Consider the following 144,179-nt stretch of genomic DNA (forward strand, 5'->3'; position numbering starts at 1 on the left):
TCCTCCAGAGGAATTTAGATTGTTTTGCTTCTGGGAACGCTAAGGGTATGTTTTTCTTGGGCAAGTAAAACTTATTTTTGTCAGATAAATTTCTGACTCTCGGAGCTGAAATTAAAAATAAATAAATAATATAACAAAAACAACAACAAACAACCTTCCAAACATGAGAAAGGTATATGTACTTCTGTGTCCTTGTTTTCCTAAGCTCCTGCTTTGCGAAGCTGAAGCTCACCCTGGGTGTTGCTGGCTGCTGTTCAGAGCAGCATGCACAGCTGAAGAACTGAAGAGACTTGTCAAGCTCATCATGCAGCTGGCTGGGAAAGCCTGAGCTGCAGTAGAGACAAAAGATAGAGTCATTTGCAGACAGAAAGGTTGGGTAGCTAGAGGGAAACCATATGGCACAGCCAAGATTTCTCTTCCCACCCTCCCAACATGCTGCCAAGAAGGCGTAGGAGGGAAGCGGTGGAGTGGCAACAGCAGAGAACACACAAGCTCCTTCCTTCTCTGAAGAGGAAGCATTTGCAGCCTGCCAGGTTTTCACCGGGCATTCCCAGGTGCCTCCCATGTCCTCAGGGGCTGAGGAATAGTGGACTGGGCTCATACAAAGTGCCCCCCGGAGTTGCTAAGGGAACAAGTCCTTACCAGATTGTGTTTAGAAAGGTTCTCAAACACTTCAAGCCCAACACAGTAACTGTGGTAGTTAAAACTGCATTTGATGAATCCTGCTGCTTTTAAGGATTAACACAAAAAAAGTGCCTCTTCATCATGCCTCTTTGTTCTACGCCACAGGCACCAGTGCCTGTCCTAGTGTGCTGGACAGGCCTGTGCCCAAACTAATGCCTTACTCCAAGATTCAAGTCTGGAATCAGTAACCCTGTGTATTTCTTGATGTTTCTTGGAAACGTTGGTATTTGTGAACTGTAGAGCTTAACCCATCTTGATCCACTTCCTTGTTCATCATTCTTTATCAACAAAATATGTTGATTTTATGGGTAAAACTTGAATTTTTTTTAAGAGCCAGTAGAAGTTTGAAGATTTATCCAATGATCCACTAGTAATACTAGCAAGATTTAAATGCTGCTGTAGTTATGTCACTTTAGCAGTTCATGGTTAGTAGCTGGTGTGCATAGTAGATTAATGCAGAATATCTGTAGTAATAGATCTCTCATTTTCTTCAGAAGTAATAACATATCTGTTTTCTGGATGAGCACGTATTATTTATTTTAATGTTTTATATATTAATTACATCTGTTGGAGCCTAAAATAAGCACACGTAAGAACATAAATGTATTTCATCAAAAAATTCTTAGAAGTTTCTGTTGCTTAATGGTGAATGTGATGCGATATTGATGTAATCATGATTAAAAGCAAAGAGTTTTGAGGAATATTCCACTCAATTTAATTTTTGCCCACTGCAGGGAGCTAGTGGGTCCTTAGTCACTCCTATCTTCTCTATACTGGTTTTATAAAATTTACTGTAATCTATGGTAAGGCAATTCTCTTTAACAGTTATTACAATAATTAGTTAGAGAGAATTCTGGGAGCCTCAGATGAGCACTATTATTTAGAATAAACACCAAAGTATAAAATTGTAATTCAAATGTAAGATGAGATGTCCGGCCATTTTTATAAAGTTAGGATAAGGTGTTTTAGTAATAACAATTTCTTGTTTTTAATACTCTTCATGTGTACATGATGAAAACTCTGTACATCAAAGGAATTATCAAGGAGTATAAATGCTTCTTCCATTTTAAAAAAAGGCTCTTTGAAGTACATAGTCTATCAAGCCCAAATTTTCCAAAGCAGCTGCTTTATTGGGTGCCTTCATACTGGTGGGGTTTACTTGAGACGTGCTTCAGTTTAAAGGTTCTGTTTGTTCAAAGATACTAAATGGTACCCTGGGATAACCTATTGTAGAAGCTACACTGCACACTTTTGATTTATTTAATGAGAATGTGAAGAAGAGAGATTCTTTAATTTCATATTTAAATACGCTTGATTAAATATCATCATTTTTCATCCTATTGAAGTGCTTTTAGAGTCATAAACATACAGTAACTTTTTCCAATTTAAGGATCATCACATCTACTTCCCAAAGCAAGCATGTCAAACATGCACTTCTTTTTGTTGTCAGGTTTATGAAATTTGGGTTTTGTCAGATTAGCAGTCCACTTTGTTTTTATTCTTCAGCAGTTTTGCAGTCTTGCAGTAACAACACAGTGCTTAGAATGATGTGTGCCTATGCCTGCTTATTATCTACAATACCAGAGCTGGAGAAGATCCTTGTGTTGCTAGCAAAAGGACTTTCAGTGCTACAAGTATTGTTTCAAATTATCTTACCCAGTGAAAGAAATCCCAGTTTTCCAAATTTCAAATGACATCACAAGTTATCTTTAGGTATCCAGAGCTAGAGCCAGTAAAGGACTAAAAGACTTAGGTGGCTTAGTTAATTAACTCAGAGGCATGTTTTTTCCTAGACTGAATTAAAACTGCAGGTAAGGACCTAGGTATCCTATAAAATGCATGCAGAGTGTGAGACAACCTAAATCCTTCATCTGTTGAGTACGTAGGGCTAGCTAATGAGAAAGATTCAGTTTGAGCACAGGAGTGCATTTAGGAAGGCAGCTACGTGCAAAATCATGTAGAGATGCCCAAGTTAGCCCAGGAGGAGCCAACTGAGTTAGCCAGCACAAGGTAGCCACATCAGTGCAGTGTTTGGCAATATGTGTTTGGCTAATAATGTGTGTGGCTCCTTAGGGTTATTTCCTCTTTGTCCAATAATCACCTAATGTAAAAATGTATAAACATCCTGAGTGTGCATAATTTGCCTTTTGGGAATACACATTTGTTTTACTCTATATGCTTAGCAAAGAAGTCCAGATTGCTACTTAAAATGTTTTTCCTTAGATTAGCAAGGTGCAGAATGGAAATCGTAATGGGTTGTCACTTGTGCATTTGTTAGGTCAAACGTAACTAGCAGGTTTATCTTACTGTAAGCTCAGTAGTACTAGTGAAAATTCTGCAGATTTTTGTCTTTTTTGAAGAAGCCAGTTTGGGATTGCCCATGGAAGTTACAGATATTTTATGAGATACTTGTATCTGCTCTGAAACACAACAGAATTTGTTCAAATACCATATGCTTTTCAGTACTGCGGAGCTCCTATTGGCCTAAATGATTCTACATGAAAAGAAGGAAAAGAGATCAAGAGGAGCATTTCACAGTGCTTGAGAAAGACACTTACTGTTTAATCTGTCACCCAGACACATAGATGTGGAGCAAAGAAACCTATTTCCTATCTTCAGTAATTATATACTAAAAGAAATTGGAAAGTGTTATGGTGTGGTGAGCCGTATGTCTAAATTAGAAATCTCATGTTAAACCCACACATACAGATAAACTATTAGAGTTTGTGACAGGATACTGTACCTTCTCAAAAAAAAAAACAGAAAAAAGAGACCTACAGACAGGTAAATGCAAAAATATTTCTGTGTCAGATTCTTTATCATTGTGAACCACATTCAGAATTGAAAGTAAAAAAGGAAATGGTTTTATTTATTAGACCTAAGAAAATTCCAAGGCCACTTCTTCCCCTACAGAAAGTTTTTGCTTTTTAACCTTATTGCTTAAAAGAGCAAGTGCTTTCAAGTCCCTGTCTCTTAGAATAAAGAAGAGAATGTATATTTATTTTTCCAATTTTTACCTCAAGAGAGGTGGTGTCTTACTGAGTAGATTATCTAATAATTCTGCTCAATGATACTGTCTGAGTAACAAAGCTAGAAATGCTGAGAGCAAAGGTATGAACTTACCTCATATGAAGCTTTTTCTTTTCTTACACTGAAGCACAACTATTACTATTATTTATGCTAATGCTATTTTTTTTGCATATAGTTTTATTTCCGTAAGTCTTCCAAGTTCAAGAGAGTTTAAATATTCTCTCAGTTCTTTAATGTTGAATGATCCCTGCTTGTATTTTTAGTGCTGCCTGTTTTCTGCTTTTTCAGATTCCATCTTAGTATCGTTTTTCCTTGAGACCCTAGAAAAGTGCAGATTTACTATACCTGCTTAGGAAAGCGAAGAACCAAGCATACCTGTATAAGTCAGTCACTTGCAGAATAAAGGTGCAATTGATGTCTTCTTCTTTAGCCATCTTAAACGTGGATCAAAAAACTTTAATCAAGTTTGTGAGAGCCAACGTGTGTGGTATATTTTTCCTACTGTTGCATATCTACGTCCCAGTATTGCATGTTAATGAATGCATGTGAGCTTTTTGCCCAACACCGACTTCATCGCTCCTCGCAGCAGGTTCTCCACTTCTGTTGTGGTGCTTACTGAAGGATTTGCTGCCACCCTTTGCAGCTCTTCTCTTGTTCTGTGACTGAGTCCCTTTCATAGCTATAATTTGTCTGCCTAATGACTTTATCAGTTGGAAAGGCTCATTTCAGATACTACTTCCTTTTTTGCTTTTTTTTCACTGAGTGCTGCCAGAAGAAAGAAGGGGTTAAAGCGTGGGAGGATTGCTGAGAAAAAGGGTTTGGTTAATGACAGCAGGACTGCACCTCACACACACCGTAGTTTGTTTATTCTTCTGTAAACAGCAAAAAGAATTATCATCATCATGGTAAGGCAAATGGTACTCTTCTTTTTTTCTTTAAACCCCAGCAGAAATCTTTGGGTTCCTGCACCATTGATTTTTTAATTGTGAAATCAATTTTGATTACCATTGGTTTTATAGAGTGTCTCTTTAAATAGCAGATGCTGACAGAAGGGGAGGGGGTAAAGATTTTAGTGTATGGAAATAACTAGCTCTGGGGAAGAGGAGATGGGAGCAGGCATGTCTTTTCTGACATGCCCGTTCTTTTTTATCAACCTCGTTTCCTAAATACTGATTTAATTATCTGTTCAAATTGTACTTGTGCTTTTTTGCTTTTGCTGAGTTTTCTGTAAGTAATTCTATTTGTTTGATTGAGCACAATTTGCTGCTTCCAGGATTGCTCATTTATATATATATATTCAATATATAAATATCTTATTTTGGCATCTAAGAAATAATACAGAATTTATACTTACATGTCTGCTTCATGAGCTGAATATTTCCTTTATAAAAAAAAAGTCAGTGAAACATGTAGACTCAATATTAGCGTTATTCTAGATGCTGTTGCAAAATGGTCAATTTTCAGTATACATTTGAACGACAGATTTAGTTTAACAGTGAACAAATAAATTGGAAACAGACAGGTCCTGTTCTCTCGAACATCTGTAGTGGAAAATAGGACACCTAGGTAGTTTATGGAAAAAGACGACTGTCAGTAAAAACTTCATTTCACTGCATTCTGCTCAGTAGTCTTGTATTTATAGCTCCCTGGTTACTCAGATAAGTTCCCCAGTCTCTGGAACTGCATTCCCTGTATAAAGAGCTCAGGTAAAAGTGAAATTGTTAGAAACAGCAGTAGATGGATGTTACTCTTACATAAGACGGAGGGAATGAATTCCATGCTTGGAATGTTACATTTTACATGTTACATGTTACATTTGCAGCGGATTTCTTTCTCTGCGTCTGAAGAGGAAACTGTCAACCTGGAATCTGATGGATTTAAAAGAAATGCTAAAAATGTGTAACGTGTGGGTGCCAAAGCTTTGTTACTTGGAGGAAGGCAGCATGTGGGATAGAGTATTTATAATAGTAACCCTTCTTCTGTGACTTTGTGAAGGATCATAAACAAGGAAAAGTTATTCTAGTGAATTGAAGTGATTCAAATCCGGTTTACTGATGATCAGGTAAAAGTAGAAATCATTTAGGTTAACTTGAAATATAATTGCTTTTTTTCTCCTTCATGATCACAAAATTCTCCAAACTGTTTCGGGTTCAATGGTTTGTTTTTTTATTTTTTCCCATGCTTTTTAAATAAGAGCACAAGCAAAACCAGCAAGCTTTCGTTTCTGTTTACAACTCCCTTTTTCCCTCTACCAGTAGTTAGGGCACTCACCTGAGAAGTGGGAGAGTGGGGTGGTCTTCCCTCAGTTGCACTGGAAGCAGGATATTGAGTGGCTCTTATGCTGCTCAGGCTCTTCTCTTAGCTTTTATTTTTACAGTTTTCCTTCTAGTCGTTGTACTACTTTTACAGCACATTTTGACAACAATACTCCAGCAAAGTTTTCAGCCTGACAAAGCCTAGCACTGCAAATGTTGAACATTTGAGTCAATCACTGTGAAGAACAGTATAGCCTGAAGAGTAGTAGTTCATTTAAATGTTCTTGGCTAATGCACTTCTTGGGATACCGTATGACTGATAGAACTCTGAGACTTTCTGATTCTTGTGGTTGTAAGAATTATGATAGTACGGATTTAAAGAGATCTCAAATTCCTGGCATTCCAGTATTAACTTAGAAGGCTGGTACCTATAGTATCAGAAATGTTCAAAGTAGAGGGGTATGAAAAGTTTGCATGTTACTTGAAATCTATGCTCTTCTAGTGAATGACAAAGCCAAATTTACACGTCACTAAATATTTGTTTGGGTTTTTTTTCCGCTCTGAATGCTAACATGTGCTATCAAATAACACATTTAAATTGCAAGAGAACTATCCACATTAGATATTTCCCCCTATTAGTTACCACGGCCTGCTAATGACTAGTAAAAATACTACTTTTTTCTATAATGTATGCCCTAAGAAGTGTTCTTGGTCATGTTCAACTGACTCAGATGAAGTAATCTAGCAAAATAACACCCCATTGATCCCTCAAGACTGAGCCTGAAGCTCTGATTCAACAAATCACAGTTGCTTATGCATACTCTCCACTGGAGACCAGCAAAGCACATGTTTAATTACTTGGTTAAATTAGGGGTTTGGCTGTGGCATCTTACATTAGTTAATGAGAAAGGGGAAAAAAAAAAAAAAGGGAAAAAAAAACCCCAGCCAAAAACAGAGGAAATATTTTGATGCTAACATAAAGAGGTATGAATATAAACACGAACAAGATTTACATTTCTTGATTAAGAAGAAAGCATCTTGCTTTCAGATTAGAACACAACTTGAAAGACTGCTGCAGTATACTTGAAACAGTTTCCTGCATTCTGTCCAAGGACACAGGCTCACCTTTTTTTTTTTTTACTTGAAAGTTGACACTGCTGTAGCCTTTGATCGGGAATGTCTGAAATGACTAATTTCTCCATGTTGAGAATGCTTAAGCTGAAACACATTGAAAAAGCCTGTTCAGCAGAGAAAGGACATTTCTTGCTGTCTGAAAATCAAATATTTATTTGTTGTGCTCTGCCAAGTTAGCCCCACGTATTCGTATCCTGAGAACCTTGGTCTCTGTGCCCTCTTGCACTGGCAATACTGGCTCATCTACATTTATCTGAGTTAAAATACAAGCTCTTCAGGGCAAGTGCCTGGCCTTTTATGTGTTTTGAAAGAGCCGTATGTAATTAAAGTACTTTGTATGAAGAAATTACTTCAAAACAGTTTACATAGGGCAGCTATTTCAAGATCAAGCAAAAATATCCAGCCTTGTTCCCTGAGGAAACAAGGCTTATGTGACTGGACTGGCTGGCTATCCCTACTCCTTTCCTTCCAACACCTTTTGAACTCGTTGGACAGTTTAAACTACATTTGAAAGGGGGAGACGTCTCAAAGATAATTAAGTTCCCATGGACTTTATGAAAATCAACCGCTGGGAAGTGAGAAATCCAGATCCACAGTTCAAATAACTAATTTTTTCCGAATGTAATCTTGCAAACCCAAAGCTTGACTGCAAGTGTAATAATGGCTGTCAGGTTGATAATGTAATCCCAAGTTATTTAGAGGACCCACAATTATTTTTTAGCTGAATAGTAACATGCAGATTGAAACCATAATCAGGTTAAATTTCCCCTGTTTTGGTCTTCTGGCAGTTTTTAACATGACTAATATAGTGCATCCTCCTCACACTTGCAATTACTATGGGTTTTCAGAGACATTATTACTCATTGCTTATTGGCTTGCTTTAATTGGTTGTGCAAATTTCTCATTTTTACTTTTTTTTTAGATAACAAACGATGTTCAGTCCTTATACCTTCCTTACAATTAATTAGTACTGGCAATGCATTTGCAGAATAGGAATAATAATAATAAACAGATACTAATTGGGCTATGCTACACAAGATTATTTTATGTGATAGGGAAATTTACAGCTGGTTTTGTTATCACAAAAGCACCTAAACCGTCTGAGGTGTATGAACTTTATGCAGCCTTCAATGTTCCTCTTCATTTAATTGAATGTTTTGGTTTGGCTGGTTGAAAGCAGTCACTGAAGGGAGGGAAACAACAAACATCAAGTTTTCTCATTTGCAGATTATGTCACTCTCTCTACAAATACATAAAAGAAAATGTAGAAAACAAACCACCAAAACTTGAAGGATCATGATTACTAATTTGCCCATTTGAGAGCTGCCAGTGGGGTCACTATGTGCACAGAGACAGGACTGGAGTAGGGGTACAATTGCTTACCAGTTGTATAGGCAACATACTGAAGAAAAGCAGGCAAGGACAGGGGGTCTCATGGATTTTTGTTTTGTTGGGGTATGATGTGCCAACTGTGAATTTCTGCATTTTAGGTCTTTCTAAAGTTTTTGGGTGCTTGGGAAAACTTACTTTCTGCATACAGTGTCACCAGTAGCAGATAGGCTCGGTGGAGCCATCCAGGAGCATTTTATAACTCCTCACACTTGGAGGAGTTTGAGAACAGAGGCCAGCAGCTGTTCTGCTGATTATGCAAAAATAAGTCACCTACTGCGCAAAAAAAACGCCCGATCTTTTAAATTGCCCCGGAGGGTGACTCGCTGTGGGCCGGGCCGCAGGGGTTGACCCGGTGTCTCTCCGCCTCCGCGCTGAGCCCGAGCAGGACTTTGCGTGGTGGTCCTTCCTGACGAAGCTGTTCCACTTCATTTAAGTCATTAAGCGTTAATTAGAAGAGGACTAGTTTAGCATTCATTAAACATTAAATACTAATTGAGCGCCCGGGGAGAGCGCCGGCTCCATTAGGCAGCGGAGTCATTCTCACGCCGGCCCTGCCGGGGACGGGGCAGGCAGGGGGGAGCCGCCCGGGCGTGGGGCGAACCACCACCCCAGGCCCCACAGCGCTGCCCCCGGCGGCCCCGGCCCGCGGGCGGCGCGCCAGGGGCGGGCCGAGGCGGCGGCACAGGCGGCGTGGAGCCGCGCCCGCCGGCCCGTGGCTGTGAGGCGGAAAATGCGATTCATCGCCCCGCGGGGCTTTGAACTCGGATCTGCCGGGAGGGCCCGGCCCCGGCCGCCACTCCGGGCGTGCATCGCCGGGTCTCGGCACCTCCGCGCCGCCGGGCCCGGGGGAGGCCGGGCCCAGCCCATGGCAGCGGGTGTCGGGACGGCAGCGCCGCCTCGCCTCGCTTCTCCGCAGGTGGGGCTGCGCAGAGCCCGGCCCGCCTTCCCTGGCGCTCGTCCTTCGGTATCAGCACCGCGTCGGTTTTGCCCGCGGCGGCGTTTTGCCCTCAATAACGTCGCAGCCGCCACCGCGCCGCCCGAACTCCTGCGGGACGGCCGCCCGCTCGTCCTCCGCCGCCTCTAACAGTTCTCGCCTGGCACCCCGTCCCCTCCTCGCCGTCCGGCGGAGGCGGCCCGGCCAGGTAGAGCCGCTGCCCGCGGCGAAGGCGGTGGCTCGGGGCGGGCCGGGGCGCGCTGCGGGGGCGGGCGGAGGCGGAGCGCCCAGACGGCCGGCGCCGGGGTAGCGGCGTGCGGGGCAGCTCCGAGCCGGGCCGCGCTGGGCGGTGAGTGTGGGGGGCCTCACTCGGCGGGGCGAGGCGGGGAGGCGCTGCGCTGTGGAGCCGGGCGGAATGGGGGCGGCCGGGACGGGGATGGGTGAAGTCCGGCTCCTTTCCGTCGTTCACCCCGTCCCGGGCAGGGGAACAGCGGCGGCGGACTCGAGGGCGCGGGGCGGAGGAGGGCGCGGGTGCCCGTGGGCGTCCTCGAGGGCGGGGAGGAGCGGCCGCGCTGCCCCGTCTGTGCCGGGAGCGGGAGCGCGGCCCGCAGCCAACCGGCAGCCAACCGACAGCCAACCCGCAGCCGTCCCGCGCCCGGGTGTGAGGGAAAGGCGCGGCGCTGGGAGGGAAGCGCGGCGTCTGCGGGCGAAAGGAAGCCCTGATAACTCTCGGCGGCAGCCGGCGTGGAGAGCATCGGGTAGGGCGAAGGGACGGAGTAGGAAACATCCGCGGCGTTTGGAAATACAACAGCTCAAAACACGTATTCATCGTGCCGGCATGTAAAAAGTGCTAATATATTAAAATGCAAATAGGCTTCTGTGCTCGGTAATGCTATTGCGTGTTTCCTGTTTACCATGTTAATTAGAAGTTGTAAGGGAAAACTTCACGGGGAGTGATGCAGGGCAGCGTTTGACCCGGCAATGCTCATTGAATGATGCAGTGGCTCCTGTTGTTTTGAGCTTTCGTTAAGGAAAAAGTAAAAAATGAAACGTAAGAAAAGTAGCTTACGCTCATTTCTACCACCAGCAGCCTCCAAACTGTCAACCAATATGGACAGTTCAAGTCCATGCCGTTTTTTTTTTTTTTGCAAACTCCACGCTGTGATTTTGACCAAGCAATGTGTTTCCCCAGCCCTACCAACGCCAGAATACTTTATTACTTCAGGTGATGTTAACTAATTGTGCAATAGTTTGAGATCTAGGACATACAACGCTGCTATTGTAGGGCAAGGTAAGAGTGTTGTAAACAAACACAGGCAAAGGCATAAGGAGAATCTTGGGATTTTAATTGTGTTTTGAGGGTTTTTTGTTTGTTTCATTAGAGCTAGTATCATTTAGTATGTGTTTTTTGTCTTGGTTTTGCTTTGTTTTCCTATTCATCGTATCCTTTTAAATTCAAGATGAAATTAAGACAAATGTGCTTATTAAACAAACACTTTTGACCTTAACCAATTTTTTTTTTTTTTTTTTTTAATAGTCCTCCTCACAATTTCCAGATTGTTCCAAAGAAGAGCATAAAAAGAAACCAGTTTTGGAAAGACTTGGAAATTTGTTTGGTACAGGGAAAAGGAAAAATGTCAAAAGTTCATTAGAACACACTTCTCATTGGAAAGGAGAGAGGTCAGTTTCGCCTCACACAGCGCAGCCCATTTACTGTAAACATATACAGCAAGGTCCTGAATCTCCTCCGGTACAGAAGCAAGTGAGAAACACGAGTGTCGTTCCTGAGACACGAGAATATAGTTTCAGTGGGCAAGTAGGACCTCTATACCACGATACCATTTCAGAATGGAGTGGTCGAGGAGTATCCTCTGACAGTGAGTGGTCACCAGACTGGAGCAGCAGCAGCGAAACCATTAAAAACTCTTTCTTTGAGAGTAGTTTGAATGTGGACACCCGGGAACCAGAGAAGGGGTCAGTCACAGATATAAATAATTCCACAACTCCAGATTTTATAAAAAGTTTGAGGAATTTGTCTAACGAAGACTTAGAAAAGAGTATCTTAAGCCACAAGCATCTGGTGAACACGTGGGTGTCTGAAGAGCCTGGGCATGCAAAGCCAAAGGATTTGCTATACAAGCCGGAAACTCTAGCAAGTGAACACCCACAGCCTGCGAGAGTGTTAACAGTTGATATCTATCTTAGAAAAACAGACGAACTCCTTAATGAACCCGTGACTGTTATATCGGAAGAAAATTGTGGTGACTCGGACACAATGGATAAGAAATCTTCTAGTAAAAGATCTGGGAAAAGGAGAAAATCTCAGTCATCTAGTGACATCACAAATGGAGAGAGAAACCAGACGGAGAATACTGCGAGAGAAGATTCTGTTTTTGAGGATGATGCATCTTCTGAGGGGTTTCCAGACAAGGTAATAACCTCAGAAAGAAAACTGAAGTCTCCTCAACAGACTCCTGAACGGAATTCCTTTTCTTCAGGTAATAATCCAGACCTAAAAGCTGGATCTGCTCACAAAGGCACGTCCAAGACTGAAGCTGACAAAGGTAAACAACATGCTTCAACCACAACCCCTGCAAGGAGAAGGTCTTATAAAAAGAATCAGTTGGATGCTGTTCCTACTTCCCCCACTGGTTTGAAGAGTCAGATGAAAGATTACTCCTCAAAAAGGCAACCTTTAGCATCAACGGAGAGTAACCCAATGACAAAAAGAACTTTGCAGGAAAAAGGAACTCTACCTGGGGCTTTTGGGGAAGACAGCTTGGAATCTCCCAAAGTCTCCTTGTCCAGTAAGGCAGAAGACAACACCATGGTATTTGCTGAAGGCAGAAATGAAACCAAGACAGAAAAGCATGGTAATGATTCTGATGGAAGAGCTTTCTTGCGTACTGATAAGATTAAAAATGGAGACCTATGTATGCCAGCTGAGAGACAGACAAGTTCTGATTTAGACAGCTTCAAGCTGAAGAGTTTGGATGCTTCCAGAATAGTCACAACAAAAATTAGCCTGTAAGTAAGATAACTACAGTTTACCTTACCCTTGTAGCTGTAATTTTGCCAGCATCTGTATTTAGGATTATATAGGAGCACTGGCTATGTATCTGCTATCTAGATTATTTTCAATTAAGAACTGCTTCTTTTAATCATATTTACACCTAACTAACGCTGTAATATACATGTGTTAGAAGAATAATTCGTGTCTAGGTCATTTCTTTGTATGTCTGTTTTGTTATATAGAATATTTTAACATGAGTAAAAGCTGCTCTGTTGTCATCGTTACCCCTTTTGTTGCTCAGGTTAGTTTGGCTCTCACTGACCTTCATGTGATTTTGCTGTTTGTAGCCAATGGAGGATCTTCTTAAAGATTTTGTACTTTAAAACCCACGGCCAAGGAAGGTGTTCAGGTTATTCTTTGAAAAAGGAGCAATTCTGCTCAGCAGTTATTTTATGAAGGGATGAAGGATGCAGTGTAGAGCTTACTTGGTACTTCAAATTATATGATAAATCTGACTCCAGAAATTTGAATGCATTTAGCTGTCTTTATAAGTACATGTAGGACAAAGGATGTAAATTCTTATGCATGGGATTTAGATCAGGCATTTGCAGAATTATGCATAGTTAGATTGCGTGATTTATTTCTGAAGCAGTTGTTCTCTGTCAAGCAGATGTGATCTTTGCTTTCCTTAGGAAGATGTGGATGTATTTGTTACTTGCAGTGTGATCATTAGTAGGATTCCAGCTATTGATTTCCTGGACTACCAATGGTTTTGTTCTGTGAATCATTTTATTGTTCTTGTCATTTCTATTGTTTGGTTTTCATGGGTATGTAATAGGCAGCATTGCTTTCCTCTTTGTGGTGCATTCACTTACAGGTCGTGTCAGAGTCCACGAGTTGCCTTTCATTTGTGCTAGAGGTTCAAGAAAGTTCAGCATTAAAGCTTAACAACCACATATACTTCCAGTTATGCTTCCCACGTCTGCAAAGTATAGAGATGATAGGAATATTTTCTTTGCACAGTTTGTGAAATGCTACCTCTGATTTGTACCTTTCTATTTGGATCGAAAACACCTCATTCGTAGTTAAATTGTGGTGATTTTTGTACACGATGCCATTGTGTCATCTGGCGACAGAGCTCACAGATGTTCAACACTGCAGTTTTGTATCTTTACAAATTTGAATGCAAGTAGCCTGCATGTTTTTCTCCTTGTGTCAGTACCATTAATGATGATGAAGTTACAAGCACTTGCATGGCTGGATTTTGTTTGTCTGGGTATCTGTTTAGTTTGTTGCACAGAGAATTATCTTCTGCTATACTCTAGACAAGTACCCCTTCTGACAGACTTCGCTTTAATGGATGAAAGCCTGTTCTTTCTCACCTGGCAGTGTGGACTGTATGCTGCTTTGTGTCTTGACCTTATCTGCTGCTCCAAGAACTTTAGCCCAGGGTGGGGACTGCTGTGTTCTGCAGGTTCACGATGCTCCTGGTAGATACTGTTGCACAGAATCACACAATTTCTTTAGCCTGATAAATCGATACAGTCGGATTATCTGATGTAATTTCTGGTCATCCTTGAAAGCATGTTAAGCTATAAACCTGGATGTGAGTTAAGTTGTAAAACAGGAAATCACTCATTTGAATGAAGATGGGCAATGAGAGACTCATTTCCCTCCTATATAATGAATTTGAAATAATCAAACTAATTTTCAATTAAAGAATATGTGACATTTGTTACAGATGACATGATGTCATTTCTGAGAATCGAAGTTATTGAGAAGTACTCCTTAAGAAGTTGTTTTTGCCAGTTCTCAGCAAATAATGATAGCAGTTCCTGTCTTTGCTCCTTTTATGTCTTTGTGTTCATTGAAACTTGGGAGTCACAGGATACTTTTGCCTTTAGCTTTTGAAAGAGGAACTTACTAGGCCTGAGACTAAACTTAGACTAATGGCACCTCTCAGCACATAAAAGCTCAGGCAGCTGTTGGGGTTTTGCTAAACACATCAGCCTTGACTTTAGTTGTCATTTTTGATTTTCAGACTTGGTTTTGTAGCTGCCTTTGTGCCTATGCCCACTCATTGAATTCTTCTGCTCTGTTAGCATGTTATTTTACTTTGCTTGCCTCAGTCTGATGTTTTGGCATCAGTTACGTGTTTGATGAGGTCGTTTGAACAGTATGCTTCAAGTATATGAGTCACCTTCAATTTATGACTATATTAGAGGAGATTTAACTGCTTGCTCACACAGGTTAGCTGCAAGGTATAGCCTAAGAGAAGGACATTGGTATTTCACTTGTGCTTGCTTGTTTCTGGCCAGCAGTGGGTGGAAATGATGAACTGTACTGGGCTGTCTGTAAGAAAGTGTCTGAACCATTATTCGAATCTGTGTTCCAGTGTTTTTTCTCCCATGCTGCAGGGGAAATTAAAGGACACTCGGACAGCTTCTCTCCACCTTTTAAACAAGCTTAGAAATTCAGTACTTGCAAAGAGACGCGTCCTTCAGCTATATTTAAAATCAGCCTTCCTCGGTGTGGAACATCAGCGTTCCTCAGTGGCAAAATGAAAGGCTTAGCTGCACGTGACTGGCTGTGGTGGACGGACCTGCAAGGCTGAGCTTTTCATTGCTCTTCAGCATCAGTTGTTTGTCTGCTGCTCTGCAAAAATACTGCAGAGTAAAATACAGGTTGCCGAAGCAGTTGTTTGTGTGTAAATTTGCAAAGCTTGAAACTATACCTTTGAGGTGTTCGTTGCTCATTGACATAAGTTTTAGGTGTGGCTGATAACTATCAGTGTTAACCATTGCGCTTGCTTGTGTCAAGACTTACAAGGAAAGAAGGATCTTATTAGGGAGATGTGTTGTTTGTTGTGTTGAAACGCATGTAGTAGTGCAAGTGACAGACTGACAGGAGGAGGGTATGGAAATGAATCTGTTAAATTACCAGGTGCTAGTGATACCTCTTGAAAATACAAGTAGAAGGAAAATATAACTTCTTCCCCTAGTGCATCCTTCTAGCAGAAGTCCTTCTAGCCTGCTACCCTCAGTACAAGTGAGATTTTCACAAGATGGAACGAGTCTTTCAGTGTACCATTAAGATAGTGTCACTGGGGTACATTACGTACGGGTAGAAGCTGAAGCACTTTGCTTTGTTTAGCAGAGAAGGATGTGTGTAGATCCCACCATCATCTCCACAGAGGCATTAGAGAAGGCAGAGCAGTTTCTTCTCTGATCTTTCAGTGGAGGGACAGCAGCTTAGTTGCAAGTTGCAACAAGTAAGTTCCAATGGAACATAAGGTAAAAATAATTCATAGGGCAAGTGGATGACTTGCTTCAGTGCTTCCATAGCTAGTAAGGGTGCAGATTTTCCATCCTTGGAGATACTCAGCCCTTGGTCAGACAAAACCTTCAGCAACTTTGATCTTACATTGAAGCTGCATCTGCTGAGTGGCAAGCTGGACTAGATGATCATCAGAGATCCCTTTCAACTTATTTACATTTCCAGAAAAAAAAAAAAAGAAAAAAAAGTAAAGTAACATCTTTCAAAAGTTACTGCAAAAGAAAATAGGGTGTAGATATCTTGAAATTTGTTGTCTGATAGTTTCACACCTTATTTGTCTCAAGAATGTTTTTTTTTTTTTTTTTTTTCCTGCCTCTAGACTTCAGTTTTCCAATTGCTTTTTCTTTAGCTTCTGTTTGAGGTACAGTCAGTCAGGTGTTTGTAAGTTCACTTTATCTTTTTTTGTTGTTGTTGTCTTGTGTTCTTTGTAAGAACATTCCAGTTAAGAGCAATTGAGCAAGCATTGTGCACTGTCAGGAAGTCTCCTGAAATACGCAGTGATTTCAGCAGTTACTTTCTGCATAGTTTCTTGGGCAGCTGATTTGGGGTTCCTTCTGTTCTCACAGTAAGTTTGTTGCCTGTGCTTCTCCCAAGAAGAAAAGTTGCTACAGTGAAGATGTTTTGGTAGGGTTTACTTTCTTACCTGAGAGGGATTCTTGAGGGAGAGAAGGAAGGAGTGGATTCAGTTTTTAGGTTTGTGATAACTCAGTTGTACCTCACCCTTCTTCACTGGACTGAAGAGCTCTGTCACAGCTCAGCAAACAGCTGTGTAGGTGAAGAACAAAACCAGTGAGTACAAGAATAATTGGTAGAGCATATGAGGCCCCTGCAAGCGAGTTTCTTTAATCTCCCGCTGTTTTTAGATTTTGTTTCTGTGCATTCTGTTACTGCTGAATGTCTCTGGATTCCTCTGTGGAGAGCAGGTCTGACTTTGAGATGCTGGTGGGCTGCTTGGCACTCCTTACTTCTGGCTGATAAATTTTGAAGACATGTCTTGCTTCTTCTCAGTTGTTCACACACCTGCAGTAGCAGGTGACACGGACAAAGGCTTTTCTTTGAATGTAGACATTCTGATGAAGGAGATGTGCGTCACCAGCTTTCTGCAATAGTAGGCAAGTCATATGTGCTGTGGCCTCCTAGTATGCACTTTTCTATCCACTCTGTTAAATAAGATTTTACAAGTATTTCCCAACTCAGTTCTTGTAAAATCAGCAAGGTTAGTTTACACTATTTAAAATGTTAGCTGACTTTACCTGAGGGAAATGGGAGAGTCCTCCCATGCGGTATTGGCTAATGGTTAAAACAGTGATGAGCAGTTGCAGTGGATCGGGGGATTGTGATATTTTCTACCAGCAGTAATGAATCCAGAAGAGGTTTCTCACTTGATTTATGGTTGCTTCTGCAGTGCAAGGACTGAAAAGAATCTGGGCAGATGTCTTCAAAACTTGTTGGAGAGGTATATTCTAATGTTAACCAACTCATTATCACCTTAATGAATTGGGATTTGTTTCCTAAACTCTGCAGGGAATTGCATGCGTGTAATTTATTCTGCCTGTTCACTATTAAATTTTAATTTCTGTCAGTCATAAGTAGTTCTCTGCCTCATTTGCAGATGCTGTAGGCTGCTGTGTTTCTGCATCTTTGTTTTGCTGAGCATTAAATAATTACTTACATTTGAAATGTATTTTCCTTATTTAGTGTTTAATTATTTTGACTTTTTGAATTCCTTTTCAGATACTGAAATTTAAACTGATTATGATTGTAGGAAAATCATCTTAATGCTACATTTTGTAGTTTTACAAACTGTTACAAGTCTCTTTAAGATTACTGAAAGATGTAACTGTGTATCGCTTTGCCTCCCATAGCCCGGCCAAACCGAAGAACGTAGAGCTGAATTTTAAAGCGCCTACAAATCAAGACAGTTTAGAAAGTGAGCAGGATACTCTTGAAAAACCAGTTAATAAAAATAACAACAGCATTGCCAACAAAATTTCCTTGTTTGAAAATAAATGTGCCAATCAGAGCCAGAGGCCTGCTGATAGCTCTGCTTCAAAAAATAATGCTGTACCAAGCACGTTTGTTGGTAGAGCAAAGCTGATATTTGGAAAACAACCTAAGGAAAGCGAACAGCCTGATAAAACATTAAATAAGCAAAACAGTCGCCAGAAGTTATGTGAGAATGGCACAGCTGAGAAAGATGGAACTGCAGAATTAAAAGTCAAAAATGAAGAAGGCTCTGCAGCTTATGAGGACATTGGGAAAGGAACAGAGCTTAAAGTAAAAGCTGCAATATCCCTTTTTAACCAAAGCAGCAAAATTGAAGCTAGTGGTGCCTCTCTGAAGCAACCTGATCCTGAATTAAGCGCAGCTAAAAAGGAAAGTTCTCCTTTTAAACCATCTTTGCACTCGCCTGTTAAAAATGAAAGCGTTCATGATATTTACTACCAGCAAAATAACACAAGCTCAGAACTCCCCAGAAATGAAGAGAAGGTACTGCCAGGCACGGAAGTCTTATCGCCCTGCAATGGTGATAAATATCCTCTACAATCTCATCAGCTTTGTAGACCAGAATCTCAGAAGGTGGAAAATGGAGATAAAAATGCAAAGCTGGGAGATTTGACCTATGCAGCACAGCAGTATGATGGCAGCAGTCTCAATGGTGTAGTGATGTCGGAGCACAGCGGTAATACCCCAGAGAGCCCTAGCAAAACTTGTAATGGCTCTGCTGAAGATGATGCTGTTTTTGATTCTCCGACCGACATGAAGAAGTTTGCTGAAACAATAAAAAACTTGGACAGCTCAGTTTGTTTACCACAGAAAAAGAAAAGGTCAAAGCTTCCTAAATCCCCAGCACCCCACTTCGCAATGCCTCCGATTCATGAAGACAATTTAGAGAAAGTATTTGATCCTAGTGTATTTACCTTTGGTTTGGGACTGAGAAGGGAAAAAGTGCAGGACCTGTTACCAACCCAACAAATGAAAATGCAAAGTCTGGAAACGATAGCCAGAGTCAGGCCCAAACGCGCATCAACAGAGCAAAGTATAATATTCAAAGCCCTTCAGTCGTGTAGTAGAGAAGAACCTGCTTTTACTCAGGAAATAAATGGGAAAGAGAACACGGATGGTACAGATGGTGAAGTCAAGAGATCCCGGCTGGAAAAAAGCTCACTCTTCTCAAGCTTGCTGTCATCTACTTCTAAAGAAAAGCTGCTTAATCCATCTGTGACCTCAGTAAATAACACAACTTTTATATCAGACTCCTCAGGGATACCTTTTTTACAACAGGATGCTTCTGGGCCATTCAGCCTGCCTCAAAAACCTGAGGTAATAAAAGATGAACAACATTTTGCATGGTTGTGTTTCATGAATTAACTGCTGAATGACTGTTAATTTTTATTTTTGTGATCCAGTCTCTTTCAGATATGAAGTTTTCAAGTTATATGGAGAAGTACATACAAGCAGATAGTGCAAAAAAAGAGCTCAGTTTACCAATGCCTAACTATGGGAATCCAGAAAAAAATTTTTCCAGCTGGTTAGGGGCAAGCAGATACGAATCAAATGTCCCCACTGGTTTATTAGATGTAGATGTAAGTATTATGTCATTAGAAATCTGTCTTGAAAGTTACCGCGCATAGCTTTTGTTTTGTTTCTTTCGTAGTGGGATATGCATCGATCACATGCACAGAATGAGCATAGGTATAGTAGCAGTTTCATCTGATGTTTGCTACACGTGAAAATAAGATGCATGTCTGTAAAATGTATGGCATCTCTTAAAATGATTGTTTCTTTGTGATGCCTTTATTCTAAGACTCTTCACTAGTAGGAAAGGATATGTTTGAGTATGTCTCCATGCTTCTTTTTCTAAAACAGGTCTCGTGCTGCATCTGTTTGTTTTTTTTTTTATTCTCAATCAGTAAAATGCTTTCTGCAAATTTCAGAGAACTTTTGCCTGTTCTTCTTTTAAGAATAATCTCTCTGTTCTTCCACTCAGACATTCAGTCGTTACGCTATTATAAGGATAATAAGGCAAACTTTCTTAGTCCATCATTTCTGCTCTCAGTATTGTCATGCATTTGGTAGAAAATACGTCATTCTTAAAATACTCCTTAAGAATGCATAGTAGCGTTTATTGAAAGTGCTGCTGCAGTGGAGGGATGCCCCTTCACTTGATTATGAGCTTCTGTTCACCATGAGTGAAGGTAGACCTGTGTTTTCTTTCAAAGCCAATTTCACCCCAACATGAGAACTGTGATTTCTGCTTTCAGTATTTTGAACCAACAGTAGTTGCTGTTTCTACAGATGTTGTCCTTATTGTTACCCAGGAAGAAAAATGTTTTCCAAAGTTTAATAGCCGTATTAATGTGATCTGTGGAATTGAAGTAGCATATAAGAAACTTGAGCAGTTCTTTGCTAAAGCAGCAGATTATCTGCTGTTACAGTTCTACTAAAATGGCTGGGGAAGCAGAAATAACTTCTTCCTTCTACACCTTGTGGCAGAAAATAATGCATTCTACCTTAAAGTTTTGAGGATGTCGATTTTCTCTTATGGGAAGTTTTAAATTAGTGTAGGGTTGAAAATTAGGTCGTTTATTTGCAGTGATGCAGACTCCTACCACCAGTTCTAAAGGAATCCTGACTTTAGGTGGTCCTATTTGGATTTCAAAACCTGAATTTGAAGCAAATGACTAATGTAGGTGCTAATTTTTGCCACTTAAATTGTTGTCCCAGAGTGGATATCACTATTTCATTAGAGTGTGGAGGCACAGTGTGGCAAGGAGGTACGTCCACACGTAAGATTGCTCTTGGGAGGAGTTCATTAGTCTCCATTGGGTTCCAGGTCTTCTGCAGCACCATTGCTGACTCTGAAGTGTCTTGCTCAAGGTAGGCAGGTATCAAGAAAGTTTGTATGACATGTACATACTGTGCGTCTTCATCTGACTAAAAAGGTGGTGATGAAGAGACTAATGGACAGCATGAAGGGAAAGAGTAAGGGCAGCCTAAAACGATGACTCCCAATGACGCTCGCACTGAGCAAGTTCTAACTGGAATTGAAGCGCAGGCTGAAAAACCAGTCATGCTTCAACTTGTCTTGATGATGCCTACAAAAATCCAATGGTGGTTAGGAGCTCTATCCTGAGACCACTGCCAGCCCTGCATGGTGACTAATCTGTTCTCATTAGTTCCTTGCACGTGTTGCTGCTTATCTTCTGCTGTGAGCTGTTTGAGGGCAGGGTCTGACTTTTGGTTTATACGAATAGTACCTAGCAGAGTGGGACCCCGTCCAAGAATTAATGCTCCAGTCCTTGCTAGAAAGCCACACGTAATTACAACCCTTTCCTTATTTGTTTTGAGATCACATGATACGACCACAAATTTTTTCATATAGCCTGTATCATATAGTTCCCTGTAGACTTAGAGGTACTGTTACAGATTTTGTATACCTGAGTATATTTTATTTCTTCTCAGCATTTTTAGTCTATTGCTTATTACAAAGCCTCATACTTCTTGGAGAATACTTACCTTGTTAGAAGATGTTCAGCAAAAAATTGATTATAATATCTAGTTCATGAACATATATGCCACCATGCTTCCTCAGTCTTATCACCTATTCCTTAAAAATTATTTATTTCTTTGTGGTTAGCAGACACTAACATATTCATTAATATCTTGAAAGTTGTAGAGCATGTACTTTCATAATGCCAGTTTTATGAGTACTCTCTCAGTGTCTGAAACTCCTGGAATAAGTAGAAAGCTGATCAAAAGAAATTTTAAAATGTTTCAAATTTGAGAATACTTGTCTTCAGTGAGATGATAATTAAAAGAAATAATAATTAGAACGTGTGTTACTCATGGCAAACTATTGTTCTTCAGGAAGAAGGAGGAATTGAGGCAGGAGCTAGGTGTAGGTGAAGTTTTTTTTACTGTTCAGTGTAATTTTCATTTTGTTTCAGTAACTTTTTATAGTTTAGCATCTTTATTGAATGGATTTTTGGTTTGTTTTGTATAAGTGACTTTTCTCTCCCCACTGTTTATTAGACACTTTCAAGAAATGGACAAAGTAAAATCAATCCCAGGCCTGGGAAGGTAAGACCAATTTTATGTTCTTCGCTGTTCCTCTCCATATTTAAAAGCACAGCAAGACAAAAATAGTTGATGTTGGTTTTGTTTTAAACACAGCTGGTGATATACTGTGACAATCAAGAGAATGTTATTGAAGTTTTCCATGATGTTCTGGATTGCAGTTCTTGGGTTCTGTCACCGACAATCTTAGTTAAAGTTGTCAGAGGATGGTAAGATGAATTTTAACTCTTTATCATTGATAAATCTACCCAGAGATCTTTATCTATCTGGAAATCCTTTGGAACTGAACCAGTGTTCAGCTGCCAATGTAATGTAGACACCTTTTCAAAGAAACATGGTATTTTACCTCCTGCTATAGGAAGCTCTGTATTAGCTAACTTCTCTGACAAATTGGAGTGAGTGCTCCATTTGGAAGAGTTCAACATTTCACCTCAGTGAGATAAAAAGACAAATTCTGTCCATGCTACCCTTTGATTCTTCTCTCCTTTATGGATTCTTAAGTAGTATTTGAATTATGTTAACAGGATAGCTAGGGGTTTTGAAGACAGGTTTGATATGGGTTAGGGCTACATTAATCTCAACGAGGAAGATAAATTCCTTAGCCAAATATATGAAGTGATTGTGCAGATATTTCTCTGGTGAGTCTAGAGGGAATTTTTCTCTAAAGGCTGGATTGTCTATTTAAAAACCAGTTCATCTGTCACCTTCTTTAGAGTGTTAAAAGTACAACCATTACTGGTCTGGATAGTATGGTAATTTAAGCTGTGACCAGGCTATAATATGGTCAAACGGCATTTTCTCAAAAGTAACGATCTGATAGCAAGCTGCATAAACAAGGACTAGCTGCTGTAGGAGATCCTAGTTCTGATGGCTGCTTAGTTCAGAAAACAGGAATGAAAATCTGGCCTGTGTAAACCAAGGCTCTCTTCTTTTCCAACATGGTTTTCAGTTGTACTAAGGGAATATTTTTTTATTCCCTTTAAGTGAGAGCTCTAGGGGAGAGTTTTAAATATGTGAATGGATATAGTTTTTATCTACTTGTTTATTCAAACCTACAGTTAAAAATAAAAGCTGTCTTCTGAGCATTCTTCAGCATGTCTATACCAGCCCCTGTAGAACTGTATGATGCTGTTCATAGTATCCAAGTAGCCTGTCTGTTTATACATGACACAGCAGTCTGTAGTGTCAACATTTTCTGACCTACAAATTGGTTCTGATTAGTATCTCGTGCAGAAGTCTGCTATACATAGACAACACTCCTGCAGTCCCAGATCATCAGTTTGAAAAGGGTGGAGAAGTTTTTGATGAAATTACAAAGTCAGCAGTAGGCATCCTTGTTTTCATAATTGCTTTAAAAAATATCACAATGACCAGAAATGACTTGCATCAGCACTGTTGGGTGAATAAGCTGTGTTGGAGTGGCATGGAAGGTCTGGAAATGGTGCTTCTTGTGAAAAAAGAAATTGTTAAATGGGAAAATGATTTTTGAAACTCACACTTGATAAAACATTTTAAACTGATGATTTTTTTAATTTAAGCTGGATACTCTATGAAAAACCAAATTTTGAAGGTCCTTCCATTCCTCTGGAAGAAGGTGAACTGGAATTCCCAGATATTTGGGGTGCAGGTGAAGAGCAAAATGAATGCGAATCGCTAAAGCCTGCAGTGATTGGTTCGATAAGGCATGTTGTTAAGGCAAGTAATATAAGTAAAGAATCTCTTGTAGAAGTCCTAATGTTTGATGAAGTTTTATACTGTTAAGAAAAATCAATCTTGCAGGTTGGATTTCTCATACGGTCACAGTGTGAGTGGGTGGGTGGGGTTTCTGTTGCTTTTGTTTAATTGTTAATTTTGTTTAATTTCGTTAAATTTTGTTTTGAAGTAGGGATTTGGCTAAAAAACAGTGAAAGGGTACGTCGGGAAGAAAATTATTTTGCATTGAAACGGCTCAGAAAATGCTATAGAAACTTATGTAGGGTTATGCTTTTCAGCTTGATAAATCTCTTAGGGAAAATCTTTCCAGAACACTGGTCAGTAAATCCACAGACTTGTATTTTGAAAACACATGGATTGTTGAGCATTTTTTTGTTATCTTTTATTAATGTATAGAACAGACTTATACCCAACAAATCTTTAGCATTAAACACCTTCAAATCTTTTTTTTACTCAGAAAATAACTTGTGTGTACAAACCTATTGAGAAATTTCATATGTGCTGGAAACAGCCTTCCTACATGCATTTTAACCTACCATTAAGCATATATGTTTGCAGATTGCCAAAGTAACCATGAGCTATAAAGGTATTTGACCAGTAAAGAAAAAGGGAGGAATATATATTGCTTGTAACTACAGTTCTTGTTTAAATTAGTTCTTCTCAAGAATGGTTTGCTTGTTGTTGTGTTAGGATTTAATTTGCTGGAGGAGATATTAACTGATGAAAGAAGATGCATTCCTGCCTAGATGGCAGAAGATAAACAGTGTACATGCTGATTAAAGATTGACTGATGAGGTCTTGGTCCAAACAGAGACAGGCAACTGGCCTAGTTTTACTTTTATGGCAGGAATCTGATAATAGTAGTAATTGACAAGAAGGGGAAGCAATTTAAAACAAGCAGGAGTTACAAAGCTGTTTTAGTTAGCCGCATTAATTACAGCACAGATGGGGTAATTATTGCCATCTTCATTTTTTCAGGATTACAGGGTCAGTCAAATTGATTTGTATACAGAACCTGAAGGGCTAGGAATCGTGACTTCCTTTTTTGACGACACAGAGGAAACAGGGGTGTTTGGCAGCACTCAGAAGACTTGTTCTATCAAAGTACACTGGGGCATGTAAGTGCATAGTTTTGTGTGAACGTGTACTGCTATGAAAGGAATTTCTTTTAAACCATTGATTACATCTATCAGCCATGTAAGCAGGCTGTGTTTATTCCAGTCAGACACTTTGGTAGTTCTTGTTGACTGTAACATTGTTACATCATTGTAATGCTTCATACCTGGTTAGGGTGACACCTTATAATGTTTTATTTTTCTTTTAATTGCATGGGGTAAAAGAATTTGCAGTAAAAGTATGAATTTTCCTCTGCTGCTTTTTCACATTCAGGCAAACTTATAAGAAATGAGAGATGTCTCACCATAGCATTTTACCACCACATTTCCTACCTGCTTTTATCTCTAAACTTGAAATGATTGTACTGAACATTTTTAAGCTGTCATGTAATGAAGTAAGGCCTAGCATGAAGTGTGATCTCGTGAAAGCATCCTTTTATTTCACAGTGCATTTTAATTGATCAGTATTTATACTGACAATTAAGAATGTATACTATGTCACCTGAAAACATACAGCCATGTAAATTAGGATTATAATGCATGCCATGAACTAAGCAAAGTTTTGTGATAGAGGAGGCCAAGGAACAATCCAGTTACTGTAGAAATGATAACTTTGATAATGTAATAAGTATATCATTACTTAAAGTATGCCTTAAATTGGCACCAGCAAAATTGGTGCGAAAAGAAGGGAAACTGCATTTAGAAACAGGGAGTATAACTGCTTTTAGTGGTCCTGGGTCCTGCAGAATGTTTTGCAGGGTGTACAGACCTGGTGGCTGTGCCATGTTTGGGTTGTGGTAGCATTTGCCTTTTTGCTAATGGTATATTTAACCGTTGATAATTGCCCAACTAAGGATTAGTATTACATAACACTGCAAAGAGATATTCAAATACATCTCATGATGGATGAGGCACTTTCATTATCAGATAAAGGTATTTTATCTGATGAATTTTTCACGCTGATTTTGGAGGAACACTATGAAGCACTCGAGTATGTAGGAAAATTTTAAGATGTTCACATAGTTGGTTCTCTGACAGAAGCTTATTTATGTTGAACTGCAAACTCATTCCAAATTACATGTCTGCCAAGAGTAATAAAATCAGATACGTTATTTGGAGGTTGATTATTAATTTGCTTCATTTACCTTCCAACTTTGTTTCTGTTCCCTCTTGGAAGCATTCTCTGAATAGTGAAATAACAATTTTTTAGTAAAGGAAGCAAGGCCTGTGCAGTTTGTGTAAACTCTTTAAAGTCTTAATTTCTCTCAGCTATATTTTGATCTCTTGAAGAAAAGTGGACTAGTATTTTCACTGTGAATCAAATTAGGTTTCTCAGTTACCAATTCTTTATCCAGGAAAGGTGGAAAGATGTTACTTCTGCCAATTGGTTGCATAAGAAATACAGTAAATTGCTGCTACTTTTTTTTTTGGTGTGTGTTGCAGGGTTCTTTCTTTCCCTTAGTTTGCAGGCACGACAGTTCACTGTCCTGGCAGCTGAGGAAGGTTTGATTCTGAGTCACTTCACCGTGTAGGTGTGGTTGGATCTGAAAGTTTCCCACTGTGTGTGCTTAAATGTGTTTATTAAAAGCTGCCAACAAAAATGAGGCAATGCACCATTATCTTCTGATTGTATTCTCTTCTTGGTTTCTCATGTACTTAAAATTCTTCTGTGAAGCTGAGAGCTTACTGAGTTGGGTGGCTATAGGACACACAATACATTCAGTATTTGGCTGTACATGTCAGTAAAAGCAAAGTTCTTTGTTTCTTGGAACCACGTGTCTGCAGTGAAGCTAGACCAACGTGTGCCAGTTTACATTAGCTTAAAGTGTGAGATTAATTTAATTATTTATCTGCCTCATGTCACCAGACTTACACATTATGATCCTTAAGCGGGCAACCTTTTGGTTGTATAAGGTGTTTCTGCTTAGTACTTTATGTCCTGCCTCATGCTGCATGTCTGAGTGACTGGTAGATCTTATTGGGAGAGACACATTGTGACCCTCAATGCAGAGGTCAGCAGTAGATTTCTGTGTTTCCAGTAAGTGATTACTGGTCAAGATTTTCTTGTAAATGCTTTGAAAAACTACTGTTGCTGTCCAAGTCAGGAATGTTGAAAGTGATGCCTTTCAAACTAGACTCATTAGCAGATACAAACCATGAAGAAGTAGATTTCAATGGAATCAGTGTTTTGTGGATTTTTTTGTTTGATTTGGTTTGGGTTGGTTGATTGGTTTGTTTTTAACATACTAGTAATACAAGTTTTGAGTTCCCTATCGAGTCGATTTTTCAACAAATGCAAGTCTAGGTTCATAGAGATCTTTCAACTTCTGGAAAGTCTGATGTGAATATTTTAAGGCTATTCTAAAATAATACACAATAGCCTTAAGTCTTGAAAATTCAGTTCAAAACTTGTGTTGCTCCCAAATAAGACAGTCAAATTCTTGATTGTCTGTTCACAGCATTTTATATATATATATATATGTGTGTGTGTGTGTATATTTTTTTTTATATATATATTTATTTATTTATTTATTTTTTACTTGTTCAAACATGCCACGTGCATTGGTAAGCTGTTTCCCTTCACAAATACAGAAGTTTGCAAGTGCACCAGTTTATAGTTGGGAATTTTGATGGTATAGACAAAGAAACAAAGTTTTAGGGGCACACTATTTCTTTTTTTTTTCTTTTTTCGCCTGAGTCGAGTTTGTTTTGTTCTTTTCTGTTCACAAATTATTACTTCTCTGATTTAGGATTTGTTTTTTATGGTTTGGTTTTTTGTTGTTGTGATTGTTGGGTTTTTTTGTTTTTTGTTTTTTTGTTTTTTTTTTGTTTTATTTTTTTTACTTTTTGCTTTCTACTCCCCCTTTGCTTTAGATGGCTAATTTATGAAGAACCCGGTTTCCAGGGAGTCCCTTTAATGTTGGAGCCTGGTGAATATCCCAATTTAGCTTTCTGGGAGAAGAAGGAAGCCTACATTAGGTCTATGAGGCCCTTGAAAATGGTAAAATGTCGTTATTACTTGCCAGCTATGTGACCTTCACTTATATATTAGAAGCAGTGTCTTAAGGTGGCTACATTTTTTTCAGGACTCATAGAAATGTAAGTCTAAAAACCACAACATTTTAATCTATAAAGTTCTTGATTTGCATCCATTTCTGCTTTTGATCTTCCTAGTTTTCACTTGTATTCTACAAAATAGCTTTCATTCTAATTCCAGATTTTTATGAAGAATTTAAGATGATTTAGACTACTCATTTCTCTCTCTCTTTTTTCTTCTCCAATAGGGTGGCCGCAAAGTAGAATGTCCTGGAGACCCAAAGGTAAAAATCAGTATTTATTTGGTTGTCCTGTTATCACACATCAACTACGTGTGGGTAGATAAGTATATCTTGGTCACATACTGCCTGCTTAGTGGCTGGTCATGCTGCATGTGACCGCACTATGAAACTGCAATTTGTCTAATTTATGCATCTATTATATATGCAAATATCAGTATTAACAGCTACCTGCATGATGCAGACAGGTAATGAACATTTAAATCCTAATGTTGCATGTCTAAGGGAAGACATCCTGAAAAGAGAGATCATGAATTGCTTTCATAATCACAGAATAGCCTGGGTTGGAAGGGACCTCAAGGATCATGAAGCTCCAATGCCCCCACACAGCTGGGGCCACCAACCTCCCCATTGAGTACCAGACCAGGCTGCTCAGGGCCCCATCCAACCTGGCCTTGAACACATCAAGGGATGGGGCAGCAGTAGCCTCTCTGAGCAGCCTGTTCCAGCACCTCACTACTCTCATAGTAAAAAACTTCCCCCCTGATATCTAACCTGAATCTTCCCTCCTTCAACTTCAAACCATTTCCCCTTGTCCTGCCATTATCAACCCTTTCAAGGAGTTGATTCCCCTCCTGTTTGTAGGCTCCCTTTAGGTACTGAAAGGCTGCAATGAGGTCACCCCACAGCCTTCTTTTCTCCAGGCTGAACAAGCCCAGCTCCCTCAGCCTATCTTCCTAGGGAAGGTGCACCAGTCCCCTGATCATCTTTGTGGCCCTCCTCTGGACCCTCTCCAACAGAGATAATCTCCTCCCTTTATGCAGCCATGCAAAAGAAACTGTCTGCTATCAGAATTTATCATGGTCTTTGCAGCTTTTCTTTTATTTTGTTTCTGTGACAGGTAGTCATTTATGAGAAGCCTTTCTTTGAAGGGAGACATGTGGAAGTAGAATCAGAGGTCTTCATGCTCAGTGACAAGGAATCAGAAGAAAAGACACAACTTTCACTTACTTCAATGGGGTCCATCAAAGTACTGGGAGGAGTGTAAGTATGGGGAAAAAACACTAGCAGTATTTCCTCATCAGCATTAAGTGTTAACTCTGTAGATTTGAAACTGCAGTGGATAAATTCAGAAACTATTTGGTTTTGATTTTAGATTTACATCTGGGTTAAATTTGGAAATAATCACAACAGTGGCTGCATTCTAGTCAATACTTTTATAACTGCAGTTTCACAGAGGTTAGAGAAGTGGTAGAAGGGCTGTCAAGCAGTCAGAGCAGCCTACATCTGCTAACTTCTCTCTCTCCTCTTGTGATGTTGTTCCTATGTTTTTAACTCCATGCATTGAAGAGTTGCAGAATTTCATCTAGCTTTGGTTAGAGAAGGATACAAAGCTTCTCAAAGTACCTTGGAAGTCCTGTATCATTACAAGCCAGGAGGAGTTGCTGTATTTTTTTTTTAGGTCTTGTCTTTCTACCTGGCTACACTGTTTCAAAACAGAGTGGTCATCCTAATGTAAATCTTCACTTTTTTCTTCCACCTCTGGCATGTTTTGCAAGTATTTTTATTAGACTTTTTTTTTTTTTTCCATTTGAAATTGTAATGTAATTAATGTCAGTGGGAAAAACATTTAGGAGACGGCTATATCTTCAACAGAAGATGGGGGAAAGAACAAATTTCACACAACACGTAGTGGCCATAGTCCATTTTCACGCACAGTCTCTGTTGTTGTTTAGTTGGGTCGCATATGAAAAGCCTGGGTTTGAAGGCCATCAGTATTTACTGGAAGAAGGAGAATATCGGGACTGGACAGACTGGGGTGGCTATGATGAAGAGCTGCAGTCTCTGAGACCTGTTGTTGGTGTAAGTTCCAAGAACATAGAGTTGTTATCTCCTGAGCACACTGAGGCATCACGTAGCTTTCTTCTTACGGCACTTCTTTTTTTTTTTTTTTAACAGGACTTCACAAGCTCACATATGATAATGTACAGTGAAAAAGACTTCGGATCAAAAGGTTCTAACATTAATGTGTTAGGAATTGTTTCCAATTTGAAAGACACTGGATATGGGCTGAGAACGCAATCTATAAATGTGCTGAGTGGCGTGTAAGTGCTGTTTTAACTGCTGTTTAATAGTGCATCTGCAATTTCTAGAATTTTTGAATTTGATCATGTTTTTTCTGTACTTGGTCTTGTAGTGTCTCTGTTATGTCCTCAGATAAAAATTTCTGCTTTTGACTGGAGCGTGTTGGCTACAGCGTTGAGATGTTGGTTTGCTGACTTGCAAAGTATGAAAGTGAATGAGATAAAATCGGAGAGATAAAAATAGTTGTTCTCATGGCTGTATTTTTAGAAGCATTTCAGCAGCAAAATTGTCATGGAATTAATTTCTGATTTTTTGCTTGGGCTTCTTGTGCTTGACCAGAGGCAAATTACTCTTTCTCTGAGTTGTGTGTAAAATGCTGTTTCTTTCTGAAAAGTAGCATTACTTTTGCAGTGAATACCACAATTAAAATTTTTTATCCTTCTTGTTTTCGGAGGGGTGGGGAGGAGTGTTGTTCATTAAGGGTCTTCAAACTATTGGTTGGTGTGGCCATATCCTCTGCTTGGTGTCATTTGTGCTGTCACATGCAGTTAATAAGTTGGCATATCTTTCTGTTTGATTTGTTGGTTACATTAATTGCAGATTGAATTCCACAGCCTTGGAGACAGCATCAAAGTATTTTGGAAATATAAACAAATATTAGCAGTCGTGTCTCCAAGTACCAAAATCTGAGATATAGTTTCTTTCTCTGGAATGCAGGTGACTTGCTGAGAGCTCTGCCTTACCCAGCCACACCTTAAGTCTTTCTGCATGTTATCTGTGTGATATCTCTGCAAATTTTGTCTGGGTAAAGACTGTAGAATTGAGCTCAGTGCATTTCAAAGGAATGCTTTTGATTTCTGTATGAAAGTTATGTGACAGCAGTTTTTTCTGCATAGTGACCTTTGAAGCCGCTGTGCCCTTATGTCTTCTGTAATATGCAAGGAAGATTCATGGGAAAGAATCTCTTCTGAAGGTTGGGAAACAAATTGTGGGTGCCTATCACGCCCTTTGTGTAGTTGTTCTAGTAAATGTGACTGTTGCAGCTGAGATAGGAATCGTACTTCAGTATGAGTATTCTAGTAATTAAGAGTGACTCCAATACTTTGATGGTAAAATTGGCTAGAAGTTATTACAAACAAAACCCTTGTCCCACAGACTGCTCCTGTTCCTGTAATCTTACTCGCTAGTCTCTTAAAGGTGTAATTTGTAGCAATAAGCATGTTTTTTATTTAGGTGTATTGTTTGTAACAAGTTACTATCAGTCCACTTTTACAGTCTGGTATGAGCATTTTGTACCCAAAGATGTTGTGAGTGTTGCAGCATTTTGGGGTGGTGGTCTTAGTAAATGCCAGTGTGACAGGAAGTTGAATCATGTAAAGTCATGATTGGCAATAAAACTGTTTTATTTTAAGCATTAAGTAACCTCAAGTAGAATTTTTTTTTATATCTTTCCTACCAAGAAATCAGTCATACAGTGATGAATAATCCATTGAGCAATTCCTAGATCTATTTAGACTAGCATATAAGTGATGTCATATTGAACTGTTTCAGGTTCAATAAAAGCTTGTAGCAGTATTTCTAAGTAACCTTCCTGGTGTCGTACTGAAAATACTTCATTTGAAAAAGAAAAAGTGAACTGTAAGAAGCCCTGAACTTTTCCCTAACTTTTTTCTTTCTTAACTACAGGTATCTGTAGTAAGCAGATATAGCAGTAATAGATAACATGTAATCTGTATTTCCCACATAATGAGTTTGATTGCTCTGTAATTTAAAGGGTATATCAAAGAAAAGAAAGGCTGAGACAGCAGAACATAGATACTACTGAACAACTTCTGAGCTAAAATGCATCTCTAAACTGTATGCTGAAGACAGCACAGCTCTTCATTTGGGGAATGAATATTTTGTTTTGGGGGCAGTGGAGAGCTAGCTGCATTAAAATTTTCAGCTGTTGTGTCTGAGGAATGTTTCTAAGCAGTATTTTAATGTCTTAGATAAATCCATTCTAAAGACACCTTGAAAAATATATACAAAAGTGATGAGTGAGTATTGACTTCTTTTAAGTTGATTTATGTTTTGCTCTCAAGCATTCTTCAGAGATTGGCCAAGCACAGAATCCAGGGCATTCTATTGTACCGTTTGGTTTAGGAGAAAATAAATTCAGATTGCTTGAAAATAGGAGAGGCCTTTTTTTTAAAGTAGGATTTGATCTTTACTCCCAAGTTGGCAGAACTGAAAGTGGTGGAAAATGAAAGTATTTAATAGCAACGGGTAACACCCTTTACAAGTTTAAGCAAGTACTTAAAGCAACTGCGTTGTATAATTTTGACTTTCCTCTTTGCTTAATAGTCCTTCAAGCTTATGTTTAATGGTTATTAAAATCACAAGAATTGCGTGTTTCCGAATGTGCCTTTTCTTTATCCATAAACATGGGAAGCTTTTGCCAAAGTTAGTGAAAAAGCCCCTGTATTTTAGTTGATCCTTTCTTTAAGTAGGTGGAAGAATGTTTTCAGGGGTGTGTTCTGCACAGGTATTTGTTTTACTGTGGTCTTGTAATTCATACTGGTTTCCTTCTGATTTTCAAGTGATTAGTCCACAGCACAGATTTGTCTGCTTCTAGTGCGTGTCTGTTCAGTGAGGAAATCGTCAAGTAATGGGTAGTTTGCAGATAGTAGTCAAAATATAATATATTGAATCTAAATGCATTCAGGATGGTAATGTGAGTGGAACTAAGGAGGCACTGTACAGGAACAAACCCCCATTGGGTTCTTTAATAGGTAAGAGGCCTTAGGTTGCCTGCAGGAACATTTCAAACAGAGTTTTCTCTTTCCCTCCATCTCTGAACTAAATCTAGCTACTAATATAGCTACATCTCTGAGCTAAAGTGATGTTGAACAGAACAAAAAGTTCACACGTCTGTGGGACACTAGAAATCACAAGCACAAATGAGAATGGTAAATAACACATTTCCTTTCTTTCCTACAAATGGAATTTAATTACCTCTTCTTTCCTGTTAGTCATTCAAGTGCCTTTTTTCCTCCCTGGCTCTACATGGTCTATGAGATTAACATATAGACCAATTTAAACCTGTTGTCTACATGTAGTATTTAAGGTTTAAATGTTATGGATTCTATTTCAGACCTAAAGGAGATCTTCTGTGCCTGAAAGCTTAACTTTTTACAGCTGTGTCATTTAGTTTAATACTAAGGTGTTTGATTCTATGATTTCTTCTGTAGCCGAGAGAGAAGGAAGCAGGTGCTCACAGCAGGTGATTTGTCCTACTATATATGAGTCTGAGCAACACTGAGAGCAGGATTCCAGCATGACAGGCAATGCAAAGGAATGAGGACTTTGGCACACTTTTGGCAGTGACTTGGGATGAGGCTGTTGCTTGGCCTACTTAAGGCAGTTTGTTGGGATGAAGGTTACCAAATTATTATGTTAAGGAAAGTTGCTCCCTGTAGGGTAGGCTGCAGTCTAAAACTTCAGTTCTTGTGGTGCTGAGGTGTGACTCTTCTGCTTAGATATGGAGGCTAGGTCTTGTGTAGGCCTTCCTGTTGGTCAGAAGTTGGATTAAAACAGTGCTCTGTCCTAGGGATAGTCTTGAAGTTTGAGAGGTTCAGCTGGTGCTGCATTCAGTTTTCCCCTTCCTGCTGCTGTTATCGTGCTGCTGGAAGGCTGTGTGGGCTTCTGAACAAGTGAAAGAGCACAGGGATTTCACCAGCAAGCCTTGACTCCAGAAATTCTCCAGTATGGGCTGACTTGCATAGAAGAGCAAGACTTATTAATTTAAATCCCACTGTTTTTGACATAAACACTCTTAAAGTTTCATTGCTTCTGTACTCAGGCTCCTTTTTAGAAAGGAGGAAAAGAAATGCCTGCTATTGAGAGGCCCCTGGAAGGGATCTGGCATGTTTTATGTTTCACTTAATATCAGAAACACTTGTTTTCATAAATATCAATGAAGTTCAACTGTCACGCATTGCAGTTGTACCTTGGTATTAGTGCATTGAAAAATCAAACATGAATCCACTCAAGAAATTGATTAATGAAACCTAATTTTCTTTTGGTACATGTGGCATACAGGTCTAAACACACCTGAGACATTTGAACTTTCAGCTTAATTTATTCTACATACCAGTGTCTCTTTGATGAATTACGATGAGGCAATTTTGAAATGTGCCTTGAAAAGTGCCTTAAGTAATTAGTGCATAACAATTTGGAATAATTGATTATATCTGAGGCAAACCAAGAGATGTAAATAGTGATAAACGTGAATCACTCTGTGAGTGCTTGCCATGGACAAATAACAGGAAGTCCATACTCGCAGCATGTACATGTTGCTGTAGCTATATTCGGTTTGAAGTCACCTCACTTCTTGTCTGTGCAGAGAATCTGGCATTTGTTCTTGGACTAAACCTGCAGCTTAGTGGAATATAATACTTGTAATGATGTCAGGGTTTTTTTTGTTGCTGTTGTTGGTGTTGACCTTCTGTATGAAGAACCTACTGAAAGTGTGTTTTGGAATAAGCTAGCATACACTCCTTATGTAATGCATAGGAAAAAATGAAAAGCTATGGGTAGATTGTCTTGTATAACCAAGAAGATGTCCCAGTCCATGCATAAATATAACAAATGAAAGAATGAAACTCAATTGTTATCACAGAATCATAGAATGGCCTGGATTGAAAAGGACCACAATGATCATCTAGTTTCAACCCTCTGCTATGTGCAAGGTCACCAACCAGCAGACCAGGCTGCCCAGAGCCACATCCAGCCTGGCCTTGAATGCCTCCAGGGATGGGGCATCCACAGCCTCCTTGGGCAACCTGTTCCAGTGAGTCACCACCCTCTGTGTCAGAACTTCCTCCTAATATCTAACCTGAACTTCCTCTGTGTCAGCTTAAGACCATTCCCCCTTGTTACTATGACCAGTTCTAATGTCAGTACTTTAAAAAAAAAAAAAAAAAGTTCTGTCAGTGAAAGGCAGCAGAATTTATGTAGCTTGTGACAAAAACAAGGGAGTGCTGATGCAGGAGCACTGACCCTGGATTGGAAGAATGCCGTAAAACTTTACTTGAGTGTAGTAGACTACACGTAGCAAGACCAGCTGATAGCAGGTACTTCAGAGCAGAAATAAAGCACTGCAGTGATAATTGAGTGTTGGAGAGACTGTGCAATGATTTGGTTGCTTTTCTAGTAGTTCACTTGTTTGTCTTAAAAGTTAACTGTCTCTGACTGAGACTGAAGTTGTGAGTTTGAAGCAGAAATCTGAGTTTGTGGCCTGTATCAGGAATGAGGTCTGCTTAAATAGTCATACTAATTGCTTTGAGCTTATATACACTAATCCAATTAAATTTTTGATGGCTTTAATGCTAAACGATCAAGGAAATTCTTCCTGCTGATGTCTGTGAACTCCAGCAGGTTCACAGACGTCACACTCTACCACCGTTAGTATTTATGCCTTTTGTTGTACCTTAACTTTCTGCAGATTTGAGTGTTTGCTTAAAAACATCTGAAGTTTTGTAATATTGACTTTTAATGTTGCCTGTATATATCTTATTGCCCAAATTACTCTGAAAGTTAGTTTTAACGAAACAATATTATTCTGATATTTGCCTGATATTCTGAAGAAAAACTTGATAAAACAACAGAATTTTGAAACATCTCAATGATTTTACTGGAGACAGCTTTTAAGGTATCTAACAGATCATAGAACTATAGAATCACCAAGGTTGGAAAAGACCTCCAAGGTCATCCAATTCAACCATCCATTTACCACCAGTATATCTCCACTAAACTATGTCCTTTAGTACAACATCTAAATGTTCCGTGAACGCCTCCTATGGTAGTGACTCAATGACATCCCTGGGCAGCCAGTTCCAGTGCCTGATCACTCTTTTGGAGAAGAATTTTTCCCTAACCTCCTGAACCTTCCCTGATGTAACTGAAGTCCATTCCCTCTTGTCTTGTTGCTAGCTATGCAGGAGAAGAGTCTGACCCCCACCTTGTCCCAACCTCCTTTCAGGGAGTTGTAGAGAGCAATGAGGTCTCTCCTCTCCTGAGCCTCCTCACCTCTAGACTGAACAATCTCAGTTCCCTCAGCTGCTCCTCATAGACTTCTGCTCCAGACCTCTCACCAGCTTCATTGCCCTTTCCTGGACATACTCCAGAGCCTCAATGTCTTTCCTGTATTGAGAGTCCAGAACTGAAAACAGTACCCTCTGAGTGCAGGAGAGAGATGATCACTTCCCTGCTCCTGCTGGCAGCCCTATTTGTGATACGAGCCAGGATACCTTTGGCATTCTTGGTCACCTGCGTGCACTGCTGTCTCATGTCCAGCTGAGGATCAGCCAATGTCCCCAGGTCCATTTTCTCCACACAGTCTTCCAGCGCTCTGCCCCAAGCCTGTAGCACTGCTTGGGGTTGTTGTGGCTGAAGTGCAGGACCCAGCATCTGGTCTTGTTGCACTTCATCCCACTGGCCTGAGCCCAGCTATCCAGACTGTCTAGATGCCTCGTAGGGTCTTCCTACTCCCATGTAGATCAGTACTTCCTCCCAACTTGCTGTCATCTCCAGACTTACTGAGAATGCACTCCATCTCCTTATCCAGGTCATCAATGAATATATGGAACAGGTCAGATGATGTATTTGAACTTGTGGTCTGATTTAGTTTATTTACTCTGGATCATATTGAAATAGTGGGGCAAATTGAAATAGAATTTGCAAGAGTTTTGGTGAACCAGATCCATAATTTTGTTGATTTAGAGATTTAATAGCATTGCAATTTAGCATTTGAGGGGATAAACCATCGATTTGTTCTTACGTTAAGGTATAATGAATATACAGTCTTGCATTTTGGAAAAAGTAACGTGACACCCACTGGCTTTTTCTTCTCTTTCTCTTAGGTGGGTGGCTTATGAGAATCCTGAATTTACAGGAGAGCAATACATACTGGATAAAGGGCTATATCCCAGCATTGAGGCATGGGGGGGGAAGAATTGCAAAATATCTTCAGTTCAACCCATTGTTATGGTAAGGGGTTAATTTTATGCTTCTTTTGCAACTTTCTTTGAAGTATTTCTAGGTAGTCTTTTTCTATTGAATCCAACTTACATGCTGTCATATACATTCTTTAAGCAGGGATTAATAATAAACTTTTCAATGTTTGTTAATTTAGCACTTCTTAAATTTTTTTTCTTTTTTGTTCTCCAAATTTTTGTAGGATATTGTTGGAAGTGAAAGGGGTAAAGTCAAGGTAAGATATTTCTTTAAATGCATGAAACATACTCTGTAGTGGTCTGTGTAACATCAGTAAATGGGATCAGGCTTTTTGTATACTGTAACACCCAGGTTTTTGCACAGATAGTCCATTAGTCAAAGAGTGAGAATGCTAAGTGAAGAAGGAGGGCTGCTTTCTGAACTTCCTAACTAAGGCCATGAAAGTCCTTGGAAGCTGTAATGTAATATATAGCTGTCCTTATAAGTTTTCTGAGGCCAAGTTGATGTTTTGGGTCAGTAGGTGTGCTATTTCAGAGTATTAGAATTGTTCTGAAGATCTGGAGCCTATGCCCATCTATGCAGAGCTTCAGTGACCAGCTGAAGTTATCTGGAGTCTGTTGCAGAAGTTGAGTTAATTGTACTCAATAGTTGTGACTTTGTTTTCAACCTAGTTTCTTTATTAACTGTTCTGCTAGTGGTGGTTGCACTTGAAGTGAAACTCATTCAGTCACAAATGCTGCTTTCTGAGTTGGGCTTAAAAGTTAACATTGTATTTGTCAATAAAAAAGAGAAGGAAATGGCAAAGTGAATTTGTCTATTCAGTGGGTCAACAAAATTTTTGTTAGGCTTTCTCCTGTGTGCAAATACTAGAACATTCTTTGACAGTGGGACTAAAGAGGAGCCTTTTTTCATAATTCTTTCATAATTCTGAACCTTTTTGTCTTTTTGTCTGTAGGGAGTTGTTACTTTCATTTCAGTCAAAATGGTGAATGTGTCATGGAACTGAAAACCAGGGAGAAAAGTCTTGGCTTTCCCAATTTGCATTCATAATTAGTAACACGCCTTACTGGAGTATCCAGTATAGGAATATGTATGAACTCTGGGGAATAGAAATCTCCAGGCTGCTTATTTTCTTCTATATGCATGAAAAAATATTTACGACTATAGACTTTATCCTAAGGAAACTAAGAAATAATGGCTTGTAGTCAACAGACTGTATCCTTTGTCAGCATGTTCCTCTTTGGAAAATGCTGTGCATGCCTGCACTCGTATCTCTGCTAAGAGTGAATAAAGCTGGTAGGCATGTGATAATGTGAATGACTTCTGTGTGATCAGAGTTAATTGTCTTCTAACCAAATTAGCAGGTTTGCTATTTAGAATTTTTTTCCTTTTAACAAGGACAAAAGACTGGGTGACTTATCCTTTCATACCCTCTCATCCTCAGAGCACAGAAAGAAAGAACTGACATGACTTCAGCTATAGTTGCAACAGGCACATAAAGCCCATCTGCCCCAAGAATATTTACCACACCTGTTGGCATGCTGTCTGAGTACTTTGCCAGGACTGTGCACCACTTATGCTCTGAGAGACAGATAAATACTGCTCATAAGAGGAGTATGCATTTTTGAGATCAAATGGATTAAGAAATTAAAACAGAACAGTTTATTACCCTTTTCTAATCATGTGCCTATTCTATCTGTTGTGTGGGGATTTATGTCTTCTCCAGCAGATAGTTGAAGTAGCTACCTTTGTTAGTGTTCTTTGAATTATTTTGTATGCTGCTTAATTATTTACAACCAGAGGTGTTTTTTGGCTTTGCAGTCCTTGTTTGAGTAATGACACTGAAAATGTAACAAAAGTCTATGAAACTGAATTAATCTGGATATTGAATATATAGTAATGCAGCTGTAGAAGTAATGGTAGAGATGTGTTGATGAAGGTTAAAGCATTAATTGTTTTTAAATATGTTTATGACTCTTTAAAGGTCCAGTTATTTTCAGAGCCTGAATTCAAGGGTAACTGTCAAATACTTGAAAAAAACACAAGATGTATTGATTCATTTACTGTGAAGTCTTCAAAAGTTTTAGGTGGCAGGTAAGTTATATCAAACGAGTACTGAAAAATCACTGAAATGGGTAAAAATTAAAAAAAAAAAAAATAATAATAATAATCAAACAGCTTTCTAACATCTGAAATGGTTTTACCTGTGGGAACTTACAAAGAACAATGCTTTGTGGTATACACACATATGCATTGATATTTAGCTTATCAGGACAAAACATTGTGCGTGATGTTTCTGCAAGTACCTCTTACTAAAGACTCAGAAACACTACCATCATTTTATTTCCACAGTTTTCCTAAAAGACAGTTTCTTCTGCTTCTTCCTGCAGCTGTATAGTTTTTGACCAGGAAGAATTCTCTGGTAACCAGTATGTGTTAGAAGAGGGAATCTATCCGGATCTGATGGCAATGGGGTGTTTGTCCCAAGCAGGTCTAAAATCTTTACGGATTATAAATATAGTAAGTAAAGCAGATAAGTACACTGATGTTTCCTCTCCTTTTTCTTTTTTTTCTTTTTCTTTTTCTTTTTTTTTTTTTTTTTTTTCCTTTTGTGACAATAAAAATGTTAGGGATATGTAAACAGTAGAACAACACTCTTCTTTTTCCTATACAACAGCAGTGAAACATCCTATCTGCAGTCAGTTTTTGTACCTTTATGCCATTTTTTGCAAAAGAGAGGACTTCACAGGAACAGGTGTTCATTGCTGTTCTCCATAGCAGCTTAAAAAGGACTTCCATAAAGATAGTTAAGGATGTGTCAGATTCTTATTTCCCAGTAGAAGAGATCACTTAAAATAAGTTGACAAATGGCAGTAGGACAGCGTGAAGTAATATTTGTATTCAGATCATTGTTTTTTACTCATGTTAAAAGAGCAAACTTCAGCTAAAGACCTTTGCACGAGATACATATAATTATAAAACGTTATTTGTATCATCAGGGAAATGCAATTTGTTTTCATTGTGAAATGATGTACCCTTCTAGATAAAATAAAGCAACACCCCATGCCATTTGGCAAAATCAGACACTGTTGTTTTGTGTGTTGGATACAAACCTAAACAACATTTACATATTTTGTAACTCCTCAGTGGTCAGGAACAAGTTTGTTCAAGCCTGTAACCAATCATTATGATGGATCACTTATGGAAACTGCAAGTATCTCTTAAGATCAAAGTAATTACTAACAAAATGTAGTCAAGAATCCAGGAACTTAATGCAACTTTACAAAAGAGGTGGTACTCATTCTAAAAATGGAGGAGTACCTTATTGACTCTCCTCTTTGAATCTGGCAACTGTATTGCAGTCCACTGTAATTTTGGTAACTTGTTAGTGATGTAGCAGTTGACAAAGGAGAACTAAAATGTGTCATCCTCTTTCATGTCTCTGGAGCATTGTCTCTGGTACAGCGTAAACAAACATTTGCAGTAAGTATGTCTGCCTTGTGAACTCTTTGACTATCCTGTAGACAAATGGCATTAAGAACAACAGAAGTTGTTCTAGCCAAACTTGGTGGGTGGTCACCACGGATTAAAATGGGCTCTTCTGTACGTATCAGTATCAAGCTCTTGGGTCTTAAATGCTTATTTCACACTAGTAGGATTTTTCTCCTGAAAAATTTGTTCTTTGTCACAGAGATTCTTGTGTTAAAATGGTCAAATGACAGTTCTTGAGGTTCTTAAAGCTTCTGAAAATTGTTCTTGCCCTACAATTTATCACACTTCAAACAGTGGTAACAGAGCAGATAGCTGTGTCTATCTGCAGGTTATGTAGTGGTGCTTTCTTCTTCAGAGACTTCTTACCTGAGAAGAGAAAAATGGCTTGCTTTACTCAGTTGTTTATTAACGATAATACAGAGAGTAAGAAGTTAAATGAAAATGATTATATTATACTGTTCATTTTTCGTAATTTTATGCAATCTTGAATTTATTCTTGGTACCAGTTTTATCTGTCACATTTATTTTGTGGCTGGTTTTTGGCAGTGACATTCTCTATTCCTCCCCACCATTTGCTGGGCCTACAACTTTCCTTGTGAATCTTCTGTCTGTTTCTATCCAAGAAGCACCTTTTTTTGCTTTAATATGCAAAGCTGGTGTAACTACCCAGCTTAGCTCCATTTTGCAGAGATCCATTTCTAAGGGACCATTAAAAGAACAACATAAGGCGTATTTTATAAACTTGCAAGTGAAAGTTAAAAGGGCTTTTATTCATAATCTCAGTATCTTTGCTTGATTGTCCTTACTTTGCATGTTCCAAGTAGTTGTTACAGATGGAAAAGAGTGTTTTTCCTTTTTGAATTTGCTATGTGCACCTTTCCCTGAACGTAATATAAATTCAACCATGGATGTGGTTTATACTTGAATAGTCATGCTGAAAATACTTGTTTTTAATGAGCAACTCTGTGAAATAGCTATATGTAGATATACTGAAGTCTGCAATGTACAGAGTAACGCATGGGAGGAACTGCAAGATAGATAACTCTAAGATGACCTTGCGCTTCTTGCTGTGGGGAATATTTTGTATAACAATGTTGCTGCTGAATGTTAAAAAAATAACAATAAAAATGCCCAGAGTGGAAGGTGTGGTTGAAAATTGGAGGATTTCCTTTTTTCTCTGTGCTTTCTTTGTAATTAGATTATTTCTGAACTATTGCATGTGGCTCAAGGGTGGCTGTCTGACCTGTTTTATATCACAGCAGGCAGGTGCAGGTCTGTAAAAGGGCTGAAGATTCAGAGATGCTGGGAAATAATCATGGTCCATGTTGGGCTCTTTACCCATGTTTATGCTTTAAAGTCTAAGTTGTGTTAACCTTTAATAGTGGGATTAGTCTACTCTGAATTTGCATTAAGCTGGAAGACCTCTCTGGTGTTTTCTGCAAACTAATATCATGCATGCAAACAGGAGTATAAACAGCTCAGCTGCTTTGTGATAATCTGGACTACTACTGAGATGATGGTGATGTTAACGTAACATTATCATCTGGGCCTTTGAACATCAAAAGGAAGGTTAAAGAAGAATTTTAGCACTGTCAAGAAATTGGTTGACATTAAATTTTTCCTTACAGAAGCAAAGGGAAGCATAGATATTCAGTGCTGTGTGCATGTGGAGCCATCTCAGTCTTGGCATGGCCTGTTTTCATGATTGAGATCATTGTGAGTCTCTTCAGACTTTGCTCTGTGTTGATATGTTTCAAGTATACAAACACATCTCAGCAGTAAGGAACTCTTCTGTCTGTGGCATTGGGTTTACTCAGTTGTGACTGGAAGACTGGTGAGAAAAAAAATGACCCTGCCTCTCCCTATCTGTGACTATAAGTTGTGACACCAGGATACTCAGATTTAATTAACTTTACCCTGGGGGATTTCAAATCCTTACCTCCCAGTTTCCAGGGAGAGACCATAATTATGAGAGGCTGTTTCCAATCCACTAAAGGTATCTGATGCACAGAAAAGAATCCAAGGTTCGTTATCCAGAAAGCATATAGATTAATAATAATTTAATAGATTAAAATAGATGCAGGAAATTCTGTGCGGGTAGGAATCCTTTAAACCAAAAACATTTTGACAGAGAGAATGAAGAATCATCTCCCCAGAGCCATTTGGAAAATTCAGATGTTAGTTTTTGTCTGAGTCATGAATTCTACCTCAGAAGTATGGATCTTGACACTTTTGCCTGGTGATACTATCATAGTCTACTACAGAAGCTAAAAAAATGGAAGCTGTGATGAACAAGCAATGCTGACAAGACTGTCGTAGTTTGAAGCTATAGAAACCAGTATTATCTGCGTGTTGAGATCTGAAAATGAAAATTCCTACAATGATTGGGGTTGACTGCAGTGGAAGAGAGGTATGGCATTAATTAGAATGCGTTTTAAAACATAATTAAGATATGCAAGAATTGTCCACAGATTTTTGTGTGCCTTTATGATGAGCAAGTGTGATGTTGCATGCAAGGAAATCCCCTGCGTGTTTTCTATAAGGGCTTTTAATGACATTTTCATTTGTTTCTTTTAAGCATCCTATTGCAAAGCAAAAACCTTTTTCAGGGTCTTTGAGTTGTAACAATCTGAAAACGGTGATATAAAAGGGGTTGCATGAAGTAATGATGTTCACAGTCAGCATTTTGGCTTTTAAATTCCTGTAAAAATGTTCATCTTCTTTGTGCAGGAGCTGTCTGAGCCATGCATAGCTCTTTTTGAAAAAGTGGGTTTCCAAGGGAAAAAAATAGAATTCACTACAGAAATCTTAAATCTCCAGTTCCTGGGATATAATCCTCGAATAGCTTCAGTTCAAGTCCTTGGTGGCACGTGAGTTTAAATTCACTTCTTGCATCTTTAGAATTATGTATTTATTCAACAGTGGGGAAAAAAAAAAAAAACCACGAAAAACCACAGGTGGTAGAAACTAAGGAGAATAAAATTGGAATACTGTAATGTGCATAGTGCATTAATGCACACTGTACTTACAGAAACTTACTTTCATCCTGATTCCACAACACTGTCACGAACTCACAAGAGGTGCCCTGTGATGTTCTAAGAAGCTGAAATGAATTTGAACAAAGCTCACTAGGAATCGGGTCCCAACTCTCCTGCTAATATTATAAAAGCTAGCTTGCATAGCAATGTTAAATCTAACTTCTGTGCTTTTGCTTTAGGTCCTGATCATAACAAATCATACAGTTTGTGATCTGTGTCTTGTATCCTAAGTTCAAAATATTTTAATAAGCTTTGTATTTGTTCTTTTATTTTGGTTTATGGACACTGATATAATGAGACTGTGATACAGCCCTTTTTGGTAGCATAGTGCTTGTAATAATCTCTTTTGAGGACTTCAGGTCTTCAGGAATTGAGTCAGACTCGTTACAAATCAATCAGTTAAATTCATTTAACTATTTCTCAGCAGTTGTATTCCCTATTCTCAAGAAGATTATGTTTAAAAAAAAAAAAAAAAAAAGTAGTCCATGATGTTTAAAATCTTTCAATATCTCAACATATCTGTTAAATTTCTCTTCTTGTGTTTTTCTGGAGCTAATTTTTACCACCAAGATGTTTGCCTCAAGGTTTTCTACCTTGAAGAATCACATTTCTTTTTTTACTGTTCCTTTGCATTTAAATGTGTTCTTTTGAAGAGGTAAATTCCCAAGCGTGTGCAAAAGATGCTGTTGGATAGCTCAATATTGCCCTCAAGTGGATAGTTAATACCTGGTCTGAAGTACGAACCATTTTCTCCATCTGGAGGAACAGGTCGAGGGATTTCCTTAGCTCACTGAACTGAAGTTTATTCAACTTGTAGTTTTTAAATGACTCCAAAATGTGAAATCCAGTGCACTCCAATTCTGTTGACCAAATAATAACATGATTTTGTTATTTTTAAGACCCATTAGGAAGAATCCTTGTGCAATCAGTTAGTGTTAAATATTTAACAGTACTATTCTTTGGGATATACTTCTGTTAAGTCTGTTTTGTTTTTTTTTATTATTGTTATTATTATTGTTGTTGTTGTTATTATTCTAAAGCAGATTTTGGCAGCAAAAGCATTATTTGTTTTTGTTTTTGTTTTGCATTTTCTCCCCCCATAGATGGATAATTTATGAGCATAGTAATTACAGGGGACGTCAGATGTTGCTGTCACCAAATGAAATTCCAGATTGGTACAAACTGAGTGGCTGCTCTCAGATAGGTTCTCTGAGACCTTTACTGCAGGTGAGTGGCTGATGTGAGGTTGTGAAGTTCTGATTAATTTAGCTGTGGGATGAGGCAGTATTATACAACTGAAAGCAATGTTAAAATCTTGCTGCACATCACAAGCTTCAGTGATGACAATTGTGTGAAGAAATTGCTCTGTGGTTTCACTGTAATAAATGCTATTTGATTATGCTACGTGGTTTTGCGTTACTGCTGCTTGAACTGTTCATTAGGATACTTTAAATGACAATATTGAAGACCATACATAAGGATTAGTGAGCAGTATTAACAACTAATGGTTATAAATACCATATATAGGTAAGTCTTATCACTAGCTCCTCACTAGTATAGTCAGTAATATTTACATTATTTTTGGAGCAGCAACAAAAAAAATTGGTCAACAAAATTGGATCATTTCAAATAGGAGTGATACTGTGCTGACTGAAAAATGCTTTCTTGCTTACTGCATACATTAGATTTCCAAATTATTTTTCTATATAAAACCTCCAGTACTGTCATTTTTGTTTTGTTCAAATAGGGACCTTGTAATTTGGTCCAAATGCTGCAGCAATCCCCTGAGCCTTTGAAGTTCTTGCTGAGCTGTATTTTATTGTGGAAGCAACTGTAACTTACAGATTACTTGTACTGGTAACAAATGCTTACTGTCATGGAGAAGTCTTTGTGTAGCCTTAAGCACAGCTAGGAATAATGCATTTTGATTGCCCTGGCCAAGACCTTGTCTAAACAGAAGTGAATGTGAAACAAGCCACAGCATGAATGTGAAGTGTTAACACTTGACGCCAGTGAAATAAGCAGCACTGCACAAGTGCACCTTTTGTGAAGACTAGGAGCATCTACACAGAAATTTGCTGCTGTTCTGAATTCAACATTCTTAGCATCCCACTGTGCCGATCCCAGTGCACAGGGAAGCCTAATACTAGGTCTCCCCGCAGAATGGCAGGTTTTCAAAGCTTCAATCATCTTACGCAGGTAGGGACTTTGTAATTCAACCCCAAAACAGAAAAGCAAGATTTCTGAAAGAAAGAGACACACCAGGTTGAGCACTCAGTAGTGAACTGCTCTGAAGTTTGCCAGAGAAGGGTATGCTGTACATGAGAGAGACTGTGGTTAGAGTTGTGTTGCTGTTGGCATTTTTTATTTTATTGTATTTTTTTCTACAGAAACGTGTGTACTTCAGGCTTCGGAACAAGGAAACAGGAAAGTTCATGTCAACTGATGGAAACTTGGACAATTTGAATCTTCTCAGAATACAGGCTGCAGAAGATGTAGACTCAGATGATCAAATCTGGGTTTATCAGGATGGATTCATAAGATGCCGGGTAGGATTCAAGTTCAGTGTGAATTATTTCTTTCCCTCTTCAATCACATGGTTCACTGATTGAGTAGTAACTGAAATCGTCTTAGTTCATTGTCTAGGTTTATTCAATTTCAGCTGTATTACAGTGTCTGTGGAGCTTTTGGTTAGTGTGTGTTTGGTGGCAGTTTGTTGCACTGAACTCTGGATTTTGTTTTAGGTGTCATGTGATCCTTTCTTCCTGATGTCATTGAAAATCTGAGATTCAGTTATTATATACTTACTTACCTTAAAGAATAGTAATCTTATAAATGATAGAATCATAGAACTGCCTGGGTTGGAAGGGACCATAAACACCACCCATTTCCAACCCTGGGCCATTGTCAGAGCTGCCATCCCCAAGCTTAGCTGCCCAGGGCCCCATCTGACCTGGCCTTCAGTGCCTCCAGGGATGGGATGAACAAAACACAAACAGCATTGGAAGACCATCATCATGCTTTTAATGAGCTCCTCTTACTTTCTTGTCCTCTTTTTCCACAGCAAAAACATTACAGAAGTATCAGGTTATATCCTCTTCTGCGTTCAGACAAGCTTAAGGATGAAATTCTACTTTCCTCCCCCTCCTCTCCCCCCCACTGGTTATTCCATGTTTGTCAAGTTCCATCCTTTTTCCATGCCTCCATACAATTTCCCAAATGAGGTCCTACTTTTCTCACAGTTCATAAAACTAATTGTGTAAATTGTCACTGAGGTGAGCAGAAGTATTTGCAGTTCATAATGTTTAAGCATGAACAGTCTTAGGTAGGGATGTAGGCCAAAGAAAATTAAGTTACTTTAATACTGTTAAACACCTTGACTGTGAAGAATCATGTGAACTTTTTCTATAGGATTGTATAACTTCAAAAGCAGATGTTTATAACCACGTCATCTATGCTGGAGGGAAGAATCTTGCTGTTAATAAGCTAAGGCATTGTTTGGACGTGTTTACAGGACAGATGCAGTGGTAAAAGGGATTTATGCAGGCAGTGAAATTATATCCAGTAAGCTAAAAGCTTGAATATCGTATACAAAAGACTTTCCTCAAACATTTAATTGCAAATTTTTATATCACAACAGCATGGATAAAAGCTCTTTCATTTTTCTTCCCTATGTATTTGATAGTGCAGTATTGTTGTACGTGGAAAATACACAGCTTGTTCTGTGTAGCAGTCAGGTAACTCAGCATGGAGTGCAGGAGGGCAGCACTGATCTTCAGTAATGGAACTTTGCCATCTTTCTATTGAATGGCAGCAAAGTCTTTGTATTTTGCTCAAATTGTTTTTGCCACACTTTAGAAAATGAAACTCAAGGGTGGGTAGGTGCATGCACGTAGGCAGACAGTTCACTGGAAGAATTTCTGCTTTTGTGGCTCTAAGTTTAGGGCACCTTAGTGCCTCTGGATCACTGCATGCTGAGGTTTGCCTGAGGTTCCTGGGTAGGTGGGATAACTTAGGGAGCAGGATATTAATATCATTCCTCTCATTTGTCAGCAGAAATTGATAAGAATTTAGATTTCCTCAATCAAGATAAGTTTCTTAGAGATGCACAATGCAACAGGCTCATGAATGCATGTGGAAGCTTTGAGTCCTCCACATCCCAGTGGAGACAGCTTTTAGATAATAAATGAGAATTAAATTGACTTACTTTGGGGTGTATTTCAATTCTAGGTTATGATAGTAAGAAGTATTCCTCTCCCAAAATGGCATATTTTAATAATTTAGGGCCATATCAATAAAGGCAGATGAATGTTTAAACTCCCACTGAAGTAAATTCAGAATTACAGGGAGGCTTGTGGTGATCACTGTTCCCACAAAACAATTCACTATAATTCACCCCTAAGACAGCCTTAGCATTCTTTTCAAATCAGCTTGATTTTAGCCAGTATTCTTAGCCCTGAAGATATTTGCAGAGTTGTGACATCATGTAATCTGATAGATGACTACAAAAGAATTATAGAACAAAGAGGAAAATACCTTTGTGACATACTGTGACACTTAATACACTGTGAGGTTGTGTCCTTTCTCAAGCTCAAAAGGTTACTGTAGAACTGGAAAAGGCTAACGAATAGCAACAGCAAAAAGACAGCAGAGGTGATGCATGGAAGAGACTAACTAGCCAGGGCTACCTGTAATGTGGACAAACCGCCTTTAAAATAAGGCAGGGTGCGGGAAGAGAACATCAAATAAAGCCAATTGTTGCATATCAAATAAATATTTACTTTTGTTGTTGTAGTAGTAGTGGTAAAGATGTGGACCTGCTTGCTACAGAAGGGTTATGATATGGAAAGGTGTATGTATGAAAGGGTTGCATTGATATGAGTGAGTATTAACGAACTTGCACACGGGACAGGAAGCATGTAGGTGTTAGAGATACCAGCTCTGCATGGAGAAGTCTCTGGTCTAGAAAGTGCTATGAACTGAAAGAATGTACTAGGAACATTCAGCATGCAAAGCAGAGTGAATGTAATCTTCCATAGCATCTGTTATCCACCATGGATAGAGACAGGTGCTAATTGCACCTTTTGATGTGATACAACAATGCCTGTTTTAATGTCTGACCTAGTGGAGAGTGTCAGCAGAAACAGGAATGGATATAGAAAAAAATAGCCTTGAGTTTAGGAGAAAAATGCATTCCTTAAGGGGAATGGAGTTCTTAGATTCTGTTTTCACCTGCTTTCATCCCTTCTGTCTGATTAAAAAAATTAGTGGATATTAGAAGTAAGGCTTGAATAATTGCTGTTGCCTTTCTGATTACACAGATGGCAGAGGATTGCTGCTTGACAATTGTTGGAAATCTTATCACTCCTGGCTCTAAACTTGGTCTGTCTTTTGAGCGGAATGAAGACAAACAGTATTGGCATATTAGTCCCGATGGCAGGATTTACAGCAAGATGAAACCTAAGCTGGTTTTAGATATCAAAGGTAAGCAAATGTGTTTATCTAATTATATTGTGTCTTAATTACATGGTATTTCCAATGGGATAGGCATTAAATGTGCCTATAAATTAAAGATGGTGTTACAGTTACTTTAATCTAGAATCAGAAAAGACCCGATGAGCTAGTCTGACCTCCTGAGTTATACAGGCCATAGGACTTTGTTGCAGTTTTCCTGCACAGAGTTTAGGAACCCACAGTACTGGCTTATCTTGTATTCCCAGTGTCCACTCAGTGTTGTAGATACCCTCAGTTACTTTTACTCAGCATTGGGTAATGTGAATATAATTATTTAAAAACGCTGAAGCGAAGTTTTTCTTACCTAGCTTCTCATTAACTTTAATTTGTATAGAGCAATTTTTCTTATACATTAGTTGTAGATGCAATAGGCAAAGGATATTAGCAAAGGCAGCACTGTAAACTGACATGAATAGATGAAAAAAGTTTTTTCATTTGTTCATTAATGGCCATACCTATGTTGTGAACATGATATTAGGCTGCTGTGACAGAATTTCAACCTGTATTCAAGGTACATCTTACTGTAGTTGTCACAACCAATTTTGCTTCATGAAGGTACTGTTTCTGAACAGGGTTTGCTTTCACAATTTCATAGGTCTGATAAAGCAGCACAGTGATCATGGTCAGATGTTCTTACATAACTGCATTTTTTTGGAGGGAATAATCATTTTTATTGCTGTTGATTTCTTTTTAGCAGTTTTAAAATCAATTCTGGATTGATGTTGTGGCTTTAACTACAACAATCAAAAAAAAAAAGTCAGTCACCAGTCAGCACTTTGGGACAGGCGGAACTGTAAGACAAGGGCTATGTAATGTCTGACTGTGATACAGTGTTGACACAAATACTCATAAATTCTCTTTACAGCCCTACAAAGTTGGCAGTGATTAATGTAAAGCTTATCAAAAAGACTTCAGTTCAAAGGACAGTCCTAATTCAAGTCGGGTCTGCTAACATTTTTTTTTCTGTAGTCAGTTGCACCAAAAAGCAGAGTACTACCACGCAGTGTGCACTTAATCACATTAAAAGCACATCACATATTTTGCACTTAAAATTGATGAACTTCATAATGGATAGGTCTGATGACAAAAGTACAGACCCGTTCTGTAAGTACATTTATTTGAGAAAGCATAATAGGATCATCATCTCTTTGTGCCAATTCTGCTGATCCAGTCTTGCCCACAAATGGAGCTGTAATGAACTCTTTAGTAAACGGCTGTGGCTGTTTGGCTGCACAAATGCCACCCAGTGGATACTCGGCATGGTGCAGCGGCTTGCCTAGAGCACGGCTCTCATCATAGCAAATAACCCCAGGTTCTACTGAAAGAAATCTGATCTTTTTCCATTATTACACTTATATTTTACCGAACACTGCTTACAAAGTACTTCCTGCCTTGCAGTGATAACTGAGTGATGTAGCCAACGTTATTTTTTTGTGCCTGCAGGTTAAAGCTTTTTCCTGTGGATGTATTTGATCTCTGTTTTTTGGTGGTTTTTTTTCTGAAGAAATTTGCCAATATTTATGCTGTGTCTCTACTGCTTCTTAGTCATTCATTGGTGATGGGAAAGATGTGAATCATGTTGGCACAGGCTGCCCAGAGAGGTGCTGCAGTCACTGTCCCATGTGGATGTGGCACTGAGGGACACAGTTAGTGGGCACAGTGGGGATGAGCTGACAGTTGGACCAGCTGATCTTAGTGGTCTTTTGCAACTTTAATGATTCCATGATTCTCAGAGATCCTTTCTGATCTAGGACAGTGGCACCAGCAAGCCTCCCCCAGATCTCTGAAGCAGAGATCAGCTAAGGTGACTGAAATGGCATTACCTTAGTACAAAAGATCTGCTATTAAATGTGCACAACCACGTAGGACTCCAATTACACACACCTGGCCTGTTATTTCTAGGATCTGTTAGAGTCTGTATTTGTATAATCACAGGAGGCTTCCAGCTGCTAGGCATTTCTTTTCCTATAAGGAGGTTGTAGGGAGGCATGGGAGAGGGTGCAGAATGACAGATGGGTGTCTGTAGGAATGTCCCAATGTTCTGTACAGATGGCTGCTTACAGTGGAATGGTACCAGCTTTAGCAGGGGTGGTACCATGTGAAAGGCACGTGGTTTGTGCTTCTGCAGTACATATGAGATCAAAAGCAGTCAGCTCTGACTTTCAGTTCTAGTTGAACTTTCCTCTGCTTCTGAGTCCAAGTGAGAATAGTAGTAGCGCTCCTCTTCTATGGGAGCACATTTGGCACTGTGTACCACGAGTAGTAAATTAAGCCTATCTAAGAAATGGATATATTTTACATTCAGGTATGCTCAACTCCCACTGGGAACAGCTCAACATTGCTTGTGTTCTGTGTATGGCAACCTGTGTTGCAGCTGGTCAAAACATAAGGTGACAGTGTGAAGAATAAAGGAGACTCAACCTCATCCCCAGGCTTGTTCTAATATATACATATATTTTTATATATATATATATATATATATATATATTTTTTTTTTTTGTATAGTCTTGCTTCTGTTAACAGCAGGACTTTTTTCATAGTGTAAATGTAATCTTTAGAACAAAGTGACAACCACTGAAGGGAAACTCAACAGTTAACTTTGATTTTTGGGAAATGGCAGTCTTTAAGGAGTCAGATGTGACTGTATTACAGTGTTTTCTTCCTTGTCCATTCAGGCTGAAAAAGCTAAAGTGGTGAATTAGTGACGGAGGTGGAGAGGAGCAGGCAGATCTCCCTGCTTCAAAGGGAATTCCAAAAACTGGTGGTGATGAAAATGAATATAATTTGTATTTTCAGTGCCTTAGGAGAAGGAAAAGCCATCTACATCAGTAGTTATTAGAGTAGCCCTGAAACCCAGAACACAGTGTGCCTCTTAGGTCAGTGCTAATCTGTGCACTTTGAATTCTTCTTTACAGGGGGCACGCAATACGATCGTGATCATGTTGTTGTCAACACAGTCAACGAAGAAAAGTTAACGCAGTGCTGGGAACCACTGGTTGTGTAATTCCGTATGAGAAAGGTGATGTCTGAATTGGGCACTGTTCTGGACACTAGAATTGGCACTGCCAGCTTTGAAGGATGCGTGATCAAGAGTTCTGTCTTTTCAGCTTTACAAAGAACAAGCAACAGAATGATTTCACATCTCTCTACCGAACATAATTATCCCTATAAAAGCTTGAGTATCTCTCAACCTTTTTTTAAATCATTGCAACTCTGTGAGATAGAGAACAGTAGCATGCTTCAGAGCAGTGGGAAGAACCAGAGGTGGGAGAGGCCCCAGAGTTACAATCACATCAGTGAGTACATAATCCAGAACAGTTAAGAAGTGTAATTTTAAATTATTTTTAAAGGTGTTTTTTGTTTTTTAACTAAGGGCTAAAATAATTAAAGCTTATTTTATAAAGGACAGGAGTGCAATGTGTATACGGTATAGCAATTTAGGCCAATTGGCTGGTAGTATAGAAGAATATTCACTACTGAAAATTTAATATATTTGTCTCACTGTAACAAACGTATGTTTACTGAAACCTTAAGACCACTAGCAAACAGCAGATCCAAAGAATTTTTAACATGTGGTTTCAAATATAGTTAGTATGCTAAAGTAGTAAGTCCTAAATTAAGAAGAAAAATAATCTAGATTTTCTCAGGTAGAGGGAGGATATAAATGAGTGGATGGTTGTTAGAAAGGGAGGATATAAATGAGTGGATGGTTGTTAGAAAAAGAGAGGGTTGACAAAAGAACTTATCAGAATGTGAAGAACTTGCCTGCCCATTTCCTAAGCTGCCTAATTTTTAGTTACATATATTTGACTTCTTTGCCAAGACAGTTTATCTTTTAAAATAGCTCCAGTAAGTACAGTCTTCCTGAACTCTAGAATCATTTCCTATATAGAAAAAAAGAATTCTTAAGGGAAACCATCAATAACCATGACTCGAAAGCACCTAAGCACCTAGGCACCTAAGCCTTTTAGCCACCAACTTTTGGCCTACGCTCTGGCTTCTGTGTTAATTTTCCATAATAATATTGGCAGAAAAGTAAAATATGAAAAAAAACTTTTGTACTATGCTGCTGTGTTTTGTTCTGGCTTAGCTCAGTGTTATTACATGCTGCTCCTAGGAGCACCCAGCCCTTTGTCTTGCACAGTAAGTCTGTTCAAAAGAAACATTTTCATTACTGTTGTGTTGCCTCAAAGGACACATATGCTTGCATTGTCACCGCCCCAGAGGGAAGTGCCTTACTAATTTTCCTCCTCCTGTACAGAAGTACTGAAGTTTTGTTGCTCTGGAATGTGCTGCTTTTAGTTCTTCATAGAAGATTTGTTACTGGTTCCAAATAGTGGTACTTTGTCATACCAATGTGCTCTTGCTATATGTAATATAGCATTTCACAAATAAATTTAAATTAGATAACAATTTACTGAAATCATTTTTAAGTTAGAAGGGTGACGTTTGACAGTTCTGCTTCTATCTTGTGATCTTCTCTGGCACTAATTCCTCTGCTACAGCTGCAAGCTCTGAGGAAGAGGTGCATTTCCTGTATAAACAGGTGCTCACTGCACAGGGGTCTGCATTAGCACATGGCTGCTGCTTCTATCCCCAGTAATGCACTGCGTGGCATGGTTTTTCCATGGCCATAGCTGCACCACAGGAACTGTGCAGGTGTCAATTAGGAGGCTACCACTTTTCCTTTCATCTACCTGTGCAGCTGCAGGTAAGTAAGGCACGTGTGTCTCTGACACATTGGTGGTGTTAAAAACAGGCCAACAGCTTCAAACACTTCAACAGCAGCAGCTGTGATAGGGGGCATGGAAGGACCAAGGCCTGGTCACTGGCCAAATCATGTCTGGCTGTCCTGCATGAACACTACAATCAGCTGAATTGCTATCAAGAGTCAGGCAACTGGAGTAATTATTACTTACAGTGATTTTGTTCTGTGCTGCTACTCAGTTATGCCATGAGAGATTTGGTCATCAAAGTTGAAGTACAGTCTTGAGCCAGCAATGCAAACAGAAGTTTACAAGTTCTGAGAATGAACCAGACTGAGTTGTTATACATGTTATGTATATTAAAGGCAAACAAAACTGAGGAAAGGAGAAGAGGATGGCGTGGGTTCTGCATGGACAGTCAGGTGACACTGTCTCACCCTTGCAGTATTTAGCTGGAACTGCTCAGAGAACAAGAGCTCCAAGCTCATAAGTGTCATTTACCAGTTAAGCATGTGACTGAAGGCACAACAACAATTGGAGTTGCTTTATTTTTTATTAATGACATCAATCACTGTTTTTCCACGTGCGTGTCCTTCTTCTAGTTTCAGAAAGGCCTTTGGAACTTCAGAAAAAGGGAAGACTTCTTGAATAACTGGCTGAACCTGCAGAACAAAGCATCACTGCATTAGGAATAAAATGGCATTGTTTTAGCACCTTCACACTGTTTAAGGAAAGGAGAAGGATTTTTAATATTACTTAGGGCAGAAGTTGCTCAGTGCAGTCACCACGTTTTTAGCTTCTTTTCAGGGACTCTTCTGCATGCAGGAGAAGAGTTTTTGCTTTCTCCCCAAGTTTTGAAATATCTTTAATAGCTCTAGAGCCCTAGCGCAGGACGAAAAGTAAAGCGTGGTGCAAAGCTTTAACCTCCCAGGTAGGTAGGCTTTTCTTGTTAAACCAAGAATCTTTCAACAGTTTCAATGTTTTAAGATACTTTTGAATCTAGTATCTTCAAGGGACCTGGTTACAAATGAAGTACAAAGAGAAAGTACAGTGTTGCTGAATCATGTGGATACACTTGAAAACTCAGCCACTGTGTCTTCATGCTGGCATAGATCATGAACCTGGCTGGCATCCACTGCTGTTTCGGCATTAATTTTGTAGAGTAGCCTTCTGGATTGTTTTAGAGCAATCACTAATAATGAAGGTGAAACTACCACTTCACTGTGCCCACCAGCGACTAAGAAGCCAGAAAACCCCACCAGCACTTTCTTTAGGTATTGCAGTATGCCAGTGGAGGGAGAAGAAATCCCCACTGTTTCTGAAAATTATTTTCACCATGTTCTGAGTCACCCTGCCAGAGGCAACAGTAAGCCCTGTTTACACAACTGCTGCCAGAGCACCTACCCTGAGGCAGGGCTCTTACCTTGTATCCCCCCCTATCAGCCCAGTACATGCTCTTCCTTTCCTGAACTGATCCCACTCCTCTTAGCAGAGGACATTAGCAATAGATGAGTGTGCAGCCAGCTCTTTCAGTAATAGAAACTGTAAGAATCAAAGATCCAAACACTCTACACTCTTCTTATTGTGCTAGAAAGTGTCCTTGTTACTTTTATCACTGAAAAATATTTTCAGGCCTTTTCCTTGCAGATACCACCAGGCACACTTATCTTGCTTAACGCTCCTAGAACCGGTAATGGCCCTCTCAGCAGGACATGTGCTTTGCCAGGAAGGGAAATCAGACAACTAGTGTGTCAGCATCAGAGCAGCACTTTCTTTTGGAAGCTTTCTTTTACCAGAAGGTGGAGTACCTACACAGACTGCTGTTCAGAACACAGCACTACCAAGGAAAGGTCTCTCATAATACACACTTCACAAGCTGGGTTCTAGGTATCCAGCACCCTCCCCAACAGCACAATTGCAATCCAGAAGTTGTCTAAGCACACATAAACATGCTCTTCTCACTTATCTTTATTACCTTCAAGTCCAATTATTGCACTAGAGTAACTACTACTTTTTGTTTTAACAGTATTCTAAAACAACAATAATCAAACTATTATACCGCTATCTTAATTTTGTTTCTAAGGTTCTCCCTTTTGTTATGTCGACGCATGCCTAGCAGAAATGTCACATGGCAGAAAAGTAGGAAGGAATGAATCCCTTCAAAGATAAAGAACTCACAGCCAGTTCCTAAAGAAAGCAATTGTGCCAATAAATTCACTAAGTGCCTTCAATCTGCCACGCTGCAGGGCAGGAGGTTGGTTAATGCCTTCCCCTTGTTTAATCACAGCAATCTCTGCAGCCAGACCCCCTAGCAAAGGGAGGAGTAAAAAGCAACAAAAGGGACAGAAAGATGCTGTTTAACACTGCTGCTCAACCAGGAAATAGCTGTGGGTCATAACTAAGTTCAAGTGAAAACCACGTTTAATACAGAATGAAAACATTATCTTGAGCATCGGGAGTTGGGGACAAGGCCTCAAAACCACTTGCATGGGATGCCTGTGGGTTAAGCAAGCATCAGAGTAAACTGCAGCTGCTGTGACAATCAGCAGGAGGAACGTGCTGCTCCTCAGTCACTGTTCTGAAGAAGACCAACCCTTGCTTTCATAGCCAAAGCCTTAAAAAAAAAGCAAAAAAGACACCAAAAAACCAACAATCCAGTAACCCTGGTGAGCCAAGCACACGTGCAGCACTTGCACAAGCAGTTACCATTAATGGCAGCAGAGATGTGCTTCTGTTCAGAAAAATAAGAGCAAGGAAACACATGGACACAGCTGACCCTCACAGGGCAAGGGGCTGGGAGGAGGGAAAGAGATCACAGGAAGAATGCAGTTCAGCCACGCGGCATTGCAAGGCACAGGGTGCCAGGAGTTTGCTTCAGACACATGCAGTAGTTGAGCCAAAAGAACACTTTCAACCATTCTGCTACCTGCAGTCCTGTACTGTGGATTGCAGCTTACAGCCCTGACAGAACTCCCCCTTAAGTGAAGTTCAAAGCATCACGTGTGAAAAAGCATCACACAGGGATTCAGAGGAACCCCAAGTTTAGCCCACAGTTCAAAACACCGTACGTACTGCAACCACCAAGCACTGAAAGCCCATCTGCTACGTTGATGTAACCTCTAGTTCCATTTAAACTCTGGCTTTAGGCAATGCTATAGAGAGACATGAATACTGAATTGATGATCCCGACAATCTAGAGCATTAAACATTTTATCTGGCTGGCTGCTCAGCCCCATTGTTTGAATAACCCCAAAAGGGCTGACCATGTCACAGCACAGTGATTCACTCAGCCTTTACCATAATCCACTGACTAAGATAAAATTTCTTCCTGTGAGCAGACAAACAAGCAGGGAAGCGTCTGCTATTTGTTGAATGTGTGATAAAAATAAAAAAAAATGGAGATTAACTGGATAATACAAACACTGCCTATTTACAGCCACACATCAGTTCTTTGCCAGAGGACACCTATTTGTTCAGGGAAAAGGGATTAAACTAAAGTCTGAGAGAGAAAGGATTACACACACCTGCACTGAAATGTTTTTCTGAAAACAGACTGGGGCTGAGAGGTGTTTTCCTCCTCTCCATTCTCTCTGATGTTGAACATACTAGAAATGAATCTAGGTTTCTCGAAATGAACTTCGTGTTTCAAAAAAATAAGAGTCACAGTTGATGCTGATTAGGCATGCTGATCTGTCCTACACAGAGCACAGGAGCAGCATTGCACTCCATCCCACTCCAATCTCACTCCAGACACAGCAGAGCCTGTCAGGAACCAATTCCTGTAAGTTTGTAGCTGCTTCCTGCCACTGGAGGGACAGCTAGAACCTACCAAACCTGAGATCCACAGAGCAACCTTAGCTCAAAAACAAAAGTTTTCTCACGCCAAGGGCAATGACAGTGCATTGGCTGTTCCCCAGGCTCATGAAGGGTGGCTGTGCACACATCACAGGGCAGTCCAGCTTTGCAGAGACTCCCTCCCAGCTGCCATCTCCTCATACACAAGAATTATGTCTTGGCTGTGAGTCTGGGCATAGTTCATGTGCATGCTCTGCACTGGGCGCTCCCATGTGTGCGGAGAGAGTTGTGATGTGTTCCAACAGTCCTCAGAACACTCAAGTGCTTTCTTAATGGAAAAGACCAGTGCACCATTTAGACTTAGCTGAGCAGGAAGGTAAAGACATGACCACAATGCCTAGATGCAGTGTAGGAGCCAACACACAAATGCAGCGCTTGATGCTCTGCTTTGGCCTTCAGCGAGTATCCCTTCAGTGTCAATGAGAGACTTGAACAGAACTCATTACATAGCACAGCCTGCATCCTGTAATTAAACATGCAGTTATCTGCTCAATACTTCATTGTCATCTCATGGAAAAAAAAAATGGCTACTCCCATGGTCCTCTTACAAACAATTGTGTTACCAGTCTTTGTTAATATGTCAAGCCAAGAAGCATTCTTTAATATCAAGCATGTAACAGCAGCTCACAGTAACTCATAAGTATCAACTACAATTATTAAAATGCTAGAAGATAAATCCCAATTAAGCAGGCTATGGTTCAGAGTGTAGAAGAGGTTTAAAAATCTCATGTTCCTTAATTGGCCTTGGCAGCAGCTTCTATAGAACACAATAAGGAGCAATAAGAAACTGGAACAAGCCCAGAGGGGCAGCGTGTGCCAGGCTAACCCAAGTTTAAATCAGCAGAAGTGAGGAAGAAGATCCTGGGTTTGGTTACTATTGAACTGTGCCGAAAAAATTGTTAAGTAAAGCAAAATGCAGCTCTGTCTTCAAGAATTCCCTAGCAGTTATGTTCATGGCAGCCGTTCTGCTGTTTTTGCTGGTGATCCAGGGCAACACAACCATATCAACAAGACAGAACAGACTTTTCTACAGTTGTACAAAACCTTTGAAAGCATATTACATATTCTACAAATAGTATGAAAATATCTTTGTCTGACCTGCATCATCTTCTGTCTCAGCAAACTCAACTCACAACAGGCAAGAGCTGTCTTCTTGATCCCACAGTTCACTGTTGAGCTGGATGTGGTTCCTGGCTATGCTAGGAGACCAGTAGTAACTCGCTACAGAATGTGCAATCATATCAGGCTCAGACAGCAGCACATTTGATTAAATACCAGATATCTGCTGAAAGTTTTCCAGACCTCATTATGCTTGACGTGAGCTGTCATGCTCAAATGCTATTTCTCCATTTCCCAAGATTTCCTTCAGTCTTCTTCAGACACTTTAATGACACAACCCCAGAGCTTTCATAAAGAGCCTTATCGCTTGTAGGAAGAGGTGCAGATGCCTTTTAATAAAAATCACTACGTTTTTGTTGGCCATAATTAAATGCAGATAGAGGTCCCTTCTTGAAGAGATGGAAGGACTGATTAGTCTTTGGCATCCCCTCCTTGATTAATATTTCTGGGCTCTAGCCGACCAACCTGGCAAGCAAAAGCACTGCAACAACAAAAAAATTAGTCTAAATTAATGGAAAAGGTACAAGCTTTGCAGTTTAGCACACAGGGAAGGATGGTCATTGGAACGAGCTTGTACAGCTCTGCACAGGAAGAAGGTCAGGAAGGCCAAAGAACAGTGAGCATCCCATCCTTCCATCTGGTAAAGCAGACCACTAAATCCAACACAACTTCTCTCAGCAGCAACACATACACATGATGCTGCACAGAAGTTATGCAAGTTACAGATATGCAATTGCTTTGCTTATGTGTATCTGTGCTGTAACATTTATCTAGAAAGGCAACAATACAAAGAATGCCCTATTCAGTTCTCTTTCTGAGACTCTACTACTTCCTTTAGCCTTACTTCTCTGTAATCAATCTTTGTCCATCTAGTACAACTTTGCTCTGAGAATAGTAGTAAGCCACACATAAACCTACACTGTATTTAGAAGACACTTTAACTAAAAATGAGATTTTCAAATCTCATTTGTAGGGTTGTACACTAACCCTCACCCTGTTATGGTCCAGCAAGAGCATACAACATTCTTAGCACTTCCCCTTACTCTCTAATGAGTCTCTTGAGCCAGCCTCCACCAGGCTTTATAAAAGGCAAAGTAAGTGCTCAATTGTAACTACAGAAATTTGTAGAAAAACGACACGAGGTCGGTAAATTTACAAGTTATGTAAAAAAAAAAATTAAAGATGATCAGTGTAAAAGCCTCAACACTAACAACAGATACATCAAACTAATTCCTAGAAAGCTGTTCCATGACAAAGCTGCCATCAGAGACCAGTGATGATGTTTCAGCAACCAGTATGCCAGAAAATCTATGTTCTGAACCAAGGACTTTATTGATTTCAGTTGTCTTTAACTGAGAACCTTGTAATTCAAAATGAATGCTCTGCCATGGAAGAGATCCCTTGCTTCTGACACACACTTCGTCTATTGATTTGGCAGAGCCTACATTAAGCCAACCCTCACTGGCTTGTAATTAACTGCCTAAGTTGAACCCACAACAGGGACATCCCAGCAGTTTATAAAGTAGCAAGTATTTCTAAAATCTGACAAGGAAATGCTCAACTTTCTCTGTGCCCATCACAGCCACAGCAGCTTCCCAGCTCACCAGTCTCACAGCAGGCTCTTGGCAAGACGTTCTGCTGCAAGGCAGAGAAAACAGCTCATAAGCTGAAAATGATTTTATGATCCCCAGAACGGAGCTGATGCGCAAATGAATTACAAAGAGAACATTATTCTCCTTCTTTGCCCAACCAGTTTATCAAATTCTTCCCCTCTTCTCCCTGTTAAAAAAGGCTGCTAAAAGAACTCATCCTGACATTTTGCAAATCTCTATTCCTTGTTGCAAAGGTTATTTGTGTAAAAACCAAGCATCTTTATATTAAATTATTTATATTAAAATACCCTGCTTCGTGCCTGTTCATCCACGAAAAGATGGGGACTCCTTTTGCTTTCACAGAGGAAGATGATGGAACACAACGGAACTAAACTGTATTGGTGCAGAAGAACTTCAAGAAAAAAAAAAAAAACAATCTGACATGGATCTGATCAGTATGCTCTCCAAAGCTTCACTTACTATAGCATCACCTCTTTTTAATTTCCTTCATTTAAATCCACCTTCAAGATTTATGCTATCCTAAAACATGCCCCTTTTTCAGTAGGTCTCCTATTCACGTCACCCAATCCCAAGGTGTTTCTAACAGAAAAAAGGCCAATTCACTGAAGTCTCAGAATAACCAAAATCTGCAACGCTCCAACATGTGTTCTCTCAAAACTAAGTTCAACCACACAAGCTCACTTTGCTACCATCCTCTAGCCTTCTCCCTGCACTTCAACAGCCCTTTTTGTCCCTAAAATTCTCATTTATTACACTCCAACTAAAACACAAACATTGTTGGAGGTAGTATACCATAATTTACAGTAATACATCTCTCTCTCTCCCCCTTTTTCCAAATACCTACTCTTCTGAATGGATGATCTGTCCATTTAAGGAAACTCTCCTGTCTTGACAACAAAACTCAGTCTTACTAACAGCTGCATATATGGACCACATCTGGGACATGCAAGACAGTTGACAACAGCAGTGTTGGCAATATTTCAGAAAGTAGAGCACAATAGTGATAGGATGACGACAATGCAGATTTACAGTGTGTCATTTTGACCTGCTCTTGTCAATACAGAATTAAAAAAAAAAACCACAACAGGCAAACATCTTTATCCTCACTATTGTCTTACAACAAAAACTACATTGGGATATTCATGTATGTATGACGTACATTTTAAAAGACATTACAACTCAGCTGTCCATATTATTAGTCAGATGAATACTGATTAAGCCCCATCCCTATTGCATAAACAGGCATTTTTTTAAAGGCTTTCATGAGCATATTCTGCATTTCTGTTTTGCAGAACAGAAGCAGGAGCAGAACACAAAACAAGTTGTGACTGGCTAAGGATCAGGACAAACAGTAAGAACAAAGGCAAGCACGTATCTGTTTCTTAGTCAACTGTAAGTCAGTTGTATGATTGGATGAACTCACACGATGAGAAGCATCTTCCAGGGCTTTTTACCTAGACTGTAAAATAAGGCATAAAGCACTGCACACAGTGCAATGTGGAGTGGTGTAAAACCAACAAGGATCGCCATTCACCACAGCTTATTTGCTTCTATAACCTTTGTTCATGAGTAGACAACTTTTTAGGAAACAGGCTGTATCAGCAGCACCCCATTCACAACACAGGAGTGGCTGAATTTAGGAAGATTCTTATTCTGAGCAGCAGCACTGGAAAATCAAATATAAGCAAGCAGATACTGAGATATGAGTTTTTAGAACTTAATGCATAAAGAATAAAGGCAATCCAAACTCAATAGTCCTTGCGAGCATTAGATTGTTCTGAGTATGCCCAAATTTTGAGTGCAAGAGGGTCTGGCAATTGGCTTACCAGAACGATGAGCTGCCAGGGCATACTCCTCTACTTAGGCACCATGCAAAAAGATGAACAGCAACTGTTTGTATTCTGTGCTCTGAAAACGTTAACGACGCAAAGTTCCCCAGAAGAGAACATGCCAGGACCTACAGCACCACATATCCAATACACAAACTGCTTTCCAATACACAAACTGGTTGACCTCTCAGTCTCACATGCATTTTGTAACTAGTTCATAAGCCTGAAAAGATCTGGTACTGTGAGATTCCCCAAAAGCTTATGCACACTCACAGGATTTCAGGTCATTGTGCTGAATCATCACAGTTATACTCTGAAGCACTGAAATAATTAGACAGCACAGATCACTCACTGTCTGTGATAAGTTGAATATTCTGCACATGACATGTAGGACTCCTGTTCTTCTGTGCCAGGGGATTTGCATATGCAGACATACATGCAGCCATGTTCATCCTGACCAAATGAACCAACCAAGGCCTCCAAAAGCTTATCATTTTCAACAGCAGAGCTTACGCTAAATAATTCCCACTAGCAAAGAACCAAATCACTGGGCACTCTTTCCTCACAACTTATTACATTTGAGATTTTTAAAAGGAGTAGGATGAAGAGGGAGAAAGAAAGACAGCCTCAAGCATTATAAATACCTAAACTCAATGCCAAAGGCAGAAGTTAGAAATCGGAGCAAATCAGTTGTTAACTTGTCTTCTCTGCTGTGACTTGTAACAATGTATTACTTAATTGCCAATTAAGCCCTTTTTGAGTCAGAGCAGCATCTCTTTCAGCACAAAAACCTAAGTAACCGCTGCTGACATACCTTTCCTGAGTCAACTAGTTGTGCAATTTCATCCAAGCTTGGTCCACTTGGCATAAAGAAGGCCCACCGATAATGGACTCCTTTCAAGAGATGCTGCAAGAAAGATCACAAATATACATTTTTAAATAATGAGAGGAAACTGAAATGGGAACTGAAAGAAAGGGCAGAAGCATCAGAGAAACAATGTAATGGAAAAATATGCACATTATTTGCTAGTGTCTAAAAAAGAAAAGTTATCTAAGCACGTGCATTAAATGCACAGACAGAGATGCTGTATTACCACAATAGGATCAGGGTGAATTTTGTGTCCAGTTGCAAAAGTCAGCTACTTGAGAAAAACAACCACCTTGCCTCTGCAGCTGGAAATAGCATTATTTCTTATGTAAGAGAGAAATGGCACTGTATGCTTATACACATTTACAAAAAGGGTGAAATAAATCTACCAATATGACATTTAGAACTTTCCACCTCAGTGTCAGTGATTAAATTTTCCACAATCACATCTGCCAAAGTCGTCACCATCTGATGACAGATGGCAGCTCACACAAAAAGCATTCCAGGAAGATCACACAAACACAAGTCAAGAGCACTTTCCTTGAGAAAGCTGTTAGAGGCATGAGTCTTCATCTGCCAAAACCAGACAACTTCTAATGTGTGCCATACAACGCTCTTCACCATGAAAACATGCAAACTGAGAAATCATCATCATGTTATGTGGCTTCTTTCCAGGCTTTTGTTTTTGAAATTTCCTTTGAAAACATTGTTACTGGACCTAGAATCTCACTCAGCCTCATCACAGAAATACCATGGAAACAACTTGAAAAGCAGTCACTTGGATAGCAAATACACATGTTGAGAGAAGAACAAATTCTAAAAAGCTTCACTGCGTGAATGCTTTAAAGTAGAAAAATCAGTATCACCATACAGGCACACGAACATGGAAGAGATGAAAGACTTTTTAGCCACTCTCAGTCACTTTTATTACTCCATGGTGCTGGTATAGGATGAAGAGAATCAGTAAATGTTTTGAGAGAAACCCTAAGGCAAGTATTAAAACTACCCATACTTCAACAAGGCAGGGATTTCTTCTGCTCACTATAAAGTGCTAGCTGTCAGCAGGACTCACTAGGAGGCCACATGGAAAAGGCAACACACAATAAGACATCAAGACTACAAAGCTCCCTAGACTACAATATATACACACATGTATATGTATATATATATATGAGGACAATGCTGGGTTTTTTTGATGCAAGACAGAAGGAGACAGAATCAAAATGCATCTGAAGTATACTTAACAATGCATGAGGAAAATGAGAAAGATGTCTCCAGATGAACTGCTTGACTAGTGCCTAAGCCACTAAGGAAGCCATGAGGACATAGCACAACCTTCAAGAATATGGGATTTTGTCACATACCTTCACGGTTTTGGAGCCTATCGTGACTCCTGTTTGCAACATGCCATCAGCAACTCCAAGTTTGTCCATGTTGATCAAGAAAGGTGTCACTAAAGTAACGTATGTTGCTCCCGACCATTTCTTCAGGAGATCTAGTGCCCACTTCTCAGTGGATCCACCGACATTATCGAGGATGAAATCAAATCTGGAGACATGCAAAGAACAGGCTCAAAGTCACGATACAGGGAAGATAATCATAAATTAAATAATATATGAAACTGGTTGTAGATCACATTTCTACCTGTCACTGCAGTATATTAAAATAATCTGCCTGCAAGACAGCAGCGAGCAAACCCTATGAGTTCAACTAAATCCCAGCTTTATTTATAGTTAAAGTTACAGGTTATTGTCCACTCACTGCATAGCAGATAGAGGCTGTTTCAATAATTAAATGGCCCCTAGCTCAAAAAGCAGACTCTCAGATGCACAATAACATTCTCTATTTGCTTGAAGCCTTCTAGAGCATTCTCTCTTCATCCCTCTGACTGAAATTACTGAAACGTTCTTGAGGTCTGGTCCTAGCACTCAACAGAATGCTATGTATTTCTGAAGTCTGGTCTGGACTCCTGCCCCGACTAGGAACATCTTCTGTCCATGCTGTATTCACATGGAAGCCAGTTCCAGTGGCCAAAGTTCCATAAACAAATCACTGACATTTTATCTCTACTGACAGCATCTTCTCTCTGCATCTCCCTACTTGAAGTAGAACTTCAAAGCGAGGAGTCTAAAATCATTTCTTCACATTATGGTTATATGCAACCACTGGCAACAAGCCACGCTTTTAGCATTCGTTCTTATTATCCCAGCACATGAATCTTAAGGGCTGAACGTGGCAACTGGGAGCTACTGTACCTATTCTGTTAGATACACAGCTCATTCTCATTCTCTGCTGCAAATTTTCAGCAATCTCCAGATAGGAACAGATGCACTATAGATTATATAAATAGATAATAGATTATATAAATGCATATACGTCATCTAACAAGTCCACAAATAGAAGGAAAAATACGTAAATAAATTTATCTCTAGAAAGAGTTTTCCTGACTGTCTTCCAAGGGTGTGATTTCATGTTATAGTTGAGTTATCTAAAAGCTGTCAAAACAGGAATTAACACAGTGAAAATTAATGGTCCAGAAAAGAACAGCTCATCATGGAGTCTGAAGAGTCAGTACAATTGAAAAGAGGAGGGCTATGGGATCCTTCCTCTCAGTATACACAACTGATGGGCTTAGCTACATCACAAAACTGTACTCATACAAAGGTTCACAGCTCCTAAAAATGGCTGCTTGCTAGAACAGATGTTTAGCATTTAAAATCTTGAAGAGCAGAATTTAGCATATACAGCACTGCTTGCAAGCTGTCAATTTTTGTATATTCTGCTCAAACAGACAGCACCAACACCCTCACAACTGATCTCAGACCTATTAGCAATCACACCCCAGTAAAAGGGTACACACCTCTGTAGAGCAGTTAATAGTAAAATTATTTTATCAATTGAGTGGTTTCTATTTTTCCACCCAGATTAATTCAACCTAGCTAAAAACAGCAGTGTAATTACCATCTTCAAATAAAAGTCACAGAAGACCAAGTTTAAACAAAAGGAAAGACTGCAAAAGTAAAAAAAAAAGTTCCAGAGAAACCCCTCAGGCTACTTAAAACATATCAGCTGTGACCACATAAATGTGATTATTCAGCACAGGCAGCTGTACCCAATGTTACAGGAATTCACTCCCAGCTATGTTGCACAGTGGCTACAGGACTGGAGGCAAGTCACTAAACTGCTTCCTGACATAATTCTTCCCTGTAGAAGATCGGTTTTTCTATTTAGGAACCTCACAGAGGATTCCTGAGTCTTGTTTTGATTTATTCATGGCTTTTTAAGCACTCCCAGATCCTACAATGGAAGCTGACAAAGCTGATCAAATCATGGTCACTAGAAGCACGTGCAAGCGAGCTTGTCTCCATAAACCCAATTAACTGGCTTAATCTTACAACGAAATCTGTGCTTGCAATACTCGGCAAATTACATTCAAAAAAAGGTCAGAGAAGAATTTGCTTTAGGAAATAAGGCTTTAGAAGTGGGAAGAAAAAGGAAAAAGGAAAAGAGGGAGTCCTGACAGACTGCAGCCCGGAATCAAAAGGCAGAAGGACTGATGGCCAACTCCTTCATCTGAGTATTAAGCAACACAAACACATACGAGGGTAAGGCTTTAAGCTGTTGCTCCAAATTTCCAGATTTGTAATCAATCACATCATCTGCTCCAAGCTTTTTCATCAGTGCACTAGCATCGTGGGAACAAACTGCTGTCACATGAGCACCCCAGGCCTTCACTAGCTAGAAACAGAAAGCAAAAAAGAAAAAAAAAGGCAAAGATTTAAAATTTAGTGAGAAATACTTAAGAAGAAAAAAAAATACCATTATTATATTACACAAGGTAACGTATCACATATCCAACAATGGTTAGAACTTACTGATATTTAAGGCAAATGGTAGAGGACTGAGTTGGGGTGGCTGAGGAGGGATTTTGCATGCAATTTGCAAATACCAGCTCTCAGGATAAATAAGGCTTCAAATAAAATACTCAGTTCATCTTCTGAATCTGGTAATTCAGACTATGCATTAAATCTAACAATCTGTAAAACTGCCAGCAGATCAACCACTGCAGGGATTTAATTTTATCTGCCTACCTGCTCATTAAGAATTCCATACCTCTATCTCATTGTAAATAAAGTACTACTAATGAGAAAAAGTAATCTCTGGTTTATCTCAAGGAGCATGTCAGGTTAGCTCTTCTGCTTCAGAACTTAAAGCAAAGAAAAGCTTTTTTGCTAGTTATTCATCTCTTCTGTAAATCTCATTCAAAAGATTCACACTAATTTTTTTTTAATTGACTCCGGATTAATTAATAACTAATCATAGGATAAATTAGGTAAAAATCACAACTAGTCAATGGTTGGCTAGCCTTTCCCACTGATCTAACTTATCCACCTGTTTTATCATGGATCAGGCAAATACTGTACCACTAAAACTCTCCTGAGAGCTTCTTAAAACCATTATGTTTATGGTGCTTTAACACAGAACATAATGACGCAATCTCTCAAGACATATTTTTTTATATTATCAAGAAAAAGCTATTTCTACACAAGGTGACACCAATTTGAATAAAAATCCCTGAATTAAATGAGAGCATACAAGGAGGATCTTCCACAGTTAAAGATATTCAGTAGAAGACTGGCTACCAAAAGACTGTCAACTCTCCTAAGGTTAGGGCAACTGGAAAGATGGAATGCAAGCAGGCAACAAGGCAAAGACAATGATGGAATGTTAATGTAAGTCACTATTCTTTCCCTAAATTGCTCATGAAAGCCTCATGCCTCCAGTATCACTGTCCACCCACAACAGCTATAATTGCTACCATTTTACAGACAATCCCAACTGCAATCATCTACATACTCCATCATTTTTCTACTCATATGCCAAGTTCTTTTCATATTTATAGAGCAGAGATGACTGAAGGAGAATGAAGACAAGTGACAAATTTCAAGTTTTGCAAATTAAGAGATTTCTTCAAATTTAGAGGTTTTGAATGCCCCCTCCTTGGAAGCACTCAAGGCCAGGCTGGATGGGGCTTTGAGCAACCTGGTCTACAGGGAGGTGTCCCTGCCTATAGCAGGGGGTAGAACTAGATGATCTTAAAGGTCCCTTCCAACCCAAACCATTCTATGATGCTATGATTCCTGCACTTAAACTGTGAAATGTGTTCTTTTAGTAACCACGCTCCCTATCCCATTATTTTAAAGCCCCCTTCTTCCTACTAATACAGTGTCACAAACAGAATGGAGCCAGTCCCAAAACTTCTGGAGCTCTGACAGCTCAATGGGTGGCTTCCTATTTCAGTCCTTCAACTCTCTTCCATTCTTTGTACTGAACAGTCTGAAGATGCATCCTGGACATGCTGTGTTATATTACCTGTACAGCAAATGTGCCAACTCCTCCAGAAGCTCCTAATATTAACACTCTGTAAGAGAAAATGAACATTTATTGAATAGCTCTTCAAACAAACAGTTTAGCAACTATTTATTCTTATACATCTCCGACATCAAATCACTATAAGCAAAACACTTATTTGTCATTCAGTATTACTTTATGGTTAACTCTTCAGATACCTAATAATGTGATTTAACACAGCTCTCATCCTGCTTCCTGTGCCAAGAGCATTATCTATTGCAACCATACTGACTTCCTCATATGTGCTTTTCACTAATTCCAGGCAGTGGAGCTGTCAACATTTATCATGAGAAAAAGATAATCCTGTCTCTGTCCACACTTTCCCAAATTTAATTGCTTTAGTTTGGAACAAAGTCAGTAAGAATCTTTCTGTCTCCCAGACTCTGTTGTCACTTTCCCTGAAGCAAAAATTAGATTTTGCTAACATTTTACACAAATTGCTGCTATCTAGCAGAAGTAGTTCAGTGTCACGTTACTTAGAGAGACCAAGGATTTCAGAACATATGGAACATAATTTTCCAGTATCACTGAACGTTTATCTAAAAGACAAATGACAGTGTTGCAGCCTCACTACACAAGTTCTATTAAACTATCTGAAAAAATGGCAGCAGAATTGTACTGGTTCAGCGCATCTTAGCAACACCCTGTAAAATGCCCACTTCTTGAAATTAGTAAACAAGTAAGAAAACAAAGATGCATATCACCAAATTATTATGAGAGAGTTCATTTTAACTGAACACATCATCCTAAATTTCATAAAATGAATGCAATCTCAAAGGTGTGAAAACCTTAAAGCTACAGCAGCCTAATCACTGTTCAAAAATTACACCTAAGTATTTTTATTAATTAGCTGAACTTCAAATAGGGAATCAGTAAGAAAGCCTTGCAAGCAAAGCTACAAATGGTGTTTCAACTTTGGACTCGTTTACTAATTCTAGAACAAAAGGTACATCCAAGATGAAGCCTTGGCATGTGGAGAATCATGTTTCTCAGAACTTCTGCTTGCCAGAAAAATTTCAGTATTTTCAAAAGCTGGTGATGTTCCTGTTCTATATCTTACCATGCTGGATGCTGAGGGAAATGGCTTTTACAATGCAAAATTGCTCTAGACAATCTAGAGTATCAGTTGACAAAAATTCTTTGAAGTAACCTAAGAGACCTGGCTTTGGTCACAGGATCCATTCTAAAATGGATACTCCTTTGAAACTCATCAGATTCTATTCCTTATTTCACTCATCTAAACTTGCAGAGTTCAGATGAAGAATTTGAAACCACAATGCCTGCTGCTTTGAAACCTGCCAAAATGTACTTATGCTCAGAACCATGCTTCTAACAACAGATGTCTGAAGCAACTTTTATATTCAGATCTGATTATCCTTGAAATGTCTCAGGGATACCATGCTCAAGACACTGGGTTAAGCTCGTCTTTATCGTTACAAGAGCTGCCAGTAACTGCTTTCAAACCCCCCCCCCCCCAAAAAAAACAAAAACAAAAACAGAAAACACCCTGTCAAACTGTCTTTCCAATTTTACTCCATGCCTAAAGGGCATTTCCTCTACTGCAGAATTTGAAGAAAGCTCTAACTTCAAAATGTACATTTTGCTTGAGGACTGATATAACATAATCAGCTGTGGGAAGCTGCTTGGCTAGGGCTTCAATAAACATGCTCACTATTCCCAAAGTAGAAGTAAGGTCCAGATTTATTTTGTTTGTTATGTTACCTGGGCTATTTCCTACCAAAACTTTTAATTATTAGAACTTTGTACACACTGACCTTAAGAAAGCTCTTTCACAAAATCACACAATGGCCAGGGTTGGAAGGGACCTCAAGGATCGTGAATCCCCAACCCCCCTGCTACAGGCAGGGCCACCAACCTCCCCATTTAATACTAGACCAGGCAGCCCAGGGCCCCATCCAACCTGGCCTTGAACACCTCTTTGCTTTACAAACTATGCCTATGCTCTAAAGGCATCTCAGCTTAACTGAGTAATGTGCCACCCTCCAGGCCAAGTGACACCACAAAGTAAGTCACACCACAAAGCAGGTCACCGCCCTCACACACACTGCACAGCACTTGCCCTGGGCTGTGTGCATGCTGCTGTGGCCGTCACACACCTGCATGCATGCTTTCAACACAGAAGCCCTTGTATAATCAGGAGGTATGTGTGCCACAGCTCAGCAGCTCAGTGTTTTGTACAGTGCTGGAGACAGGGCCCACTGCTTGGTGTAACTCAAGGGTGTGGGAAAGCGTTTGCCAGTGTAAGGGCTGTTAAAAAATAAAATCAAATTTCATTTGATTATGCCAACAAAATGTCCCTAAACATTTATTCTTGCATCAAGAAGAGTGTAGCCTATCAAGAATTATTGCAACCTATCCTCACTTTGAAATTCTCATCAGACAAAATGATGAAATAACACACTCTCTGAAAAAAAATCCTGGGTCACTGTATCATTTCAACTTTCATTGCAAACATGTAAACCAGAAGTGTAATTTCAACAATCCCCTGTACCATAATCCTAGTGTAACTCCTCCCAGTAAACTCTAACACACAAAATGTTTACTCTGCATTTATATGAAGGCCCTTATTCCTTATCAGCATAAAAGCTTTCAAGGTCTTCTCAAATGGCCATGTTTTAACACGCTTTTTGTGAATACAGCAAGGAAGGGTTAACAGCTTTTGTTGAACAACCATATTCCCTTTCTACTGAAGCAGGACCCTCACCCACAAGGAGTTCATCGGCTTATTATCCAGAGAGAACATGAAAACCACAGAGTCATTCTCGACATTCTGGACAACGAGCACATTCACTTTTACCTTGTGCAAGAACACTGATGTAAATTACAATGATTTAGGATAAAAGCTGTGGCAAAACGACCAAAGCTGCAGTGAAACAGTAGACACCAAAAACAACACGTGCACACTTCAGGTAACTCGTAAAAATAAAGTTGGGGAAAGTGCAGCAGATTGTCCTGTCAGATCAGAGTACAGGGTACACACTGCGGGACTGACAGCAAGTACTTGTGGTTAGTCCACCCTTCCCCCTTAGCGAGGCAAAGAAAACAGAACACACCAGTAGAAACACTTGTTGTTTCCAAGATGTCTTAATCCTGCAATAAAGTACCAATGAAGGAGTTTTCCTCAAGGAATACAGGTACTCTTTCAAAATAAGACACACTTTCACACACCATCCTACATAGCTATTTACACACACCTACAGGAGACAAAAAGGCCAATGTAAAATTACTCATGCAGGCAGCTTCTTGCTAACACATTCAATTATTATGAGAAATTAAGAAACATGGGGTAAATTGTTGCCTCACAAGATTACTGCTTTGAATTTGTATTTTTTCATTGACAGAACAATTACATACTTGTTAGGAACCTTAAAGTAAATGTTATATGTGAAGACGTGGTGTAACTGCAGTTTGCATTTCACTTTTAGCAATCTAAACACTTACCTGAAGGTTGGCAAGATACTTTAAATATGGTTAGCCTGTCAACAGATTTCTAGGTTAACTCTATTTACATATGAAAGTTAAGATAACAAACAATAATCTAAATACTTAAGAAAGAAAAAAAGAAGATGGTACATTCAGTATGTTATCACTAGCTGGAAGTTAATTTCAAAGATGTCTCTGAAATTATTTCAGATTTTGCAATTTGTTTTCCCAGAACATTACATTTACAGCAAACAGCTAATTTGTATTTTTGTGATGAAATTTACCATGACGTATGAAAAACCCATCTCTCAATTACTTTCTAAAGAGGCGGGTGAAGAATTTCAGTAAATCTGGTCCCCTTTGCTATGCGTTGCATTACAACAGTTTACACCCCAGGCAGGAGGAGGTCAGGTACCCAGGTTCCTATCGTCCAATTATTCTTTTATGACAAACTTTTGAGACAGCATGGTAGTTTTAGTGATTATTTTGCTACCTATTTACACATCTCCATTATGAGGCAAAAAATCTGCTCCAGTCTTTCAAAGTATTTATCCTCTCCTGAGCTTCACCTGCCATTGTCAGACTAACAAGCTGACAAAGCCAATTTTTTTCTTTTTGGCTGCTAGTCTTGCCTATTTTCCCCTTCTCTTCTACCTTCCTGGCCTTATTAAATGAGTTCTGTCCTACTGGTCAAATGAGACCCAGACACTTTTTTTCCAAAAAGCTGGGAAACCAGCCTGTCCCAAATTGTTCCTGCATACAGGAGTGAATCTCAGTGAAACACACACCTCTGTGGCTGAGAAGACCTTTTGCGAGCTGATGAGGTTTTTAAGAGAGAGAATATTATATTTGGGCAGCTGCCTTGCAAGCAGAAAGGCAGTCCCAATAAATTCCTAAAGGTACCATCCTTAAATTATCTATACAGTCACACAGAATACATGTACATTGGACTGTTTCTATATAGTTGCTATTTAAAGGAGGAGAGGCAGTGCCAGCAAGCAGCCTTAAAACATCAGTTAGGCTGAATCTCACTCTGAAATAGCCTCTTCCTTAGCAGCTGCACAGACTGAACCTGGCTACTTCAGGCCAGCTGATCTTTCTGAATGCCATGGCATAACAGACTTCAGCACTGCTAGACATGTCTTACAAGCTGCTGATCAGCATAAAAAAGGAACACTACATTGTAGCACCAGCACTAGATAAGTAACTAAGTTACTTACCTTTTCCCGCTGCAATTACTTTGGTTCAGTCCTCCAACTTTGTTAATTGCAGACCACGCTGTGAGACCTACGTACGGTAAGGAGGCAGCTTCTACGTGACTGAGACATTTTGGCTTAAAAGATACCTGAAACAAAATCAGTCTTATCTAAATCACACAGCGGATCCTACGTGATACTGAAATATTTAAATCAGCTTTACTGAATTGCAAATTGTCTATTGCACATTTTCAGTTATGTCTAGTAGAAGTGTACATGAAGTCAAATATCAAGAAACAGACAGCTATTCAGGCATCAAAGGAAAAAAAAGGAAAACATCAGTATTTACAAATTTGTTTGTCATCTGTTAACCACATTTTTGCAGGTTTACCTCATTTGCACTAGCTACCACAAACTCTGACAGAGTGCCTTGTTTCCACGGAGGAACTGCTCCCCATACCTAAAAACAAACAGAAAACAACTACCAATTTCTCTGCGCAAAATCACACCCATGTGGAAAAGTTACATTCAGTAAAGGAATCCTATTTCAATTTGCCAAAAATTAAAAATCAAAAGAGAAATTAGGGTTTCAAACTTCAGACACAAGTTAGGGAAAGGTGTTTGTCACAGAAAAAATGTAGCAAAGACAGTGTTCTAAGAAGGTACTGCAAGACAGTCCAGATTCAGAGTGCAACAACATAAGAATTTTCTTACTAGGGAAAGGCAGCTGAATAGCTCATGGTTTAACTATGTTTAACATAGTTTAACTATGTGTTTTTAGGGGGGGAAAAAAAAATCATATTAGTGGTATCACCTCATCTCCAGGTTTGAAATAAGACACACTTAGTCCGCATTCCATGATAACACCTGAGACATCTCGACCAAGCGTTAGTGGGAATTCAGTGTCCAAGCTCTTGATTTTCAGGGGATCCCGCTTCATATTTAATGCAGTTGCACCGTAACCACCTAGAAAATATGAAATTAGCCATTACGTACCTTGGTGGGATTTAATCCATTAACTGGACAATTCCATTTAGAAAGAATTGGCTGAATATAATGCCCCATTTTCAGCACGTTCTGCATTTGTTACAGTTTAAATATGCATAAAATCTACAGTAATTGGAGATTTTACAAGTAATAAGGAAATCTTAATTACGGTTTTCTCACCCACCCCCAACAAAGAGCATGCAGGAGATGTAAGAATATAAATCACCATGGAACAATTTAACAGATTGCTGTTGTGATTTACTTAAACCACATAAAACGGCTCTTTATTATAAAAAGTTCATTAAGCAGCAACATTGACAGACATCCTGAGAGTTCTGCTGCACCTGCTCCATTTCCAGCATCACACCAGTAGGAATCCAAAGGAACAAGGGTGTATGTGATTATGGGATATGGCACACCTAATCACAGCCCGCCATCTCACACCCCCGCCTCTCAGAAGCGCGGTTGGGGCCGCTCGTGCCCCGCCACTTACTTCTCATGCTAAGGTCTATGGGGTTCAAGCTGGCGGCGTGCACCTTAACAATGACCTCGTTGGGGTACTGAATGACGGGGAACACCATGTCCCGGGTGAAGCGCAGCACCTCGTTGCGGCCGTACCGGTCGATGACCCACGAGGGCATGGCGGACCGCGCCCGCGGAGAGACGCGGAGGCCGCGCACCGGCGGCCGCTGCCCGCCCCGCCGCGCCGCCCAGCGCAGCGCTCTCCGTGCCAGCATGGCCGGCAGCGGGCACCGCCGCCACCGCGTCCCGGTCTCTGACCCCGCCGGGCGTCTCTCAGATCCTCAGCGCCCCTTCGGTGCCCCGGCCCAATGGGCGGCCGCCGTCTTGGCCGCTCCGCCAATGGCGTCGCTCGGTGTTGCGGCAAGATGGCGGCGCCCAGGCGCTCGGCGCAGCGCCGGGACGTGCCGGAATAGGTGTGAGGCCGCGGGGAGCGAGCCGCCATGCTGCGTGCTTCTCTGCGTCAGGTGAGCGGCCCCGGGCCGAGCAGTACGGTGCGGGTGCTGCGCTCGGCCGGCGGGGCGGGCTCAAGGTGACCGCGGCTCGCCGGGGCCCGACCGCGTCCCCGCAGGGACGCGTTTTATTGCCGAGATGCGCTGGGTTGGGGTCTGGTAGCAGCTTCGTGCCGCTGACCGCTGTTGCTGCCCTTTCAGATCTCAGCAGCGCTAAAGGAAGGACAGGTCACCCCCACAGAGCTCTGCCAGAGGTGCCTCGCTCTCGTCAGAAGCACCCAGTTTCTCAACGCCTACATTACGGTAGCGGAAGAAACTGCATTAAAGCAGGCTGAGGAGTCGGAGAAAAGATACCGAAGAGGTACGGCAGCCTGTTTATAACGGTGGCGCTCCTGGTGAAAGAGTGCTTTTATTGTATGCTGTGTGTGTCAGGTGGGCGGACGTGCTGGCTCTTGGGATGGAGTGGGTGCACACAGCACCCAGGGCTGAGATAAGCAGGATGTCGTCTCATTGGAAGCAACAAGGACTCTGCTGGGGCAGCAGGCTTGACTGAAAGCAGCTGCCTGCTGCCTTAGGAGCCACTGTGCCTTGCAGGGACTGCTCTCGGCACAGTGCTTATAGGAGTTCTAGGCAATGGGTCTTGAGAATGTAACAGACACCCATCAAATGCTAAATGGTTAGTTCTTGTACTTGCAAAAAGCACCCGAAGTGACACGTAAAGTAAATTGTAATTGACTGTACGTAGCACACTGATGCAGTCTGTGTGGTCTTTGCAATAATTCCTAATGCAGGTCAGCCACTGAGTGAGCTGGACGGAGTTCCCATTGCAGTGAAGGACAACTTTAATACAGCTGGCATTGAGACAACATGTGCATCAAACATGCTAAAAGGTACAGTATGAGAGGTGCAGTAGAGCTTTTAAGGTGAAATTGGAGCTCTGTCTTTTCTCCTCAGAGGCTTAGTGGAGTGAAGTCTTCCAGAGATCCAAATGTTTTCAAAAATGAGCTGAGCTGATTTGAGGAAATGTGTTTATCTGATTTCCTCTGTCAAGATCATCTAGTATTACAGGTGTATCTTTTTCTTATGCAAGTGCATTTTCTCCTTTATTCATGTATCTACGCTGCCATTAACAATGCAGTGGTTATTCTGGCCTATCTAAATGGAGTCATTCTGTAGTTCACGTGTTACTCTTAGATTTACAGAGGAGAGCAGTCAGTAGTGTTTGCTGTTGTGTCCAGCAAAATGCAAACAGTCCTTTTGTGTTCTGTTTATAACCGTTGCATTATGTAGTGCTTTCATATTGCTGTAGGAAGAGTAGATATTAACAATTCTCTGCATTCCTGCTTTACAGAACAGGTTTGTATGAGTTTTTAATTCTTTAAAATTTCCCAAGCTTATTGTTTCTATTAACACTCCAGGAAAATTTTCAAGACACTCTAATGTTTCCATAGTGAAAGTGAAAGTAGTAAACATTTCTTATTTTCTTCTTCATTCTGCATAAAGTGAAACTTTGAAGTCTTGAGAAAGATAAACTTCTGCTGATTTACCTGAGGTAATCCTATTACCTTAACAGAAGAAACAAAATACGGTATTGCAATTTAAAGAATGTGTTCCATTAGCTGAGATGTTTTTCCTTAAGCACGTTCTCAGACCCATTGTGCTTTATTGTAGATTAATGGTAGAGAGTTTTAGGAGTGATGCTGTCCTTGTTCCAGCTGAGAGTGGGGCTGGAGAAATCACTGTCATTATTCACAGAGGAAGTTAGTTACAACCCAGGATCTCGTGGAAGTGGCACAGAACTCACTGTTTATATGAGGTCAAAGTGGCTGAAGGTGCACACAGTTGGTCACAGGAGAGCCAGTTTGTATTTCAGCTTGTGATTAACAATATGCTCCCCCATCTCATCGTAAGGGGAATAATTTGAGATAGCTTAGCACTCGTCTGCAAATTGCCCAAATGCCATAATTTGCTACTGCTGTGGTAACTTGTTTGTGTGAAGGCTTAGTTCTGGAAATGTATAATCCAGAATTACTGTATTGTAAATTGTGGAGAGAAAAAAAAAAAGCATTACAGACAAAACAGTATTTAGTTTGCTTTTGCTAAATCTTGAGAATTACCCATATTGTCTGTTGAAGCAAAATTTGGGCACTGTGCAGTGGTAACTTTTATGCACAAATAGTGACAAATTTTAAGTGTTCAGAAGAGTAGCTACTTTTAGAAATCAACCATATCTCATCAACCACTCCACTTGATTGCTTTCAGGTTATATTTCTCCTTACAATGCTACAGTGGTTCAGAAGTTACTGGATCAGGGAGCTGTGCTTTTAGGAAAAACAAACCTAGATGAATTTGCAATGGGGTGAGTGATGTTTATTATTTTTAACATGTGATTCTACATTAAACAGATTACACACCATCTGTTCTATGCATAATCCTTAAACTCTTCTTTCTGTCATGTTAGAAAATAACGAACGCTAATCTGCAAAAAGAATTTAGAGTTGCCTGAGTTTCTCAAATATTGCATGAACATTTTTACTGTTGTGTAAGTTATCTACATGTCAGTTTTTTATGAACATAGAGTTCAACTATGGCTGTGTTTCAGGGGGAAGAGTAGCATAGCCTTTGCAGAAAGCAGAAGGCAAACAGACTTGCATATCCAGTAGCAAATAGATCTGGTTACCACACCGGCTATTTGCTGACTTTTTTTTTCTCCTTTCTTACTGGTGGTTTCTGCCCTTAACTAATTATTGTTATGGCCTTGAGACAGTTACCATCTGTCCCAACCACTGGATTAACATGTATGAGTACTCTGATTTGTTGTGAACGGGCTAATTTAGAGCAGCACTTTGAATTGCCTGTGCAACTGTTGCCTAATATTGGTGAATTCTGCTAGGAAAAAGAAATTGGAAAATACTGTCACAAATTTGTTCTCTGACAAATCAATGAAGGCAGCGGCATGCAGTAGTCTGGGGCAGCCCTGAGCAGAGACAGGAGCCTCTGTCACCAGATCTGCTGGATACTGAAAGATATGGTTTAGTGGTAATGGTCGATGGTTGGACTAGATGATCTTAAAGGTCTTTTCATACCTTAACGATTCTGTCAATGTCCAGGACTTCAGCTACCAATGAGAAAAATTAAGTGTTGTGTTTTGGCTTTGTTTTTATTTTTCCTAAGCCAAAGGCATAGGTTTGGTTGGGTTAAAATACTTGGATTGGATCATTTTGGATAAAGTCATTTCCATGTCAGAGACATGCCTCAGGGGGAAAGCAGGGAAAAAGCAGAGGAGAAGAAAAAGCAACCAAACCCTTTTATTAGGGAGGGCTAGAAGTAATCTAAGCTCACTAACACACAGGATTCTGCTAATAAGGGTTATCTCACCCTCAGCCTCTCTTTTCTGTACTGTGTATTTGCATGGTCTCATGCCATCACCAACATGGCTGCACCATCAGCTTCATGAGGAAGCTGATCCAGCTGAAAAGCAATGTCTCAATTAGGTTCATTTTCAACTGTGTAAACTGCCAGCTCAGCTGATCTGGCTAATAACACCAACATTATGGAGTTGGGGAACCTGAGGTGGCAGTTGCAAGGAAGGTGGAAAGCTCTTCCCTGCTTCTGGTGGCAGACTGCATCTAGATTATCACAGGCTGAAACCAGATTCTAACAAGCCAGTCTAACATTCTGAAACAGCAGACTGTGACCTCAGGGGAGAGCTATAGAGTAAGTAATCGTGGGTTATTTACAGAGGAGCACCTGTTGCTGGTATTGCGGGGCTTTTCCCCCCTTCTCCAGAGCAGTGTCCCACAAGGCAGTGCTCATCTTTTTCCAAATGCAGGCTTGGGAAGCCAGAGTACTTTTGTTTTATAGCAGATAGATAGTTTTACCTTTAGGTATGTTAAATTTGTTTTATATTTTTCTGTTAGCATCCTTTCCAGTGGCTTTAGAATCACAGAATGACTCATGTTGAAAGGAATGTTAAAGCCCACCTACTTCCCACCCCTTACAGAATCACAGAATTGTAGGGGTTGAAGGGACCTCCAGAGATCGAGTCCAACCCACCTGCACAGAGCAGGTTCCCTACAGCAGGTCACACAAGTAGGCATCCAGGCAGGTCTTGAGCATCAAGAAGGAGACTCCACGACCTCCCTGGGCAGCCACCCTTGCCACCTACTAACAGAAGCTGAGGTTCTGTGGCAGAGGATGGTCCCTTTGAATATTTCGACTTGTGCACGTTATCTGTCTGCACTAAACTGTACATATGCCAGTCTTTTTGTGTTGAAATTGAATTTATTAGAGTAAGGGATGAGGAACCAGATAAAGAAAAACTTGGAAAGCAGTGTGTTGTCTGTCACTTCTGTGCCTATTTCTTCTGTCTTAGATCTGGGAGTACAGATGGGGCATTTGGACCAGTCAGAAATCCCTGGAGTTATTCAAGACAGTACAAGGAAAAATCTGTACCCAGATCTGATTCTGAGCCTGAAAACTCTGACTGGGTAATAACAGGAGGGAGCTCTGGAGGCAGTGCAGCTGCTGTATCAGCTTTCACATGTTTTGCGTAAGAAGCTTTTTGGAATTGTTTTTAATGAAATGTCTTGAAATACATTGTAAGGTTTTCACTTAGTAATTTTCTAATAATGCAGTTTATGGATTAAATTGTAGAAAAGATGTTGATCTTGTCTGAGATGGGAGCATTATTTGCCCTGGCTTATGAGAATTTATTTCAACATCTTCAGTTTTTCATGGCATAGCATGAAGCCAGCATGATTTCCTGTAGGCAGAGTAAGGCTTATTCATTTAGAATGTTATTCAGTGTACTGATGTGAGCACTTTGCACTGCACGAGGCAAAGTGATAATGGCAGTAAAGGAATGACAGTATTATTGTTATTCCCACATACTCTTAAAAATAACAGAGACATATCCTCTACCTCTTTAAGTATGTTAAACATGTACACACTGAAAACTTAATTCAGCAAATGATGAGGTGTCTGTTGACATGTAACAGTTTAGAAATCCTTCCTCCTGGCCTCTGTTTTTATAGCTGGGTATGTGATAATATGGATACGTGGGATTTGACATCTAAAAGCTTTCAAATACCCAGTTTGAAAACAGGAAGCCAGCTTATAAAGATACTTGGAATTTTATCTGTTTTTAAAAAGTTAAAGAGTTTCAGTTTATTAAAAAAAATTTTTTACAACAATTATCTGCATGGAATAGCAACACACTATTTAACAAATTGATTGTTTATACTCTCTTCCTCATCCATCTGTTAAAGGAAATCTGTTCCTTAAAAATTTACACTGAGAGTTACATTTGAGAATGCGTGCTCAGTTGTGTTCTTAACTGGAAGATGTTTTAAATAATCTTTAGTTATTATGTCTTTGTTTACCCATGTATTATATTTGTCTACTTGTTAAAATATTTTTGCTCCCAGAGATTACTACTTTTAAAAATCCCATCGTTTTATGAATAAAACTTAAGGTTTTATTTTTTATTCTGATTAAAGTACTTCCATTTTTTAAGTGGATTTTGAGTTTAAAGTCACTAAAACCAAGAGAACCTCAATTTCAATGTGACTTTGCTATTCCATTGAAATTTTTACAGTGAAAATTTCAGTTTGGAACAAGATTTCACTTGTGAAAGAGCAGTAAAGGAATTTAACTTAAAGAGAAGAAAAAGAATTGCATTGAAACTATTCTAAATTGGGTGTTCTACTATACTTTGTAGGCTTGGAAACAGGAAGAACGTCTTAGCTAGACTTTGAAAAGCCTGCCTTGTTATTGAGGGCAAAAAGCATACTGTGTTACCACTGCTTTGTATGCTGGATTGTGATACTTCATGTCATCATTCATTAATGAATAAATGATCACAAATATCTGAAAATCATAAACTAAAACACAAGACATCTTTCACAGACCACAGAATTGGTCAACAGAGAAGTAGGAAGTGGGTCTTTAGAGCCCTATTCTGAATGCCTGATTTCTATTTATCTACCTCTGATTTGTAGAGAGAACCAATCTCTCCCAGGGGCTAATTCAGAGGTCCTAAGAAAAATGCTGAGAACAGCTGAAAAATAGCAGATGTAGGGAGTGGGCTAATGTTTAGAGTGTGTGGTTATGACTTTTAGTTGGGAAGAACTCAGACATTTTTAAATCCATGCATCTTAAAGCCATAAGTATTGTTTGGAGATGTTCTGAATCATTTTACTAACGGTAACCCTTTTGAAACCGTAGAGCTTTAGGGTCAGACACAGGAGGATCTACCAGAAATCCTGCTGCTCACTGTGGTGTAGTAGGTTTAAAGCCAACATATGGACTGATCTCTCGCCATGGTCTCATTCCTCTAGTGAACTCCATGGATGTGCCAGGAATCCTAACCAGATGTGTGGATGATGCAGCTGTTGTGCTAGGTATTACTACTACATATATCTTTGTATGCTCTATGTCTTTGTTCAAAAAGCAGGCTGAATTCCATCTACCCAGTGTGCATTTTCCTGCTCTTCAATGTGCCGTGTCATGTTTCAGGTTCACTTGCTGGACATGATCCTAAAGACTCTACCACAGTTCAGGACATCTTTCAGCCATTTGCACTGCCAAGTTTGACTGATGTCAGCAAGCTCTCTATAGGAATTCCTAAGGTAACGTTTAAATCCCATCAACAGTTGTGAACAGGGATGGCAAATGTAACTCCTTCCAAAAGAAAGTATTTGTGTATTGCCTGTCACCACCCAATCTCTCATAATTTGAAAAGTGAAAACAGTATGAGCAGCTCCCAGAAAAGAGCAGTATGTGCTCTATTGCCCACATAGGTGATTCAGAGCGAGCATCTGCTAACACTTTGTCTTAAATGCTTTGTCATCACTGTGGGAAATGCTGCCAGGAAGTTCCAGGGAAAATGAGGGGCTTCAGATCTTGCTTCTCTGTAGCTTTTTCATCAGATACCTCCACAACTTCATACTAGTTATTTTTAGTGACTTTTTACAGCGAGGTTAGTTGTACTAGTACTACTTGTGCAGTTTTTTGAAATCCTTGTTTAAATGGCACTGTGATACAGCATAATTTTAAAGGCAATTGAATGGCACAAGGAACTGTGACTCACAGAGCTCAAACAGGGATGGAAAGAAAACTTCACGATAGCCGCTAATGTTTTCATCGAGTAATTTGGTTTGTAATGCACGTAATTCAGTCATTCTTGGAAGTATGCTTGTAATTTAAGCATGACATTTGGAGCTGCAGCCTATTTTTTAATTACCTTTTATAGTTTTGCAAAGGTTCTGTCTTCAAAAAAACAATGTGTGTCAGATTTGTTGGTTTGATTCCCAGTACTTGAACCTGTGACAGAACAGTTAAACCAAAAGATTCAGTTTTGTAAGAAGAGATGCCCACTGACAGTTAATTATTCAGAATCTGTGAAATGCAAAAAAAAAAAAAAAAAAAAGAAAAGAAAAATACATCTAGAAAATTAATTTTCTGCATACTGTTTAGATTTTGATAAATCTAAAATAGTAGTATTGATAAATTATTCATATCCCTTGGATAATTGTTTTCTGCTGCTACAGATTAACCCAAACAGGTTAATGCATATATTATGATAATATGTGTGAGTCGTTGCTGTTCAGAGATCACATGGTATTTTGACCCAGTTATTTTGAGCTTGAACTGAAGCAAATATCTTAAAACAAGAGTGTTGCTTGTCTAAGTCAGTCCTATCCCAACCTTGTGATTGTAATTCTCTGGTGTGTTGCTTGTTTGGCTGAGGTGTGCTAGTAGCTGCTGATGTGCTGTGAGCATAGCTTATTCCCTGCTGAAAATACCCCTAGTATTAGGGCTTACATCTGCACAGCTTCTACCCATGAACTGTAGAGCCATGCGGTGTGGTCTCTATGACTAGATGAACAAGTGGACACTTCTCCAGAAGAAAACTGCTGAAATTCCATTATGGATTGTGTTATGGGTTACAATTTGCTAAGGTGAAGATAATATTCTTCAGATGACAGAGTTTATTTAGTACTGCTTGCTTTTATAATATTTAGTAGATGTGATAGGCTGCAGTAAGTATTTAAAAGCACACAGTGTTAATAGTTTCAAAGTATTTTTAGCAAATAGTATTTATGTGTTGGTGGCCAGTAAAAGTAAACATCATTTATTCTTGTTTTTCTCTAAGGAGTACCACGTACCAGGGCTTTCTAGTGAAATTCTGGCTGTTTGGTCAAAGGCTGCTGACCTCTTTAAGAATGCAGGCGCTAAAGTAGTTGAAGTGAGTTTACCACACACCCGTTACTCAATTGTCTGCTATCATGTGCTCTGCACTGCAGAAGTGGCATCAAATATGGCCAGGTTTGATGGACTGGAATATGGTAAGGCCTTTTAAATTATTATTTTTTGTTGTTCTCAGGCAACAGAAACCTTGCTAAGTGGCATTAAGAAATATCAGTTTTGATAGCATGTGTTTCATAGTTGAATGTTTGATGTTCTTTTGGATTGGAATAGAATAAAAACCTTGTGCACATAAGAGCTGAATAAATAAATATTTTATTGTGTTTCACTCTGTGCACACTGAAACTGTGCACACGTGAGTGTCTGGGCTTAAAATCTTCTCTGTAATGGAACATGGAAGGAATACGGTTTGTGGATTTTTCCAGAATAGCAGAACATCAGTCTGCTGCAAACTGCAGCCTATTGTACTATGATGTGTACCATTATGTTATTGAATCTTAAGAATCACAAAAACTATTTCTAAATTGCCTTTTCTTTCCAGGACATCGTTCTGACGTGAACAAGTCCACAGAAAGCATGTATGCTGCAACACGACGAGAAGGATTTAATGATGTTGTAAGAGGAAGAATTCTATCAGGAAACTACTTCTTGTTGAAACAGTAAGTGGAACACATCTTCAAACTCAACTTTATTAAGTTCATAATTTGTTAAGCAAATAGAAAAGAATTGTTCCTCAAGACATGAAAAAGAATTGTCCTCAAGCTAGTAGCTACTTCTACTGTTATTACTGCTTTAGCTATGTAGTAACCAGTGAACTGTTAGCAGTGAATGAAAATGTTTTTCCTTACCCAGGGAGCCTTCTGAATTAAGTAAAACATCCTTGTGATTATTTTTTTTCCCCATCAGAGCATTGTTGTCACCTAATAGTTAAAATAAGGAAAAATATATCCTGTTGGACAACACTGAAATCACAGTAAAGCCATCTCTCTTGTAACATTGTAAGTTCTATAGGTATTAGTCTCATTAAAGCTGCATAGAAAAACTGCTGGTGTGTTCTGCTGAGGTCTTCTAGAGCAAGACAGATGATACACAGTTCAATTAACTATAGCTCTCTGCCTTGGTATGCAGTGGAGAGAAGACAGAGGTGCCTGAACTAATGTATTTAACTTTTTCATCTCCATTTTTTGCTCCTCATTTACTATCCTAGTATGTTAGAGAAAGCAGGAGTCATACTTAACTTGTTTAGATACTAACAGAGAAACTGGTCCTGTAATTTGTCTCAAAACAAGCGCATGACAAAGCTCCTTCCCTCAGCAACAGCATTCATCAGAAGTGACTTCAAGTTACTCTCATAGACAGGAATGCTGTCAGTAGATAAGAAGCAGCTTTTATGGAATGCCGATAGTCCTGCCAAGTATGCTCATTCTGGTCACAACTGTCCAGGTCAGCTTTCCAAAGACTGCTTTAAATTTCATGCAGCTCACTTTTTTGTGAAGGAGCATAAGATTGTGTTCCATTAGGACTGAACAAGAGAGTCCTGTTTCTGGCAACAGTAAGTTACTTTTGAAGAACAAAATCCAGGGTTCTACAAGCGTTCTTGAGACAAAGTACAAACATCTCTGTTTCCTGCAAACAGTGCATTTCACAGAATATTTTGTTCTTGCTTTTTATAAAATAACTATGTGATCATTCATGCATTGATGGTTGTTTATAGTCACTGCATCAGAATTAACAGAGTAGGTTTGATTTATCAGCATTTTAATTTTTTTTTAAAGAGTAACTGTTGGTGATTGCTTTTGAAACTAAACTCTGAAGTTATGAATTCTGTTACATGTTTGCCAGTTCTACATGTGAAATTAAAAAGAACAATAAATATAAAGCTAACTGATTTGTTTCTGCTTCAGGATAGCATAAAGACAGTTTAGAAAGCCATAAACCCAACACTAATATAGGGAAAAAAAATAGAGGAAAGAGCATAGTTTAGTAAGAAGCGTACTAGAAACACATTCTTGGTTTCAAGTCCATTTGGATGTCTGCAGAGATTATAGGAGTTTTTCACATTCATTAAGTGTCTAGCTGGATTGAATCCTAGAGCTTAACGCCTATTTTGCAAACCTGCTTTGCTTCTATAGTATTTCTAGACTTTACTGTGCCTTTCTGCAGTGAAATCCAATATACAGTTTAGTTCCAGAAAGGCCATATAGCATTATTCTGATCCTCAGCTATTTTAAACTGGGGTTTTGTTTTCCCTTCACCTTTCTTCAACAGAATTTTCTTGTGTCTTCTTTCTCTGACGTCTTTGTGGCTATGAGAGCGTAAGCACTGTGTTTGGTGACTAAGCTTGTGGTATATGAGAAACTCAAATACATGTTAGCCTCTTAATCAGGAGGAATATAGAGCTTATCTTTTCTATGGTAACTAAGCAATTGTTGTGTATTTTCAGAATCGTAGCATTCCACCCTCACACCCCTATTTCTTTCTAGGAATTATGAGGATTACTTTGTCAAGGCACAGAAAGTCAGACGTCTCATTGCCAATGACTTTGTGAAGGTTTTTGGAAGTGGTATTGATATTTTACTCACTCCTACCACTCTGAGCGATGCACTCCCGTATATGGAATTCATCAAAGAAGACAACAGAACCCGCAGCACGGAAGATGACATCCTAACACAGGCTGCAAACATGGCTGGTGAGCAGGGGCAGGAGTTCAACTGTGTTTTCTCCTGCCTGTAACATCCATTCCCTTCAACCTTTTAACCTCTTACATAGAATTGAGATACCTCCCCCCTCTTGTTAACTTACAATGGAAAGTTAACAACTCTGTACATAAGTACAGTGGACATTTGTAAAATGATTCATAATGTAGGGGTAGATTTTAAAATGCTACTGAACTGCTCTGGTTCTCTCAGAATTGTTACAAAAATGACTCTAACTGGATTTGTTTAATAGCAAGCCTTTGTGTGAATAACTTCTTTTGTTTCAGGACTGCCAGCCGTAAATGTTCCTACAGCTCTTTCAGGACGAGGCTTGCCAATTGGGCTTCAGTTCATTGGGCGTTCATTCCAAGAGAAGCAGCTGCTCACAGTAGCCAAATGGTTTGAAAAACAAGTACAATTCCCAATGATTCAGCTAGAAGAAGTGAAGAAACATGACAACGGTGTCCTTCAGCATCAGAAATCTGCTTCTTTTTCATAGTATCAGATTTGCTGGTCAGCAAAAGCAGGAAGGCTGTTGGGATAGTTTAAAAATGTACTTGTGCAAGAAAAAAAAACACCAACAGTTTAAGACAATGATATGCTGTTATGCAGGATGGAATAATAATTTTCCATTATTAATTAAGGCAAAGCAAATCATTAAGTAAACATGTATATCTTACTAAGAGCCACTTCTTACTGATATTAAAAACACCAGATTGAAGTTATTTATCTTACATCTGTGAAGCTGCTTTTTTCCATCCCCAGAGGGCATGTAAGGTATCTGGCTCATTAAAGAACTAACCTGAATTTTCATGTGAAAATTGCATGGTTGCCAGGGAGCTTGATTTTTCTCTGGAACATAGACTTTGGTAATGGAAACAACCAGACAAGCTGTAATGGAACAAAGTTATTGAGAGTCCATTTGCCAACAAGTAAATAGAAATGAAATCAAGAAAACAGCATAGACATAGTTGATTTTAAAAGCAAACAAACAACAGCTCCCTCCATCCTCATTCTAACAAACTCTCAGCAGGAGATGAAGTACCTTCTATGTATACAAATCTTGCAGATCTCTGGTTACATCCATCATCAGAAGGATGAATTCCAGACTTCTTCAGGGAAAAGATGCTGATTAATCCTTCTCTGCCTTCATTGTAATTCTCTATAATCAGTGGTTAATTTTTTACTGTTCGTTTTATTTTCTATAGTGTAACCCTCCATACAAGTAATGCCATCTATTCCTTCATGGAAGCTCATTCAGAACAAAAGTAGCTTGAAATAAGTTTCCCAGCTATAATGTTAGTACACCAGGAGACAAATTAAACAACTGAGAAGCAGTTGTTATTGCTGTAGTTTCTGTTTTTCTAAAGCTGGAAAAAGTATGGAGTTTTAAGTTTGTAGATTTGATTTTACATCGTTTGTTTTCAGTCACAGTTTACAGCTTGCACACATAAGGAGTATAGGGTGAGGGAAAACTATTGTGATACAGTAACATGTGGAATCTTCCTGAATGTTTAATGTCTTAGACCATACTGTCACCTGTAAAAAAAAAAATTACCATTCCTAAAAATCACAAATGAAGAATTTCCCACAGCCCGATGCCAGCTGTGCCAATACCTTTCCCACACAATTAAGTCCCGCACAATTAATTTTACTTTGTTTTTGTAAGGATTATAAAACAAGGTATGCCTTGTTTTAGTCTGATGCTATGATGTATGTATAAAACAGTTCTTCAGGGTGCTTGGTTTTACTGTTAGTGAATGGTGATAAATAGTGGCCCCAAAAGACTACTTTACTTTAACTACTGTCTTGTTTAATAATTTAGTTATGCTCTAATCATACTGTCACCATGTGTGTCTTGTGCTCTAGCTGCCTACAAGCCAGAGCTGTCAGTATGATTATTCACTATCCACCTTGAAATCCCTACTTTTTTGATTTGCAGTCAGGACCTGCTTAGCAGTTCTTAAAGTAAAGATCAAGGTGTTTTGATGAGAGATAGAGATAAAATCCTGACTGGGGAGAGCATTCCTTGAGCATAAAGAGCTTTAGAGTATTATGGAAGAGAACAAGCAAATAGAAAATTGCTCTCTACATCAGAAGTTAGTTCTGGACTGACTGCTGGCCCAGAGGAAAGCGTCTACCTATGCTAGACAATTTGTCTTGTCAGACTTCCTCTGCTGTTAAAACAAATAGGATGGAAAACCTGGATAAAGGCACATTTGCCAAGCAGGGGTAGGTGAAGAGAAACTGGTCTCATACCTGCTCTACTTCTTTGTAAAGCAGAGCACTGAATCCAGTTTCCAGTATCCTTCAAATGAGCATTCAGATGATAGAGGCAAATGATTGTTCTGACACAAATTCTTCAGAATTTCTTCTGTTAACAGATTTCAAGGTGTAGAATAACTATGCAATGAAATATGCAGTAAAATACACACTAGTTAGACATCTATCCTACAGCCCTGAATAGCATGGCATTTATAACTTCGTTAGTGATTGAGACCCACCTTTGTATTAGACAGTAACAAGACTTGGAAACAAAACATCAGGTTAGATTGATAAGTTCCTGGGTCAGTAGGTTGAAAGCAGCCCTGACAAGTCTTCTATCCCTCTCCTACTCCCCTGCTGTTTTGTGGTTTTGGGGACCACGTGTACCAGATGCCTTTCCTGTACTTTCCTAATACTGGAATCTCACCAAGCCTGAGGTTAGAGCTTAAGAATCAGTGTGGCTGAGCAACTTCAGGATGTAAGCAAGAGTGTCTAAGGGAATTGTAATATCAACATGCTAAAAAATTCTCTCTTACAGTTGATTCTGAACCTTTCAGGAGTTCCTAAAGTAGTGTGACAGCCCGGCCTAACTCAGATGGCAGAAGGATTGTGAGTGATATCTCCAACCAGATCTTTGTGCAGCTGCTCCTAGTGCCAAGTCATGGCTCCAGAATTTTAAACAGCAAAAGTTTCTATGATGGATTATTAAGAGCTCAAAAACCTTTCTCAGAGAAGCAGAGCAATTTCAAAACACAAGACAGTAAGTCTAGGGGGAAAAAAGACCAAAAAAAAAGTTCATATGAACATTTTGTACAGTTGCCTTGAAAAACAATTTACAGAAATAATAGAGTTGAAACTTTTATGGTATTGTAACACAGCCACAGCAGGTGGCTAGGTGTAACCCTATCACACAGGCAGCCCTGATTTGTAGCTAGAGGATAATTCCAGTGCTTCCAGAAGGAAACAATAGCTAGAACATTAACAAACAAGCAATCTGCTCAAATGGTTGAAGGTGTGAAATCTTTCTCCAGGCACTGGGAAATGGTAAGGGTATTATGTAAAGGAGAAGTTAATTTGAACAGAAAAGTAAGACCTTTTGCTATAAGGTGTTTTTAAATACAACTTTATTCTGGGTTGCAGTTCATATACTTTCTGTGCACGTGTTCTCCTCATCTTCCTTAATGGGCTCACACTGAGAGCAAATTCAAAGCAAACTTCTGAGTGCAGCTACTTCACAATTACCACATTTCTCAGTTTCTAGGTCACTTAATAGTTACTGTGATCTCACATTACATAGTGTTTGTTAGCCATTTTTTCACTTCTTTTAAGATGTAGCTAGGACTTAGTCTGTCTGGAAGGCAATAGGAAATGGGCTAGCAGCACTGCTGCCTGGGGCATCCCAGGGTTTTCCTTCAGTGCCCTGAGTGTATTTCCTGTGTGAGCTGTAATGTTGCATTACCACTGGACACAGGCAACTGAAGAGAATAAAGAAGTACAGGGAGTGTGTCTGAAAATCTGAGACTAGTAAGGTTAAAAGGAAGTTTGACTGCCATATAAACCAGTGACCAGAACACTACCAGAGAATCATAGGATGGCTTATGTTGGAGAGTACTTTAATGATCATCTAGTTCCAACCCTCCCTGCCCCAGGCAGGGTTGCCAACCACTAGATCAGCCTGCCCAGTACTCCAAGTAGTTAGGAAAAAAAAAGCAAAAAGGAGCAACCTACATTTGTTTGGGGTTTTTTTTCCATTATGTCTGGTGTAGGGAACCTGCTTTGGCAGGGGGGTTGGACTCTATGATCTCTGGAGGTCCCTTCCAACCCCTACAATTCTGTGATTCTGTCTCTCAACTGAAGAGAAAGGTATCTGATTACACCAATGCAGAAAGAGGCATGAAAAGAAAAACATTATTATCTCAGTTTACCACTCCTTTGACTGATTAATTTTTAGATGCAATTAAGGAATTCCAAGCTAACTTTTTTTTTTTTTTTGTAAACAAGACTCTTTTTCCCCCACCTAGCATGGGCATCCTCCCATGGTTGCTGTTGAACAGTAGTAAAAGGATTCTTCAGCTCAGCAGCGTAGGGCACCTGCAGAAACAAATGGGAAGCCAGGGGGCTGCCACACACAAGTGGGGATGAGGAAGCAAAACTATGGTGAAGGAGGTTCCCCAATTTCATGTTCCTAAGCTGAAATCTTCCAAGGTGGGTGCATTTTTGAGTTATACCTCTCTGAATTAGAGTCTGTGTGATTTAGTCCAAGATCAGACTTGCATTTATAAGTATTTAGTTCAAAAAGGAGTTCCATTATCTGAGACTGGTACACAATATCTATCTAACCAAAATCAAAATGAAAACATTATTAACAACAGAAAGCTTTGGAACACACAGCAGGGACCTTGTGAGCCAGATCTCTCTTTACGGGTAAGGATTTCATGCATTCATCTCTATAAATGTATTAAAATCTGTCTCATCTATAGAGAACTCTGGATTCTTTCTCCAATTCAGAATGTTTTGTTAAAAACTGATTGTAGCTGAGCCACACACCTATTTGCTCAAGGCAATATTGTTCTTCTGCTTAAATATGCCTTCTCACTCCTTGTGTTTAATTCGCTATTGTGTTTATAAATCACAGTTGCATTCTTCCCTAGCCTTTATTCTACTAGGACAAACAAGGCAAACTCTTCCAGTTTACTCCTCTATATTTTACTACTCACTGCTAATCCCCACAGCCGCTCACTGCACCTGCCCCAGCTGAATTCATGTTTCTGGCATGGGTGACCAGCATTGTAAAGACAATTCCAGGTGCAGCTTTACAAGCATAACTGCTTTAATATTTCCCCATCTCCCTTGAAGAATTCATCTGCACAACATTCTGGAACTGCACTTACCTTTTACTCACACTTCATACCAGACCAGCAGCCCAAAGCTAATTTATGATTAACCAATACTCCAAGGTTTTCTCTGTCTCCATAGCTTTTAAGGGATAAGAATTTCTGGTATGAGCTGAAAGCTCATTATTAAACCTCTAGGTTCGTGACTCTGCATTCATTTTCCTTAATGCTGTTCATATTACCAGCATTTTCCTGTTTGTCCTGGAGAGTCAAACCCTCCACCATTTTGACAGTAACGCCCAGCTTCATGTCATCAAAAACAAGGAACACATCCTCCAAATAACGTACTCATTACCATAAATTTAATCTCATTGCAATAAGCCATTGTTGCATAAAGACTTAGGGGACAACATGCTTCAGGTTTTCCTTTGTGGTCTCTGTAATTGTCACCTATCAATTGGGCTAATGTGCTGCCTACTGACAACAGCTAGCTACAGCCTGAGGAGCTTCAACTACTGTTAATAAAATCCAAGGTTTTGGTCCCCACTCTGTTTCATACTGCCTTATTTTGAAGGCTACAAGCAAATACAGCCTCCTGTGACAAACACAGTTGAAGAATATCGAGAACCTGTCCCTTGAAAGAGCATCTGTTGTCCATCTATCCAAAGCTCACCCCAGCAATAACAAAACACCCAGGATAAGCAGCTCTTTTGAACAAGAGCTGCCTTTTTTGCTTTGTATCCACAGCACTGGAAATGTAAGAGCTTGAATGATCTGCTCTCAGTTGCAGACAATGGAAAAATGCTGTAACATGAAAACAAAGCCTTCAATAGATAGAATGAAGCCTTGTCACTAAGATGAACTGCTAACAGCAAGTTCAGCTGAGCCTGCACTGAGCTAGCATCCCAGCTGAAAATAATGTAGGTACTAAGGTTTTTTATTATTATTGTTTTTGAAGTGAGACCCTTTGACAAGTTGTAACAGGAAATTATGGAACAATTGCTCTGCTCTGGGTGATACCTACGCTTTAAAAGCAACCCATCTATGACTACCACTCTTCCACTTCAATACCAAATGCCTTCTATTTAAAAATAAGACATACTAATGAATTCAGCCAATCAACATGGAATTAATTGACAGAATAGAGATGATGGAGAAGAAGTGAGAAGAAAACTGGTTCTACTTGCTGTCAATAGACTGGATATGTTGTTGTCAAAATTAAACATCTGACAGTCAGTAACCATAGTAATGTACATGCTTCCTAACATCGGCATCTGAAATCCTGCCACTCTTTCTAAACCATCACCAGAGGCTTTCACGACCACACTCACTAAGTGGATACTACATTCCCATGCCCTCCAGTCTTAATAGAGTAAGTGTGCTAACAAATTAACACCACTTTAAGCCATTTTAGAATGTACTTATTTCATTATTTAAGACGTAAAAATGTAACTAATCTCAAACTCCATTTATCACTGTCAGAAACTGCTGTCATTGCCTTAAGTAACAGCGCAGTGGATGGATAGAGAATAGGAGAACCAAGCAGCACTTGATTACTTTGTTGATCTATTTCTTTCAAGTCTCTTTATAGGACCTGCTGCAAGCTGTAACCTTTACCTGTTATTACCATTAAGGAACATTAGTGTTAAATAACACTGAAAAATTGTAAACTCTTGGAAAACAAAGCAGAAATGCAACAATGGTCATGTATAGCCTTTGGGGCTGTTTCAGTAAGGTTAAGCATTGCGGTTTAACCTGGCAGGTAGCAAAGCACCACGCAGTCATCTACTTGCTCCCCACCTTCCAATGAGATGGGGGTGTGAGGAGAGAATTGAAGGAAAAAAAAAATAATGAAGAACTTGTGGGTTGAGATTGTTACTATTATTACTAAGATAGAAAGGGAAGATAATGATAATTATGCATATATATATATATATATATATAATATACAAACATATACACATGCACAAAACAAGCAATACACAAGCAATTGCTCACCACCTGCCATCCAAAGTCCAGTTCTGACCTCTTCCATGTACTTCATACATTGTTCATTCATTGCCATACATGCCTTACAAGCTGCAAGAGCAGCCAAGCAAGGGCATTAATATTTTGTATTCATTGCCTTTTCTCCTTATTGACTGGGTTTCGGAAGGCCAGAACTGCTGTGTTGGTACAGTACTACCTCACTTACAACACTGTGGGATTACTCAGTAGGACTTCTGTGCCCAACTGGCATGGCTACTGGAGTGGCATTTGTTTTACCTCTTTTTAGATACTTTGAAACAAGTTGCCAGAGTCAAAGCTAGGACTACCTTTTACAGTAAAAGCAATCCATACATTTTCTTGCTTTGAGGTGTGATAAAGGTGTGAAAGAAGTGCTTTTTGCTCTCTCTCCACTATGAAAGCAGCTTTATGTGACCAGTCTCTTGTAGCCCATTATCCTGTAAAAATGTAGTTTCCTCACAATGAATTTTGTATCTACATCCATTTGGGTTAAAAAAAAAAAAAAAAAAAACTGCTTGTTTGCAACTTTTCCCAAGTCATCCTCTTTGCATCCTCTTTTGTTTCAGAAAGCTTGATCAGCTGTCAAATTTGATGTGGCCTTGCAGAAGCCAGATTAAAACATCAGAAGGGCAAGGCCAGCGCTCAGAAGCCTCACTAGTATTACTCTGTGATGAATAGTTTTCTTACTATTCTGCTGAAGCAGGCCAGCTGGCCATGCTTAGTTTAACATGCTATACTGATTTTGTATCTCTCCTACCTCCTGAAAAAGTATCACATGACATCCAAGAAGAACATCCCTCTACAAGTCCAAATATAATATGGGAACTTTTTTTTTTTTTATTAGACACCTTCCATAACAAGATCACAAAGGCCTCAGGTTAGATTGGCAGAAAGCTGTATTTGATTGTCTGTTGACACATTATTTTTCAAGTGCTATCCCTCCAGTCCTCATATCACGCCTTCCACTATTTTTCCAGGAACAGAGATCCAATAGGCTTATGGTAGGCTGTTCCCACTTTAACACTAACACGTTAGCTTCCTTCCTTGCAGCTTCCTCAGTGACCATACTGATGCTCATGAAAGCCTCTCAGCCATTCGCAGTTCACTAGAAACTGCACATTTTCATAAAAATCACAGAATTGCTCAGGTTGAAAGAGACCCTGAAGATCATCAAGTTCAACCTCAACCTAATCACACTACCCTAACTCCAACAACCCTCTGCTAAATCACATCCCTGAGCACCACAACCAAATGGAATTTAAACACATCCAGGGATGGCGACTCAACCACCTCCCTGGGGAGCCTATTCCAGTGCTTAACAACCCTTTCTGTAAAGAAGATATTCCTGATGTCCAAACTAAACCTCCCCTGGCTCAACTCGAGGCCATTTCCCCTCATCATCTCACCTGTCACGAGTGAGAAGAGGCCAACCCTGCTTTTGCTGTAAGCACCTTTCAAGTAGCTGAAGCCTCCTCTTCTCAGACTAAACAGCCCCAGTTTCTTCAGTCACTCCTCACAAGGCATGTGCAGCTGCTATTAAGCACTTTCTCAAATTACTATGGGAAGGGAAGATATACACTGGTATAACAGACCTATAAGATCCTTGCTTTGAATTTGACAATTTCTTAAGTCCTTTCTCTGCTCTTACTGACAAAGCTCCCATTTTGCGCATGGCACCAGTAGGCAAACAGTAGCTCAAGCTGAGAACGTTTATTTTTGTTCTTAAAAAAAAAAAAAAACAACAAAAACACAAACTTGGAGCTCAAGCATCTAATATTCATACCTGATCTCAAGTGTTTATTACCTTGTCTTACAGAAAGACCTGCATCAACTTTTTCAGTTACAAGTGGCTGTTTCACTGTTTTCAATATCAGTTTTCCCATTCTTCTATTTATTGTACTTTCAAAAAGAGAAGCATTGTTTTAACAGCTGCTCCTTAGTCAAGATGCTGTTTGCTGAAAGCAGTGTACCTCACCATCTCTCCACACCCCCCCCCAATTACAGCTTTATTACCTGTAGAATACCCTTAGACACTTCCCAATTATCATTTACATTTTTCCTCCCTTGCAGCTGACTTAGCCCAGAATCATTTTTCTCTTTATATCAGATAAAGTTACTGATTTGCATTATATTTGCCTTCAACAAATTTTTCATTGTTATATCAGTATCATTATAAACATTTTTCCTTGTTATATCAGTATTTTTTACCCTGATACTTTTCCTCTGCTAAGTCAAAAGTCTTCCTTAGAGTTTCTCTGGTCTACAGGGCAATATTTTTTAGCAAGAAAATTAAGAGCATTATTTAATAATACTGAAGATACTTCAGTCCTAGTCACTGCTGTCAGCATACGTCACTCAAGGTCTCCCGTGAAGATGCAGGTTTCTTTTTCTTCCTGAGCTACATTAGGAATAGTTGCTCAAGGAGCCAGTCATCTGTTCCTCCATAAGTACTGCTGCTGTCTCACAGACAGCAACCAACACTGCATTTGGTGCTTTTCATGATGAGAAATTAATCCAGGAGATAAATTTCTTTTTGTCATTTGTTACTGGTAAATAAATCATCCTTTTTTGTTGTTGTTGCTATTTCAGTGTGCCCACTAGACCTTTCCCAAGAGGTCATAAATAACCAGTGATTTAAAGATTTCAGTCACAAGAAGTCTCCCATCAAGTTTCAGCAATGTCATCACTACTGAATTTATGGTCATAAATGAGCAATTTCACTTTGCCTGTTTATTATCTAGGACCCTCACGTTGGTTTAAACAGCTAAATAATTCCTTCTTCTGCCCTTGTGAACAAGGTTGACTTTACTCACTGGAACATGGTTAAAAGACCAGGGGATGCTCATTCTCTCCTTCCCCCTGCCCCTTTCTACAAAGCTGCAGAGCTCCCACGCTTGCATCTTCCCTTTTCCAAGAAGGGAAGAAGCAGCAGTTTCCCCCAAGCTGCTTAGTGACTGCCCACTCATCCAGAAACCTCCTTCCTCTCAAACAAATCCAGGAGACTACTGCAATACTACATTTGTTTGGGGGTCATGCAGGCACTCTGCTAGAAAACTTTCTTCTTTAGAAGCATTTCATAGGTGCTCTCCCTGCCCAGGCTCCCTGAGTAACAAGCGGCTCCTGTTGTTACTCTGGTTAATAGTTGACAATGTGATGCTTTGTCTCTCCCTCTCCCCTTAAAAAAATAAATAAATAAATAAAAAATTAATTCATTCTCTGTACCTATCCATATCCTAGCTGTTGCTCTCAACTTTCATTGTTCTGTAGGAAAAGCGATGTTAAACACACTGGAATCCAGTTAAAGGTTAACATTGGTATGCTCCGCATAAATTCAGGCATTAATGAGCACAGTTCTGCCCTTTGATTTTTAGCATTCTACAAAATTGCACCAGGGTGGTTACACCACACAAACAGAGCTCATACTTCTTGGAATTCATGCCTGGTCTTGTCTGAGAGGTACTGGACATTGAAATACAACAGCTTTTGCAGTCTTCTGTCAATGCCTTCTAAATTGGTTCTTTCACAGGATATGCTTTAAACCAAACCGATTATTCTTTCAGACTGTAATGTAAATCATACTGTAATTAGTACTTAACAGCAATAATGAAAGAAAGTGAGAAAAATGGTGAAAGAAAAGGAGAGAAGAAGCAATTTATTCAAAGTAATTGCTCTTCTACCTATTCATTTTAGGTGTTTGCCACTTTCAGATCTTGTCACCCTGCCAATACAGTAGCAGTGTTCTACTTCTAGCCCTTTATATGTCTTCATAGAATAAAAATCTCAGCTGCAGTATTCCCCTAATCCCAGAAGAGAAATGATTCCATCCTAATTCAAATCTTCTATTTAATGTCTCAGCATTTTGAGCTGGGAGATCTTACATCATCTGAGATCAGATACACAACTTTTCCGTGGGGTGTTCTGGAGGAACTGCTCTCTGTATAGCCTTTAAAAGCTGGGACTTTTTTCCCCTCCCACATCTGAAGCATTTTCTTACTTAGGAAATGTTTGTTGCATTCTCTGTAACCACTCCTTTGCTTGCTTAGTCCACTACAAACTCAAATTTAACAGCCTCCTTATTGCTTCAAATGCCTCAAGAAACTGGATTCAATTCAAGGCCAATCCTGCCACTAGGATATTGCAGGTCTCAAGGATTTCCTTGCAATTCTGCCTAAAGAAAGAAAAATAATAAGCAAAAACTAGAAAATAGCCAGCAAGAATAAAGGTACTGGCTGCACTAAACAAGAACATCTGCATGATATTTAGGACTTTTTATTTACACTCTTTCATCAGCAGTCCACAGAGCTCAAGATCCTCAATTCTTCTGAAACTCAAGGGCCTACTTTTGCTTTTGTACCTATGTTTCCAGATCTATGGGTATGGAAACATGAAACAAGTGCAAATCACTACAACATTAATTCCTAAAGTTGGCAGCTAGACTAAAATCAATGGCACTCTGAACACATGCACTGTCTCACGCACTTCAATGGACTGTGGGCAACCATTTCAATGAGTTTTTCAGCTATTTTATCACTGATTATGCTGCTAAAACCATGGACATAATGTATCCTCTCCATGTGCCAATTGCATTCCAGGCAATGGTCAAAACCTTCCAAGGGTCATCCTTCACAGTTCCTATGGCATATGAATGAGCGAGCACTGTGATTATTTTAGATAGTGCAAAACCTAACAACAAAAAAGACACAAGAAGTATCTGGAAAGCCATCAGTAGCAAGTGTACAAATACTTTTTTTTTTTCTCTCCCAACTGTGCAGAAATTCATCAGTTTTCAGCAAAGCTGCATGGAGTTCCCAGCCCACCCCAACCTGGTGTAAAATGGCAGCCAGGAGCCTTTGAAAGACCATTCAGATCCCACTTGCCACCAAGCACCCAAGTGTACTTGCAACGAGTAACTCGGTCTGTCAGCAAAAATAAATAAATAAAATAAAGTGGGGACACCGTTTCAAACTCAAAGAGGATAGATTTAGGTTGGGTATAAGGAAAAAGACTTTTCCAGTGAGGGTGGTGAGGCACTGGAACAGGTTACCAAGAGATGTGGTTGATGCCCTGTTCTTGGAGACATTCATGATAAGGCCAGATCAGGCCCTGGACAACCTCATCTAGCTGTGTATGGCCCTGTTCACTGCAAGGGAATTAGACTAGATGATCTTTAAAGGTTCCTTTCAACACTAAGGATTCTACGATAAGAATCATAACTTTTCTTTGCTAACTCTGCTTTTTTTTTTTTTAATTTATTTTATACCCACATTGACCTTGTACCATTTTATCTACCATGGCAGTCATGGCAACATAAGCTGTACTCTGTAGCCATGCCATAAGGAGCAGGTAAAACTAGAGCTGGCTCCTGCACTTCAGAGCTGCATTTTAATCAAAATTTACTCCCTGCTTTTTCTTCGGGCAGCCCACAGACAGCATCATTTATTTCATAAAGCTCTTCATGATTTTGAGAAGAGCTACTAATACGCGGGTCCCTCCTGAGGACTGTTGGATGCCAGTACACCAGCCCATGTGTCCTTGTGCCCAGACAGCTCTCACTGCTTTCTCCCACACATGACAACAGGTTGTGCAAGCTTCATGCCCTTCCAGATCAAATAACCTGACCTAAGGTGTCTCACATGATGGGACAAGGGAAAGTAAAAAAGTCAGAATTGCTGTAGTTTCACCTTTCTGAAGTGAAGCACCTCAACCAACAACATTTTTTACTTTTCTAGAGCCTGGGGACTCACTTTTTTTTTTTTTTTTGCTCCTTTCAATCATCCTTCTGAAAAAAAATGCAGAACTCTTTTTCCCAGGAACAAACCAAGAACAAGACTGACACTACAATGGAATTATAAGCATTGAGAGCATGTGTATAATATGGCTGAAGGCACAAACGGAGAAGGTCTCACTACAAATGCCATGCAGTTATCTTCTGGTTATCTCCAAACTGAAGCACCACAGCACAGTGTCAAGCAGAACATTTCCATCACACCAGCAAATACAGAAGGCATCCTGAAATGTCCACATCATGCTGCAAGCTAAGCAGAACTGAGCTGCTGGCTTTGTGAACACGTATTTGGTGTGATGTAATGATCATTATTGTTTTGTAGTGTGACATCAAGAATTTGAGCAAGAGGAGCTTTATCTTCTCTGCTGCAAACTTAAAAGCCAACAAAACACAGTTCACTCTCTCCAAATAGCATTGCTAACAGCTACAATTGTTCACATGGTGTTTTTATCCAGGGCAGCAGGCAGAGTGCCTTGCTCTTGTCATCCTGCTGTATTGCTGACATTCTTGATACCTGAACAGATGTGACATGTTGACAGTTTGAAAACAGCAACTGGCTGTTTTACAGCTCCAAAACATCTGTAGTCTTCTCTCTGAAAGGACATCTTCTGAAAGTCCAGGATGGCCAACAAAAACTCATCCAGTAATAGTTTTCCAAGCAAATACCCTGCATATCTTGGTACCACTGGAGGATAAAAGATGCAATGGGACCAGCTACTTTTGGAAACACCACATTCATAGAAATGAGAAAGCAGTAATTAAATACATTCATTTGGAGTTACTGACCATTAACACAGTCTTAAAAATCTGAATTCCACTTTATGTGTTAGACAGCATACTTCAGACCTTAGTTTTAAGGCCTGGATTTTGAAAACTTTTATATTTAATTTTAGACAAAAAGATGCAGCGTTGAGCTCCAGCGCTGTAACGTAAGACTTCCCTCTCACCCTAAGAGTTGCCCAGATTTGGGTTTCCTGGCAAAACACAGCACAATCATGACAGATCTTCCTGTAAGCACTGAAGCAGCTTCCAGCCTTCACAAAGTCATTAACAGTGTCATAAAGCAACTGTGTCAAACTTATCTTAATTTCATGTGAATTAGCACACCACTGATAGCTATTGGCTGCCACAGCCAGTTCAGTACTCACCATTTTCTTCTTGCTTCCAGTCCCCAACCAACCCATTGCCACCCAATAGGCAAAAAGAGGTTGCTTTTGTGGCAGTGGCTTGTGCTGCTGCCTTGCCTCTTCACTGCTGCTCCTATCATTTCTGATGATGGCAAAAAACACCAACATTGAGCCCACCTTAGGTCAGAGCTCCTCTACAAGCCTGTACTGAGGACTGCTTCTGAAGAAGCATCTCACAGCAGCCTGGCAGTAGCTCAGGCCAAGCCCTGCCAATACACTGCATTGTGCCAGCACAGCTGTGTTTACACTGGGGATTTCACCAAAGGAGCATGGATGTTAAAACAAACCATGCTATAAGTGGCATTATGAGAGCAGCAAGATCTGATCCATAGATCTGATGCATAGAGCAGGCCTTCATTTAACTGGTCTGCTTAAAGAGCAGCATAGCTCCTGGCCTGCTCAGCATCCCACTGCCAGCACCCTGTGGCACCAACCCCATTCTCACTACAGGACGCCACCAGCGGGGGTCCCTCAGGCCCAGGGAGCACCAGGACCTCCAAAGCAGCTCCAAACTCCCAAAGACAGCCCATCTGCCCCACAAGCTGCAGCACTACCAATGTCACCTTACCTTCTGCTTCTCTTTCCAGATCATTAACTGTTAAAGAGGAAGAACCTCACCTCCCTCAGAATGTCAGAAGGGGTTTGCTATAATACATCATCAATCCTCTGCTAAAGAGAGCATAGTAGGATACAGCTATGCCAAAACACGAGCAAGCAGAGTGAGGGCACATATACAGCAAAAAGCTCTGCTCAGGCCTCTGTGGCTTCCTTCTGCTTGCAGGTACTCATGCATATCAGGCCACCATAGCCAGTCCTTACAGGGCCATGTGTTAAAGGGTGCCTAGACAGGAGAGGGGCTGCAAACAGAGGAGCCTGTGGCTGTGTTGAAGCCATGCCCTTGGTGACTGACTCAGACTCAGCATTTTCAGTGGATGGCTGTGAAGCCTTGAGATAGTTGTGCTGCTTCGCCTGAAACCTGGCTTTCTGAAGCCCTCATGAGAACGTGAGAGTTGTACAGCTGTCTCCATACCACCCTGCTGCTTTGAGGGCAAAACAGTTCTCAGCTTAATGTCTCAAGTGGGAATTTCCAGCTGTAAGCTAGCTGGCTGTACTTCTAGTACAAGCAGGCTGACTTGCAGTCACACGATTTGCTTCTGACATTGAACTATTTGTTCTTTTCGTGCCCTGGACACTTCTACTGTGCCTAAGCATCACTCAAAATACAAGGGCTTGAAAACATGACCTCCAAAAAGCTGCAGAGCTGTTTGGACTGTACTTTTCAATAATCAGATCATTTTCAACACTACTGGTCTTTGTTTCTGAGGGCTTGTGTACTGAAAACACACCATGCTGCTGTATTCTGGTCACACAGCTTGTTTAGTATTGTGAGCATGGCTTGGTACCACACCCAGCTTCCCACCTTCTGCGCCAGCAATCTCGGATGCAATCGTATTGATCTATAGAGATGAAACCAGGGAAAACCCAGTTATCAGTCTTAGCAATGATGACCTGCGAGAACGGTGGATGAAGACTATAGAAAACCCTAGGCAAAGTACCTTTCACTTTAAGAATGTCAGCAGAACCGGGTACACCTGCAGGAGGTGGTAGAGGAGAGGACAAGAGAAGCTGGGCTTTACCATCAGCTTTCCAGTACTTAAAAGGGAACTTCATAAATATGAGGGAAACGGACTTTTTACACTATCTGATGGTGACAGGACAAGAGAAGCACGCTCTGTACACAGCAGTGTTACATCTGCAGTTGCAAGAAATTACCTAGTCATTGCAAATAACATTTTTGAGTCTTCCTTTTGCATTGAGCAAGAGTCAGATGTTGGCTCCTGAAATGACTGAGGTACAATTCTTCAGTCCCACTTCTGGCATCGTTCCAGACTTACATAAAGATGACTTACAGCATCAAGACTTGCAAAAAGCACCAGGGAAAAAACGCTGATCAGGAAATTTTGTGTAATTCCTTGGCAAAGTTCTTGGCAAAAGTCAAGAAAAGAGGAGAATAGTTTAATTTTTATGGATTTATGGTTGCCTATAGGAAGGGGAAAGGCTTGATGTGGCTGTGGTTCAAATAACTAATTTTCATTGAATTGTTCCCACATCCTATATTTAATCTGATTGATCCCTACTGTGTATTTTGAGTCCTTCAGAGTCTGTCCTCCCTGATAGAGTGCCAGATTCCAGTATGGATGCTCAGGAGGGAGAGAAAACACAATATAAATCCAAACAGAATTGGATTTCTGCTTCAGTAGAGTCTCTCATTAAGACTGCATTGGCAGTAGTTGCCAAGGTCCTTGCAGTACCCACACCACAGCCTGCAGCCAGTCTGAAAGCAAAAGAATCTTCTCCCTTGATGTGTTTAAGCAGTCTTTTGCAATCATCAAGAATCCTACAGCTGTGCCATTGTATAAAGTGTCTTTTTGTTATCTGTTTCAACTGAAAAAAAAAATATGTATTGGTTGACTACCAAATCTCCAAACATTTGTAATATACTTACTAACTTATATTAATACACATTTGCACTCATTAGAAAGTTACAGCCTACATTCAGATAGAAATTAAGCAAGGAGCTACAACATAACCTTGAACTCCTCACTCATAAAGCAATTGATAAACTTATTCTGGTGTTTTCTAAGAGACTGTCCTTTTTCTGTCTTTGTAAGATTGCTAGCACTATGGCTAAGTAACTTACAGTGTAATGCAGCAAAGACAAGCTTTACTAGTTAAATAGCACATAGATAGCAATGAGATGGCACCATGAATGAAAACAAAGTCTGAGGAATGCAAACATATCACTGTTTAGACAAGCACAAACCAATCTCAAAAGATTCAGAAAGTGAGTGAATTATTTGATTGCTAAAGAAGACTATCAGGTGTGACCTGAGAAAGCTACAGGTCAGTCAGCATGATTTCAACACACAAAAAAATAGCATGCATATGTAGGTCACTCCAAATGTAATGCTTCCTATTTATTTCCATAGGAATTACAACAAAGAACAAAATAATGCTATTTGACAGAGGAAATTCTCAGCTATAAAAACACTATTTTTCAACATAGTCATTGCCATTAGCTATGCATCTTCGTGCCAGCAATGAACAAGAGACTGCATGTTGCTCTAATAAAAATCTACAAGACTCTCTGAAATGTGCCTTTTCTTTCATGTTGTTGTTACCACTGGTGAAACACACCATCATATAACTGTACTCACATCCACTGTTTCATTCCTATCAACATTCAGCAAGCATCAACGTACATTAGTAGGTGCCATTTCTTCCACAACGTGGAATACTGAAACCCAAAAACAAAAAAAACATAGAACCATGACATGGGGGAATTGACACACCTTTTCTTCATCTGCACTTCCATATCAGACGCTATTTTGTCAGACTGCTCCTTTGCACACAGTGACAAAATGTGACAGAACATTGGTAGGAAAGTTCAGCCTCTACTGTTACACCACCAACACCTGATTCTGACACTGTGGGCCAACATAAAATAGGAGGCATAACTTTTGGAGCAGCCCTAATATTTAGTCATCTGTTCTGCTCTGGAGATGGAAGTCTAGAGACTCTGACAGACTTTTCACATGATCTGCGCCACAGAATCACAAAATTGAAGGGGTTGGAAGGGACCTCCAGAGATCATCGAGTCCAACCCCCTGCCAAAGCAGGTTCCCTACAGCAGGTCGCACAGGTAGGCATCCAGGCAGGTCTTGAACATCTCCAGAGAAGGAGACTCCACCACCTCCCTGGGCAGCCTGTTCCAGTGCTCCGTCACCTCACTGTAAAGAAGTTCTTGCGCACATTTGTGCGGAACTTCCTATGCTGCAGTTTCCAGCCATTTCTCCTTGTCCTGTCTCCACTCACCATTGAAAAGAGTCCGGCCTCACCATTCTGCCCCCCACACCTTAGATATTTATAGACCTGGATCAGGTCCCCTCTCAGTCTTCTTTTCTCAAGGCTGAACAGACCCAGTTCACTCAGCCTTTCCTCATAGGAGAGATGCTCCAGGCCCTTCACCATCTTTGTGGCTCTCTGCTGGACTCTTTCCAAGAGATCCCTGTCTTTTTTGTACTGGGGAGCCCAGAACTGGACACAGTACTCCAGATGAGGCCTTACCAGGGCAGAGTAATACTTCATTAGTTTTACTTTGGGAAACCTTTCCCCATTGCCTCACCTCATGGCATGCAAGATATATTTCTTGTCATACCTCATCCAGACAGAATGAACTAATCACTCCCCTTTGCAAAAGAACTTTGAAATAGTCTTTATCACTTCTAGAGAGATTTCAGGAAAATGAGTCTCAGCAGGTCAGCTAGCTTTCTGACAACTGCACACATTGTACCCTGAAATGCAAACATATATTAAACTAACAGTTATCCACTTCAGATGCTTGGGTTTTTTTCTTTTTTAGCCTGTACACAATAGATTTTTTTTCCAAGTTAGTCTCAGTACAGTCATTATTTATCATGTTTCCACAGTACATCCAAAATTAGTTTACCCAAGGGAAATATTCTTTGAGCTACCAGATCAGGAGCAGTATTTATAAACTCTATTAAATAAGAAAGAATATAAGGCTTTAAAGATTAAAAAATTATGCCATTTCCTAAGTCGATATTCCCACAGCACATTAACACAAACTCCTCAGTCTCTCAGCACATTATACTCCTCACACAAACACAGCATCCAACCTTCTGTCAAGTCTGTATGCATTAGAGTTGCCTGTATTCTGGATTGTTTTTGCAGAGAAAGCGGTAGAGTTCAGTTAAGACAATTGTCTTCTGAAACCAGAAGGAAGTCAGGAATTTCAAAGCTAGTATAGGCTATCTAATAAAATGTATTTGTACCTTACTGGCCAGTTATGTCATTCGCAGGGTTACATTTATACCTAAAATATTTTTCAGCAGTTCTTTATTATCTAATGTATTTCTAGAAGTTCTTCAACGTATCATAATCAAGATGAAATTATTTTAATTGTAAAACATTTGGTGTGCTGTTAAAAAGAAGCATTATACAATCACTGAAAGAGACTCTCTATCATCCTTAATAAACAGACATTAATCAATGTAGCCTTACCTACTGTGCAGAAATAACTTCTAGGAGCTGTAAAACATTTTAAGATACTGTTCATTGCAGGTTAGAGAGATAAACATCTTACTAGGATGTACTTCACTATTTCTGTGCATTGAAAGTTGACAGAATGATTCCTTATGTTTTTTCTCTAAGGACTCGTAGAATAGCAATCAAAAGATTTTTCTGTATCAACATCAGTAGCAAATTTGCCCTCTGATTTAGACAGCCTACGGTGTAGAAATGTTGCTAGAAGCAAGTATTGCTTCTTGTTTTCTACTAATTTGCTGGAAAAAGGATGTTTTCAAAATAAGACATTAGCTGTAGCAAATGCAAGCAATGGTACATCAATAAAGTCTAAATCATCTGCTTGTAGCACGTTTTTAAATTTTCAGATACTCATAATGCTGTTTCATTGAGGTCTTGAAAACACTCAATTAGAGAACAAATTATTCTTTTCCACCTATCCAACAATAAACATTGGAAACATTTGGATATTTCCAGGGTTTTGAGGCATCAGTAGTCACAGACTAATTGTTTTCTAAATTGAAAGACCATGTTATTCACAGTAAATGAAGCTCTCACTCTGAAAAATGCTAGTCTGCTTCAGAAATGAGTAGAAAATGTTATTGGATTTGCTGTCATAACCAAGAGATTTATATGAATGACTGCAGAGTACTATTGCCATTTGCTGCTTTTACAGTGCTTATTTTTGTTGATCTCTCTAAAAATCTGTTGTTTTATCCATAGAAGCTATTAAAATTATTTTTTTTTCTGATCCATCTAATCTTCCTGCTCTCTTACATCTAAAAAAACTTCAAAGGCCATGAAGAAACATTTTCTACAGGTGCTGATAAGCTTAATCTCCACACACACTAACTGCAAAGTCATCTCTCCTCTCAGCAAGAGCATCTGTTAAGTAGTACAGAGCCCCTCTTCCCACACAGGCATGAATGGACATGCTAGAGGAAATGCTGCTGTGGTAATCACAGACATAATCCACACAGACCAGTCAAACCAATGACTTATCATTGACTCTTCAAAATAGTCTTGTTTTATAGTCAGCCTGTACTCCGTCAATACTTAAGTCTCAAGAAATAGAATTAAAATAATCTCTAGAATCTTGTAGCTCAAGCATTTAAGCATAAAACTACTTTGGCATGGAATTAAGTCAGCGGACAAGGGAAGAGCCACTGATGTCATCTGTCTGGACTCCAACAGGGACTTCAACAGTCCCCCACAATACCCTTACGTCGTTCTCCGCATTAGAAAGATATGAATTTGACGTGTAGACTGCTCAAAAGATGAGGAATTGCCTGTGAGAGCACACCCAGAGAAAGGTGATCAATGGCTTAATGTCTGGATGGAGATTAGTGACAAGTTGTGTCTCTCAGGGGTCAGTGCTAGGACCAGTGCCATTTCACATCTTCAACAATGACATCAACAACGGGATCAAGTGTGTAACACTATAACATTATGGAAAGTACAGCAATAACAGTGGGATAGCAAAGTCTTTAGCTGCAGCAAATAAGGACAAGCCCAAATGCAGCAGCTATAGATACAGAAACAAAGCAAAAGAGCTGCTTACCTTTGGAAAAGCTCAGGTACATAGGGATCTCCAGCAAGATACCCTCATCCCCATTGCCAACCCTTAAATGAGGCCTGGGAAGGGGTGGATCCTGACTCCACTCCTTCCTGTCAGTCAGATGCATTGCATACACCTGAGCTCCCCTGGGTTGGCCCTGCCTTCCCACCAGGTGCTCAATCTCTGCTTCAGGCCGTGACTTAGCATTTCTACTACAGAGTGTATTATCAGCAAGTTTGCAGATAACAAACTTTTGCCAAGCTATATCATATGGTCAACAGGCCCTAGGGATGGAATGCTATCCAGAGAGACCGTAACAGGCTTGAGCAGCAGGCCCAGGTGAGCCTCATGAGGTTCAACATATTCAGGTGCAGGGTCTTGCACCTGGGTTATGGCAACCCCCATTATCAGTACAAGCTAGGGGATGTAAGAACGGAGCACAGCTTTGCTGAAAAGGGCTTGGGGGTACTGGTACATGGCAAGCTGGGCGTGAGCCAGAAATGTGATCTCACAGCCCTGAATGTCAATAGTATCCTAGGCTACATCAAAAGATGCGTGACCAGCAGGTCAAAGGAGGTGATCCTGCTTCTTCACTCTGCTGGTGAGAACTCACCTCCAGGTACTTTGTCTAGCCATGGTGTCCCCAGTACAGCGAAGATGTGGACCTGTTGGAGTGCATCTATAGGAGGGCCGCAAAAAATGCTCCAATGAGTAGAACACTTCCCCTATGAGGACAGGCTGAAAGAGCTGAGGCTCTTCAGCCTGGAGGAGAGAAGGCTCATGGGAGACCTTAATGAGGCCTCTCAATATGTAAAAGAGGCTGTAAGAAGGAAGGGGACAGACTTTAGCAGGGTTTGCTGTGGTAAGGCAAGTGGAAAAGGCCTCAAACGAAAGGAGAGATTTAGGTTGGATATAAGGAAGAAGTTTTCTTACAATAAAGGTGGTGAGGCACAAGAACAAGCTGCTTCAGGAGGTGATGGGTATGTTGACCTTGAAGACTTTTAAGGTCGAGCTGGAGGGGCTCTGAGCACTCTGATCTAGCTGTGCCTGTCTCTGTTTATTGTAGGGGAGTTGGACTAGATGACCTTTAAAGGTCCTTTCCAACTCAGATGATTCTATGATGAATGAAGTTTCAGACCCTTTTGCAATATAAGCTGTTGTTTGACCAAAATCACAACAAGGAGGGAGACCTGGCCTTCTGGCAGCATCTGACAGAAGGAGGATTTTTCCAAAGAAGTAAAAGCCTTCTGTATCTTTTCAGACCTTTATCTTTGTCATCCGGGGTCTTCAGCCTTCAAACACAAGCCTTCAGGCTATATCCAGGCAGCCTCCTTCTAGGTCTTCTGAAGATACCCTCTCTCTCATATCTTTTCTGAACTCTTGCTCCCTAATGTTTTTCTCCTTCCAGTTCCATGACGAAGTTGTTAAAGCCTCATTTTACAACTTCCCTTAGTGCTCATAAAGTGCCAGCAACGTAGTACCTCTTTATGGGCTGGAGGTCTCTGCTATTTATAGGCTGTGAAACGAACATTTCCAGAGAGCCTTATTATGACTTCTGCACAGAAATTTCCATGCTATGCCAGAGTGAGTTGGCACAGTATTGCATTTAAATGCAACACCCTTCATGAAATACTGAATTGACTTTTGCAATAGAGCATATTGTGTTTGCCATTTACATAGGCACAAATGTAACTTTTCAGAAGTTTTCCTCCTCACAGGTTTCTGGGGCACAGGTACGACCTATGTTGTATAGAATAAAATAGTAATTTTACCATCAGTCATGATTTAGTAGCTTTGTCCTGTAGACAACAAATTTTACTTTTTTTTATCCAAAACTTTGCTCCTCACACTGACTACAACAATTTTTAGAGAAGGCAGTTCACATTGAAGATGGATCCTTTGCCTGTAACTATAACATGCCTTTGCCAGAGTTTCACAGCCGAATTTCAGGTTGGTTAGAAGGAAAAATTTCTTCTCAGAAAGAGTGGTGAGGCAGTGGCACAGGCTGCACAGGGAGGTGGTGGAGTCACCATCCCTGGAGGTGTACAAGACACGTGTAGGTGTGGCACTGAGGGACATGGTTAGTGGGCATGGTGGGGATGGGTAGTGGCTGAACTAGGTGATCTTAGGGGTCTTTTCCAACCTTAATGATCCTATGAAAAAGCCAAAAGAAGACAAAGCAATCCATTGTTTAGAAGTTATGGGAAAATAAGACTCTTGTAAGAATTACTCCTGTCTTCCAAAAGATAACATTAATTTCCAAATTTTTAAATGAGATTTCTGTATTGCTTTCCTGAAAATAAAGTACCAAACTGTATAATATAAGAGTCATGCAGATTTTAAAGCCTCTATTGGATTATTTTAATCCAATGAGGCCTTAATCTAAAACTTAATTTCTCAAGATTTTATGAGCATTTGAAAGTAGAACATTCTGGATTTGTAAGACCTGTTATTAGGAATGTTTAGCTAATGTACATCAGGCCTTAGGAGTTGAGGTCAGTAACATTTACTGCAGGTAATTATTCACAAGTCTTTTTAATAGAGTTTAAGTCCCAAGACAACTTTTATTCAAATTCCAGCCCTTCCTAAACAGCAGGTATTTTACTAAATTAAAGACATTTTATAATTGAATAAACACTCATGCTTATGTAAGCATTTTCAATGATTTACATTATATTTCTGGTTTAATTCTTCTGGTTTCAATACTACACTTGCCTATGACCACCTTCTAAGCTGAAGGACTCTGTAGGGCAATATTTCTCCGTGAGGTCATGAGGTATTCCAGATGATACACTTGTTAAAATCAGTGTGCCAGGTGCAATGCCACCAAATGTTGTCGAGAGTATTACTGAATTATTGCATTTTGATTAACTTCACTAACATTACCTCCCTAATTTGTTGAATTCTTGGTTTACCCCTCCACATTCTCTTAGGAGCGCTGATCAATTGATGCACATCTTTGCTAAGGCCCTGAACGTACAAAAACAGAAGCTCCACAGATGAGTAGAAAGATCTAACACTTGCAGAGCAACATTCAAAAAGCTTGCTCATGATTTTCACCTATTAAACACCTATTCCCGTGCTAGAGACAGATAAGGTTAGAAGTACAACACACCAATACATCTTTGATGTATACAAAGATCTAACCTTTTGTGGAAGTCCTCAGTAACCAGGAGGGCATATAAAAAGTTAAGACAGATGTGGCATTACTTACTCATTCTCTTCACTAGGATTAAAATAAGATTTATAACTACTATACAAACGTCTTCCTAACATCTCGGCACATAAGACAAATTATGCCAAAAGAAAAATGTATTATAAATAAAGAAAACAAATATAATCAGTCATGCTCTTCTCTAATTTAATGCTCTAAAAATGTATTTTTTTCCTCACATCAAAATGAAAGGATAACAAAAAAAGAATTACTGTATCCATCAACAACAGGAGATACTTTGGTCCATACCTGGTCAATGTAAGATTTTCCAGGAAACAAAACCAATGCACACGAACATTGTCATTGAAACTACAAAGAAAAGTCTGCTTTCCCTCTTTACACGGGCAACTTTGGCCTTCTTATGAAAAATCCAGCAAACAAATATTTTTCTCCACAAAAAAAAAACCAAAAACCCTGTGATTCCTTACTGTCAACTGGTCAACTACCTTGAAAAAAAGAAACAATTTTTAAAAGTCTGTAAAAATGTATTAAACAAGGACATAATATCAAGAATTGGAAGGAGGATTAATGGTAGTGAAACAATTACACCATTATTTTACTCAAAATACACAATTATGATGCTAATGTCTTTCTTAGGTAAGAACATTAAATGCTTTTAAACACGTTTTACAATACAGTCTTAAATAAGGACTGAGTTTCATAGTTCTTTCTGCATATTTTGTTTACAAGATTCAAGTAATTTTACCCTGAAACTCAGAATTTTACATCAGTTCCATCTGAATTACAAAATTTGCATATCTAACATTCTTAATTACCAATAGTAGACTTACAGATAAAATTGTTTTTGTTGGCCTCATTGCATTTCTGATAGAATGTAAAGATGAATTGCTGTTTTTGTATAGAATCCATACACTCCACAGACAAAACACCGTGCTGTTTTCCTAAGCAACCTCCCCGCCCCATAGAGCTCTAGTGTAGAAGACTCATTGCCTTACTGTCATAGCACAGCAAGGCTTCACATTTCAGGCAGTTTTTTCAGTAAGAGAGCAGTTCTGAGAAGTGCCACAACTACATTCCCAGCCACTCCAGTGAAAATTAGTTCATGCTGCTTCTGCCCAATTATTTACTCCAAAGTATATTCTTCATGTAGGGTTTGTGAAGACTGCTACATACTGGATCTTCTTTCCTACTCTTTCTACTTTGGAGACATAATAAGGGAAAAAGGCACAGTGGCACGGTGTGGCTACTCTAAGTACCTTTAAGTTTTTCTGAAGACTTCTAAAATTGTTTTTCCCTTGAAAGATTTTCCAAACACATTTATCCATCCTTAGAGTTTCCTGCAGTCCCATATCAACTGATGAAATTGTCCATTTTTTTGCATGGGATCAACCTTTATATAGCCTTCAGCATTTTTGGAGTCTGCCTTCTCCTATACTTCCAGTCCAAAAGAATCATTTAAACTTTGAAACAGAGACATCATGAAACATGAAACTCTTACATGCAGAAAACTTCAGCCTTTCAAAATGGTTTTACTCCTAGCAGAATTCACACTTTTGTTAGTAACCAAATATTTAATATTCCCATCAGCCTTTACCTGGTTGGGTGCCCCAGGAAACCCCCCGGTGCTGCATATCTGCCAGAGGAGCCAGGAAAATAGGCTGTGTAGAAACAGACAATGGACGAGAGACAATGGACATCCCTTTGGGAGTCCTCTGCAGGGGAAAATCCTCTGGATTATCCTACTCAGCTGCTCCCTCATTCATTTAAACCAAATTTAAGCAATCAAACTCATTATTTCCACCCACTCCTTTTATTTGCCAAAAGTGATGCTGCAGGAAGGGTATCAGGGAGTGCTTGACCAGGAGCTCTTTTAAGAGACAACACATGGCAGAGGAACTGCATCAACCCCTTTCATGAAGCATTGTGGTCCAGGAGAGAATATGTGTTTGGAGCTTCCACTGAATTAGAAGCAATTCCACCTAATGTTTTCATTTTGACAAAAGTCAATAAATTTTGTTGAGTAGGTGTTCTATTGATTTTTTCTTCCTAACCAGCTGTACAATTGCTAAGAAGCTGATGTACTGTCAGACATTTCAGTGACTAAGCAATGAAAAATTGGCACTTAACCCAACAAGCTGTCGCATTAGGAAGTCTCTGAAAGCCTGTTCACAGTAAATACTAGTTTTGAGGAGAGAGTCGCAGGTACAAATATTCCCAGTGGATGTTGCTTGTTTTTTTCTTCTTCAACAATTGTCTTCAAATAAGCCCATCTCTCCTTTATGTACACTATAACATTTTAGTTCTGTGACATTTTCAGCCTAGAACACCCACATTACATAGCATTCATAGGTCTTTTTGATCATAATTATAACCTTATTTAGAAGTTTGCATCTGCACAGAGAAGCCTAGAGGACTGAGATTGTTGTGTGATAAACAACTACTGCTCAACTTTCCTCAAATCCAATTGCACACTCTATAGCCAGGGACTTTCCACAGTGTTTGCAACCACACTTGTGACATCATTTGAAATTTCTTGAAAAGAGCTAATAGATACAGAAATTGAGCCTAGGTTATCCGTATCCATCTTTTCAGGAATACGTTATTGTTCACATTCCCATCTTTAAGTGCAGAAAGCATTTAGAAAAAGTGTTCAACAATGAAAAACCTTAGGGCTGTATTGTAATAATGAAACTCAATGATTACGTGAATTACCTCTGAATTACCTCTGTACTCATGCCTTGCACAGAAGAGGTCATTAAATAGTTAAAACAAAACATAAAAAAAAAAAAAGAGAGAGAGAGAGAGAGAAAGGAAGGGAAAAAAAGAAGAAAATATATACCTGTGAACTTGCATGACCAGTAGTTCTTATTCATTTAAACTATTTAGGAAAATAAAATCTTCCCTGTGTGGAACAAAGCAGTCTTGGCAAGGAAAATGCTTATCTCCCAGGGTCTTACCCAGAGCCGGCGGTCTGTCACGTACACCTGATGTACCTGTTTAGCTTACAGAATAAAATTTTCCTCCCTCCAATTTCCGTCAGAAGGAACAAGCCCTGCTGCTCACAGCAAAACACAGGTCTCGCTCTGCGCACACCTCCGCATCCCTGCTATTTTTAGTGCCAATGTTTGAAGCAGTTCATTGAAGAAAAGGCTATTAAGGAACAACAAGCCCTCATTTCCTCTCAGATTGCGAGGTAATTAGACTGGCAAAGCAGTTACAGTGTTAATTTATAATTGGCGGATGAATTAAGTGCTTCTTTGCTGACACTGGAGGAATGACTCATGTCATTAACAGACAGCCTCACTAACAGCAGTGTTTCTTTCCCCTTCGCCCCCTCTCACCCACCTCCTCTTTTCCCTGAACACAGGATGGGGACTGGAAGGTGTGCTTTGCTGTGTTCACAGGTTTTCCAGGGTGGTCTCTGCCTCATGTTTCTAGCCCAGTGCTCAGCCCCACCAAGCAGCTTCTGCTCTGAGTGCAGCATGTTGGCTCTGGCAGAGCCCTTAATCACTTCATTGCATTTCACACAGCTATCAGCAAGACCTCCTACACCATAGTGCAACTCTGCCAAGAGTGTTATTAGGATCTGATTTTTAGGTGTTTTTACACAAAACTTAGCTAGGAAAGTTTCCTACAGACAAAATTAAGAGGGCTCTGCCCTTCAAGCAGTCATTCACACAAGCAGCCCCTTACCTGCAAGCTTTATCAATGGCACTATTCACGTGAGATTTTTATGGTTTACAGGATTAGACACTGTATGTAATGTCTCGGTCTGAAACCTGGCCTCACAGCATGGCCTTCTGCCCCCTCTCTGGCAACAGCACAGGGATTCTGAAATGCAAATAGGAAAAAAAAAAAAAAAAAAAAAAAAAAAAAAAAAAAAAAAAAAAAAAGGGAACGGAAGTTGCCTTTTAAACCCTTGGTTTCGTCATCACTCAGAAAACTCACACAGCTGCCGAGATGTGTGCAGGCTGCCTTTAAGCCCACCTCGATGAATTCAGTCTTCACACAGGCTGCATTGTGAGCTGCAGTAAATAAATTGCTGCTAGCCATATAGAACTAGTGAATTCATTTTCTGAGCTTGCCAATATGACATGTTTCAACAGACTTGCATTCAGGTTTTAAAGGTATCATGGTAATATGTTTGTATAATTTTTTTAGTACACAAATGGTCCCAGCAGAGATGGGGAGCATTATGACCCATCCCAGGAGACGCTCAAGGCCAGGCTGGATGGAGCCCTGGGCAGCTTGATCTAGTGGGTGACAGCCCTGCCTACAGCAGGGGGTTGGAACTGGGTGGGCTTTGAGGTCCCTTCCAATCAAAGCCGCTCTGTGGTTTCACAATTCTATGGCTTCCATTATTGCAAGTGACAATTTATCTTTGTCATAAGTATAAATGATCCAAGTTCTCAGCTGAACTAACATGGATGACAAAGGAAGCCCTTGTACCTTACCTCTTGGAAGGAAGACTGTTCAGGCTTGCATTTCACCTGTGACACTGCCATGGCATAAATATTCTTTCTCTGCAAGTTAAAATTTTGTCTGCAATGTCTCTTAATGAAGTGTTCATCTCATTACTCTTAGATGAGATTCTGAAAAAAAAAAAAAAAAAAAAAAGCAGTGGTGGGACTTGTAGTGAGCTGCAGTAGTGGTTGTCATGCTGTGGCTGTGACAGGGAACAGGATCCATCTCCATCCATCTGGCCTTTCTGGAGAAATGGCTATTCGCATCCCTGGTGGCACACCTCTGTGAGTTGTCCAACCCATGGACATTCCATTCCTTTGACAAAGCCTAGGAGAGGGTGAATCATCAGATTGCTGGGGACCAGGAAAAAATGGAAGCTAGGAAGGAAGGAAGGATGGACTCTCTTCCAGGACACCAAGTCAGGCTGACTGTCTTCCTGGATGGGATTTGGTCTGGGCACCAGTTAGTAGTCCTACTTTTGACACAAAATTGCATCCCCAAACTCCAGTTCTGCTGGCTTTGAAGGTTAGTGCACCCCAAATCTTAGTCACTGTCATGACCATAACTTGACTGCTAGGCCAGACTAGATGTGAGCTTTAGTAAGCATTAATAAGAGAATTGGCAACAAATGAGGAAAGAAATGGCACTGAATACAATGAGCTACAGTGAGTGTACTTTAAAAAAATAATAATAATAATTAGGTAGCAGGCTCCAAAAACATTCAATGTCATTTGGTATAAAGCCAGCACCAGTTCAGACCGGGGTGACAGGATTACTGCTTAGATCAAGATTAGGGCAAAGGTTAGAGTTAGTATTTAGCAAAGCAGAGAGTGAAGTCTGGTTTATGGTAAGGAGAAAGCAATATGAATAGCCTCCTGGATGGGAGGTTTAACTTCAGTTTTCAGGCTTAATAGGGAATAGCGTTACTGACAGCAAGGTTCAAAGTTTACAGCCAGATGCTGCAAAACTCAAGGACTAAAGTAAGACCACTGTGTGCAGTTTAGCTCAGATGTGTGCAGGGCTCATTTGCCTGTGAGTTGAGTATGAGGTAAGAGGGGCTGGGCAGCAGGGACACAGACAGCTAAGGTGAGAGCAGGACAAAACTGCCCTTATTCAACAGAGAGAAGACTGCTGATGAACCTTATTCCAGGGAATAAGCCAGGGAAGGTTCAAATGTTGAAAGTGGAGGAGCTGGGTGTATTGCCTGCTGGCCTGAAGAAGCAGTGTTATCAGGATGGAGAATGACTTACATTTGTGTTGGCCCAGATGGAGGGTACTGGAATAATTTAAGGATGCCATTTTGTGAGCCTATTTTACAAAGCCCTACCATGCGTTGAAAATTACTCCTCTAATCTACTATTAAGCTACTCCTATAATCATAGCCCATTTGCTATGCGCTGGGCTGTACTACACACAGCTTTAGTCCATGTGAATAGATTCCTTTCAGACAAAACAAAGCTGAAAGATCCCCTGACATGCACCAAGTGTCCTCCTGCCCTTCATGGAGACATGGGTCTATTACTTTCTTTTGGCTTTGTCTGGCCAAAGAAACAAGGTCCTTCAGGCAGTTTGTACCTAGAGATTCCTAAAGATTTTGCAGTACATCACAAGCTGCAATGGGAGGCACTGTTATTCAGACAGTATTATCGGTCCCAAAACAACCTGACTAGATAAGCTTCAATGTAAGGATCTGAGAAAAAGCTGACCTTGTCACAGAAGAAGTTTTGCTTGTGTTTAACCTAGCACAGTAAGAACTTAAATTGATGGAGGCAGTTTAGAGACTGCAACAAGTAAAGCATCAAATGTTGGCAGCAGATGTGATTAAACCTGTGACTAGATGTAAAAAAAGAATAATTCTGTATCATATGCAGAAGTATGTAAAGAGTGATTGACTGGGAAAGCTGAAGGGAGAAAACTAAAGAGAGAAGATCAGAACATCAGAACATCAAGGAGTATTGCCAGGACCTGAGAAACCACACAGGATCCCAGGACGCTCTATGATGACTAGGAAACACTTCTTTACAGGAAGGGTTGTTAAGCACTGGAATAGGCTCCCCAGGGAGGTGATTTAGTCACCATCCCTGGATGGATGTGATGTTCAGGGATGTGATTTAGCAGAGGGTTGTTAGAGTTAGGGTAGTATGGTTAGGTCATGGTTGGACTTGATGATCTGGAGGGTCTTTTCCAACCTGAGTGATTCTATGATTCTATGATGTTTAAAGTTTGATCGACTCTAATTTAATGACAGCTTTGCTAATTTGCTGTAAATTAATCTATACATCACCTAACTCTTGACAAAGAGGTTACACCTTAGTGGAGAGGTGACTGCGAGTCACTCTATTTGCACTTTGGCATGTGATGGTAGATCACAGGAGCTACTCCTCCTCCACAACAGGAATATGCTTGCTGGTTCCAATAGTTGGCAACTCTTCCCTTACCTACTGCCCCAACTAGTGAGCGACGGAGGCTGCTCTGCCTACACCAGGCCAGGAACTGGCTGGAAGTAGATCACTTGAAAAACACCAATACTACCCAAGAACTCAAAGAAAGCAAATGTTTTCATTTCTCAGTCTCACTAACCAGAAGTAGAGAGTTTGGGGAATAGCTTAAGAGACATTTCCCACACCTTTGTTAAGAGTGGATTTGCCTACCCTTTCTAGTTCAACACTCACTATAAGAGTCAGTGACCATGACATTTCACAGGGAAATAGCTATTCCGCGGCATAGACACAAGTGTCAAGATTTTAGGCAGTAAAGATGCAATTGTTACACTAGGAATAAATCTTGTCTGTGGCCTTTACAGAAATTTTACATCTCTTGCTGATCATATACTGTCTCTAGGACAACTTCCTGGGCCTTGGTTCTCCAGCTGGTCAGCAGAAAAGCAGCCATGGCCACAAAGATTCACAGGACTTCACTCCCCATGCCTTTTTCCTGAAATAAAAGAATGTTAAGAAGGTCTTGAGCCATTCATCAGGGCTGTTTTCCCGGGGCAGATGCAATATTTCCATGGTTAAACACACCACTCTCCCACACAGTGTCTTTGGCCAAAGACCAAACTCAAAGGTAGGTAGGGCAGCAACCTTACTGTCACTTGTACGGCAGGAACAAAATGAGCCAGAATAGAGATAAGGCATGAACATTTGCAGCAGGGGAGGCAAGGCTCATTTTCTATCTCTACGGTCCACTGATATGGAAAGTAAATGTGGTCAGGAGAAGGAACAAATAGATGTCTTTTTTTCTTGTGCAGGTATTTCTGAGCTATATTTAGTTTCATGGCTAGCACTGACAATAGGGTTGCAAAGAGGTAGCAGCTAAGGTCTAAGTAAAATGCAAGACCCCCTAAATTAATGTTCAATGCTGAAATTAAATTACTCTTGCTGTGGTAGGGATTACCCCAGTCTCAGGTAAAACTAGCTTCAGGAAGGGCTTAAATGTGAGGCTTTGGACTGGAAAGATCAAATTCATAGGATATCCACTGAGTTCTGTTTGTTTTTTATTTGGTTTAAGACTTCTGGAATCTTAGTGAAGAAAAGTTAGGGTAGTGCATAAGGTTACAGTTACTGAGAGCAGTAATGTCTTTGTTGTGAATCTGTTATGCCAGGTGGGGTATACGCCCCAGAGGTGGGGTAGACATCCATGCAGAAAAAAAGCTGGTTCAAGTCTAACCCTGGCAAGCCCCTCTTTGTAGCTAGATTGATTTTTATGTTTCTTGGATATTTTTTACACCTAAGATTAAAGCTGAAGAAGGAAAAAGGGCTGTGGAAAAGGTGTTGAAAATCTGATTTCACGATGCTCAGGATGAAATGTAGAGCCATGTGACAGAATAGTTTCTTTGTTAATCTAAGTTGAAGAGAGAGCTAAAGGGAAGAGGCAGCCCTGGCCTACATAATTAAGATTCACTTGGATAGTTTGATTTATAGATCCTGAAATGCCTGTGGACTGGACTGCTACCAATGGGAAAGCATGCTCTTTCTTCTTGTTTGGATGAGTTGTTTGTTATTTAAGTCTGTGGCTAGGGTTGTGGTTATGGTTACGGTTAGCATTGGGCTGTAGAGACTGAATGATTCAGTTTATATTTGGATCTTGTCAAGTCTAACAGTTTAGGGTGAGAACTGGTGCCAAAAGGAAGCAAACTCCTTATGAATACATCTGTTGCTGGGAGATGTTTCTTGGTATGACTGGCGTTGGGGTTGTGGGTGGCATGTAACTGCTGGACAACAGGGATGGGGAAACAATTGATCTGCTGTTCATTCTAGATAAGAGTGTTTTAGAAGACACGTTGCCAAGACTTTGGCCTAGGCTAGTCCTATCTACTACATATATGTGGTCCTACATACTATAACTTTATACCCAGCTGTGGAATTAGGGATTAGTCTTAACAGAGAAAGGACATGCTGGAAAAAAAAGCTTGTTAGATATTCTTCCCTTCTAGAAATGGTCTTCATTGTACGAGATCAAGACTTGAAGGCCATAGGAACAAATCTCTTCAGATTCTGCTGTTAATAACTCTATAAGCTCTAGAACAAGGAAGGTTATTAACCCCTAAACAAAAACAGAAAATAAAGTACATATGTGTGAGCATGTGCTTAATTTATGACTGTGTGTACAGTCTTCTGGAGGAGGCTGAAGTAATATGAACTCCACTTCTTGCACTGCTCTTCATACTAGATGGAGTCTGCATGGAGTCAGGCTCATCAGAGGCTGGTACTCAAACCTCCAAACCCCAGTCAGTATAGTTCTAGACTGGATTATGCATCTGCAAGATTTATACTTGCCTGATTCCCAAACCATAACACCCTTAAGTATCCAAATAGTAAAACCAGTATTTCAGGCTCTGCTGTTCAGAACATTAAAGTTGATTCTATCCTTGAACCTTTTTTTCAGGCTGTGGAGAAGCACAGAATGTTCTTGCCTCTTGGCACAAGCTTATATCTTAGTCTCTGTGCCTTCTGTATTGCACCTTTAAACACTGCTCTCCTTGCCCTGCTGTCTGTTACACTAACATGATGCACATACTTAAGAGCCCTAAGGCACTATCACAACTAGAAGAAGGAATGAGTTTTTCCCCTCTGGATATCAGCCCTAAACTGCCACATAGACATCTACTTTTCTGTCTAGCCCTGCTAACCATAAACCCTCACCTTAGCCACAGGCCACAGAAAGACACAAAATAGTCCTTTGTTATGAAACCAGCCCATAACCTAGGCTATCCCTGCTGCAGCTAGAAGACAAGCTATTCAACCTGTCAGTCCATCATCTTAAAGAGATGACAAATATAGACCACAAACTTAATTCTAAACCCTGAAATTGCTGAGCCCTACCCCAGCCTCCCTCCAAAAGCCAGTTTGGCCATCCAGAAATATCCAGCATCTTTTGAACAGTAAACAAGGCCAAAGAGTAGCCTTAACCACACCCCAAGTGAACCCTACCCCACACTGTTGTCTCTTCAGGCACCATTCCTCATGTCTAAACTTGAGTGTTTGGCAAGACCACCTCGTAAAATTAACTCTTCAGCATTCATCTGCCAAATCTGAATGCTGCTCTCATTTCCAATCCTGATACTAAATAAAGCTCAATGATCGCTTCAGTTTTTGGAAGAGTATTTTGATATTTGTTGACTCCTAGAAGTATATTGCCATAGGTCCACTCAGAATCATAGACTGATGGCATTTTTGGGTTATGAGGATACTGTGATCCAGACTATGGGAGCAGCAGATTCTCACCTGCACTAGAACTAAGGAATAAATCTGTGATTCTGTCTCAGCATCACCTCCAGCTGTAGGCCAGTGATTTTTGCTTGATAAGCAGTAAAGCTGAGCATGTAGTACTTCATATTTTAAAATCTCAGATCCTATCCTAGCGTTAACATAGCCAGAGATCCCTCACAAAATGCATGTTCTATATGAGAGTTTCTGAAAAATATGTTTCTCAGGGAGGTGGTATGGAAGCAGCAGTCATGTCCAGGCAAACAAAACTCAAGACAGCTCCCTGGTTAGAGGAGTCTTGCTTTTACATATGGCTAACATTGCCTTGGTGTTAGAGGGAAAAGGAGGCTTGCAGGATTTTATAAACTGGTTTTGCTTCTCTTGATTTTGCAGTGCAAAATGGACAGTACCACAGGTTGCTTTAGTATCATTAACATTTAGGTGGTGTGAAATCACTGACAAAGGGCGACGATTCTCTTTAGTTCTGATGTAGATAATTACATTGCAGATGTCTAGACACGCTGGGATTCCTTTTTATCTAATGGAGGGAAATGGATACTTTGAAAGAACAATTCCTCTGAGTTAAATATAGAAACATACTCTTAGAAGGCTTGAGTCTTATTCATCATGAATCTTATTCATCTTCAATTATATCTCTGTCAGCTATAAAGACAGCTGAAGGTGAGAAGCTCAGGTGTAAACATCTACATTTTGTACATAGATATTTTAAATTTGCTTACTGACCTGCAAGATCAGGACAGCAATCAGTAAATTTCCATACATACTGCTTTTATCGTATCATGATCTATAGTTTCATGAACAGGACTTTCAAAGACATCAAATAATATAAGATTTCTTTTATCAATTCCAAGGAACATTTTTTTGTTATCTCCATTTCAGAATTAAATTCATTTATGATACAGGAGAATCCACTCCAATGACAAAATCAGTTGATCAAGTACCAAAGGCCAACTAAGCAAGGCTGAGAATTAGCAGAGCACTGACCATTTATAGCATGCAAACATCCAATCTGGGTTCTCTTTTCACTCATCTTACAAGAACTCAAGGAAGGAAATCAGAAGATCACCACGACCTGGACTGGCTACATTTCATAAAGTTGCCCCTGGGAAATGCTTCCTAGCTTCCAGGAATCGTAAAAATGCTCATCTACAACTTACTAGAGTTTATTGACCTGCTGGTGAGAGGTGAATACCTCTCACATATTTTACTTAATTACTAAGTTGAAAAGAGCCATCTGCATTCTCAGCTGGTACTAAGAAATGGACCTACATTTTTCTAATGCTCATCTTTTCTCAGCTATGGTTGATTAAATGGTGAGTTTCAATTCATGTATGGGGAGAGCACTAACCTCTTCTTCCACCGTGTCTGATTAAGGAACATGCAACTATAAGAACAAATTGTTTCTAAGTACGAATTTGGTGCACATTCATCTGGACCAATCAGGAGGCTGATGCACAGTAATATATTTATGTCATCTAGTGATATTTCAATTCATTTAGCCAAATACATTTAGTTTCTCAATCAATGACAATTATATTAACCAACTGTATTTTCATTAGTCTTCAGTGCACTACCGTAGCTTTTTTCCCTACTTAACTATCAATTAAAAATCCAAATATGTCAAATATAACATTAAAATGGTCACACACAGTGCTCCAAGATATATAATCTTGCTGGATATTGAAAGGCAGCGGTGGCGGTGAGTGATTGCCCATCATTGGATCTGAGAACTACAATCCATTTATTTTCCAGGAAGCAGAATTAGCTCCGTATGAATATTTCAAAGCACTACCCATTAACTGAGTGCTAAATCTGCATGGGTCTCTACACTGCAGCTTTACTAAATGTACCTAGACTGGCTGGCTCAGGTGCTACATGTGAAGTACCTGGAGTAGTACAGAGCACAGCACAGGCTGCAAACCCTCCTTAGACTGGGAACAAATGCTCTTAATTTAATGCCGTGCTGCCTCAGTTATACTATCAGCTATGCCCAATTAGCTAGCTTAAGGCTATATTTGATCTCATTTCTGCCACCCGTTTCTGCCTTTCACAGCCTTCTCATCTCTTTCTCCAGTTTAAAAGAATGGAACTGTCTATGCAGTTTTAAATGATAGCCAATACTTACTGAGGCACTCTTGTACCATATTCAAAACACACATGATGTTCCCTTCAGAAGAGAAATCAATCTATATATGAGAATTTTAAAATGCCTTTGGAAATGAGGAGTGCTTCTTGTTTTCTATATGCAAGAAATATTTCCTTGCTGAGAATGTTAAGAGATACTTCTTCTCAAGCCCTTTATACTTCTTCTTCCCAAGCCCTTTATAAACACTTCTCAAGCTATCCTTTATAGATGGATAGAGACATAGCCTCTTTGACATCAGACAGTTGGTGCAATGTAGTGCAGAACTTATCAAACTGAAAAACATCCAGAGCCTTCTTTTTCTAAGATTACCATAAGGATTATAAGAGTTCAGGTTAAAATCACACCAAGGGAAACAAGGTGAAAATAAAAGCAAATGAAATTACTTGTCTACGGAATTCAAACAAGCAAACAAATAAGGGTGCACAATTTGTAAAGCAAATTAACAGAACTAAAAAGGAGAGGAAATGTGTATTTCCATCCTAGAGTTTGTATTATGCTTAAGGATATCAAGCACTCCTACAGCTGTTGGCTGAGGGGAGAGGCTGAGACACTTTCTCCGTGGTCAGTGAAGTGGAAGCAAACAGAGGAAAAAAACATGAATATAAATGACTGACAAAGGTCTGGGCTGCAAAGGAAAATCCTGATTTCACCCTACAAACATAGCCTGAGCACTGTATAGGAGGTAATCCTCAGGCAGAGTTGCTGTGGAGCATCCTCCGGATCAACTTCTGTATTATGCAGACCATGAGGTATCATCAGATTTAGGACTAAGTACACTAAGGTGTCACACTAACTATGTAAAGTTATTTTTCCACATGTGCCCAAGACCAGTTAGCAAACCACTTGCCTATTTTATCCTATATATGATAGAAATGGAATTGCCATAATCAGATCTATTCATGGTAATATACCATTTTATTTAGATCAAGGCACAAGGTAGCAGGTTATTTCTTTCTCCAAGGCAGAGGTTTGCAAATGCTTATTTATAATGCTTAATTTTCAAGGTAAGACCTGACTACAGATTTTCCTGGAGTTCAACAGAATTGTTTTGTCTCATTGCATGTCAAAGAAATTTCCAAGTTAACACTGCCATCTGAAGAGATTCTAAAACCTCATACAAACAACTTTCAAATAGGCTTGGTAACGTCTTCAGTGAATGCACTCCATCTCAGTTTGGATATTCTGGGGAAAACTATTGAATATGCTTTATTTTAAGTTGCCAGACCCATTCTTTTCTAAAATGTTTCCCTTGTCTTTAAATCTGCAGTTTGTTCAGTGGGTTGTTTAGACAATATTTCTCCAGACTTTTGACTGCTTCACCTCTGCAGAGAGAATCACATCCATCAGCATAGCATTTTTTATCCTTCCTGGATGGTAATCAGAGGAACAGCCATCCATCACCTTTTTTTTCAGATATATTGTGGCAGCCACACTGGAGGATGTCATTATTGGGTAGTTTTTCTAATCAGTTATCCTGCAGTGTATCTAGTGACGGAGGTTTGCACGAGCACAATGTCTTGTCCCCTTCATGTTGCTGTGGATCACATCTGCCATGCTTCAGGTTCCTTATTCACTTTCTCTTTGGCACGTGCTGAGATGTTACAAACTTCCTTTCATGTGAAAATATTTTCCCAGCTCTCCTATAAGCTTTATCACTTAACCATTCAACCAGGTCTGTTACAAGACTCATTTTTATGCAAAAACAATTTAGTAAGTAGTGGTATTTTCAAATTCAAGGCAGCCTTATCAATTTTTATTAGTACAATTCATGGACCCAGGAGCAATTTGTGACCAGAAAGGAGAGATCTGATTGCAGAAGCAGTTTCTTTCTTACAAAAGTTTTTTGATTGTTGATACAGAGAAAGTAGTGCTGAGAAGCAAAGTAGCAAATGCCATTAAAAGTTGAAAATCACATTCACTTTTAAGAAAATATAGCCTTTAAGCTTTGGATTCCACTTTAAAATTCCCTAGAATTCTATTGCTTCCAATTTAATTAGCTCTGTGCTCCATTGTCTCACTTGAAGTATAAAAAACTGAAACTCCAGTATTTTACTTGAGGTATAAAAAAATGGAATTATTTAAATTTGTGGAAATTTTAACATACATTAGTCCCTTTTTCTTTCACATACTACTGCATTCCCATTTAAGTGCAAGATTTAAAGAAAAATTCACTGGAAGTGAAATACAGCTGAGCATTCACTCTTGAAGACAGAACAGAACTGCTTATAGATAATTTTAACATGCGCTCATATTATGTTTGACTTCCTCAGCAGTTATCAGAGCAATGCCAACTATTTTGCACCAACTATTTGAGGCAATTTAATACATGATGCACTCTAAACACAGAGTGTGTGGGAAAACTGACAATTCTATATTGAATTACTATATAAAGGCAGGGGGAAAAAAGCTGTGACAATTGCCTGTCAAGACATTTATTCCCGTGACATCTGCTAATGCTGAACTAAAAAATGAGCAGCACCAACAGTGTGTTCTTGAGATGTGATTTAGAATGTAGGAATTGACAGTAAGTGGTTGAAGCAATTTGATTCCATTAATGTTACTAATATTTTTTTAAACATATTGCCTATTATTGACTTTTAGCGTTAGCTTGAGTATATTTTATTGATGAAAGCCTTTTGCACTGATAAAAGAGCACAGAGAGACATATAGAATAGCACTGCTTTGATCGGGGGGAGTCAAATGATACAAAATTATTTCTGTGCTCTATTTGTGACATTTATTATTAATATTGACAAGGGGATAAGGGGATAGGAGGTGGCAGAAGAGATTTTCACAGTCATGTAGGCTGCAGACCAAGTTATCCTCTTGACTAACTGCACTCCCAGAAAGAACTTTCACTGTTAGCCTAAAGACATGGGTTAATAAAAATTTTCCAACGTGGAGAATAAAATACCTTAGTTGTTTCCATATAATTAGGGAACAGAGACAGTCACTGTCTCGCAGTACCTCCTCCCCCATCCCCACCTGATGTCTTTGCTGGACCAGCACTGACAATGAAGATTCCTTCATGCTACCTGAACAGGTATCCAGAAAGTGACTGGAATAAATTGTCAAAGCCATGAATATGTAAATATTCAATATATAAAAATATTCAAATAAATATCAAATAAATAAATACCAAAGGGAGCATGTCAACATTTGTGTGGCAAAGACAAGAACTGACCTCTAGAAGGTGGCAGGTAGGTAAGAACTTTGAATGGAGTGGCTGATGGCTGTGATGAGCACAGCACTCTTTGGTATTAGCTATGCTGTTTATTAAATAAGAGAGAATGCAAGTCAGCAGATAAGATGCAAGATAGAGGGAAATTAGCAAACTTGGATCCATTCCTATTTTCCACTGCGTGCAAGTTTTTCAACCTCTGTGCCACAGCTTCTTTTTTTAAATAAAAATGAAACAAAAAAAGCAATCCCAATCTACCGACTAACCAAAAAGCCTCCCCTTGTATGCCTTTATGAAACAACAAGAAATCTACCTAGGCTCTTAGGAAGCACCTCAGGAGGGAGTTTCAGGAATAATCAATCACATATAAAACAGTAGGGAGGAACAGGAAAATAGACAAAATTATGTCACAAATGGGATCTGCAACACAAGATGATGTTCCACCACAAATTCTATTCTACTTCTAAGAGTAGTATTTGCAGAGACAACAGCTCTGCATTAAGCTTCAAAACCACATTCTCTGTTGTTTTCCGCCACCTTCCTGGATTGCTGGAAGTTGTGCAGACATTGACAGATAAGACTTAAGCAGTATTTGGAGATGCCAGCAGAGAAAGATCATGATTTCCCCCAGATTGTGTCTTCAATTTCCAGTTTTCGTTTTTTTTTTTTTTCAGTTGAGTTTACACCCATGTTAAAACCATCCAAGAAATAATTATGCCCAAGGTAGTGTTAAATGAGCTGCTTTAGGTACTAAACCATGTGAAGAATTGGGTGTAGAGAGTTCATACTGACACAGTTTGTGTGCATAGTGAATCACTGGCAAGAACAAGCTAAAATGACTGCAGGCTGAGCTTCATGCTGTTGTATTCAGGCAACATCATATTCATATTTAGGACTGATCCTTCAAAAAATTACTTTGACTGTAGCAGGCTGCTCAAACAGAAGCACTCAGACACATCACATGCTGGCACATAAATGATAAGTCTAACCAAGTATTGATTGCTGTAGGTCAAAATTGTTTCAGTGTAGAACATAAATCTGAGGTTATCTTTTTAAAAGACTGCAGAATATTTTGTTTTTCCACACCTGAAGATATAAAAAAGCAATTCATCAAAGATTTGTGAGTGGTAAAACAAAAGCTATCTTAAATCTGTTTTCTTATTTGACTTCATATCTTACCTTCTTGTACACTTTTTTCAGAAGCTATTTATCACCTGGATTTACATGCTATATACTCTTATCAGGAAAAAAAAAAACAAAAACAACCAGTTTTTTTTGTTGTGCTGAGATTTCTCAGGCTCAGTCTGTGAAAGCTGATGGATATTTAACTTACAAATGTGAATATATTAAATCTTCAGTGCTATAGACATACCGTGCTTTACCTGCTAAATAGAATGTCGTGACTATAATGGAGAAATTGTCTTTTGAACAGCATAATGCTTGCTGTGGTGACTGCAGTCCCCGCATGTTATAATTAGAAATCACATGATCTGGATGCCCCATGTTTGTTTTTCATCAGATCTAAACTCCAGAGGGAACTAGAGGATGAATATCTGCAGCAGCCTGGTTTCTCTAGGACTCTTTTTGCATGCCCTCTGATAGCCACAGCAGGTTTTGTCAGTTGGATCTCCTGTCAATGCCCCTTCTGAAGTCTTCAGGAAAAGAAAAAAAAAAGAGTGATAAATTTGTAGTGAATAAGCCTTTGCAGTGTTTGCTGTTCCTCTCTCTATTATATTAACTCAAGCATACACTAACTTTTCCTTAGTGAAGTTCCCAGAGATTTGTTTGGTACAGACACAACAGAGGTATTTATCTGTAGATTCCCAGGTCACCTCTGCAACACCTTCACGAATCAGTGTCAAGTAATAACCTTCCATACTTCCCAAACCCATTCCCATTAGACCCATTCCCAAGGTTATAATCAAGAGATCAGGCATCAATAAAATCATTTCTGAGTCCTGTTAGAAAACACGATGAGTTGTTGAGAAAAGCACGCTCCCAAGCCTCTGAGCCTCTGACTCTTGGACATTTCAGAGAAACATGAAGGTTTTGCTTTGTGCCTTACCAAATATAATTTCTACCAGCACAGATACTTTTCATTAGACGTTCTTCACCTGCCAGTTCCACATTGGACTCTTCTGCAAGGTCCTGTTCAACTCAAGTATTTTTTTCTAAGAAATCCATCTGCATTAAGGGAATGTGAGCACTAGTACCTTTGTCTTGTGCTGCCACATGCATCTAGTTCCTTTTCTGCTTTACTCATTTGTTGGCCTAAGTCAATTAAAACATTACAAACCACTTAGTGCTAGTGGAAACTGCCGGACTAAGAACACTCAAAATATTTATCCAAAAACAAAGACTGGATAGCTCCAGTAGAATACAACTTAGCTTTGACCTAAAGGAACATGGGGTGGAAAGTGAAATCCATCAAGATATTTTTACAGATGTCAGAGACCAACATGAAGATTAAGTCAAACTTCTGCATAATTCAGGTCAATAGAATTTCTGACTGCAGTCTTTTAATCCTTGTTGCAACATTTGAGTCCCACTTTGCAATACCAAAATAATGCCAATCAATCTGGACTCCCTATTTTGTGTAAGTTCTTGCTCTGATTCTGTAATCACTCACGTGTGAGTATTTTTCCTCGTAAAGGACAGATACTGCAGCACTTTTTTCTAAAGAACTCTCTCTGACGCCTATTTATGATTTCTAATCCCTGAGAATATCTTGTATACCAGGTTTAAAGGTGCTGTTGTAGCCTTAGACTAAAGTGCAACATGCAATTCTAGTAAGGTCAGTGGGGGTAGCAACCCTACAGAGAAGCAGAAAGTGTGCACAGACAAATTAGCCTAAACTAGACCCACACTTCTCATCCTATGAATTTCTGTGAACTCCCTCTTCCAAAGTTAAAACTGGCTCTATAAGTTCTGCACACCTCTTCAAATCAATAGGACTGGATTCTGAAAATCCCATTACAGAAACACAAATGTCAACAATAGAATTAAAGCCTTTTCATTTCTCCCTGGAAAATAGAAAACAAACATTGTAAATTGCCCATCAATTACTCAAATGCAAATGCTTAAAGTTCTTTTCTCTGCAATTATACAAGTTGTTCTACGCAATCAAAGGTTATTAAGACAACACTTAATGGCCTTATTCATGATTCTAAGCCACATTCATCTAAAATTTAAACCTACCAGACTGCTTGAATGTAAATTGTGATGCTTGAGAGTATAAAAAATGTGATAACACCATAAATTTCAAGTATTTTCAGACATGTCTGTTCCCATCATTTTTGTTTCATTAGCTTTACTGCTCACTCACTCTCGATTAGATCATTCAGTATCCTTCCAGCAGTTCTCTCTGTGCTCTTTCCCATTCTTGGTTGAATAGCTGTCCAACTACTATCATGGGGAGAGGAAAGGGGAGAGGCTGGCTTTCCTGGAATCTGCTTACTTACTGTCTAAATGGCCTCAGAGCAAAAACTGATGCTATCAAGCTATTACGAGAGAGCCTCTTGAGATCATTAGGCAAAGCCTGGCCACAGTCCTGCACACACAGAGGTGGTCAGCAGTGCAGCCATTCTTTCTGCTCAGGAACCTTTTATCCTCTCCTGTTGAAACTTTGGTTTGAGCTACAACAGCATTTTCTATTCGGCTTTTTTAAGGATGAATTTGTGAAAGGCAGAAATCAACCCAGCAGAACACAGTTTATGATTAACTTAAGCCAGACTATGTAGACCTTATCTCAGTCCATAGTTATAGTGGTTATTTTTTGGAACACCGCCTGGTATCAAACCTGCACACACAAGTAAACTTGCCCCACTCTGGAGCCTTTGCCAACTTCACTTGAGAAGCATCTAAATTGTTTGAGCTAAGAGACTCCAGTATATGAAAGGGAGAGGAAAAGAATAAAACACTTTAATTTTCCTTTTGATCTCAGAGGCAGAAAAGTTTCCAGGAACAGAGCACAATACGGTTCACCAATTCTGGTCTCACAGGCAGCACATCTACAGCTGAAACAGGTCTTTTGATAGATTCCATGACAAATCAATAAGAAACGCTCCCCAGGGGGTTCAGCAAGTACTGGAACACATCCACTTAGTTGCTAGGTGAATGCCTTTGTTTTTATATTCTAAATCAGTTTTTTCTTTCTTGGGTGAACTTTCTGCACAAGGAGCAATAAGAAGGAACAAATGAATGCTATTACAACCAGGACAATCTTTTTATTCAGGTGAGTGCTGGGATTATCACAGCTTATTTTCATCTCTGCTGCTAGAGTGATGAGGTGAAATGCACTTTAAGTTTCGGTGCATAATTACTTTATCACACCACCTGGTCTCGCTTCTGTCCCTGTGACGTGAAATACAGACATTGAAGACAGACTGTGGAGTATTGCCAGTGCATGTTAAACTTTCTTCTCTGAGGGATATGATGAGCCCTGAGCTGGGCTGAGTCTTGCAGAGAAAGGCCATAAAGATCAGAGGTGTGATCCTTACTTCCCTATGCATTAACCAGCTGAAATAGCAAAAAAAGCAGAGAGCAAAGCTACAGTTTACAAAGAAAAAAATGGGAACTAAGGGACCCACATTGCTATTACTGCTTGGTAAAGTTCTGCTGTAACACAGAAGAATATAGTTTTTATAAGACAGGTGAGAAGTACCATGTAAGGGACAAATTCCCTTAATGTATCCCTGGTCCAAGAACAGCATCTTATAGAAGACTTCAAGGAAGTTTTCCTAATTCACAATGCAGGTATAATAGGATGAGGTTTGGCTGCAGAGGGAAATGTCTGCCTCTCTGTTCATAACCATTCTACACGGAAGAACAAAAGGGATATGGATTGCAGGTTTCCTTTTGGCTGCCATAATACTGTGAGCACAATTATGTTCTATCTTTGAAAAAAATCCAGAAACTTAGTTCAGTCTACGGTAGGAAGGTATAACTGGAAGCAAACACTTTATGAACACCAGTGCCCTTTACTGAGGTTTTTAGGGTTTTTTTCCTTAACTCTTGTTCCCTGTCATTCATACACAAATCCAAACCATTTTGTGAACTAAGAGAAAAGAGTGAACTCCTTCAGGAATTGTCCTGGAGAAATCTCCAATGGAAGAGGGAAAGAATCTGCAGGATGCCACAACGACTGTGCTACAAACCAAATGCATGTCTTATCTACACTGCCTTTAAAAGCCATTCTTCTCAAGCAATTGAAATGCGTATTGAATTCTACAGAGATTGAAACTAGAGCGAGCTTTCCTACAAAGTAATATGATTCCATTTCACCAAGGAAAAGCTCTAAGCAGTCTGTTCTATATGCTGGTGGAAAAACAGCTCCAGATGTACGCCTGGCATCCTTCAGTTCATCTCTGATGTAGCGTTGCTTCTACTTGCTCTTCCTAAGATCCAGCCTTGAATCATGGCTCTGTGACTTGCTGCCCTCAGGGAGCAATACATACATCATTTTTCATCCTGACTCCTTCAAATGACTTTGCTACAAGTACATTTGCTCAACCTTTCACTTCCAAATTGATGAGATGACAGAATTATAAAAGGCAGAGTGGACAAATAGAAAATGGTGTGATCCTTTTCCTTCCCAGGGGATTCTCTTTTCTAACTACTACATGCCAATAGACAAACTCTAGTGTACTGTATGGCATGAGTATATGGACTGCAAACATTTCCAGAAGGGCGATCTTCTTCTCAGGTACCAGAACCATTTTTTATTTTATTTTGTAAGTTGCCAGAATAAAAGAAGATGGTATAAAATAGACAACCTAGGCATGAGTTTTGTAACATGCTTTGTATCAGACATGGCAGCAAAGCTGAAGTTTGAGCTACCCTTACCCATGATGTATTAGGTGACCTGTGAGGTGAGATAGGAAGAAGAGGACTCTGGGACACAATAGGAAATCTATCTCATACTATGCTGTTTCAGTATGGGTTTTCTTCTCAGTTGTAATCAAAATCCTCCTATTAACTTCTCAGAGACACAAGATATCTATCAGTCTGCTGCAGAGCTGGTCAGAGCAGAGCTTTCCTCCTCAGCTTGCACCAGAAGCAGCTTCAATATTTAGTGCTAATTGTATTTTCCATGTTGTTTTCTCCAATTATAAGACTAACAGCCTAAGAGTTATTGTGGCTGGCAAGCTAGGCAGCAGTCTCCCTCACCATGGGCTACACCCTGAGAAGAGCACTACACTACATGACTCCTGATTGTTTGAAGGTGTAGCTCCTAGTGAGCTCTGTACACATCCCAAGAAAGTAAAAGAAGTGGTTCCTCTACCTCTATGTTTCTGGACGTGGGTGGGTATGTCCTGGAAGTTCCTTTCTTTATGGGAGAACCAGAACTTGACTCTAGCTATTACATCATAGCTTTAATTACTCAATTTTGCCATTAAACCATGGACCATCAAATTTTAATGTGAATTGTTGATTAAAAGCATGTGCTATTTCCTGAGTGTCAAACAACATGTGACAATAAAGTAGGCATAAAAGATTAGGAAAGCAAATGTTCAGCTACTTCTGTACTAAATGTAAAGCACAAATGACTGGTCTTTGAATGCTTTTGCATTTGCTTGAAGCTTTGTAACATTAAAATTGATTCACCTTTCAGAAGAATGGAATTTGAATATTCCCAAATCCTCAAAGGCTGAATGGCCCCTAACTCAACATTCTATGGCTTTTCTGTAAGTGCTGGTACCACATCTTTTTAAAAGCTAATACTGAAGTAGCCTGAAACCTCAAGTATGTCCTGAAACAAGTTCAGATATGCTGACCACATGTCTTATCTAAAATGGACATCTGGAAGCTAACCAAGTCCTCCCATGCTTTGCTTATACTGAAATGGGAACAACAAGGTCCTTAAGGAAATGACCTATGAAGAGATGTAACTGAAGTAGGTCTTGTGAATTACCTTCTAGAGGGGCCTGTTTCCCTCCAGTGGCGCGAATAAAGCTTAGGCTGACGAATTTAGACTCTGAGCTAAATTTCAGAAACAAATTTGATGTCATTTATCATCTTTTTTTCTGAAAATATGTATTATATATGTATTAGGGCACTTCACGTTAAGAAAAGATCTTCAAAGGTGTAAGAGAAGTAGCTAGCTTCAAGTTTGCTTATTACCTGGTCTCTTTAAATGTGTTAAGTCAATTATTAACTTTCCCTTAGTACACTTACAGCAATGTCTGCCCCAGCTGAATTGGTGCCTTCACTTTCCCTGACTTAGATATATTTCTGGATATTATCTCCAACCAGAACTGAGAAAGTAACAAACTGAAGAACAGCAGCCTCCAAAATTAAAAACCTCTGGAAAGTAAGGTTAAAATCATACTTCTCATTTTGGGACTGCAAACAGCTGTCAGCAAGAAGTACCAGGCTTACCTTCTCACAACAGCAGATTTTAGATTGCTTTCCTATATCCCATGTTATCATCAGCTTACCAAAAACACTACTGTCATTAAGAAGCCTAATTCTTCTCTCCCCATCTACCTGCCTGAGGTTATTTCTCATCTGTGACTGGATTACTTGCTCTGAGCAATTGCTGACATTCCCAGAGCTGGGAAATATTTGACCATTGTTGAGATTCTCACAAGAGTCTGACTGAGACATGATACGAGATGTCCCCTATGTCAGGCAGGTGTGCATGAGTGTGTTTCAATGTAGTAACATCATGCCAGCAAAACCTTCAAGCTGCTAACAATTATTTTTAATATGACATGGAAGATGAGAGAGGTCTAAAGAAGACATTCACTATGGAGGAGGAGATAGGAATTATAGAAAAGACTACTTGAAGAACAACCAATTCTTATGTCTCTAGAAGAAAAAAAGATTAAATGAACAGAAAAAAGTGGTTTGGCTTTCTCAGTAACTTATGGCAGACGAATGTAATGTCCTGTTTTTAGCACATTAACTAGCCTCATGGGCTAAGAGGAAGCTATATACATAGCTTGCAATCATCTCACATTACATTCTCATAAACAAGCTTTAGAAACACAGTCTATCTGTAACCAGTCATAGGTATGAGCACTAGGAATTGAAAAACTACTTTTAGCACAGTGGTTTATTGATAAACCGCTGTCAGATGGGAAAAAAGAGACTGTCAAGAGCAGACCTGGTGCTGTCTGCTATCTTTTGATTGATATTCCCATTAAACACTATATGATGGGGGTAAGTACACAGAGTGAATGGCACTGGATTGTAAGCTGCACATGCTTAGGGTTAAAATTAAAAGTGATCTATAGTAGCTTGAAGGGAAGGTATGAAATTGTTATGAAGAAATTCAATAAAGTCCAGCACCACACTTCAGAATGAGAAAAAAAAAATGCACAAAACAGGGGAGCACTTTGCACTTCACTTTCCCACCATCATTCCTAACATTTAAATTGTTTCTTTTTTCATGTGGTGAGGAAAAACACACTTCCACCTGATTAAGGGTTTCTAGCCTCATTGTTGTCCTTCATCAGGCTTCCCGATGGCCTTCCCTTGCTCTTGTCACCCTCTGCCCAGTGAGCCCAGGTCACCTTTCACCATGCTCTAGCATCTCTACTTCTAGGTCACCCATCACCTCTCATGTTTCCATGCCCCATTTCCTAGCACATAGAAAAGCGGTCAGCCAGTCTGTAGCAAGAGTCAGGTGAGGCAAAGCATCAGCCTCAAAGCTTGATGGTTTCAGCTGAATAAAAAAGTGGGCAAAGCAGAGTCATGGCTACAACTTCATAAATATCTGCATGTTTCTAAGTTGTGAATTATTGGATTTTTGCTGGTGCTGTGACAGCCTGCAAACCACGCTGTTGTTTGCAATCCACAGCTCCAAACACCTTCCTTCCAGGATCCACACAGGCTGCTAATGGGGCACAATCTCAAGCTCTAGAGCCAATGTCTCTGTGCCATCACAACACTTCCCTTAGCATGGAGGTGCAGGCTCAGTAGAAGGCATGGTAGCACATAGGAGTCAATTTTCCTTAATACATGCAGGTATTTTCTTTTTGCCAGCTCATACATGGAGAAATTTAAAGGGTTTCCCCAATTCCAAGGCTTCTTGATCTCAGAGCCAGGGCAGAAATGAAGAGGGATTCACATGTTTATCACTACAAGGCACCTTGGCACAATGTTCCTTGTACCTGGTGCATGTATCAATGGTTTTTTTAAATGTGTTGTTCATGCAGCTGAGCAGGATAATGGCATTCAAGGCAAGAGGGAAACAATTCGTTATTCTCTACAGAAGTCCTGACCCCACCATCTCCCCAGCAAATGTATGCAATGCTTTCCAGGGCTCTTACACTGATACGTTTGTGAGCTATCAATTATTTATGTACTTAGTCAATAATTTAAATGTCCTGGAATGTGCTGTTACAAAATAACTGCCTTTGTTCTTTGAGTTTGCTAGGATGCCCTGCTGGCACTAGCCCACTTAATGGCTTAATAAAACCTTAACAAGAAAATTGAAAAGCTAGATTTTACTGCTTTGATGGCAACTAAGCTATCTTTCCCACTTTGAAAGAGTTATCCTTGAAAGACTACTTCAGGCGTATGCAGGAGTTTTAGTAAATTGGGAGCAATATACCCAAGGGTTTAAGTGAATCTCTTACATCAAAACAAAAAGAAATGTCACTTTCTTTCAGATAAGTTATACCAGACAGCAAGAAAACACTGCTAGTGGGATTCCTACCTATTTTTTAATGGCCCCCTTCTGCCCCTCCTTTTCTCCTCAGTGCCACAGTTGGAAAGATTAGGTCTTCCTGCGATATAGATAATTCACACCAAGCCACAGCCTTACAAAATGTGTCCATGCAACCTGCTGTCATCTTAATCCAGAGCACAATGGGTGGCTCGTGTTTGCTCACAGGGCCTCTAACTGCACTAAGTCTGTTGAGACATTTTGCAAATCAGAGCTTCAATCTAATCTTAAAGACCTACACGCCTTCCTGAAAAACAAACCAAATCAGTTTGTCTTCATAAGGGTGTTTGGAACTGTAGCTCACGCAATCTGGACATCTTTTTGTCTTTTTTGAGGAAGCAAATGGGATGTAAAGAGAGTATAACAGGTTTGTAACACTGCAGAACAACATTTCTTCTGAGCTCTTGCAGATGGTAGATTACCTTTTGACCAGTGAAACCAGTGAAACCCCCTCGACTTCTTCCACCAAAAGGGTTCTTGATAGAGCAGGAAGCAAAAGCTGCTGCCATCAGTGTGGGCTGGGACTCAAGCCTCCATGTCACCAAAAGCATTTCAAGATTTGAGTCCTAGAGCGTTAACATCAACAAGAGCCAAAGCATTTACAGGCAAACCGAGTTACACAATTCCAGGAAACTTTATCAAGAACAAGCTTGCCTTAACAGAAAAAGAATCAAAGCAGGCTTATTTTCAGGTTCTGCTAATGATATAAGCAACGGTACAAACAGCAAACTGTTCTGTTGTAAGAATCACAATGATGGGGAATGAGTAAAATGAGAGGCAACAGTTCATGAGCTGCATGGAAACCTGATGCTATGAGGTTTGTATCCTGAATGTAAGCATCAGTGTGGACGGTGGTGACTAACAAGGGTTGGCCACATGCTGCAGATTCTGTCAAACCTGGTGTGCTTCCTCGCAGCACCTATCCTGACAAAGTCAGGAGGAGCTTAGTATCCCATATCTCTGTCAGATATGGGTGGAACAATATGTTCAAATATTATCTGGAGCAAGAGGAGAAAAGGGATTATTAGAATCATTTTCCTGATTTCAAATGTCTCTGTAAAACTATTTTTACTACAAAAGCAAATTTACCTTAGGCTGCAAAGGTTCTATTTTACCAGTGTGCTATTACTAGCAAGAAAACATAAATCCACCATGGAAAACAAGGCTGTAAGTTCTTTTCCTGATTGCCTGATCCATATGGGAAAGTGCAGGAAATGCCATAGAGACAAGAGCCACGTGGGATGCTGTCTCTACCTCACCACCTGGGGTGGCAACAGGAAGCCATGTTGGTGGCCTGCTCTGTGGTGTTCCACATGGATGGCACTTTCTGACCAACTGATTTTGTTTACTGTATGTAGCCACACATCTGATCAGCTTACAGAAACAGAGCAATACTAGTAAAGTGAATGCCAGCAACAAAGGGGAAAGTTTGCAATTAGGATTCCTTGTGTAGGAGAAATTAGGAAGAATTGTGGCTCTCATAAGCTAAGAAACTTTCCCAACCTTGAAAGGCACAAACAATGAAGCCCAAAGAATTCTCAATTATCAGACCATTCTATTAGTCTAGCTCCCAATATGGCCTCTAGCTGTGGGGCTGCTGAAATGCAATGCCAGATGGGTAAAGCAGTTTTGAATAGGCTTCTCTGCTCCTGCAGGCAGGACAGTGCTAATGACCACTCCACGAAAGCAGGGAGAGAGCTCAGAAGAAACCACCATGCCCTGGAGAAGACATTTCACAAAGCATCCCTGCCTCCCCCTAAGGATGGAAAGTTACTCACCAGAGTCAAGTCAGCGAGTTTCCCTCTCTGCCCATTTTCTGGATGATTTCATCTCTAGATATGTTCACTTACCACCAGGGCTGTGTGGCAATAACAGCAGTTCCCATCTGCTGATCCCAGGAGCTACAGGCCACAGAGCACCCTGAGGGCTTCTCAGTGCTCACCTTCTCCTGCAAGCCTAGCTGTTCACGTCACGCGCTTCTCGGTGGGAAGCCAGCCGTGACATGAGGGTATTTCCTAAGTTCTTCTCATGCTTGTCCATTGCGCAGCTCCCACAACAAAGTTCAGCCCCTTGCTCCATTCCTTTCCTCTGGCACTTTCCCAGCTCTCGCAATGGAGACTCTTGCCTGGGGCAAGGAGTCCCCCTCTCTTGAGCCTCACCAATCATTAAACAAGTTGGGCGCTTCCACTGACCTAATGAAGAGATTCCTTTCATAAGACTGTGCTTAAGTCTCATTAAGAAAATATGAGCAGATTTCAAGCACAGGCAGTACAGTACTTCTGGAGATTCATTATCACTCTGTGGCATTATCTCAATATTCTGTTTATGTCTTCTAATAAGACAGCTTTATTTGATTACAGCTGTTTTCTAAGTTGGTTTTAGAGTGTTTTTCCATCTTTTTATTGGAAGTCATTGTTCAAAAGTTCCTTGCTAAGTTTCAATTTGCAAAAAAGCCAGATGGTTTAGTTAAATCAGAGACTTCTAAGATGCCTTTTATTTGACCTATAACTGAAGAGGAAAATGAGTAATTAAATCAAAACAAAATAAAAAAAACATTTTTTAAAAAATCTAATCCTGTAAATTACTCCCACGTATCAAAGAGTTTCTCCAGGAGTTCTACAAATCAAGCTATGTCAATTTTCAAAATCATATTAAAGATCACTTAGTTCAATCATCAACCCATCCCCACTAACCATGTCCCTTGGTGCCACATGTACACATTTTTTGAACACCTCCAGGGATGGTGACTTCACCATCTCCCTGGGAATCCCATTCCAGTACCTCAAGTTCTAACCACTCATTATCATGACATTACAAGTCTGATTGTTAAGAAATAATCCACCATGCTGATATAATAAATTCAGGTATACACAATACATATATAAAGAGATCCTGTACTGAGCAATGGAGGAGTTCAGGGAAGCATCAGAGGTGTTCTTTTGCCTCTGCATTTTAAGGAATAAGAGTTATTATAGAACCCAGACTAATTCTAGTGGCCACAATTGTGGGAAAAGTTAAGAGAGGCTAACAGGCAAAACAGTGCTTAGAGGAGAGCCCTAAGAACTGACAAAGGAAAATATGTCACAAGTTCTGTACCTCAATCAAATCCCAGTTTGTTACATGTTTATGCAACGTATATTTACCTATAAATATCATCCACATGAACAATATTATAGATACAGAGGTATTCAGTGTAACAAGGAGCAGCAGATCACAGGCAGGCAAATACAGAACAAAAACAAAAAGGTGCAAAGTTTTAATTGTGAGATACCACAATAGGCTCGCAGGCTTTCTAGTAGCTTCTCTATCACTCAATGCTGTCTAAAAAATTGAGATATTTCTGGGCTCCATCAGGAGAGGGGTGGCCAGCAGGGACAGAGAGGTGATTGTCCCCCTCCACTCTGCTCTTGTCAGGCCTCATCTGGAGTACTGTGTCCAGGTCTGGAGCGCTCAGTACAAGAAAGACAGAGAGCTGTTGGAGAGGGTCCAGAGGAGAAACACAAAGATGATCAGGGGACTGGAGCACCTCCCCTACAAAGACATACTGAGGGAGCTGGGTTTGTTCAGCCTGGAGAAAAGAAGGCTGTGGGGTGACCTCATTGCAGCCTTTCAATACCTAAAAAGGCAGCCTACAAACAGGAGGGGAATCAACTCTTTGAAAGGGTAGATAACTGCACGACAAGGGGAAATGGTTTGAAGTTGAGGGAGGGGAAATTTAGGTTGGATGTCAGGGGGAAGTTCTTTACTATGAGAGTGGTGAGGTGCTGGAACAGGCTGCCCAGAGAGGCTGTGGATGCCCCGTCCCTGGAGGTGTTCAAGGCCAGATTGGATGGGGCCCTGGGCAGCCTGGTCTAGTATTAAATGGGGAGGTTGGTGGCCCTGCATGTGGCAGGGGGGTTGCAGCCCATGCACCTTGCACACAGCAAGCAGCACTGCACAGAGATTTGGCAAGAAAGTGTTTTCTCTCTCTCTCCTCCCATGCACATACACAGAAGAAAACTCTTCAGAACAATATTTACAGTCTAAATTATTAAACTGAGGTTTTCAAGAAATACTGCTGCAACTCTCCTAGCTTTATGAGTACTAGTATATCTAGATCCCCTTAAGAACTTTATAAATCCATTAATCTACCAGGAAAATATATAAAACTGATTAGATGGCAGTTTAAGTACTCTGTGCAAAATATTCTCTTAAGACAAAAAAAAAAAAAAAAAAGTATTTGTGCATTTTCACATAGTCTTCTAGAAAAGAAAGGTAATTCTGGTTCTCAGAATAATTTAAGAGATCATTCCTCTCTACAGGAAGAGGAAAAGAGGAAAAACACTCACTGCAGTGTTTTAGTTTACATAGGTAAGATAAAACCTGTCAGTCGTGGAGAGAGAAAGAAGGTCTTGATAAAAATATTACTAGGTGAAATTAAATGTCAGAAAACAACCTCACTGAACTCATTCACTGACACACAGAAGCCTGGGGCAGTTGTATTCACATCAAATCTCTCCCCCTACCCACTACCCCCCCAAAAAAGCAGAGCTCTGAAATGCAAGCCAGAAAGCATATTCAAAGAATTCCCTAGGCTGTGAGGATGATTCTAATCCACAGCCTAAACAACTCTTCCTATATTTAAAAAGGAAAGACAGTTACAGAGATTTTGAGTGGAAAAAAAAAATGACAGTAAGGAATCTTAATAATACAACTTCATAAACATCCACCTAATGCAATTTTTGTAATTTAGTGCATACAAACAACGTAAAAATGTTCTCTGGGCTTTCGGATCATCAGGAGAAATGGATGGCTTGCATTATTCCTTTGCTGGAAGTAAAGAAAGCAAGCAGACCCATTATGATGGTCTTGCCTACTACAGTTTTCCTTGTGTTATGCACATAGGCTCTGCTAAATGAGTGCAAGTGGCATAAAGCAGCAAACATGCCAGCAAAAGTAATTTGAATTGTTGCAAAAAGCAGCAGTGCTCAGGCCTCCAGGAATTTCTCTTACATAAGCCACCCAGATTTTCTGATGCTTTGATTTATTCCCAACTTTGATTTCTGGGTAATATTTGTAAGCTCCCTTTTTAGCTCACTCTTCCTCCTCGGATTCAACTTCTTCCAGCAAACTGGGGACTGTGCCATGATCTATGCCTCGCTCATATTAAATTAAGCTATTGCACAGAATGAGAGTAGATGGTCTGTGGGCCTGGTGCAACTTTCTGAAGATCATGCAGTAGCAACAGATTTGTATCGGTATTGACAGGGCTAAAAATTCACATAGCGCAGGGCAGCAGAGCAGTGCAACATTACACATAAGTATGCTGGAGTAGTTACCAACCCTTGCACATAGAAGACTCTAAAAGCATGCTAACGATGATTTACAGTTACACAGCCAAAGGTCAGCAGCTTGAGAGGAGTTTCCATCCGCTACCAACAGATCTTTTGCTTGGATATTTATCCTGTTACACAATTACACACACTGTTTTCAGATCACTGCAACTTAAATTAACAGAGATTTGGGTCATTGCACTGATACGAGAAGTTCAAATGGAAATCACAATATGGGAAAGTAGAATTTCAGCAGATTCCGCTATTGCTAATAGTCCGATTTGAAATGGCAGAGACACAGAGGAGGCAACAGTTATTTTCACTTTAACTCAGTAGATGATCACAGAATCACAGAATTGTAGGGGTTGGAAGGGACCTCCAGAGATCATCGAGTCCAACCCCCTGCCAAAGCAGGTTCCCTACAGCAGGTCGCACAGGTAGGCATCCAGGCAGGTCTTGAACATCTCCAGAGAAGGAGACTCCACCACCTCCCTGGGCAGCCTGTTCCAGTGCTCCGTCACCTCACTGTAAAGAAGTTCTTGCGCATGTTTGTGCGGAACTTCCTATGCTGCAGTTTCCAGCCATTTCCCCTTGTCCTGTCTCCACTCACCATTGAAAAGAGTCCGGCCTCGCCATTCTGCCCCCCACACCTTAGATATTTATAGACCTGGATCAGGTCCCCTCTCAGTCTTCTTTTCTCAAGGCTGAACAGACCCAGATCACTCAGCCTTTCCTCATAGGAGAGATGCTCCAGGCCCTTCACCATCTTTGTGGCCCTCCGCTGGACAAATGATGTCAATTAGACTCCAAAACCTACCTTTCCTCAAAAGGAGTGGTGGTTTTGGTAGTAACATTCACTATATACCAATACCCCTCTGGCCTCTAGTAAACCAAAACACTGTTTCTCCAGTGGGACTGTGACATAGTGGCTGTCACTGCTCATTCTTCAGCAACACAGCCCAGGGCTGCCTCTGCTAGTGGCTTTCAGACCATCACATTCCTATCTGTGGTTTCATGGCAGTAACTCAGAAAAGTACATCCACATATGTTATGTTGCAGTCCACGTGCATGGTATTTCTGGAGGATTTTGCACCGTAGAGGAGCTAAGCAAACAAAACACAGGTGGAAAAAGTGAGCTCCCTGACACCAGCCACTTACTTTGCAAGAGCCTTTTCCATGGAAATTGTTTTTAAAGAGAAAGGCAGATTTGTTTTGAAAGAATGTTGGAATGTAAATGCTGTCTTTAGAAGAAGCATCTGCTTGATTTTTCTAGCATATGCACTTTTTTTTTTTTTTTTTTTTTACCTCTTCAGAGCACAACTCTTTCATTTGCCATTGCAAAAAGACTTCTAAACATTTCCAAGTTTTTAAAATTCAAAGATTCTTTTTGTTGTTGTTGTTAAGATAAGCATTAAAACCAGAAGAAATTCACTTTTGTTTTCTGTTGTTAGCTTTCAGATGTCCCCCCACCACCACACAGAAAAAGGGTTTAAAGAAAAAATCTAATGAACTTCATAAAAAGTGTTGTGCATCACTGCAATTCCTCACAAAAAAAAAAAAACATTCAGCCCCTGCCTAGATCTAGTCATTACCAAGTGAAAAGTCCTTGAGTGCAGACACGGAGAAGATAAAAGATCAGTAGAGATGTTAGAGATTCATGGTCTCAGCCTCCCTGTTAGATTAACTGATGATAACCACATTTTCAGGGCAGAAAGTTTCCCTTGCATCCAACTGGAAGTACAGACAGAGATAGATCACATTCAATCATATACTTTCTATTAAAAAAATAAATCCCAGCCCCAAGAAAATCTTTCCTAACACATGTGAAACAGATCAGTACAAGAGGAACGAGAGTGTTGCTAAGGAAAATTTAACAAATCTAACAGTTACAGAGAGCTAAATGAGGAACTTCACTTATCCAGGACCCACCTTTTCTGCCACTGGTCACACTGAGAATCTGCTCAGCAGTGAGCAAGCATTCAATTCACGTTACATAGGTAATATTATCCCAGAATTTCTCTGGCAAAATCTCATAGGCTGTTCCTGTTGGTGATGCCCATGGGTGTTCTCTGTTTCCTAGCATCATACCCAGCTGTACGCTCATGGATAAAACTTGCACACTGCTGGTGGTACAAGAAGAGCTTCCTTGTGGAGTAGCTAAGCCCTTTAGTGTTTGCAGGCTGTTAGAAGCAGCTGGAGGGGAAAACATCCCTTTCCTTCATAAAGTGCAGGTGCTCCAGAACTAGGAGCTGTAGTTTCTGCTCTCATGAAATCACTCTTCAAATAGCAGTGAGACCTGGTCACTTAATGCCTAAAACATATTTATGAAAGACCGGTTGTTCAATGAAAAAAAAAAAAACAGCCACAAAGAAAGTGTGATGCCACAGAAGAGATGGTTTAACAGGAAAAAAAAGTATGAAAAATGAAGAAAAAAAAGAAAAATCCTTAAGAGCATACCTGCAAGAACGGGTAGCACTCAATAATTGTTTGAGAAACAACAGAAATGCAGTATGGTATAACCAGAAAAACATTAAAACAAGGAAGTGGTGGTTGGTGAGCCCATATTCATACTTGACAGCTTGAGTAGCATGTGGAATAGTTTCTTTATTTCGTCATGACAGTTCAAACAAGTTTCTTCCAAAGCCTAAGAATGCCTTCCCTTTGTCTCTCAAGACTTACCAATGGAAATTAAGGACTCAAACACCCTTAGGTGGGAGGGTGCTCCTCTGCACACTGGTTTTTATCTTGACCCCTGAAACATAGCTGATCTTTATCTGGATGTCTGAGGGTACTTTCTATTAATGTCTTGCTTATCAGGTATCCATTCTTCATAGCAACTTCAGCCTCAGGAAGAGTCTGGAGGTCTGTTATATTTCTGTCCAGTCTAATACAGTTTTGATTGCAAGGCTACCATCAAGGCAGATCCAGAGATTTCAGGCCTGCCTCTCTATCAAAGTTATGTTGGCTCTCTGCTATCATTTAATCTCATTAAGCTAATTATCACTCAGATGGAGAAGTGGAAAGGAACAAAATAACCTCTGCCAACACTTAGGCCCTGCAAAGGGGAGGAGGATTATTTACATGCACACAAACATACGAGCACACAGCCCTGACTTAGTGCGCGTGGCATTTTCATAACATTTGAGAATCTGGTTGCTAAGCATGCTGCAACATTGCCACTTGACATTTACATTTTATTTTCTCTTTATTGCTAAAGATAGGAAACGAAGCACTCTCCTACACTATTAAATTATATTCACCTTGCTAATAATGCTGCTAAAAGCACCATTCCATTTTATTTAATGAACTTAAAGTACCTGACAAACATCCAGGCATTTCCAAGAAAACCTATTGTCTTTCCTGCTTGAAAAAGGCAGGATTTGTTGAGAGCATCACCTCATGGAAGAGTACAACTTGCTGAGAAAATCCTGGCCTTTGCGTTCTGGCTTAGGAACTCCCCAAGGCTTTCCCAAAGAGCTAAGCACTGAAGCAAGCCTAGACAACAAAGACTTCAACAGCAAAAAGCTCAGCTCCTTTAAATGTAAGGGAACAGGTAGATCACTGTACAACAGAGTAAGCCGAACTAGAGATCACAACATGTCTGCTTCATGGCTGGCCCGTGATGCAGAACACAGTAGGATCAACATGCTGGGACACACTGCTGAGCACCTGGCTGTGAGGCTGTCCTTCCCTGCAAAGGCAGGTATCATCTTTGCAGAAAAAAAAAACACAGAAGTGTTACTGAATTCATCATCTC

The 144,179-nt window shown here is 39.8% G+C and overlaps 3 protein-coding genes and 1 long non-coding RNA gene across 5 annotated transcripts; 2 read left to right on the forward strand and 2 right to left on the reverse strand.

Annotated features, from left to right (window-relative positions):
* Positions 1-10,971: 10,971 nt before the first annotated feature.
* On the forward strand, positions 10,972-53,503 carry CRYBG1 (crystallin beta-gamma domain containing 1). 2 transcript variants are annotated; one of them, XM_042891809.1, is made up of 22 exons: positions 10,972-12,456; positions 17,184-17,234; positions 17,644-19,102; positions 19,189-19,365; positions 21,815-21,862; positions 21,956-22,068; positions 23,398-23,554; positions 24,551-24,690; positions 27,562-27,688; positions 27,972-28,007; positions 28,864-29,006; positions 29,699-29,825; positions 29,922-30,067; positions 36,953-37,079; positions 37,270-37,302; positions 39,031-39,140; positions 39,437-39,566; positions 43,269-43,408; positions 44,680-44,803; positions 45,967-46,125; positions 48,898-49,060; positions 52,006-53,503. In XM_042891809.1, the coding sequence occupies exons 1-22, from the start codon at positions 11,705-11,707 to the stop codon at positions 52,092-52,094; spliced, it is 4,551 nt and encodes a 1,516-aa protein (XP_042747743.1). In that variant the 5' UTR covers positions 10,972-11,704; the 3' UTR covers positions 52,095-53,503. The 2 variants fall into 2 exon arrangements, with proteins under 2 accessions (XP_042747743.1, XP_042747752.1); XM_042891818.1 differs by lacking the exon at positions 17,184-17,234.
* Positions 53,504-54,333: 830 nt separating this feature from the next.
* RTN4IP1 (reticulon 4 interacting protein 1) lies at positions 54,334-74,856 on the reverse strand. The gene is made up of 9 exons (XM_042891529.1): positions 74,613-74,856; positions 73,947-74,098; positions 73,524-73,592; positions 73,157-73,281; positions 68,454-68,502; positions 66,682-66,818; positions 64,445-64,628; positions 63,027-63,119; positions 54,334-54,458 (listed from the first exon to the last, which is right to left on the reverse strand). The coding sequence occupies exons 1-9, from the start codon at positions 74,854-74,856 to the stop codon at positions 54,342-54,344; spliced, it is 1,170 nt and encodes a 389-aa protein (XP_042747463.1). The 3' UTR covers positions 54,334-54,341.
* A 151-nt stretch (positions 74,857-75,007) lies between these two features.
* On the forward strand, positions 75,008-87,334 carry QRSL1 (glutaminyl-tRNA amidotransferase subunit QRSL1). The gene is made up of 11 exons (XM_042885685.1): positions 75,008-75,105; positions 75,292-75,451; positions 75,882-75,980; positions 77,353-77,449; positions 79,466-79,642; positions 81,319-81,494; positions 81,610-81,722; positions 83,249-83,441; positions 83,843-83,960; positions 85,785-85,990; positions 86,285-87,334. The coding sequence occupies exons 1-11, from the start codon at positions 75,082-75,084 to the stop codon at positions 86,494-86,496; spliced, it is 1,575 nt and encodes a 524-aa protein (XP_042741619.1). The 5' UTR covers positions 75,008-75,081; the 3' UTR covers positions 86,497-87,334.
* On the reverse strand, positions 84,980-106,771 carry LOC122187848. Its single transcript, XR_006181433.1, has 3 exons — positions 106,743-106,771; positions 86,800-86,888; positions 84,980-86,529 (listed from the first exon to the last, which is right to left on the reverse strand). It is a non-coding gene; the product is annotated as an uncharacterized LOC122187848 (long non-coding RNA).
* Between the last annotated feature and the right edge of the window lie 37,408 nt (positions 106,772-144,179).

This window comes from Lagopus leucura, unplaced genomic scaffold (genome assembly GCF_019238085.1).
Source record: "Lagopus leucura isolate 7727_CA_CO unplaced genomic scaffold, USGS_WTPT01 Super-Scaffold_73, whole genome shotgun sequence".
In the NCBI taxonomy this organism is placed as follows: Eukaryota; Metazoa; Chordata; class Aves; order Galliformes; family Phasianidae; genus Lagopus; species Lagopus leucura.

Excerpts from the sequence above, each read along its gene's own strand:
- QRSL1 (XM_042885685.1), top strand. The coding sequence starts at position 75,082 with ATGCTGCGTGCTTCTCTGCGTCAG. Across the intron at positions 81,495-81,609 it reads TGATGCAGCTGTTGTGCTAG|GTTCACTTGCTGGACATGAT; the intron begins GTATTACTACTA and ends GTCATGTTTCAG. Across the intron at positions 83,961-85,784 it reads AACTACTTCTTGTTGAAACA|GAATTATGAGGATTACTTTG; the intron begins GTAAGTGGAACA and ends ATTTCTTTCTAG.
- RTN4IP1 (XM_042891529.1), bottom strand. The coding sequence starts at position 74,856 with ATGCTGGCACGGAGAGCGCTGCGCTGGGCGGCGCGGCGGGGCGGGCAG. Across the intron at positions 68,503-73,156 it reads AGTAATTGCAGCGGGAAAAG|AGTGTTAATATTAGGAGCTT; the intron begins GTAAGTAACTTA and ends TTTCTCTTACAG. Across the intron at positions 54,459-63,026 it reads AACTAGTTGACTCAGGAAAG|GTTCAGCCAGTTATTCAAGA; the intron begins GTATGTCAGCAG and ends TTTGTTCTGCAG.
- CRYBG1 (XM_042891809.1), top strand. The coding sequence starts at position 11,705 with ATGGATAAGAAATCTTCTAGTAAAAGATCTGGGAAAAGGAGAAAATCT. Across the intron at positions 19,366-21,814 it reads CTGGTTTATTAGATGTAGAT|ACACTTTCAAGAAATGGACA; the intron begins GTAAGTATTATG and ends ACTGTTTATTAG. Across the intron at positions 44,804-45,966 it reads CTCTGAGACCTTTACTGCAG|AAACGTGTGTACTTCAGGCT; the intron begins GTGAGTGGCTGA and ends TTTTTTCTACAG.